This window comes from Aotus nancymaae, unplaced genomic scaffold (assembly GCF_030222135.1).
Source record: "Aotus nancymaae isolate 86718 unplaced genomic scaffold, 86718_ANA_hifiasm-v0.15.2.pri h1tg000011l, whole genome shotgun sequence".
In the NCBI taxonomy this organism is placed as follows: Eukaryota; Metazoa; Chordata; class Mammalia; order Primates; family Aotidae; genus Aotus; species Aotus nancymaae.
Genome location: NW_026988422.1, coordinates 59,722,284 through 59,866,462, shown reverse-complemented (window position 1 = coordinate 59,866,462; position 144,179 = coordinate 59,722,284). Strand labels below are relative to the sequence as shown.

The window sequence follows — 144,179 nt, the reverse complement described above, 5'->3', positions numbered from 1 at the left end:
CTACCATGCCCAGCTAATTTTTGTACTTTTAGTAGAGACAGCATTTCACCACATTGGCCAGGCTGGTCTTGAACTCCTGACCTCAGATCACCCACCCACCATGGCCTCCCAAAGTGCTGGGATTACAGGCGTGAGTCACCATGCCTGGTAGAATCTGTGTCTTATAAGATGGGCTGATCTCTGTCTTCCTTAGCCTTCTCCCTTTGAGACTAAGTCAGTATCCACACAGGATCGGCCAGCCTGATGCAGGCACCATGGATCCAAGCATTCCTCCCTGTTGGTGTAATGCACCAGGCATAGATCCAGACCACCCTGGTTCCACTCTGCTCAGAGTTCCCAGGGAGATGGGCCAGTGGCATCAGTGCAGACAATTAGAGCACCTGTTCAGATCTGGTGCGAAACCTGAGAAAATACTTGTTTGATTTCCTATCTGGTTTGGAATGGGTAAAAGGGTATTTTCCTTGGATAGCTAAGTTGGAGAGACTTATTTCAGCTGTAAGGTAGTCTGATTGAAAAGAACCTGAGAATCAACCACAAGCCGGGGTTGTTTGGAGCTGCCCTCTCCAGCAGCCAGCAGTGCCTCGCAGGAAAACTTCCATAAGCAGCTCCATCAGGACTGCAGTGTCAACCTTGACCAGTTAGTTCTGAGTCCAGTGACATCCATAATGACACTTCTCCACTGCCCCCTTTGCCCCCGAAGCATGACAGATGAGGGCCTTTATGGAACGAGTCCCTGTGCTGTGATGGGAATCTGTCTCGCTCCACTGCAGAAAAAAATATATATCCCTGAACAGCTGTGAGGAATTCTTTCATTAGTCATCTGCATCTTACTGCTAGTCTTAGCTTCCTCTTTTTACAATAAAAAACGAAAACATTAAATGGCATATTCTGACAATGATTGTTTTCAAACACCCAGGCTAGGAAAGAGGAGGTGACAGAGAGAACACTAGAGAGAGAACAGAGGGTTTGTGAAGTCATGGTCCATGGGGACAAAAAGGGAGAGCTGTCCCTGCACAGTGGGAGGACAAAAGGGAGTGTCCTAGGGTGGACGGATCGGCACAATGACCACACGGGCTCAGCTCAAGGCTGAATGCTTATGTTCTAAAGCTTCTTGTCAGGAGCAATTTACAACCATTAAAAAATCAGATTGGAGAAGCTATATGGAGAGGAGAAAGTGAATTACACCATAGGCAGAAATATTCACAGGGCAAAGAAGGCACAAATACCCAAAGATCGTATGCTCAGTGTTGTCCACACTGGAGGAGAAACTGCAGGGTCTGTTGAGAAGGTATACACCCTTTGGCAGGTCTCACATGAAGATGCTTGCCTCTCCAGAAAATCACCCTACGGGCAGTATGGGCAGGCTACAAGGAGATCGTGGGGGAAGGTGAGAGGGAGTGAAGCAATCGTCGGAGAATGCCACAATCAGCCTGGCTGGAAGGAGGGCCTCACCAACTCAATCAGTGCTGACACGGGTCACGAAACCACTTCAGAAACAATGGATAGTGAAGTTCAACCATCTGGTCAATGGCTGGAAGACCCATTCAGTTGAAAGCACAGTGTCTGATCAGATCTTAACTAGCCTTCATGTTTACTCATTATATCAGTCCATTTTTACAGTGCCATTAAAGACATACCCTAGACTGGGTAATTTATAAAGAAAAAGAAGTTTAATGGACTCACAGTTCCATGTGACTGGGGAGGCCTCACAATCATGGCAGAAGACAGTGGAGAAGCAAAGGCATGTCTTACATGGCAGCAGTCAAGAGAGCTTGTGCAGGTGAGCACCCATTTATTTAACCATTAGATCTCGTGAGACTTAGTTGAGATCAGTCCACCACTAGAACAGTATGGGGAAAACCGCCCCCATGATTCAATTATCTCCACCTGGCCCCACTCTTAACACAATTCAAGGTGAGATTTGGATGGGGACACAGCCAAACCGTATCAGTCATTCAATTTAATATAATTTAGTGAATGTCAACTGCATTCATTTTCTATGCTGCTTAACCAACTACCACGAACTTAGCAGTTCTAAATAACATGCACTCATTATCTATAGTTTCTGTAGCTCAGAAGTTTACACATGGCTTGGCTGGTTTCTCTGCTGAAGGGTTTCACCAGCTGCCATCCAGGTGTCAGCTGGGGCTGCAGTCTTATCAGAGGCTCAGCTGAGGAAAGATCTACTCCAAGCTTCTTCAGGTTGTTGGCAGAATTTATTTACCTGTGGCTGTCAGACTGAGGGTTTCAGTTTCTTGCTGGAGTCTATCTATCTACTCTCAGCTCTTAGAGACTGCTGACAGTTCCTTGCCACATGAGCTTCTCCAACGTGGCCATTTATTTTGTGGAAGCTTGTTCCTTCAAAGCCAACAACAGTGAGAGGGAGAGAGTGCTAACAAGACAGACTCTTCCATAACATAACCACAGGCATGACATCTCTTCACCTTTGCCACATCCTATTGGCTAGAAGCAAGTCACAGGCAAGAGGAAGGGATTACACAAAGCTGTAGACATCAAAACACCAAGAGGTAGAAATCATGGGATATCCTAAAGTCTGTCTGCCACACCTACTGTTTTAGTCACCAGAGGTACAGTAGTGAACATTGTCATGTCTTAGAGAAAGCAGCAGGAGAGACAGAGGCAGAGAGAGAATCCATAGATTAAAGAATTAAAGGATATATATTACATTAAAAGACATATCTGTGAATCTCCATGAATCTCAATATCTGGTCCTCATTTGGATTCTAATTTTTTTTGTAATTTTTATTTTTTTATTTTTATTATACTTTAAGTTCTGCAGTACATGTGCAGATCATGCAGGTTTGTTATATAGGTATACATGTGCCATGGTGGTTTGCTGTATCCATCCCCCCATCATCTACATTAGATATTTCTCCTAATGTTATCCCTCCCCAATCCCCCCACCCCCTGCTATTCCTCCCCTAGTCCCCCCACCTCCCTGTGTCCATGTGTTCTCACTGTTCCACACCCACTTATGAGTGAGAATATGCTGTGTTTGGTTTTCAACATGTTCTTGTGTCAGTTTGCTGAGAATGATGGTTTGCCCCTTCAGCCATGTCCCTGCAAAGGACATGAACTTATCCTTTTTATGGCTGCATAGTATTCCATGGTGTATATGTGCCACATTTTCTTTATCCAGTCTATCACTGATGGGCATTTGGGTTGGTTCCAAGTCTTTGCTATTGTAAACAGTGCCGCAATAAATATACATGTGCATGTGTCTTTATAACAGAATGATTTATAATCCTTTGGGTATATACCCAGTAGTGGGATTGCTGGGTCAAATGGTATTTCTAGTTTTAGATCCTTGAGGAATCACCACACTGTCTTCCACAATGGTTGAACTAATTTACACTTCTACCAACAGTGTAAAAGTGTTCCTATTTCTCCACATCCTCTCCAGCATCTGTTATCTCCTGATTTTTTAATGATTGCTATTCTAACTAGCATGAGATAGTATCTCAATGTGGTTTTGATTTGCATTTATCTAATGACCAGTGATGATGAGCTTTTTTTTTTCATATGTTTGTTGGCTACATAAATATTTTCTTTTGAGAAGTGTCTGTTCATATCTTTAACCCACTTTTTGATGGAGTTGTTTTTTCCTTGTAAATTTGTTTAAGTTCTTTGTAGATTCTGATTATTAGCCCTTTGTCAGACGGATAGATTGCAAAAAATTTTTCCCATTCTGTTGGTTGCCATTCACTCTAATGATAGTTTCTTTTGCTGTGCAGAAGCTCTTAAGTTTAATTAGATTCCATTTGTCTATTTTGGCTTTTGTTGCCATTGCTTTTGGTGTTTTACTCATGAAGTCCTTGCCCATGCCTGTGTCCTGAACCTTGCCTAGGTTTTCTTCTAGGGTTTTTACAGTGTTAGGTCTTATGCTTAAGTCTTTAATCCATCTGGAGTTAATTTTTGTATAAGGCATAAGGAAGGGATCCAGTTTCAACTTTCTGCACATGGCTAGCCAGTTTTCCCAACACCATTTATTAAATAGGGAATCCTTTCCCCATTGCTTGTTTTTGTCAGATTTGTCAAAGATCAGATGGTTGTAGATGTGTGGTGTTACTTCTGAGGACTCTGTTCTGTTCCATTGGTCTATAACTCTGTTTTGGTACCAGTACCATGCTGTTTTGATTACTGTAGCTTTGTAGTATAGTTTGAAGTCAGGGATGCCTCCAGCTTTGTTTTTTTTGTTTGTTTGTTTTGTTTTTTGTTTTTGTTTTTGTTTTGCTTTGATTGTCTTGGCTATGTGGGCTCTCTTTTGGTTCCATATGAAGTTTAAGGTGGCTTTTTTCCCAATTCTGTGAAGAAAGTTAATGGTAGCTTGATGGGGATAGCATTGAATCTATAAACTACTTTGGGCAGCATGGCCATTTTCATGACAGAGACAGGTTCTTGCTCTGTTTCCAAGCTGGAGTGCAGTGGCACAGTTGGAGTTCATTGCAGCCTCAAACTTCTGGGCTCAAGTGATTCTCCTACCTCAGCCTCCTGAGTGTCTAGGACTGCAGGTGTGTCCACTGCACCTGACTTTTTTTTTTTTTCTTATTTTTGTAGAGATGCTATGTTGCCTAGACTAGTCCCAAACTCCTGTCCTCAAGTGATCCTCCTGCCTTGGCCTCCCAAAGTGGTGAGATTACAGGCATGAGCCACAACATCTGGCCTGGATCCTAATTGTTTTTAATGTAAAAAAAACCCTGTTATTTATGAAACAATTGGAAATTTCAATACTCACTGGATATGTGATTGACATTAAAGACATTGTTAATTTTTAGAGTATGATCACTGTGATTGTGAATTTTTAATAGAGTCCTTATCTTTTAGAAATTCATACTGAAATATTAAAGAAAAATGATATATCCAGGAGATTCAACTTTCTTCAAAAACCATGAGAGTGGGAGAAGAAGGTGGAGCTGTGGATGAGGTAGAATTTCCAGGAGTTGATTGATGGTTGTGGGGCTGGGATGATGGGCATATGGGAATTCATCAAACTAGTCTATCAACTTTTATGGGTGTTCAAGATTCTCCACAAGAAAACCTTTAAAGATGGGCACATATTTGCCCTCATTTGTAATCAGAAATGCAAATGAAAATCATTTGAAACCATCATTTTGTATCTATCAAATTGCCAGAATTTTTTTTTCTTTTTTTGAGACAGAGTCTCACCCTGTCACCCAGGCCAGAGTGCAACGGCACAATCTCAGTTCACTGCAACCTCCACCTCCTGGGTTCAATGATTCTCCCACCTCAGCCAGAATTTTTTAAAAAATGGCAATGCTCATTGCACATGAGAGTGTGATAAACAGATGCTCTGATACCTGCTGGGTAGGGGTGGGGAGGAATGAAAATCAAATTGGTCCAGTCTTGGGAAGCATTCTGGTCATATGTATAAACAATCTTTAAAATATTTACATCCCTTGCTCCAATAATTCCACTTCCAATAATTACCCTAAAAAGTAACCCTCAAAATGGAAAATGTTTCTGCACAAGGATATTTGTCATAGGGTGTATAGCAAAGAATCCACCTTACCCAAAAAGCAGTCTGGCCTTTTTGTTCTCTGCTGCAGGAAGGTCAGCTTTGGGCCCCTGGGATGTCCTGCCTGATAAGAGTGTCTTTGTTTGCCCGGGGCCTTGGCCACCGGACGGTTTAACAGTGATTTATGATGGGGATATTGGGCCATGCAGAATCCATTTTACCTCTGGAGGGGCTGGAGACTAACGATCAGCTGCACAGGCAGTCATCTATGGAGCCCCACAAAAACTTAGGATGCCAAGGCTCGGGTGAGCTTCCTTGGTTGGCAATATTCCATGTGTATTGTTACACATCAATGCTGGGAAAATGGCACTGCCCACAACTCCACAGGTAAAGGACAACTGGAAACGCCATGCCTGCAACCTTCGTGGACTCTGCGAATTGCATCTCTTTCCTTGGCTGATTTTAACTTGTGCCCTTTAGCTGTAATAACCCATAAGTGTGAGTATAACAGCTATCAGTGAGTTCTGTGAGTCTTTCTAGTGAATTATCAAACCCCATGGTGGTTTTTTAAACCCCCTGGACTTGCAATTGGTGTCACAAGTGAGCGTGGTCTTGTGTATTGTGCTCCTGCTAATCTCAAACAGAGTTATTTATAAAAGGAAAAGGGCTGAGGGCAGTGGTGCATGCCTGTAATCCCAGCTACTCAGGAGGCTGAGACAGGAGAATCACTTGAACCCAGGAGGCAGAGGCTGCAGTGAGACTCTGTCTGGAAAAAAAAAAAGGCCCAGGAGCAACTGCCATGTTCAGTAAGAGGAGCACTGTGTGTTTCATTTATTCGTGCATGATACAGCCATTAAATACAGCACTTATAAAAATATATATTAACATGAAAGCCTGGCACAGTGGCTCATGCCTGTAATCTCAGCATTTTGGGAGGCCAAGGAAGGAGGATTGCTTGAGTCCAAGAGTTCGAGACCAGCCTGGGCAACATGGTGAGACCCTGTTGTTACAAAAAATACAAAAATTAGCTGGGTGTGGTGGTGCATGCCTGTAGTCCCATCTACTTGGGAGACTGAGGTGGGAGGTCGAGGTGCTTGAGCCTGGGAGGTCGAGGCTGCAGTGAGATGTGTTTGCCCTACTGCACTCTATCCTGGATGACAAAGTGAGACCCTGATATATATATATCTCTTCATATATATATATACTCATATATATATATATATGAGGATGGCTACGTAACATATCAAACAAAATGTGTGAGGCATAATATGATTATATATTATCTATATACATGTAGAATTCAAAATACATGTAGAATAACATCCACAGAAATTATAACAAAATGCCAATGGGTAGCTGTCTGGGGGTATTATATATAATATATTTATATTATGTATAATGTAAGTATTATATGATTTTGTTTTTGCATTTTCTACCTTCTGTATATTTTTCAAATGGTCTATAATATGCTAATATGTGTAGCTTACTTTGATAACCAGAAATGTGTGTGTGTGTGTGTGTGTGTGTGTGTGTGTGTAGTTTCTAATTTTAGCCAAACTAGGGGTGATTCCATAGCATAAAGAAAGATGGTTCATGACTGGGAAATTCTCAAAATCTCAAATATGACTCTGTCACTAACAATGTCACCCAAAGGAAAGAAAGGAAGATAGAATGTAAGAAAATTGAGGCAGCTGCAGAAGGAACTCTGATGAGCACCACTAACAAGGAGAAAGGACAAACATAAAGTGTGGGAAGAAGAAACATAAGCCGAAGACCTACAGAGAATGTCACATGAAGCCCTGAAGCAGGGTGCCAGGCAGCACAAGGAAAGAGAGGGTCCTGAGGACTGATGGTGTCAGTCTATAATGGGGGCGTCAGCCTGGCAAACTCTTTGAATCACTCCCTGGTCAGTACCAACACTGAAGGCTTCATTCCTTGAGTGAGGCAAGAGGGTCTTGAATTGATACTGTGCCCAAAACACTTTCCTAAACATTGCCTCTATTCTCATGGGCTTCTGTTATTGGCAGAATAGAATGTGAATAAAAACTTTAATAAATAAGCTGACTTTTGGCTAAAGAGTGTCAGAAGGTCAAAGCCAGCAATGAGTTGAGACATGCAAAAAGAGCCCAGGGCATCACAAATGGCTTCTGCTTTTTAAAGTTACATTTAGGGAAAGTACAGAAAAAGATGACACAGGCCACTGTTTAGAAGCAGTAGTGATTATCAGAAAGAAAGCAGAAGCCCTCAACCCCTAATTTACTTGTCATGTCTGTCAAATAAAGTCTTTTACCATTAAATGGGTAATACAAATGTTGATAAGAGGGAATTAAAGCTCCAAGTGGAGAGATTATAAAAAGTGTACCTGTTCTCTAGCCACGCTAATGAATTAAAGTTGCTTACCTCGATCAATTGCTTTCCAGATGCTGATAGCCCTTGCAAATGGGACTGGTAAATTGTCAGGGATCTTGGAGGCAACCAAGAGAACAGAAGATTCTAGAAGATGAGGGTTGGTGTTCTTAAACTACAGCCTAGGCATAATGCATTGCATTTTACTAAGTATTTTTATACAAATCCTTGTTTGTTTTTCCCAACAAACAAGGACAGTTGGGCCAAATAAGAGAATCAATGTGACCACAAGTGGTAAAACCCCACCCAGAGGCTTGCAGGGATGATCAGTGGGATGGATAAAATTATTCCATCCACTTTACAGTTGGGGAAGCTGAGGCCCAAGTAGACTCACTGAAGGTCCCACTGAAGATTCATTCTGCAAATACAGGAGCTACTCATGACCCCCAAGCAAGAGTCCTAAATAACCTCTGAATACCTAGAAAACAAAATGGTGATCACCATGATGCTACATGGGTTCCTTTACAACACACACATGATACATCCAATTGACATCATCTCTGTCTTTGCTATATTAGACTCTTGGATATGGCACATCTGTATTTCAGCAAAGGGCTTCTTACTCCCCTTCTGTGTCAGGCACAAGGCTAGGCTGTCCCTTAATGAATGGTTGATGTCGAGGTCTGACCCACAGACTCTGACCCAGCAACAGATGAACAAATGCACTCAAACACAGATGTCCAGTGAAAGAGCAGCCTTAGGGGTTCATGGGCCACTCACAACAGCCACAGCCCTGACTTGCTGGCCCTGCTAGCCTTTATTCAGCACACATTAAATGACAAAGGCTTTGAGTCAACACCCCTAGAAGGTAATGATTAAAGGCCAGGTTCTGAGGCTTAAAGCAAACACCATTTGTGGGTAATAAACCTGACAGCCCTCCCCCCGAGAAAGCCATCCGACCCACAAACGATTAAAGGTTAGTTTTTGGACCACATGAGTAAACAAGTTACTTAGATAAACTCTACATTCCTTTGTTATTTGCTTTTCTCCTATAACTCAAGGTAAAGAGGATTAGGCTGCCTTCAGCCTAAACTTTTACTGACACTATGTAAACCTCCCAGTCTTCCAAGAAGGTTTGTGACTATATTCTATAATTTTGCAATTTCTCCAAGCATCTTGACTAAACCTCCACAGGCTGAGGCATGAGGTGCCCACCAGGAAACCTGGAAAGCTGTGTCAGTGGGGCTAACATGAGTCAAGGCAGGCCAGCCTCAGAGCCTGGTTACTATTGAAATCTGAACTTCATTTTATATTGAGAGTTATATTGCTATGGGCAATAGACTATCACTCTCATACATTGAAGGGAAACTGGACTTTCCTGGAGAAATGCTGGAGAACTCATGAAGCTGATGGGAAGGTGGAGGGACCAGGCAAGTGTGGCTAGAACTGTCTTGTTAGGGAACGTTTGCTGGAAGAGACACATCAGAGTGTTGTCTCGGGGCAGGGGGTGCTGTCCTTCTACCGCCTACTCAAGATGGAAAGTTCAGGACAGTGAGTCCCACTGTGTAGCTTTAGAAATAATGCCCATCTGTCCAGCTTGGAGAAATGAGAGAGAGATGCCACCAAAACCTCATGACATGAGAGTGGAGGAGGGCAGATTCTCCAAAAAAAATCAGGGTTATTGCTGGAAATATGGCGAGTGAGCCACCTTATTGACACTTATGTAGGGCCCATAGAAGGCAGCTTCTTGAGAGAACCTCTGTTTCTAGGGCCCATGTTAACATGTGGAGGGACTACTGCGAGAAAAACACCGGAAAATAGATTTTGGTAAAGTGCAAGAAAATACTTTCTAAGAGTTGAGCTTTCTGACAAATAGATGAGCAATTATAGTAGCCAGCAGTGATGTTGAGACAATCACTGGGTTTACCAGGAAAGTTGTAGTGAACTCATATGTCAGATGGGGAATGGGGCTGGACCACAGAGTTAAGTCCCTGCCAATTCTGAATTTCTGATTCTATTATGAAACAGTGAATGCATGGCCTGGTTTTGACTGCAAGCCCAGCATCTAGCCTATTAGGGAATATCAATCCTTTACAAAACTTGGAAATTAAAGTTCACTCACACCACTCCTAAGCTGCCATATTTCAAAGTCAGCCAAGTTCCTGACACAGGTGTTCAAAGAAATTGAAGTCTTGCTTTTCTTGATGCCCATGGAGAGTTTGCAGTCACCTGGCTGTGGGCTGCAGCTCTGTGGATGGAAAGCATGTCTGAGTCAGTGCCTCTGTCAGGAGACAGATGGAAGTGGCCACATGACCCCTGGTCCCACATCCATTCCACCAAATGGAGAGACATGACAAGCCTTTTATTTTCAGGACAGCGCATCATTGATTATTCTCTGTTAATGCTTCCCTGTCGATGGTGGGCAGGGACTAGAGGGAAATGGAAGGATGTGATATCCGGGCCCCTCAAAGGGAAAATCAATGTGATATGGTTTGATATTTCATTCTAGGATAACTTCTTTCTCTGCACTCCAACCCACAGGCCACTGTTTCTCTCTCTACCAACTCCACCAGACATTGTCACACCCTTTCACATTCACCAAAGGACAGGAAGGGAGGAGACAAGAAGGAGTGGGCACCAAAAATGATTCAACTCTGCTCTTGTTTCCTTTTAGGAATGTATAGCAACAAAACAGTCTACAGGCTGTGCTGAGACTTCCTCAGCAGTTTCAGATCAGAGGGGAAGAGCCTACTAAGTTAGCTGAAGAAACCCTTGTCTGACTTATTACAGATGCAACCCACAGAATGCTAATCTCAAAGGATGACCTTGGAAAACCGACAACCTAGAAACTGCCTGCCCCCGGCACAATGCAGAAAGTTGCAAGTTCAGAGCAAGAGGCAAAGACTTGTAATGCAGGGAGGTGAGAGGGAGAAAGCAACCTCTTTGTGTATACACACCACATACGCACACACACACGCACACACACATATCAAACACCAACAGTGTTTCTATTCCCCCCTCTCCTAAAGGAATCCAACATTTAAAACAAAACTTGTATGAATCTTGTATGTAACAGAAAGGGGAATTTCTGTTCCTTCTGGGGTTTCAGGGTGAAGAAGAAACAACAGCACTTTATTATCTTTTGAATGGGGATGCAAAACAGTAATATCCAGATACCTAAAGCTATGCTAACCCTTTGGTTCCAGACAAGCCTTCCTGTTAGCATTTAACCTCATCAGTGCTGTAGCCACACAGATCCAGAAACTGTCTTAGTTTATTTTGTGCTACTTAGTTTATTTTGCAGTGTTGCTTCTGGAAAGCTCCAGGTTGTCCACTGCTATTTCTCTTTCACATAGGAGATGCTCTGGGAGAAGTGAGTAGTTGGTTTTCCCTGCTTTCCTTGCTCCCTGGGGCCAGGAATCATGGTCTGAACCCTCTGCCTGGGAGAGGCTGGACCAGGTGACCTACAACGGTCTTTTCCAACTCTCAGACTCTGCACAGGCTTCCTGTGGTACAGACTCAAGGGGCTGAGCCAAGGAGTCTGTTTTCTGCCAATTGGGGGAATTGGGTAACTCACGTTTTACATACCTCTGCAGTGTATTAATTCTGCTAGAGTTCTTGTAAGCAGTACTTTATCCAATGCATTCTTAAATGTATAGGATTATATCTATGTTACTCACAGGAGCTACTGTTTAATATCTTGAACTAAAAGCATGTGTCTTCACAGGAACATGATTCATTTCGTGTTATGCAATTCACAAATGACCTGCAAGGATGCTGCCACTGCAGCTGTGGGTTGCAAACATCCTACAGTGTTGCTGCACATCCCTGGATTCCTCTCTCCACAGGGAATCAACTTCACACTTTGGGTTCTACCCCCTCGGCTGGTCACAGTCATTCCTGCCTGAGTCCCTTTCCCCTGGACTCTCGACTTCATTGGTCTCATGTCCCTACAGCCTGGGGTCTTTCCTCCACTCCACACTGGCCAGTCAGGGGCTCAGGCCTTTTGAGGTTAGGAGAAGAGAGAGAAACAAACACTGGCAGCCACCTAGTCCCACACCAGTGATATTGTGCAGGAGGGTGAGTATCCTAATTGGAATAGATGCTGGCCAGAAGACTCAGAGTCAGTCAGAATCCCAGTGTGTCTGTTGCTGTGGAAGTTTCCTTTCAAAAAACGTGGAGAATACACATGGCCCGACAGCCTATTCGAAAAGAAAATGCCAGGAGCCCTCAAGGATCCCCAGACTGCAGGAGGGATGGAGCTCTCAGACAGTCCAGTAGGGAGGGACTCTGCACAATACTTCCTGCCAAAGACCTGGGTTTGAAGGGGAGCTGGGACGGCACATCCCCTGCCCTCGGCTCTCAGACATCCCCTTACACTCAAAGACACTTATCCATGCTCACACGCTTTTTTGGGCTCTCATTTGCCTTGTTTTATTGAATACAGTACACTTCCAGAAAATGCACAATCCTAAGTGTACAGCTCCATGTTAAACATCTCCAATTAGGCCCTACCTCCCAACATTGTGGCATTGGGGATTAAGTTTCCAACACACAAATTTTGGAGGGACACATTCAGGACATAGCAAGAACACACCCTCTAAACAAAGGCATAGAACATGACTGTAATTTCCAGAGGCCCTTTGCTCCCTCCAGTTACTACTCACACCTACAGCAAGCACAATCCTGATTTGTAACAGCAAAGTTCAGTTTTGCTTCTTCTCAACCCTAAATAAATAGAATCACACAAGGCGTTCTCATCTTTGACTTCTTTTGCTCAACACTGTAATTCTGAGATTCATACACATTGCTGCATACAGTCTGTTAATCCTCATTTCTGCATAGTGTTCTGTTGTATGAACACACCACAACTTATGAATTCATTACCCTGTTGATTGGTATTGGTATCATTTCCAGTGTTCACTGTTACATGCAGTACTGCTACGTGCATACGTTTTGATGCACATATTTATGTATATGTATTCTATGGAGTTTGTACTTTAGAGTAGAATTTTTGGTAGATTGGGTTTGCATATGTTCAACTTTAATGGACATTGTCAAGTAACTTTCCAAAGTGGTTGTACGAATTTACTCCCTGACAGTAGTTTATGAGAGTGTTCATTGCTCCATATCCTTACTTAATAGTTGGTGTTATGTTTTTAATCTTAGACCTTCTGTTGAGTGTGTAGTAATATCGCATTGGGTTTTAATTTGCATTTCATGGGTAACTAATGATGTTTAAGCACCTTTTGATGTGTCTATTGGCCATTCGGATATTCTCTTTTGTGATGTTTTCTTCAAGTTACTTGCCTGTAATTTCATGGGATCATCTGTTTCTTTTAATTGATTTGAAGCAGTTTTAAAAATAGATTCTGAATGCAAGTCCTTTGTCAAATATTTGTGTTGCAGGTATAATCTATCTATGGCTTGCTTTTTTACTAATGGAGTCTTTTGATAAATAGAACATTTTAATTTAAATATAATCCAATAACTATAATAATCATTTTCTTTCTCTTTCTAAGTAGTGCTTTTGGTAATTTTTTTAAAAATCTTTACCTACTTCAAGTTAATGAGGATACTTTCTTTTTTTTTTTTTTACCATAATCTTTACTTTTTTACACTTTCATCTTTATTATGCGATCTATATGGACTTGTTTTTTTTCAAGTTGTGAAAATAGGGATCAAGGTTTATATTACATGTGAATATCCGAGTCGTCAGCACCATATATGGAAAAGGTCATCCATTCCTTGCTGCACTACTTCATTACCTTTGTCCTTAGTCAAGTGACTGTGTGTGTGGATCAGCTTCTGGACTCTGTTCTGTTTCACTGTTTTGTTTATCCTTCCACCAGTATAACATGGTATTAATTACTGTAACTTTATAAGAAGTCTTGATAGCTGGCAGTGTGTCTTCCAGCTTTGTTCCTTAAACACTCTCTTCTCTATTCTTGGTCTTTAATGTTTCCATATGTTTCAGAATCAGCTTAATTTCCCCCAAGAAATCTGGTGTGCTTTTGACTGGAATTGCATTAACTCTGTAGACCAGTTTGAAAATACCTGATATCTTTACAATATCGAGGCTTTCAATTCATGAACACAGCAGATCTCTCCATTTATTTAGACCTTATTTTTTCTCTGTAATGCTTTCCATATTTTTTTCTCATCTTTCATTAGATTTATTCTCAGATATTTTGTCTTTGAAGCTATTGTAAATATTTTTAAATTTCATTTTTGAACTGTTTATTGCAGATATATAGAAATATCATTGATTTTTGTATAGTAACCTTGAATCCAGTAGCCTTGCTAAATTTACTTATTTCTCTTACATTTGATTGACCATAGATTATTTTGGATGTTCTACATAAACAATCATATGTTTTGCAATCTGTAATTTTTTTCCTTGCCTTATTGCAATGGTTAAGATCTCTAGTACAATGTTTAATATAAATAGTATTAGGAAATATTCCTAATCTCAGGGAGAAAGCTTTTAATATTTTAGTATTAACTATGATATTTTCTGTAAGATTTTTACTGATCTTTACCAATTTAAAGAAGTTTCCTTCTATTCCTAGTGTGTTGAGTGTTTATTATGAATAAGTATTTAATTTTATCAACTGCCTTTCCTGCATCATTCTATTGAGATATTTTTCTGCCTTATGATGCTAATTTAGTGAAATACACTAATATTTAAAAAAACATAATACATATATCTTAAAATGCATCATTTTGAAGAGTGCAATTCAGTGGTTTTTAGTATATTCACAAAGTTGTGCAATAATTACCATATATAACTCTATAACATTTTCATCACCCCAGAAAAAAACCCTATACCTATTAGCAGTCCTTCCCCATTCCCCTTTTCCCTACTCTACTGTCTGTCTACAGTATCTGTCTCTATGGTTTTGCCTATTCTGAACATTTCATGTAAGTGGAATATGGACTTCTGTGTCTGGCGTTTTTCACTTAGCACAATATCATCAAAGTTAATCCACATTGCAACATGAATCAATACTTCAATCCTTTTATTGTACAGATATACCACATTTTGTTTACCATTCATCAGCTGATACTTAGGTGTTTTTCACTTTTAGTCTATTGTAAATAAGGCTATAATGAACATCTGTGTACAAGTTTTTGCGGGTACCTATGTTTTTATCTCTCTTGGGTATATATCTAGGAGTGGGTGTAAAGTGGCATCTTATAATTTTAGTATTTCTTCCATGACTAATGATGTTGAGCATCTTTTCATGTGCTTGTTGGCCACGCATACGTCTTCACTGGAAAAATGCTTACTTGAGTCTTTTTGCCCGTTTTTAAACTGGGTGGCTTACCTTTTGGTGGTTGAGTCATAAGAGTTCTTTATATATTCTGGATATCAGACCCTTATCAGATGTATGATTTGCGAATATTTTCTCCCATTCTGTGGTCGTTGTTTCATTTTCTTGACAGTGTTTTTTTGAAGTATAAAATTTTAAATTTTGATCAAGTCTTATTTGTCTATTTTTTCTTCAATGGCTTGTGTTTGTGATGTCATATGTAATAAACCATTACCTCATCCAAGGCCATGAAGATTTATGCATTTGTTTTATTCTAAATGTTTTCTAGTTTTAGCCCTTACAAGTAGGTCTTTGATCTGTTTTGAGTTAATTTTTCATGTTGTTTAAGGAAGGATCCCACTTCATTGTTTTGCATGTAGGTATCCAGCTGTCCCAGCTAGTTTGTTGAAAATGAATCCAGTTGAATGGGTTGAAAACACTGATTTTGTGATGTTAAGCCAAAATCTTGCGTTCCTAAAGTAAATCATCAACTGAACTTTACTTTCTAATCAACTGAACTAATACTTTCTTTAAGATATTTATAAGTATGTTCATTAGATATAGCGGCCTATAATTTTCCTTTCTTGTAATGAACCTGCCACCCTTTGGTGTTAAAATCATGGTAGCCTCAAAGTAAATTGTGAATTATTTTTCTTTTTCTATTACTTCAAAGTTTATATAAGACTACTGTCAATTCTTTAAATGTTTAAAAGTATTTGCTGGTGAAGAAATCTGGACTAGGGATTTGTTTATGGGAAAGTTATAGTTACAGATACAACTTTTTTTTTTTTTTTTAGTCACAGTCTCACTCTGTCGCCCAGGCTGGAGTCGCCTCACTGCAATCGTCACCTCCTAGGTTCAAGCAATTCTTGTGCCTCAGCCTCCTGAGTAGCTGGGATTACAGGTGCCTGCCACCATGCCCGGCTAATTTTTGAATTTTAGTAGAGATGGGGTTTCACCATGTTGGCCAGACAGGTCTTGAACTCCTGATCTCAAGTGACACACCCACTTCAGCCTCCCAAAGTGATGGGATTACAGGTGTGACCCACTGCTCCCAGCCCAGATTCAACTTCTTAAACAGATATAAACCATTCAAATTTTCTATTTATTCTTTTGGGTTTTTTGTTATTGTTGTTGTTACAGGGTCTCACTCCAGTTGCCCAGGCTGGAGTGCAGTGGTGCCATCTCAGCTCATTGCAACCTTGACATCCCGGGCTCAGGTGATTGTCCCACCTCAGCCTCCTGAGTAGCTTGGGATTACAGGTGCCTGCCACCATGCCCAGCTAACTTCTTGTATTTTTAGTAGAGACAGGCTTTCACATGTTAGCCAGGCTGGTCTCGAACTCCGGGATTCAAGTGATCCACCTATCTTGGCCTCCCAAAGTGCTGGGATTACAGGTGTGGGCCACCATGCCCAGCCTTCTATTTACTCTTGAGTTGGTAAATTGTATTTTCCTAGAAATTCCATTTCATGTGGATTTTCTGATTTACTGACATAAAGTTCTTCATATTATATTCTTATATTGGTAATTTGTGCACTTTGTCTATTTTTAAAATAGATTTTAGAGTAGTTTTAGGTTCACAGCTAAATTAAGCAGAAGGGACAGAGTTCCCATATACCTTCTTCCCCCACACATGCACAGCTTCCCTCACCAGAGCGATACATTTGTTACTATCAATACATTGTCATAACATAGTGACACATCTTTATCACCCAAAGTCCATAGTTGATACACTAACATTCACTCTTGGTGTTGTACATTCTATGGGTTTTAATAGATGTATAATGGCATTTATTCATCTTTATAGTAACATATAGAGTATTGTCACTGCCCTAAAAATCTTCTGTGCTCTGACTATTCATCTCTCCTTCCCCTCTAACCCTGGGCAACAATTCATCTTTTTACTGCCCCCATAATTTTGCCTTTTTATATAGACGAAATCATACTGTATGTAGTTTTTTTCAAATTGGCTTCTTTCACTTAGCATTATTCATTTACATTTCCTCTGTGTCTTTTCATGGCTTGATAGATCATTTCTTTTTAGAGTTAAATAATATTCCATTGTCTGTTTATACCAGTTTGTTTTTCCATTTACCTGCTGAAAGACATCTTGGGCAATTACAAATAAGTATTTGTAATTGTTTATAGAATTGTAAATGTTTATAGAATGCTATAAACATCTGTGTGCAGTCATTCTGAGGACATAAGTTTTCAGCTAATTTGGATAAATACCAAGAAGCAGGGTTGCTAGATTGTATGGTAAGCATATGCTTAGTTTTGCAAGAAACTGCCAAACTGTCTTTCATCAAAGCTGTACCATTTTTTATACCCATTAGCTAATTCCCATTAGCGTTCCTGTTGCTCCACATGCTCACCAGCATTTGGTGTGGTCAGTGTTTTGGAAAATCACCATTGTAATAGGTATGTTATGGTATCACATTATTATTTTATTGCAGTTCCCTAATGACATATGATGAGCATCTTTTCATATGCTTATTTTCCATCTGTATATCTTCTTTGGTGAGGTCTGTTGAGAGCTTTGGTCTACTTTTTAATTGATTTTTTTTTTCTTATTGCTGAGCTGTAAGACTTCTTTTTACAGTTAGGTAACAGTCCTTTATCAGATGTGTCTTTTGTAAACATTTTATCCCAGTCTGGGGCTTATGTCCTCATTTTTTTAAGTTTCTTTTTTTCTAAATCAGTCTTGCTACGAGTTTATCAATATTATTAGTCTTTTCAAAGAACCTGTCTCTGGATTTGTTGCTATCTATTTTCTACTTTTTTGAGATGTATACTTAGACTGGTGTTTAGCCTTTTTTATTCAAGTTTTGATGTCATTTAAAAATTGCCATATAGTTCAAAATACTGTCAAAATCTATTGTAATCAGTTTTGAACTATCAGTTATTTAGAAGTATAACGCTTAATTTCTAAATATTTCAGACTTTCCTGGGGTTTTTAAAAATTGGTTTTTAGAGTAATTTCACTTTGCTCAGAAAACATATTTTAGATGATTTACCCTTTGGAATTCATTGAGACTTCCTTTAAGGACCACCATATGATAAAATTTGGTAAAAATTCAATGGGTACTTGGAAAGAATACCTCTTCTGACACTGCTGGTTATAGTGTTCCACAGATATCAATTAGATTAAATTTATTATTCATTTTGTTGTATTCGTCCATATTATTGACTACTTGTACTATCACTTCAAAGTCTATAATTTTGTTTTATATATTTTGAAGTTGTATTATTAGGTACATTAAAATACAAACTATATCTTCCTAGTAGATTTATCCTTTTATCTCTATGAAATGTTCCCCTGGGTCCTTAGTAACGCTTCTTGACTTACATCTCTCTCAACTGATATTTGTATAGCTCTATTAATCTTTTTTTGGTTGGTGTGTTTTTTATTATCCTTTACTTTCAATCCTTTTCTTCACACTCAAAATATGCCTCTTGAAAACAGATGTAGTTAGGTTTTTAAAATATTTACCCATGTGGTAGGCAGCCTCTTTAAGATGACCTCAAATGACCAACCTCCCGGTATTAAAGCCTTGTATAATTCCCTTCCTTGTGTGAGGACTGAACCTGACTAACCTCTAGTGAATTCTAATAGTCTTGCTCATGTGAAAGTTGTCAGATTCAAAATGGAGTCACTTGTGTCAAACCCTGACAAAATGGAGCCAGGGAAGGCTAGGTACGATTTACCTGATAATAAAAACAAATCGAAGCTTACCACTTAAATCACACAAAGACAGCAGGACAGCTGATCACTTTCTAAGAATACTTGGCCTGACACACTGACTCATATGCAAGGCCAATCGAACAAAACATAAGATTACAAATTTTACCCAACAACTGCCGTCACTCACAAATCAGAGCTTGTCAGCTCCCAAAAGACACTATCCCCACCAATGTCTTTCTTTCAAAACAACTTGTATAACCTCCTCTTTCCCCAGTAAAACCCGAACCTTTTCCTTTTCTCTGGACATACTGGAGGACGCTGTGGTCTGTATGTATGACCTGGATTGCAATCCCATGTCTTGTGTATTATTCCCCAATAAAACCTTTTAACTTACAGATTAATCTTTTTCTATATTTTTATGTTGACACACATTACTTCACACGTATAGATACAATTGTATCTGCAGGACAAATTCCTAGGATTGCTGGCTTAAAAAATGTAATGTACCACTGTAATTTTGATAAGATGCTGCCACCCCTTTATAGTTTGCACTAGTTTATACAATGTATGAGTGTCTATTTAACTACACACTTGCCATTGCAATTACAGTGTGTTAACAAACTTTTATTATTTTTGATAAGTGAAAAAGTTCTATTATTAACATTTTCATATGCTTCAAAGTCATTTGTATTTTCTCTTCTATTAAATGTCTCTGTTAATCTTCTTTGCCCATTTTTTACTGGATTGCTAATCTGGTTTTATTATTATTATTATTGACAGGGACTCTTTCTATTTTAGATAAATTAAGCCCTCATCTTGGCAGAGTTACACATTTCTTGTCCAAGTCCTCATTTGCATTTGCTTATGGTGCTACTGTCATGATGAAATTTTTTTTATCTCTCTGACGTCTAATCTAGCAATCTTTTCTTTTATGGCCTCTGGGTTTTGTGGCATACTTAGAAAGGTCTTCCCCACTCTTAGGTTATAAAATAACTTTTCTTTTCTAGTACTTTTAGGAAAAGTATTGTTTTCAGGCCAATATCCATGATGAAGATAGATGCAAAAATCTTCAATAAAATGCAAACCAATTGCAACAGCACGTCAAAAAGCTTATCCACCATGATCAAGTAGGCTTCATCCCGGGGATGCAAGTCTGGTTCAACATACACAAGTCTGTAAAAGTAATTCACCACATAAACAGAACCAAAGACAAAAACCACATGATTATCTCAATAGATGCAAAGAAGGCCTTCAACAAAATTCAACAGCCCTTTGTGCTAAAAACTCTCAATAAACTAGGTATTGATGGAAAGTATCTCAAAATAATAAAAGCTATTTATGACAAACCCACAGCCAACATCATACTGAATGAGCAAAAACTGGAAGCATTCCCTTTGAAATCCGGGATGAGGATGCCTTCTCTCACCACTCCTATTCAATATAGTATTGGAAGTTCTAGCCAGAGCAATCAGGCAAGAAAAAGAAATAAAGGGTATTCAATTAGGAAAGGAGGAAGTCAAATTGTCTCTATTTGCAGATGACATGATTGTATATTTAGAAGACCCCATCATCTCAGCCCAAAATCTCCTGAAACTGATAAGCAACTTCAGCAAAGTCTCAGGATACAAAATCAATGTGCAAAAATCACAAGCATTCCTATACACCAATAACAGACTTAAAGAGAGCCAAATCAAGAACAAACTGCCATTCAGAATTGCTACAAAGAGAATAAAATATCTAGGAATACAACTAACAAAAAATGTAAATGACCTCTTCAAGGAGAACTACAAACTGCTGCTCAACGAAATAAGAGAGGACACAAACAGATGGAGAAACATTCCATGTTCATGGTTAGGAAGAATCAATATTGTGAAAATGGCCATACTGCCCAAAGTAATTTACAGATTCAATGCTATCCCCATCAAGCTACCAATGACCTACTTCACAGAACTGGAAAAAACCACTTTAAACTTCGTATGGAACCAAATGAGAGCCCACATAGCCAAGTCAATTCTAAGTAAAAAGAACAAAGCTGGAGGCATCACACTACCTGACTTCAAACTATACTACAAGGCTACAGTAATCAAAACAGCATGGTACTGGTACCAAAACAGAGATATAGACCAATGGAACAGAACAGAGGCCTCAGAGGCAACGCCACACATCTACAACCATCTGATCTTTGACAAACTTGACAAAAACAAGCAATAGGGAAAGGATTCCCTGTTTAATAAATGGTGTTGGGAAAACTGGCTAACCATGTGCAGAAAGCAGAAACTGGACCCCTTCCTGACACCTTACACTAAAATTAACTGCAGATGGATTAAAGACTTAAACACAAGACCTAACACCATAAAAACCCTAGAAGAAAATCTAGGCAAAACCATTCAGGACATAGGCATAAGGCAAGGACTTCATGACTAAAACACCAAAAGCATTGGCAACAAAAGCCAAAATAGACAAATGGTACCCAATCAAACTCCAGAGCTTCTGCACAGCAAAACAAACAGTCGCTAGAGTGAACCGGCAACCAACAGAATGGGAAAAAAATTTTGCAATCTACCCATCTGACAAAGGGCTAATATCCAGAATCTACAAAGAACTAAAACAGATTTACAAGAAAAAAACAAGCCCATTCAAAAGTGGGCAAAGGATATGAACATATATGAGGCCAACAAACATATGAAAAAAGAAGACATATATGAGGCCAACAAACATATGAAAAAAATGCTCATTAGAGAAATGCAAATCAAAACTACATTAAGATACCATCTCATGCCAGTTAGAATGGTGATCATTAAAAAATCTGGAGACGACAGATGCTGGAGAGGATGTGAAGAAATAGGAACACTTTTACACTGTTGGTGGGAGTGTAAATTAGTTCAACCATTGTGGAAGACAGTGTGGCAATTCCTCAAGGACCTAGAAATAGAAATTCCATTTGACCCAGCAATCCCATTACTGGGTATATATCCAAAGGATTATAAATCGTTCTATTATAAGGACACATGCACACGAATGTTCACTGCAGCACTGTTTACAATAGCAAAGACTTGGAACCAACCCAAATGCCCATCAATGATAGACTAGACAGGGAAAATGTGGCACATATACACCATGGAATACTATGCAGTCATAAAAAACGATGAGTTTAGGTCCTTTGTAGGGACATGGATGAACCTGGAAACCATCATTCTCAGAAAACTGACACAAGAACACAAAACCAAACACCACATGTTCTCACTCATAGGCAGGTGTTGAACAATGAGAACATATGGACACAGGAAGGGGAGCATCACACACTGAGGTCTGTCGGGGGGAACTAGAGGAGGGACAGCAGAGGGTGGGGAGTTGGGGAGGGATAACATGGGGAGAAATGCCAGATATAGGTGATGCAGAAGAAGGCAGCAAACCACACTGCCATGTGTGTACCTATGCAACAATCTTGCATGTTCTTTACATGTACCCCAAAACCTAAAATGCAATAAAATATATATACGTACAAAAAGAAAGAGAAAGTATTATTTTTTATGTTTAAATCTTTAGACTGTCATTTGTCCGGTATAAGAGGTGAAGTACAGATCCAACTTAATTTTTTTCTCCAGAGCTCTACCCAATAATTCCCACCCCATTTGCTGATTGAATGAATTGCTAATCTTTTTTCCACTGATTGAAAAGCCACCTTTATCATACTCTCAATTCTCACAAATATTTAGATATATTTCTGAACTGTTCTGCTCCACTCATCTGTGTGACTACTCACAAATTATTACCACACTGTTTTAACTGCAGTAGATGTGTAAATTTTGATATCCAGTAGTCTCCCTCTATCATTATTTTTAATATAAACTTTAGAATCAGTTTATGTAAATTTTTTCAATTCTATTGGTATTTTTACTGAAGATCACATTAGATTTATGAGAAGTGATATTTTTATGATGCTGCATATTTCTCTCTTTTTTCTTTTGAGACAGAGTCTTGCTCTGTTGCCCATGCTAGAGTGCAGTGGCGCCATCTCAGCTCACTGCAACCTCCGCCTCCCACATTCAAGCAATTCTCCTGCCCTAACCTCCTGAGTAGCTGGGCTACAAGGCGCATGCCACCATGCTCGATAATTCTTTGTATTTTTAGTAGAGATGGGGTTTCACCGTGTCAGCAAGGATGGTCTTGATCTCCTGACCTTGGGATCCACCCACCTTGGCCTCCCAAAGTGCTGGAATTACAGGCGTGAGCCACCGCACCAGGCCTGATGCTGCATAATTCTATGCAAGAACGGGATGTATGTTCCTATTTGTTTGAGTCTTGTTTTATCTCTCATTAGCATTTTAACATTTTCTACAAATAATATTTGTGTTTATTTCTAAGTATGCTATCATTTATGTTTTGTGCTGTTATTATAAAATGGGTCTTTTCTTCCCTTATAGCTTGAAATTAGACATTGTATATATAAAAGCTATTGAGTTCTGAAAATTAATTTATTAAATTCTTATTTTGTAAGGTCTGGTTAGTCTTCCTTAGTTCCTAAGTAAAAAACTAAGTATCATCTGAAAATTGTAATTTTCTCGTCTCATTTCTGTATCTTTAATTTCTTTCACTTGTCTAATTGTTTCACCTAAGTCCTATAGAAAATTTTTAAATAATAGGGATAATTAGTGGACATCTTTTTCTTGTTCCTGACTTTAATGAAATTGCTTCTGGTATTCCCAATTAAGCACGATGCAGGCTTTGGATTGAGATAAATATATTTTATCATATTAAGGAAACACCCAGCTATTCCTAATATTAAATGATCCTTACATTCCTGAAATAAGCCTAATTTAGTCATGACAAATTACTCTTTCATCTAGACCCATCCTGACTGGGTTCAAATCCTGGCACCATTACTTCTTAGGTTTTTGTGTTCAGGCATAATACTTCACATCTTTATGACTCATCTTCCTTGCCTCTTAAATGGGGATAATAAGAATATCTACTTATTAGGTCGCTGTGAAAATCAACTGACTATATGGAAAGTTGATTTTCATATGTTTGAGAGACATCTGAATTTTCTCCGTGAATTGTCTGCTCATATCTCTTCCACACTGGTCTACAGGAAATTCCTTTTATGTTATTTATAAATTAGGAATATTAGCCCTTAATCTGTGATGTAAGTTGCAACCATGTTTCTGGGTTATCACTTGTATTTTAGTTTGCTTACTGTACATATACATGCAAGATTTTTTTTTTTTATTGCATTTTAGGTTTTGGGGTACATGTGAAAAACATGCAAAGTTGTTGCATAGGTGCATTCATGGCAGTGTGATTTGCTGCCTCCCTCCCCCTTACCCATATCTGGCATTTCTCCCCATGCTATCCCTCCCCAACTCCCCCCCCCACTGTCCCCCCAACTCCCCCACAACAGACCCCCGTGTATAGTGCTCCCCTCCCTGTGTCCATGTGTTCTCCTTGTTCAACACCCTCCTATGAGTGAGAACATGTGGTGTTTGGTTTTGTGTTCTTGTGTCAGTTTGCTGAGAATGATGGTTTCCAGGTTCATCCATGTCCCTACAAAGGACGCGAACTCCTCATTTTTAATGGCTGCATAATATTCCATGGTGTATATGTGCCACATTTTTCCTGTCCAGTCTATCATCGATGGGCATAAGATTTTTTTTATAACATAGTCAAATCTATCTCTCATTGCATCTAAATTTAGTAGTATTTAGTGTGGAAGAGTACATTTTTGGTCCCAAAACTTTTCCATTTCCTATATCCCCATCCTTTGCCATATGGATTTACATTCCCTTCTACCAAAGGAGTGGAGTATATTTTCGTACTGGTCCAAGGAGATGAGAGACACTAAGAGCAGAGGTCGCCCCACTGAGTTCAGTGGCATTATTATGCAATAGCTAACCCAGGTTACAAAGCAAGGGTCCACAGTCTTATTTACATAAGAGTTCAGATAGTAAATATTTTAGAGTTTGCAACCACATAAAGTCTCTGTTCCATGGTCTCCTCTTTTTTTATTGAACAATTTAAAGATGGAAAAAACAACTAAACAAAACACCATTCTTAGCTTGCAGCAGCCCAAAATAGGCCATGGGTCAGTCAGATTTGGGCTACAGGCCATGTGGCTTGCTGACCCCTGGCACAGAGGAATTTTTTTTTTCTAATACTTCCATAGTTTAAATTGTACAATTAAATCTCTCATCAATTTGAAAATTATTCTGGCATTGTGTAAGAAACAGATCCATTTTTTCCTGTAGGGCTATGTATTTATATTTAGCCATATAACTATATCCAGGTATCTCAACACTATTCATTTTTATAATCCATCTTTTCCCCCACTGAATTGGGGCACCACCTTTATTGTATCCTGAATTTTCATATGCAATTGGGTCTGTTTCTGAATTTTCTATGTTTTTCCATTGAGCTATGCCATGCACCTATACCACACTTTCAGAGTTGAGGCTTTATGTTTTAATATGTAGTAGGAGCAGCCCTCCTCCTACCAAGTGCTCTCTTTCAGGGTTTCCTTGGGCTGGTCTTGTTCATTTGTTCTTCTAAATGAACTTTACAATCAATGTGTCAAGCTTCAGAAGAAAAACTGACGGCATTTTGGGGATCATACAAAATCCTTCCGCAAAGAGTACACAGTCCCAGATTTTAAACTACTTACTAGATTTGTTTAATGTTAAGGACTAAACAAACTTTCTATTTCTCCTGATTGAGTTTTGATAAACTCCTTTCTCTAGGAATTGTGTCTAAACTTTCAAATTTATTGGCTAAAGTTGTTCATATTCATAACTTTTTCTGTGAGTGGATACCTGGATTGAAGTTTCATTCCTCCAGAGAGAATCTGTGGTTGCTTCTAGTAGTTATCTGGGGTTACAACTGACTTGGGTCTACTGTAAATTAAATTTCCTTGTGTAGTATTTTGCACCATACAAGTAGTATAAATCTGAACTACAACCCTCTATAAGGGACAACTTGAACATTTTTAGGTTGGTGGAAGAGGAACACCTTTTCCTCCACCCAGGGCTAAGGTCAAGAGAGGCAAGTTTCCTTGCTGTTATTTCTGCTTGGTGCCTTGTTTACCTTTACACAGTAGGGGTAGTGCTTAGAGGGTAGCCACTTTGTGGGAAATCTCAGATTAAACTTCCTGCCTTGAGCAGGCCCTGCTTTACCTCCTGCACCCATCTCAGTCAGCACAACAGAGGCTCAGGGTAATTAGGGCTTAGTAGGTATCTTTGAGATAAAAGATGGGTTTTGTCTTACTTTCCCAGGTTTAAGCTTTCACGTCATTTTTTACTTCTATAGATTTTTTTCATATCTTGTCATTCTTCTGGGCATTTAGAAAGAATTTTTTTTTAATTCTAGAGGAGCAATAATAAAACTAACTCCAAAAGTAAAAGAATTCTGTAAGGATGCTCAGTACCTGGGTGACAGGTCATTCATACTCCAAACCTCAGCATCTCGCAATATATCCAGGTAACAAACCTGCACATGTACCCCTCAAATCTAAAATAGAAGTTGAAAAAGAAAAAGAAAAAAAAAAAACCTTTCCCATGCATTTCATGGCTTTAGGGTTTAGATTATACTAAGCTAAGAAGATAAAGATTGAGTGACCTTTGGCTGCAAAACAAAAAGAGTCTGTTACTGACTGCTATGGTAAAATGTTTGTGTCCCCCAAACAGGTGGAAATCCTAACCCCCAAAGTGTTGGTATTGGAGACAGGGCCTTTGGGAGGTCATTAGATTAGGTGGGTGGAGTCCTGGTGATTGGGACTTATACCCTTATAAAAGAAACTCCAGAGAGCTAGCTAGTCCCCTTCACCATGTGAGGACATAACTAGAAGGTGCCATCTATGAACCAGAAGGCAAGCCCACACCAGACACTGAATCTGCCAGCACCTTGATCTTGGACTTCTCAGGCTGTGGAACCATAAAAAATAAATTTCTATTGTTTATTTTTTTAAAAAAATTCAGTAAGGTAGCAAGATATATTAGCTTACAAAATCAGTAGCTTTTATATACAGAGCAATAACCAGTTAGAAGACATAATGGCAGAGGAAATCTCATTTACTAGCAAATAAATACTTAGGGATAAGCTTAGCAAGAAATGCACAAAACCTATACAAGAATAATTTTAAAACACTGCTGCAAAGACACAAAAATAGACTTGAATAAATGGAAATATAGCCCCTGTTCTTGGATAGGATGACTTCACATTTTAAAGATGTTAGTTCTCCCTAAACCAGTTAATGTCATATAATATCAATAAAATACCAATGTACCTTCAAAAATGAATTTAGACAAGCTGATATTAAAGTTCATAGGGAAAAACAAACATGTATGAATAGCCAGGAGCACAATGAATAGGAAAAATTATAAGGGGGACTAGCCTTGCCAGTCATTAAAACATACTATAAAGTCTCTGTAATTAAAACAGTGTGGTACCATGCACAAGTAGACCAGTGGAACAGAATAGAAAACCCAGAAAAACCTAAGTACATAAGCATCCTTGATTGAATACTGAATCAGAAAAACATTACTGGGAAAACTGCTATGATTCAAATAAAGTATGTAGTTAATAGAATTATACCAATGTTAATTTTCTAGTTTCAATAATTGTACCATTGGTATGTAAGTTAACATTAGGAGAAGCTCAGAAAAGGGAACACAGGAAATCTATTTTTGCAGCTTTTGTTAAGTCTAATCTAAAATTATTATTTTTTTAAAGGTTTTTGATCAAGAGCCCCTGAGAATATGGAGAGGGGGTTCTGTGTCACACTAACATGAAACACCAGAGGGAATAAATTACCACTGGTCACATTCCCTGAGCTGGCCTCACTTTATCTCTGGCTGATTGGCTGTTGCTTGGATTCTATAACATACATGTCTTTACAATAAATTCCATTCCATGCTTTAAAAAGTACAATAAAAAATTAGTATTACAAAAAAGTTTTTTGTTAATCTTCCAAATGCATTTAATTGTTTTCATTGGTAGAGTCTTTTAAGGTATTTAGTCTGTCACGCTAATTGAAATAGCACTTACTTCATTTCTTCTATGACAATTGTTATTTCTTTCTTTTGAAGTCATTTTTTGGCAGATTATACCTTCCTAGAAAATTATCCATTTAGTCCAAGATTTTAAGTTGTTGCATAGAGTTGAGCAAAGTATATTTTATGGCTTTTATTTATTTAGTATCTGGTAATTCTTATTTTGTGTTTGCCTTCTAGTCATAATGTTAGCTAAAATGTCATATATTTTATTACATATTTTTAAAATTAGCTCTGTTTCCCTATTTTTCTAACTTTTTATTCTTTTAGTCTGCTTTTAAAATATTCCTTTTCCTAATATTTTGAGTTACACAATATTTATCTTATTTTTTAGTACACAAATTTTAGGGCTATGAATTTTCCTCTGAGCACTGCTTTATTTGTATCTCAGAGGAATAAGTTTATATTTTAGGTATGAAATAATGCTTTTTCAATGCTTTGCATTTCCTAATCAACCCAAGAATAGCTGAAGAGCTTAAAGACATTTTGGATTGCAGATGAGTAGCATTTTCTGGCTTTAATTTATTGCATTTTTATCAGCAAATGCCATCTGTTGTTTTTTTCTCTGTTCTGAAACTTATGTTTTCTGTACGTTCTAACATACACTCAAATGGGGAAATGTTTCATGGATACTTTAAAGTATAGTTACCATTTTTAGGGTAAAGTCCAAGATGTATCAACTAGATCTTCTGTATCTTATTTAAATCATTCCATGTTCTAGTTTTTTATCTACTTGATCAGTCATGAACTGACAGAATTGAATTAAAATATCCAACTAACATTGTATTTCTGTTTCTTCTTGTGTCTCCTACGGTTTCCAATACATAAATGGTTTTCCATTATTTGGTACACAGATATCTAAAAACATTATATCTCACGAGTCACACCCTTTAGCATTATATAGTGTTTTTCTTTTTCTTTCAATTCTTCTCCCTAAGTTCAACCTTGCCTGATATGCAGACTACAACTCATTTTCTTGTTTGTGCTTGCCTGGTTTACTTTTGCTGAACCTTTCTGAATCTTATAACATGCAATTAGTGTTTGCTGACATTTTGGCCTTTTATTTACAGGTAAATTTACTTTTATTAATATGACAGGTATGTTTATTCCTATTCCATGGTTTTAGAAATCTTTCATTTTTGTGATTTGTTTGGTTGTGTATACATGTTTTTTCTCATAATTAGCAGTCTGAATTTTTCTTCTAGTAATAATCTCTTTAATCACATTTTCATATGATCACCATAATCCTTTATTTCTTCGTAAGTCAATATATCTTAATTCTCTACTATAAGCAATGAAAAATTAGTATATTAGTATATTTTTCATTGCTCATAGTAGAGAATTAAGATATATTGACTTACAAAGAAATAAAGGATTATGTCCTCCCTATACTATTTTAATAATGGGACATAAAAGTCAGTTTCTTATTTCTATCTACAAAAGCTAGACCACATCACCTAATTTAAAGCTGATCAGTCAGTCAGAGACTGTTCAGGAAAAAAGTTGGCCCAAAACACACAATTATTTCATATTTATGCAGTTTCAAAAGGTTTAGCTAACTTTATTTACAGCACAGTATTAATAAGACCAAAATCATGGGATCAGAACTTAGTGTGAGCCAGTGGATGGGTTTCATCCCATGGGCACTTTCTGCAGGCCTAAAATATCAAAGATTGCCAAGGTGTTCAGTCCAAAAGGTGTATCATAGATCAACACAAATTTATTGTCACTACTGAGAAAGCCCAAAAAACTTAACTGGTAGTTGAACAACTTTGTTACTGAAAAACAATACAAGGAACTAAGACCATCACATTATGCATTAAACTCTACTAAGTTGGTGGTTCAAGGGGAATAACCTCAGACTGGTATCATGCTAGAACATGTAATCGAATCTGTCAGTCATGATTCCAAATAAATTGTTACTTCCAATTCAGTTTAACCTAGTTTTAACATGTCAGTAGCTCCTACCAACAGGTGGGCCTAGCTGTATTTCCCAAGGAAGGTGATCAAGGCAATGCAAACCTGTTCACATCTCAGTTCTAGCTTTGTATGCACAATGGGCCAGTTGCAGTAGGGTTTCCATGAACACAGGCTGAGCTTAGCAGAGGAGGAATACTGTAATAGCTCTCCAACTCAGCAAGTAAGCCAGTGTACATGGGACCCTTCACTTCCTGTCTCCTGCCTTCCTCTCCCTGCTCCTCTATAAGCTTTACATGTGGACCACACCAAAACACTTACAGTGCTCTGAACAAACCATGCTCTTACCCTTGGAGGGCTTCATCCACTCTGCTTAACTCCTGCTCATCCTTCAGAACTTCTTTCAGTGTTTTTTGACTTCTTCCACTGCCCAGTTTGAGTTAAAGTGCCCTGCTCCTTGCTGCCAAAATACCCTTTCTTATCTCACTCTACACAGTAATGCTTTTCTTGTCTCTTCTTCAGAAGACCATGGACATCATGAGAGCAAGAATGCCTTTCTTCTCTGTATACCCAGCTCCTAGCAGAGTGCTTGGCATAAAATGTGTTCTATACACATCTACAGATGAAGGGATATTTCTATAAGCCAAGATTGCTAAGGCAGCTTTTGCTAGCAGTCAATGTTTACCAAGATGCTGAAAACAGTATATCACTACCATTAATATCTCTTAACATATATCCTCCTCGCTTAGGAAGCCGTTGTGCCTTGGTACATAAAGGACAATACCTTTTTATTGCCATAGGTTTGCAAGATTTCATTGACTTTTCTCTTGCTCTGGTCACTCTCAAGAACAAAACGGTTGTTTTTAGAGGCTGTCACAGAAACTGGCTATCTCCATTCAACGATGTAGGCACAGAGAAGGGATGAGCCCATTCACAGTTGCCTGGTAGAGAAACAGTCCACCAGGAGAAACAATAAACAGGTTTGATCAGATCCAGGGCCCAGTGGCCCACAACTTACGCATACACACATGCCCTCCAACACTTCAGTTTGTAAAAAGAGGCAGCAGAGGTATTGGTTGGGAACAGACACTCTAACATCAAACAAACTTGAATCTGAATCTTGACTGACACTTAATAGTTCTGTGACTTGACCAAGTTTGTCTATAACTGTAAGCATCTTTCATTGTTTTTAAATGGAGATAAAAGTACCTACCTTAGATCTGTTGAATAAGTGAGATGTTTTTTCCAAATGTCAGATCACTAAGTAAATATTTGCCATTATTGTTATTAGGGACTCTGGACAGGGGCCTAATAGTTTCAAGGAGAGTGTATCTAAGGAGCTCATGAGCATCCTGCTTTAGGGCAGTTACCCTCTTCCCGAAGAGGTCCTTGAGGAGAACTTGGCTTAATCAGTGTTCAGTAAATGTGTAGTGAATCAGTGACTGGGGGAATGGCTCTGGTGAACCTTTATTATTCTTATTGGCTGTCCAGCATCTGAAGTACCTTCCCATGTGTGAGGAATTTATTCATCCCTAATAGAAGCTCAGCTTTCCAGATAACCTCATTCTGACTTCCTACGGCTAGGACACAGGCATATGACTACTAATCAGATCTACCTACCCCATATTTTGAATCAGAAACTAGTAGTTCAAAGACATCAGGAACACACAGGGTTGCTTCTGATGAAAGCGGAACCCCTATATCCAGTTCCAGGGGCAGCATGCAATGATGACAGTAGACGGGGAAATCAAGTTTCACTGTATTAACTGGGCTAGTGCTCATGCCCCAATAAAAAGTTCTTTGATAAAGATCAACATGAAGCTCAAGGCCAAAAAGGGATGAGGAAGCCAAACTGAAATCTTATCAGCAGCAGAAAGCCACAGGCTGAAGACAGCATTAGGCAGAGGAGCCTCTTTTGGGCACAGGCCTCCTTTCCAGTCCAAGACCCTGAAAAGGAGAAAGCTGAAGAGGGACCACAGTCCAGGCCATCTTTTCATAAACAGCAATTCATAAATAAACAGGAGTGCTCCACCTTAGAATCTCACTAATCTCTTTAGCAATTCCTCCTACCTCACTGGGCTTGGAGGAACAAGGGAGGTGAGAAGAAGGATCAAGACCTTTAGTATGCTTTCCCAGAAGCCTGCAGTGATTAACGAATATTAGTGCTTCACTCTAATCTGTGCTTTTAAATTAGTGCATTAAAGTGGTATGGCAAAGGAACTCACTGGCATACAGGTGTTCACTGAAGTAACGGAGGTGGTGGCAGAGGCCGACATCCAGTCTGTGCTAGACTGACGTACCAAACAACCTAGAGAAACTGAGAAAGAGCAAAGTAGTGGGAGAAAAATCAGAAAAGTCGGGTCAGGAAAGGGAGCATTCCAAAGAAGGAAGTGGTTAGATAGCATCAGTATCATAAAAATCAACCTAAGGGCTAAATTTTGGCAGAAGTCACTGGTGAACCCAGCAAGAACAGTTTTAGCAGTGACAAGGGTTGCAGTTTTAGAGTGGTGGTTCTCCGCCTCAGCTGCACTTTTTTTTTAAGACTGAAGCCTGCCCCTACTTTCCCATGCTGATTTAATTGGTCTGTGGTCCAGTCCAGGAATTAGGACTTTTTTTTTTTTTTTTTTTTTTGAGATGGAGTTTTGCTCTGCCACCAGGCTGAAGTGCAGTGGCACAATCTCAGCTCACTGCAACCTCCACCTCCCAGGCTCAAGTAATTCTCCAGCCTCAGTGTCCAGAGTAGCTGGGACTACAGGCGTGTGCCACCACACCCAGCTACTTTTTGCATTTTTAGTAGAGACCGGGTTTCACCATGTTCTCCAGGATGGTCTCGATCTCTTGACCTCATGATCTGCCCGCCTTGCCCTCCCAAAGTGCTGGGATTACAGGCATGAACCACTGTACCAACCCAGGAATTAGGACTTATTAAAGTTGCCCAGGCGATCCTAATGTGTAGCAGGGTTAAAAACTACTGCCTCAGTGGATTGCACAATGGACAGAGTACAGGTAAGGGCAGTATACTTTAGTGGTAGTCAGGCTTTCAAAGGGCTAAGGAAAGGTATTTTTGTTTGAAGCAGAAGTCTTTGAACATGTTTAAATGCAAAGCCATATGTGAGGTTGTATCTAGATCAAGTCACCTACCAAGGGAGAGGGCCTAGGGCACAGGAAAAGGGATTCGTCTTGGGCAGGACAGGCACTGGCAAGGTGAGGAAGGGTGTGTGTGAGGGTGTCTAAGTGGGAAGTTCTGCCTGAGGCTGTTATGTGATGGGGGAGGGCTGAGATTAACTGCTGAGCTGGAGAGAGGTGGGGTAGAAAGGGTTTGGAACAGCCAGTTTGCAACAGATGCTGACAACAGGCAGGAATTTAACTGAGATCAATATGGAGAGCAATTCAAATCGTTACAGTGATTTTGGGGTGGCATCAGTTTGCATGGTCATGAGATTTTTTTCATGGCCGCTTGAGGAAGCAAGGTATAGCATCTATACATAATGAAATGTGTTGATTTTGAGGCAAAGCCACAAAGGCCATTTTTAAGTTCTGATATTTTTTTCCCCTTTCAAAAAAAATTTGAATAATGTGTCAGCAAGGGTCAGAGCTTTTAGAGAAAGAAAACATTAACTTATATAATTTATATCTTAAAGCCTTCTAACTTTTTAGTCTCATACCTTGATAATATCTAGCAACAATAACATTTTTGGCCAGAGGTAGTTTTAACTGGTTTTCAAGAGGGAAAAGAAAAATTGTATGGTGTTTTAAAAGATTGCAAACATTGAAATGAAAGCTTAACAGCCTACATACATGGGCATCTGAGGAAATGAGAACTCCTATACCTTTGCAAACACAATGAACTCTTTAGCTATGCATATTCCCTGAAAAGACAGAACATGGGTTTCCAGGCTTCAGCAACCAGTTAAATAAAATATAAAGAAAAAATGGCCACAATTTATTTTCAAAGCCTTAAGATTAGAGTACCATATTCTGAAATGCTGAATTCATGAGTCAGACAAGAACAACAAAAAAAGCATGAGTTGCTATTGGTCCCCAACCCCTGCTGAATCACTAGCTGAAATCTAAAACAAAGACAACAGGGTGTGATTAAGTGGGATCACAGAAAATTGATTTCTACATGCTCTGAAGTATTGAGATTCAGTCTTAGCAAAACATTACCAATAACTCAACAGGTATTTATTACACATCTATGTACCCAAGGTGGTTTTTTCTTCCAGTATTTTTTTCATTTCTATGAGCCATACTTTAAATGATTCATCATTATCATGCTGAAAAATACATGATACTTTCCCTTCAAACTAAGAGCTAATAAACAAATATGATAAATTCACACCTTACACAAATCATATTTTTACTTCCAATTGTGAAAAATGACTATCATTCATAGACTAACAATTGTTATATTTTTATCCATACTTATTTTATTATTTATTTTTTGATACAGGGTCTCGCTCTGTCACCCAGGCTGGAGTGCAGTGGCCAGATCATGGCTCACTGCAGCCTCAACCTCCTGGGCTTGAGTGATCCTCCTGCCTCTGCCTCCCAAGTAGCTGGGACCACAGGCATGCACCCACCACACCCAGCTAATTTTTAAAATTTTTTCCAGAGACAAGGTCTCACTATGTTGCCTAGGCTGGTCTTCAACTTTTGCAATAAAGCAGTCCTCCTGCCCTGGCTGCCCAAAGTGTTGGGATTATGGGCGTGAGTCACCACAGCCAAGCTTTACCCATTTTCAAAAGGTTATTTCCATCCATATAAACATAGCCTTGATAGTGTCCTTTGTCAATTTTTCCAAGAGATCTTTCAGGAGCTTGTAGGGGAAAAAATAGAAATAAAGACATTAACAGTTTCTGCAAAGAATTATATTAAAAAAATCTCTTTACTTATGGAGGGAATATGAGAGCACCTCAGCACTTAGGAAGAGACCAGCCCATTAAAACATCTTTTTGGCTGTGGCAAAGCCCATGGTTCTCAAACTTGAGTATGCACCAGAGCCCCCGGAGGGCTTGCTGAAAGACTGCTGGGCCTTGCCCTGAGAGTTTCTGATTCAGTAGGTCTGGTGCTGATGGTGCCGACCTAGGGGCCACACTTGGCAAATTCCTGCTCTGGGCATCTCCCTTTCTCTTCCCACTGCTTTCCACTTCTCCACCTTGCCAAACTTGCTTCTTTGCTGAATGTTTTCAGGAAATGCCTCATTCTTCAATACTTGAAAAATGTTTTATTCCCTAAATCTGGCAATTTTACCAAGCATTTATGATGTCTACTTGCAGTGGTAGAAATATTTCTTCTTTTGCTGGGCTTGTTAAAAACCTTGTAGTCCATACTCTTCAACAATACTTCTCATCTTCTTTCTTTTTGATGCTGCTATTTCCAGGCATTTGATGTTCTTTTGGAGATGTAAGCATAGGAGAAAGCAGCTCTGTGCCACTTGCATTTAGTTTTGAGCAATGGAACTCACCATGTTCCTCACCTTTTCCCTCTGTACCAGTTTTCTTCTAATGGGGAGAAACTGTTGTCAGTGACAATCACTCTGTGACCTTTCACAACAGGAGTGGGAGGTAAGGAAATACTGACAGGTAAAATTGGCAGCTCAAGCACTAGCAGAGGAAGCAGCTGACAAGAGCCAACTGCTTTTACCATCACTCCAACCATCCCATGAACCATGACGTCCTCCAAGCCATGCCTCCAACTAGACTGCATCCACAGCTGCTAGAGTAAGCCACTCTCCTCTCAGCTCAGCTCAGATAAGGTTCATAAGACATACAGGACACTGAATACAGCTTCTAACGCTGAGACTCTTACATAGTATTCTCCGCAGGGGGAAAAACCTGTGTGGCTTAGAACCACAGCAATGAAGCCAAAATAAAACAAAGACCTGAAATGAATCACGTATCACCAGGAGCCTTCGCCTGGAGTCAAAGTGGAGAACCCATCACATCAGCAATGACTGCACCAGCCTAGTTCCTTTCTCTCAACACTCTGTATCTTTTTCCATTCCAAGTGACTTTAATGATAACTCTGCAGCAACAGAACTTCCCAGGCTATATTATAGGTCTCTAACTCCAAAATGCAAAAATGCAAGGCTATATCAATCCATTTGGAAGTCATAACTACTTTAGTTACTTGTCCTAGGTGTTGTGCTTTACTTAACAAAGGATGCTACAAGCATCACAGACTAAAAAGATTTATTTCAGATTTTGGCCACTTTGCTGCAAAAATAGCCTTGTTAGTAGCCTATTTCATAGCCCAGCAAAGCAATGTCCTTTGAAATTTTGAATCACACTTGATTTCTAAACAATTCAATGCTAAATGTGGCCGACCTTCCAACCACATACCACTCAGTAAAAACTATACTCAGCACCCTCCAAATCTGGAACCAGGTAAACAAGCTACTAATTTCCTCTTATTAGTTCTTACCAAGAGGCAACACAAGGCTGGGCATGGTGGCTCACACCTATTACAACACTTGGGGAGGCCAAGGCAGGAAGATTGCTTGAGGTTAGGAATTCAAGACCAGCATAGGCAACTGGGCAAGACTCCAACTCTACAAAAACTTAAAACATTACCCAGGCGTGGTGGCACACATCTGTAGTCCTCACAACTCAGGAGGCTGAGGTAGGAGGATGGCTTAAGCCTACGAGTTCAAGGTTAGAGTGAGCTATGAACACACCACTGTACTCTAGCCCGAGTGACAGATCAAGAGCCTGTCTCTAGGAAACAAAAACAACAAAAGGCAACATGAGAGTTTTGTTCCTTTAAAATACTGCATCTCAAGAATAACCTAAACTTCCCTTAAACTCCTAATTAAAACTAACTTTTTATTAATGATCTTTACAGAAGCAGATAATGTTTTGACTTCTGCCCATCGTGGAAAACACACAAGATTAGGATTCAGACAGGCCATTTGTATAGTCAGCTGGGATAAATCAGAACCCTCAAATAAATAAAAACTGTTTAACTCAGTTTTAGTTATTACTTTTGAGCAGATCAAATACATGAGCTCAAGGATCATCCTCAAAGCAAGTCATATTTCAGAGTTTTTTCAACACTGATTACAAAACCTGATTTTTGAAACTATATAACTTCTTTGAAAGATTATAGATTTTTCTTATGACATTATACACTGTGCCACATATAAAGAAACTTTTAAATTTTAAGATTCAAAATACACTCAATTCTAAGGCTATCCTCTGGAACTGGTTAATACAGAAAGCAAGCAGAATATATTAATAATTCCTTAAACATGCATATACAGCACCTTAAAATGAGGAGTGCAATTTACAACCCTGTGTTGGAAAGTATTTGTGTGCTTAATATTCTATTCTCTCAGGCAACTAATTTTCTCCCCATTTATTACAGGTAGATGTTGCATTCTTGGGTAATCCCTGTTGAAAGTATTCAAAATGTGTAGAAAAAAGCATGCTTGAGAAAGATAATAAATATTCATGGTATACTGTTCCATAAATAAGCATCTCAGACTGAATCAGGTCTATCACTGTTAAACAAGAGATTATAACCCAGGGCAGAGAAACTCTGAAAGTCTGGGGTTCTAGTCCTGGCTTAGTCATGTGATTTGGAACAAGTCACTCAACTCTGTGACTGTTTTCATCTCCTTAAAATGGCATGACTTCATAGAGATGTTTGAAATGTAAGTAATGCTGTATATAAAAATTATTTTTAATCATAAGCAGAAAAGAGGACTATTAGGCAACAAGTTATATAAAAAAGATATGGGAACACCTTGGCCACCTGACCTCTGGAGGTTTTCACTAATACGCCATGACCATGGGACCAATCGCTGCATGAGTTACAGAGCTTGACACAAGAAAAAATTATGTCCATAGATTTCTCTCAACCCCCACCAAGTATGTTAAAAATATATGCCATGAGTCACTATGGTGACAATACACATGACAATAAAATCTAACCTCATCACTAAAACAATTCAGTGGTACCATTTTATATTCAACAGACATTCTATTTTCTATGCCCTGTGGGGTGCAGCCCACAGGGAAGAGAAGCACACTGCTGCATGAGAACCAGGGGCAACTTAGAGGCATGCTGGGCTGGCTTCAGCACTCTCCCGCCCCATCATCACCACCTGCACCTCCCTCTACCACATTCCTGATCATGAACAATTGACATGTTCTCAGTCTTACATAAAGTGCCATGGAAACTTAGCTTCAAGTTCCTTTTTCCAACTAGATTCCTCCCATCCACCTCCCCACTTCATCAATAAAGAAATGTGGAGTTTCCATTGATAAGAACTATCATTTTAAAAGGGAACATGATAAAGCAACCCATCATTACACTTTGTATGGGAAACAGGGACAATCACACTTCAGGGGAAGGAAGTGCTGCCCCATTCAGCACTATTTAAGACAGAAAATAAGCAAGTACATGAGTGGGAGTCCCTCTACAATGTGACCAGAGCAGGGAGCACTTCGCAAAGAGCTTCCATGCATTTCAGAGTAAACACACTCATTGGTATAAAAAAAGAGCCCTTCTGTCATCCAGGCCCCTGAATGAATGACAGACACGCTTGATAATACTTTTCAGAAAGCATGGCTTCTCTCCAGCAGCTCCAGGCCATCACTTATTTCTCACTTTGACAAAGTAGCACCCAACTTCAGGCACGACTGTATATATAACTCCACATGCAGCTGAGCCATCATAAACACGCCAAGTATAAAGGCATGTCAAAAAGACATTTTACCTCCCCAAAGCATGGCTCCAAGAGGCCATTATTATAATAGAGTGTGAATTTCTGCTGCAGGTTATTAACCTATAATACTAACAATAAAGTCCTGCTTAGGACATAAAGGCTTACACTGGGACATGAAGTAGTAAGACACAATCCACTGACTATTTTAAATTTGCTGTACACCTAAACCATCTTCTCCATTAAACCAATTTGTGTGTGTGTGCATGTGTGTATACACACGTCCTCTTTCAGTAGAACATAAACTCTGAAGATGAGGTAAAATACAATACAGCTGCTGCTGCTGATGAGCTGTCTGAGTTTCTGCAGACCATCTGCAGAAAAACGGAAGTTCTCAAGGCCCAGTTGCTGGTGTCTCTTTTGAGGCTCCAAATTGAGAACTTGGTTGATTTATCTTACTGGCACTCTGTGTGAATCAAGAGTAGGCTCAAAGGCAAGCCTTATCTCCTACAAACACAATTCCATAGAGGCCTCAACTCCATAGTTAAATTTGTTTGGAACTGGCTACAAGTTTGGAACTTCCTCAAATGATATTAAAAGCTCTACACAAAAGGTATGCAAAAGCAGTAACTGGTTTTTCAAGAACAAAGACAACTGCAAAAAAGCAACAGCTCTGTCAATGGAGCTGTAGTAAATGTTGAGACAGCAATAACAAGGTAACAAATAGAGCAGAGGATGACCTTTTTGTAAAAAATTGCTGCCTCAATACTTCACTAATTAAAAAAAAGATTCCCACAACATGATCTTCTGAGAGAAAGAGTCCACTGCTGCGTTTGAAGAGGAGTTGGTTCTGGTGGTGAAAGGACTAGGAATGTCGATTAAGATATTAAAGACTATCTAACACAAAGTCCAATATTTGCTTCAGGAACACCCAGTCAGCTCCTGGAGGGTGAAGTCTTGCTCTCTAGCTGTAGCCAGGGCTCTTTTCTTGTGGCATTTTAAAAAATGTAGCAGTAGTTGGGTCCGTAGCTTTCTCTGCCGCAGGGGTCCTGACCAACCACTCAGAGCTGGGTGATTTCGGGGCTTGTGGCGCTGGTGTGGCTGGCTCCATTGCATCCATGTGAACTAGTAAGGTTACAATAGAGAGGAGCAAGAAAATCAAGAGGAGAGAAATTAGAATAAGACAAATTAGAGACACTTAGAAACAAAAGTTTCTTAATCCTTATACTTCATGTCCTAGTAACCCAAGTGGCCACATAAGGTATTTCTTTTCTCTCTACGAAAAAGTGAAGACAAGATTTAAATAAGATAGTATTTCCTAATCTGAGAAAATGGGTTCAACTGAACAAATAAATTCAGTGGCACACATTCATAATGTAGTAAAAATCACTTATTAAATATTTATGTGCCTATTGCTTAAATAATGAATACTCATGATCTTATTTGTTAATGTAAACGCTTCCTGGTAGTCATCTCCACTTTCTAGATCAGGGAACTGAGGTATAGAGAGATCTGATAAATTGTTCAGGGATAAAACAGAGCTGGTTAAATATCAAGATTCAAACACACGTACTGGACTCTAAACCCCACGCTCTTCCTGCCACAACCCGTGCCTCCAATAGGGCAGTGTTACCACTATCGAAAATGGTAGAAAGAGCACAGTCAGGCCCAGTATTTTTCAATAAGATCACTAAAGACATTCTGGACAGGAGACATGGCTTGTGCAGGGCTGTCCTGTGTACTTCAGAACACTTACCATTCTGGATCCTATCTGATGAATACCAGGAACATTCCCCAATCATTGTGACAAACCAACATTTACTTCACATTTCCAAATGCCCCTGAGAAGAGTGGCACAAACCACCATCATCACTACCCACTCTGCTGAGAACAAACATATACTAGAATATGGCAAAATCTAGGAAAGTTTGAATTTTACCCTGTCACTGAATAATTCCACTCCCGGGAATGTAACCTAGAACAGTAACTTTCAAATTGTGGGTCACAAAATCAATTTAGTGGGTCATGACCATTATTTTTTTTCTCAATGAAAAATATAGAAAATATCAGAGTGCACCCAAGACTTATTTCAGATTTACATGTACAACCAACACACATATTTAAACATGAATTTCTTATTGTGGGCTAATGTAAAAATATCTTGAAAGCTATTACTCTATAGTGTGTGTATATCTAGCTAGCTGTGTGTGTGTTTCTTGAGGGCCTTACTACATGGTCACCAAACCTCAGTAAAAAAAGCCCCACCCTAAAAAAACTTTTTTTTTTGCTATTTTTTTATTACAGTAAAATATACATAAAATTTGCTATTTTGCCCATTTTTAAGTGTACAGTTCAGTGGCATTAAGTACATTCACACTGTTGTATAACTATCACCACTATTTATCACCAGGACTTTTTCATCATCTGAAATGGAAACTCTGTACCCATTAAACAATAACTTCCCCCAATTTCCCTCTTACCCTAGCCCCTGGCAACCACCATTTTACTTTCTGTTTCTATAAATTTGACTCTTCTAGGTAGCTTATAAAAGTGGAATCACACAATATTTCTCCTTTTGTGTCTGACTTATTTCACTTAGCAAATGTCTTCATCCATGTTGTAGCACATGGCAATTTCACTCTGAATAAGAAAGGCTTTCCAGCTACATAATATTCCATTGCACGTATATAGCACATTTTGTTCATCCATTCATCTAGCAATGGACATGTGAGTTGTTGCTACCTTGACAATTGCAAATAATGTTACTGTAAACAGAGGTGTACACAAATCTATTTTGAGTCTCTGCTTTTAATTCTTTTGGGTATATGCAAAGAAAGAGAATTGCTGGATCATATGGTAGTCTAATGTTTAATTTTTTAAGGAACTGTTTTTTTACATACTGTTTTCCATAGCAATGCATGATTTTACCTTCCCACAAGCACTGCTCATGGGTTCCAATTTCTCTACATCCTCACCAATACCTGATGTTCTCTGTTTTTTGATACAGCCATCCTAATGAGTGTGAAGTGGCCTGGAAGAATGTTTGCACTTGTTCTCCCAGAGAACAGTACAGTATTTTCCATAACAGCATAAAACAGGAATACAATCCAAATGCCCATCAAGAACATTTAATTATAGTATATTAATCACATTCATACAATGGAATACCATATACATGGCAGTTAAAAAATAGATTTTGGCAGGACAAAACAGGAATGAATCTCAAGAATAGAACTGGGTGAAAGTTGTAATATAAAATATGACATAGTTTGATTCCATATATACAAGGTTCAAAAACACAAAACTAGACAATTTATTGCTTAAAGATACATATGTCTGCTAAAACTACTTGAAAAAAATAAAATAATGACAAACAATAAACAAAAAACTATCAGAATAACTTTTACCTCTGAAGAGAACAGGGAGAAGATTTTTAAAGAAGATTTTAACTTTTTAAACTTTTTAAAAAAGAAAATTTTAACTTTTTCTTAAAGTGAATGGTAGGTACATGGATATTTGCTGTACTGTTTTTCTTTACTCCTTACATATCTGCTATAAATGTTCTTTTATACCCATTCAATATTTACTAAGAAACATGTTTAATTTTAAAAAAACTTTAAGCTTTAAAAAGACACAGTGGGCAATAAGAATTTGTCCTATGACTCCTGAGAAAAGGGACATCCTAAATGGAACTACTGAATCCAATCATGTGGTTAGAATATATCAGAAATTATTCTGTTTCAACTTTAAGATTCTATAAATTTATTCCTACAACAAATAACTAGTGGGTTTGTTCTCTGGGCTAGGTATTCATTTAGATGCTAGGGGTACAGTAGTAAGCAAAACAGATAAACAGTCCTGCTCTTGTGAATGCATCTGATAATACATTTGACAATTCAAATCTCCCCTCTTGTATCACTGACCTAGTATTTGAAATCTGATGTAACTAATTAACAGATTAACTATTAGGTACCCTTCTGAATGATACTCTAAGCACACATATCCTATCCCAGAAAGAGAAAGGTCAGAAAAAGCTTTTGGGATAGCTAAAATATATTCACACAAATAGCTGGGTTCTCAACAGAATTTCCAGTCACCTCAATTCCCCTTTATTAAAAGCCATGTGTTTACTTTTTTAAAGATTGGAATCTGCATGCCAATGGCTCTGACTACCATTCTGATGAAGAAAATCATTTCAAGAAAACAAAGTCTGGTTTTCATCTGGGTTTATTATGTTTTTTACAGCTACTTAGTCTCAAATTTTGGAGAAGATAATCCATTTTTTTTTTCTTCTCTAAGTACATTCTTTTTTTTTTTTTTTGAGATGGAATCTCGCTCTGTTGCCCAGGCTGGAGTGCAATGGCGTGCTCTCAGGTCACTGCAACCTCCGCCTCCCAAGTTCAAGCAATTCTCCTGTCTCAGCCTCCCAAGTAGCTAGGATTACAGGTGCGTGCCACAATGCCCAGCTAATTTTTGTATTTTTTAAGTAGAGATGGGGTTTCACCATGTTGGTCAGGCTGGTCTCAAACCCCTGACCTCGTGATCCACCTGCCTCAGCCTCCCAAAGTGCTAGGATTACAGGCATGAGCCACCATGCCCAGCTTCTGAGTACATTCTTTAAGAGCATATTCAGCTAGTTCACTTCAGCATGAGGGAGACACTCGCTGGGAATTCCTGTTCTGGCGTACCAAGTCTTAGAAGTGGGTTAGCATGCTTGCTCACTAAAATCCAGGGTGTGGTTCTGTGCACTAGACACCTGCATGCTATAAAGCCATAAAGGAGAGGAGAATGAAGATAAAAAGAAAATGAAAGGTGCTGCACTTTCAAGATGGGTCTATTTAAGAACTCTATGGTCATTTACAGTCTTTTTCCTTGGCCTTTTGTCACTATTAGTACAAAAAGACAAGGAAGACACGGTGTCTCTTCCTGTTCTTCACCTCTCTAGCCTTATTAATATCTTTAAATTCAGTCAATTTCAATTCAAAACTTTCTGCCAGTGGGGGAGGGGAAAAAGGGAAAAGATTTGTGGCTGCATGTTTAAGAAAGAAGCTGAATTCATCACAGTGACAGGGGAGAGTGTTGGCAGAGATCTGAGCTATTTATTCTTTTAGGAAAATCCTATAAAGAATGACACAAGGAAGCCTCTATCTGCAGTCTTGTTCATCACACTGGTGAAGAGTCCGATAACAGATGTATGCAGTAGCGTGATTTAGTGCCAGGAGCTGGCCCCTGATGTGTATTAATACAGTGGCAAAGCGGAACGCACCTCTCTTCATCACTCATTCCTATAAAAGAGGTGGAATCCGAGATGGCCCGATGTTAGGCAGAGCAAGCCCATTTGTTCTACTGACTGATGGCACAGACTCAGGCTATGTCCTTCACCTCCACAGGGCACTCAGGTTGTGGGTAGAAAAAAAGAAAATGCTCAGTGAAGCAGGGCTTAGTCAACAAGTGAGAGGAGCTGGGCTCAGGAGGGGAAATGTTTAATGCTCAAGTCTTGTTTAATGCCCACCCCACACACATACATTTCCCAACCTGAATATGAAATAAGGATTTTAAACTCTTCCCAATGGTTCCTCTCTTATAAATAATTAAAAGCTAAAAGTAGAAGCAAGATATTAGGGAGAAAAAAAGAACAAAAAGATAAAAGAGGGGTGGTTTTCTTTTAATGCATCCAATGCTATAGACTGCATGAGGATCTGAGTGTTGATGCAGGGTCATAGTTTGGACTCAAGCCCGTTGTATGTAAAAAGAACACCTGCAGTGTTCGCAAGGACAGCTCTAGAGTCACAGGGAAACTGGTCTGATCTTGGCTCTGCAGTTTATCAACCACGTGGCCTTAGGGAAGTGATTTAAGCCTTGGTTTTCACATGTGTAAAACTGGGAATAAAAACAGCATCTACCTTTTAAGGCTGTTGCAAAGATTAGGTGAAATAATGTTTGCAAAGTGTTCAGCTCTGGGCCTGGCCACTGAGCTGGCACTAAAAAAAAAACAAACAAAAAAAAACGTACTACAATCATCAGACCTGTGATGAAGATTGTCCAATATAAACCACCATCAAGCAGACACCCCAAACAGAAGCTCAAGGAGGACAATTTCAGAGTTCATCAAAACCTACTAAGTCAAGGCAGAGGACAGGGCTCCCTCCTCATCTGTCTGCGGTTTACTCTCTATTCAGCTATCAACTGCTCTGATCTATATAATAAGTAGTATTTTCTACTAAAGAAAATAAAATATTTGATGATATATTCAGTATCCAGTTTTGTCACTGACATATTAATAAATACATAACTATCCGCTTTTGTTCATTGAAGGATAACATACACACAGTGAAGGACATCAATCCTAAGTGTACAGCTCCAGACTCCACATACCTAAGCAGCCATACACCCCCACCAAGTTCACCATATGGCGCACTGTCAACAGCCCAGAGGGCTTCTTTTTGCCCTCTCCTGGTTACTACCCCTGACCAAAGAGAACCACTATTTTCACTTCTACTGATTAGTGTTAGCTTTGTTTAAAAAAAAAAAACAGAAAAGTTTTAGCCTAAAAAATTGTTTTTAATTAGGAATGTCATGACCAGTAAAATATTAGCATTCTACTTATACATAAAAGCAGTGAGAATGTACTGTACTGTCTGCAAAAGAAGAAAGTAAATAACCCTATGTGACTGCTTGACTGCTGACTGAACTGCCACCTCACCTGGACTTTCATTAACATGGACCTGTCTGTGATAGAAAAAAAGCTCAGATGACTGGAGATTGCTGACAGTGGAATATAGGGTTTCAAACTCTAGAAAGCCACGTAACAGTGAAAAAGCATAGACTTCAGAGTCAGTGAGAACTAGGCTAATTATTTCTCATAGTCTCAGTTTTCCCATATAAAATGGGAATAAAATGACCTACACTATCACAAAGATTACATGAAAAGGTATACAAAACACATAATTTAGTGCCTGACACATGCTACGTGCTCAGTAAATGATAACTGCATGTAATCACCTGCACTGGGGCTAGACAAAGATGCTGTGGCCACTGGTTTCCGCTTCCTCTTGATGTCACGTGAACATGGTGGTCCCCAATGTACGTTTGCCTGTCTGCAGATATAAGAAGAGAAAAAATGGTTTGAATTTTTTAATTCTTATTTTAAGACATTACGTGTAGCCCAGATTAAATGCTTGAACCATTACAGACGTAAACAAAATGGGCACCATCTTTTGCCATTAAGCATTGGGACAATATTATTCAGAATTAATAATAATCAATCTTTATCCACCTAATTTCAGTGTAGCAGACATTCAAGATTAATTTCAATAAATATGTGTTTCATTATGTGCTTATTTTTATACAATTATTTTTCATAAAAACTATAACGACAATTGTTCTAAATCACTAATGAAATACTCACTCCCAAGAAGTAATACACTGAAAAGTTTAATGCTGCACGAACACAGATATTTGCATATAACTTTAATAGGAAGTTTAACCTCTTGCCATGTAAATCTGAATTTTTAATACTGTCTATATCACAAGTTAAGTAAATTTGGTTTCTGTGACTTTTAAAAATATTAATTATGTTTTTTATTTTACAGGCAAAAAAAGAAAATAAAAGTATTAATTATGTGACAAGAATATGTTCCCTCATCTGAATATTCAGCTTATTTTAAAGCAAAGGATTCTGTAAAAGATAATGGGCTTAACACTGAAATAGCTGGTATGGTATTTTAGTTCACCACTGTTCCCCAAGAATGCATTGTACTGTACCCAAAATAAGAAGTAAATAAAAATCTTTACATATGTTAAGATTTTGTCCCTCTCAAACTAGACAGATCCTGCCCCTGATTAAAGATCAAAATGAGTCTCACCTTTACATAAAGCTTTCCTTGAAGATTTAGGCCCCATCTACCATGAAGCAATGTTTAAGTGATGTGCATATATCTTGCTTCTCTAAGGAAACAAGAAGGCTCAACCTCTTTGAGATTAAGAATAGGGATCTTGAGAACAGAAACTTTATTTACTTCTTTGATAATTTTCCTATGATTAATGATCTACCAATCCTAGCTCAAGGCACACTGGTGATCCTCACTAGTTGTTGATTAGAAATGCTATAAATGAATAAAAGTTCTAAAAATCAAATAGCCAACTGAACACTTAAAAGAGGTTAAAATAGGCCGGGCGCGGTGGCTCAAGCCTGTAATCCCAGCACTTTGGGAGGCCGAGGCAGGTGGATCACGAGGTCAAGAGATCGAGACCATCCTGGTCAACATGGTGAAACCCCATCTCTACTAATATAAAAAATTAGCTGGGCATGGTGGCGCGTGCCTGTAATCCCAGCTACTCAGGAGATTGAGGCAGGAGAATTGCCTGAACCCAGGAGGCGGAGGTTGTGGTGAGTCGGGATCGCACCATTGCACTCCAGCCTGGGTAACAAGAGCGAAACTCCGTCTCAAAAAAAAAAAAAAAAAAAAAAAAAAAGTGGTTAAAATAGTAAATGTTATATGATGTACATTCTACCACAATTCTAAAAAACTAGTCAAAGTATATAACATATAAAATTATACCAGATAAACTCCTAATCAGTAGTCCCAGCTGAGGATCAAGACTCTTAGTAGTCTGAAAACTGGAACCTCAGACAAACCTTTTGAAAACCTGGTTAGCAAGGCAACAAGACAGCTGTTGAATGGACAAATTGTTTGACTCAGAAAGTCCCCAAAATGATAACTTCCACAGTTGAAAGGGGTGTATGCATGTGCGTGTGTGTGCACACACACACACATTCTTTCACTTCTCTAAACAGCAAAAGCTTGAGTCAACTCAATTTATAAATAGGAAAATACAAGAATTTGACTAAAATCCTAAGAAACTTTTTAGGAATGCAAAAATGTTACAGGCTGAGATTTACAATACAAAGCCAGTGGTTTGGAAAATTCCATCGAAAGCACCTCTTATTGATCACTCTGTCATGTACAGAAAATTAAGTCAAATACCTCATGAATAATTAATTCTGAAAGCCCAAACAGTTAATTCTAAATAGCTAATTATGAATGTGTAAAGTAGGGAAAACATTTCCCTTTTCATACCTTGCATAAATCCTGGGAATAAGTCTAAGCAGCATGCTGATTTAACAATAAATTAACATCGATGACAACATCAAAGGTAGACAGGACTTCATTCTGAATGGAGTGGTGGAATCCCTTTGAAGTCCGGACACAAACAGAAAATAAAGTGACACTACAAAATTGTGTTCCTCCTCAAAACACAGAAATGTAGAACACATAGAGCATCCATCTTTTCCAAAAACATGGGACTTGAGACCCAAACTGAGACTGTCCAAGCACTCTGATCTCATTCAATCATCCTTATCCTCAGGTATGATTCAGAAGGAGAAACAAAGTCAAACAAAGGCCATAGCGTATAGTCATGCTTCTTTCCTCTTTATCTGAAGCTCATTAAAGAAACCTCCAAAATGTTACAGAAAAAATGTTAACACCACTGCTTCCAGCTAAACCATGTCACTGTTAGACATCAGGATGGCAGCGCTCTACCGCAGTGGTGAGGGGAGGACAGGAAGATAAAGAGGCACAGAGAGCTTCTGGGGTTCTTTCTCGTAATGCTCTTTTTCTTGATCTGGATATTTGTACTCTTCCCTGTATGTTCATCCTTCAATAAAAAGTTAATTAAAAATATTGCTTCTTCAAGATCACAGTTTACAATATGCTGCATTTCATGAGACAGATGCAAAATGAGAAGCATAAGTACTGAAGAAGTGTACTAAGATATTAATTCTTGGAGTATCAACCTGAGCTGAACTACACAAATACTGCCTTTTATTTGTCCCTCATCCAACATTTTCACCATTTTGCATGTCTGATATACATCAGTAACATGGGTAAAGGCTTATATTATCAACTCTTTTATGGATCTAGTCAGTACTACTTATCTCACACTTTCAAGGAATGATAGTGTCATTTTGGAATTAAAAAAAAACCATTTAAGCACTACAATGTTTAAGTTTTTAATAATTTTTAATGAAAACACTTGTTTACTTTAGTAAACAGAGTAACTATTACTTACCTATTATTATATACACAGGATATTATACTGCAATGTCTTAGGGTGCTATTGTGAGTTCAATGGCTCAGGTGGTCCTTCCTCCTCTAGGCAATATTGTTAAGCCTTCAAGTCAATTGTCTCTACATTAAGTGACCCTTGACTGCTATGCCTCCAGCACATTACTTCTCTCTGCAGTAAATGGCCTACTTCTACCATCCCATTCCTACTTCCAACTGTTGTCTTGAATATCCTAAATCTTTCAGATTTTGTAAATTCCTCTGGTTTTAACTTAGGAAAGAGCTATAGATTTTCTAAGGAAATCAAGTAATGAAGCTTGTCAATTATTTTATTTATTGTCAATTATTTTATTGTAAATTGTGAACTATTTCCTTTCTACTAAGCAGTTTTGTTGCTTCTTACATTGTTCACTAAATTTTTACTGAGCACCTACTCTGGGCCAAGCACTATACTAAACTGTAGGGATACAGAGATAAACAAGAGATAATCTCTGCCTTGATGGATCTTGTAGCCAAGTCCTGTCTGCAGCTGCACAGCTTTTCAGGTTACAGAATATGAACAACAAAGAAACTAAGGTATCAATAAATAGAAGGTATATTCATTTTTAAAATTTGATTTAAATAATCCTTCCCTCTTAAAACATTTCTCTTAAGACCCATTTTGAGGTTGAAGAGCTATTTCATAGGAGGCATATCTTAGCTGTCAGTATACAAGGATATTTTTCTCTATGCCCCTTCCTAGACAAGATTTGCAGAGGGGAGAAGAGAACAATCAAACTGTTATTTATAAAAGGACAGTAAGACATTTTGCTTCTTTCTTGATTTTAAGTGAACATTAGTACTGCTAGAGTTTACAGCTTGGGAAGATCAATTTTTCTATGTGAAGGCCTCATCTGCTTGGAAAGAACCCAAGAGGACAAAGAAGGAAGAGGACCCAGAACAGGCCTGCTACACAATGGAATACTATTCAGCCATTAAAAAAAAAGAATAAGTCCTGTCATTCACAGCAATAGGGATGGAATAGAGGATATTAGGTTAAGTGAAAACAAGCCAGGAACAGAAAGTTAAACACCGTGAGTTCTCACTCATAAGTGGAAGCTTAAAACAGTTGATCTCATAGAAGTAAAAAGTAGGGAAAAAAAAAAAAAGAAGTAAAAAGTAGGACAGAGGATACTACAGGCTGGGGTAACGGAAGGGAGGGATAGAGAAGGATTAAAAGATATAAACTTACAGCTAGATGGAGGAATAAATTCTAGCATTCTATAGTACTGTAAGGTGACTTACAGTAAGTTAACAATTATATATTACACAATTTCAAATAGCTAGAAAGAGGATATTGAATGATCACAACAAAAAGAAATGATACATGTTTGAGCAGATGGATATGCTAATGACCCTGATTTGGTCACCACATATTGTATGTACTGAAATGCCACTGTGTACCCCATAAATATGTATAAGCATTATGTATCAATTTTTTTAAATAAAATAAACTTTAAAAAGAAGAAGAAAAAAGAACAAGCCTGGGAAAAATAAGAAGGAAGTGGGTGCTTAGAACAAGAGGATTTAGAGGCAGGAAATGGAAGCTGCCATGCGGCATGGCACATCCAGAATATTAGGACAGCTCTGTTCAGGAGTAAAGAATCTTACCTGTGAGGCTGGCAGGACCACCTGTATTATTTTGGGAAACCTTAGTATGTTGGTAAGGGAACTGCTACAGCTCTGCTTCCTATTGAAGAGGTAGTTCCAGTTTTTTGTTTATCACCAAATAATTCCAGATCATCAATTGCAGACTTAAAAAAATTAAAGAAAGGAAGGAAAAATAAAGAGGTTGACCACCTCCTCAACCCCATTTTCATTTTGGGGTACTTAACCACTTGGCTCCTTTTCTTTTTAATGTGTTATTTATTTAATGTGTGTGATTTTACTTTGAAAGCATCACTGTTTACTCTCCAAATGGAAACTAAATAAGGGACAAAGGCACTAAATGTGGTAACAAAAAGGACAGATAAAAAGAGTCTGAGCTTCTCTTTCTCACCAATACAGAGACCCTCCCTACAAGTGGAAAGGGTAGAAGACTAACCAGGTATTTCAGAACTCTTTTTCAAGAGTAGTATCTGGTTGTTCTTTGGTTGCAAACCATGTAATGTGTTAGGGGAAGTGATCTTTCAATTAGGCAGAGTGTACAAAAGGCTGAGTACAAGTTAAAGTCTCCACCAAGTTAAAACTTCTTTCTCAACTAGAGTGGCAAATGGTTATCAGAATTATATAAGGAGCTTTTACAAAATACACATATCCCTATCAAGATCCTAATTTAGTAGTCTGGGCAGGAGTGGGAGCAGAATCAGTAACAAATATATTTTGAAATTTTTCCCTGGGTAATTCTGGTAAGAACCTACCTACTTTGAAAATTACTGAACTGAAAAATCTACCAAATTCTCAGAGCCAACCTAGTCAATAATAGAGATCTAACTATTCAACCTAAAGAATAATAGAATGATTAAATGAATATAAATTTAGATAAAAATACTGCTCCCCATATATATGCAGTTAGAGAAAAGACAGGCTATACGTTCTCTGTTTCATCTGATCAGGGCCTCAGGGACAATCTTCACTCAGGCCAGTGAAACCTGGGGCATGTGCTTCTTTCACAGTATAAGCGTGGGATCAGTACTTCCCCTAAGAGTATCATAGTTTCCCCAATTTGGTGGCATTTGCCAGGGCAGAGTTGGAAAAATGAGCACTAAAAGCAAAAAATACACTCTTTTTAAAAAAATTCTTACCTCAGAAAAAGTCCCAAAATTCTTATCACAAGTGTGAAGGTGAAGATTAACAATTAATGGAAAGAGGATTCTTTCTATCCACCCGTAAACACATTTCTATTTTCTGTTTTACTGCAGGTAATTGAAAGATCAGGTGAGTTGTTAAAACTGCAGTGTTACTTAGGAAACTGGGCAGATCACTATGTCCTTGGGGCAGGAATGTACTTTTAGGGAAAAAAAAAATACTTTGAGAAATACATGCATGTTTAATAGAACCAATGTTGGCACACACAAAAAAATAACTGAAGTGACTGCTTTAGATTTGGAAAAAAGATGTTTAGAGTCACTCTTAAGGAGAGAAAACAGTCTGTCTGCAAATGGTAAGCTAGTTTAAGGAATAGCTCACCTTCAAAAATCACTCATTTTTAAAGTCAATGAAAAGTTTATTTTTTTATATGGAGTAAAAATCCTCAAAAAACTGGGTATAGAAGGAACACACCTCAACATAATAAAAGTCATATACGAAAGGCCCACAGCTAGTATCATACTGAATGGGGAAAAACTGAAAGCCTCTCTTCTAAGATCTGGAACAATGATAAGGATGCCCACCTTCACCACTGTTATTCAATTTAGGACTGGAAGTCCTAGCTAGAGTAATCAGACAAGAGAAAGAAATAAAGGGCATCCAAACTGAAAAGGAAGAAGTCAAAGTATCCTTGTTTGGAGATCATATGAACTTATATTTGGAAAAACCTAAAGTGTCTACCACAAAACTATTAGAACTGATAAACAAGTTCAGTAAAGTTGCAAGATACAAAATCAACACACAAAAATCAGCAGCATTTCTATATGCCAAGAAGAAACAATCTGAAAAGAAATAAAAAAAATTAACCCCATTTATAGTAGCCACAAATAAAATTAAATACCTAGGAATTAAAGTAAAAGATCTCTATAATGAAAAGTATAAAACATGGATAAAAGAAGTTGAAGACACCAAAAAAATGGAAAGATATTCCATGTCCATGGATTAAAAGAATCAACATTGTTAAAATGTCTATACTACCCAAATCAATCTACAGATTCAATGCATTCCCTAACAAAATACCAATGACACCCTTCACAGAAATAAAAAAAAAAGAATCCTAAAATTTATATGGAACCACAAGAGACCCAGATTAGCCAAAGCTATCCTAAACAAATAGAACAAAACTGGGGGGATCATATTACCTAGCTTCAAATTATACTAGAGAGCTACAGTAACCAAAATAGCATTGTACTGTCATAAAAATAGACACACAAACCAATGGAACAGAATGGAGAACCCAGAAACAAATCCATACCTGTAGAGTGAACTCATTTTCAACAAAGGTGCCAAGAACATACTCTGGGGAAAAGACAGTCTCTTCAACAAATGGTGCAGGGAAAACTGGATATCCATATGCAGAAGAATAAAACTAGACCCCTATCTCTCACCATATAAAAAAATCAAATCAAAGTAGATTAAAGACTTAAATCTGAAATCTCAAACTATGAAACTACTACAAGAAAGCATTGGGAAAAATCTCCAGGACATTGGTCTGGGCAAAAATTTCTTGAGTAATACCCCACAATCACAGCAACTAAGGCAAAAATGGATAAATGGGATCACATCAAGTTAAAAACCTTCTGCATAGCAAAGGAAACAATCAACAAAGTGAAGAGACAACCCACAGAATAGGAGAAAGTATCTGCAAACTACCCATTTGAAAAAGCGTTAATAATTAAAATATATAAAGAGCTCAAACAACTCTATAGAAAAAAAAAAATCTAATAATCCAATCAAAAAATGGGCAAAAGATTTTAACAGATATTTCTCAAAAGAAGGCATGCTACTCAACATCACTGATCATCAGAGAAATGCAAATCAAAGCTACAATGAGATACCATCTCATCCCAGTTAAAATGGCTTATATCCAAAATACAACTAATAATGCTGGCGAGGATGTGGTGAAAAGGTAACCCTCATACACTGTTAGTGGGAACGTAAATCAGTACAACCACTATGGAGAACAGTTTGGAGGGTCTTCAAAAAACTAAAAATAGAGCTACGATATGATCCAGCAATCTCACTACTGGGTAAATACCCAAAAGAAAGGAAATCAGTCTATCAAAGAGATATCTGCACTCCCATGTTTGCTGCAGCCCTATTCACAACAGCCAAAATTTGGAAGCAACCTAAGTATCCATCAGCTGATGAATGGATACAGAAAATGTGGTGCATATATGCAATGCAGTACTATTCAGTCAAAAAAAGAATGAGATCCTGCTACTTGCAACAACACGAATGGAAATTGAGATAATTATATTAAGTAAAACAGACTAGGCACAGAAAGACAAAAATCACATGTTCTCACTTATTTGCAGGATCTAAAAATCAGAACAATTGAACTAATGGAGATAGAGAGTAGAAGGATGGTTACCAGATGCTAGGAAGGGTAGTGAGGGTGGTGGGGAATGGGGATGGTTAACATGTATGAAAAAAAGGAAAAAATGAATAAGATCTACTATTTGATAGCATAACAGGGTAGCTATAGTCAATAATAATCTAACTGTACATTTTAAAATAAAAAAGTAAAACCGATTTGTTTGTAACACAAAGGATAAATGCTTGAGGGGATGGATACCCCATTCTCCATGATGTGATTATTATGCATTGCATGCCTGTATCAAAACATGTCATGTACACCACAAATATATACACCTACTACATATCCACAAAAATTAAAAATTAAAAAGTTAATAAAATTCTATGTAAAAGGGTATTTGTGTTCTATACTTTTTCTTTAACACAAACAAGCAACACCAGGAAAAAATTTGATGTTTCTAGGGACCAAAGGTCATCTATATCATATATTCCAATTATTCTCCTTAATTACTAATCTATTCACTTCAATTATTTTTAACAAAAATTTATGGAGGCCCACCCTGTGTAAAATACCATGCTGGATGTGCAGAGGGAGATACAAGATGACTGAGCTGAGGTCCTGTCCCCAGGATCTCACAACATAGAAGGAAGGCCAATTCCTAAAGAAAGAATTAATATTCCAAGACACTGAGTTGTAATCAGAGAACAAGTAAAGTGCTAGGGTAAAAAGAGAAAAAGGAGGATTAAATCTAGGGATTTAATCCCTAGATTAAATGTGAGACTCCTTTCTCACATGCGGTTTTACCTTTAGGGTTTACTGACATTTATTAAGCAGTCAGGAGGGGAAATATTTTCACAGACTTGCATCTGGGAAAAGATCTAGGCCTATGGCACTAGGGGCAGTCAGGAAGGAAAAAACCACTTCACAATTATCATAGGAAACGGAGGAGGCTTATCTAACAGGAAGCAATCCTAGCAATTCCACTAATAGTTTTCACTTAAATCTAACCCTCAGTAGTCTGTGACAAACTGCTCACTGGCTCCTGAAAATTCTCCCTAATCTAAGTCCCTTAGCTGGTCTAACGTAGGCATATCATGAAGCTGTTTCATGCCACCCATAAGAGCTGAATCATTTCACATCAGTTGGAAAGATGATTATTTTACAATAGAAAAAGAGAAGAGAAAAAATGCTTTCAACATTCCACTTAGGCAGTAAGATGCCAGCCAGCTGACAGCCACTGTCAATGAGACCCTCCAACAGAGGACAAAAGATTCAAGAACTGTGTACTATACAATGGGCAGCTCCAACAGGCTCAGGCAGCCTGATAGACAATAGTACAGCAGAAACATTGCTTCACACATGGCCGAAACTGAGGCACTAAAGAGGTGAGAAAGCACCACTGTACTTCACAGCATCCTCAACAAATACAGGACTAATAAAAGATTCTTTCCCCCAAGCCCTGAGGTAAAACCTCAGGCTGTTTATTATGGTTCCAAAGGTCAAAATTAATAGCATGAAGTGAGTCTTCTTCTTGCTCTTTGAAACTCCTTGTCAAGTGGCACAGCCAGCTGGGCACACAACTCTGATATGCAGATCATAACGTTTGTGAACAGATAAAATGAATTACAAATGAGCTCAGCCTATCCTATTTCAACTCTCTAATGGGCAGGAAAGTCTCTCTCTCTCTTTTTTTATTTTAACCCCAACACTGTCCAAATACCTCCTCTTGTAGTTCATTTGAGGCCATTTAAGCACCTCAAGAATCTGTATTCACCTAATTAGCAAATGACTCTGGAAGCCAACTCAGTTTTTAAAACTGCAATTATCCTAAGGACAGGGTAGGGCAGTCATTACATAACAAAAATAATATTGGTTACCAAGATGTTAATGTTTACATATATTATTTCATTTTGATCCCTACTCATCCAATTTAAAAAGTATTGATATTTCCATTTGAAAGATGTAGAAATTAAGATATGAGAAGATTAAGTCATTTGCCTGGGTAAAGCCAGGATTCTCACCCAGGTTTGTCTGACACTAATATCCATGCTCTTAATCTCCTACTACCTATGCCAATGGACTATAAAGAAAGTAGAAGCTATGAGACTTCATTCATTCATTAAGAAACACGTATAATATTTGCACACCAGGCTACCTGCCAACCTTACTGCAACTAAAAGTAAGATTTCTCAAAGAAAAAATAGTTTATTTACAAAGGAAGCTGACCTATATGAAAAGAAGATATCTGTGCTTTGCTATTTTAGAGCTTAAAGAAAGAATAAATTTAAATGGTAATGCGTGACCAAATTATCTTCCAAAATAAAGGTCACTAAAAGTTGACCTTTCCTTCTGAGTTGGAGAAAATTAAAGCAATGTCATGAAAAGTTTTTGCTTGAAAAAACTGCAACTGGTGTCTTATGCATCACACCGATGCAACTGACCTGTATACAGCAACTAATAAATTCTAGCTATCATTTTCTTTGGTAATAATAGTAAGAAAAACTATCCTTCAAAATCAACAAATGTCTCATTTTGGGAAAAACTGCTTGCAGCACTAGTCTTCTAATTACAAGTGTGTGACTGTGCCCTTAACAACACCACTGCCTCTACCGGAACACCAACCACACCATCTGCTGTTTGAGCAGCAGCAATTCTTAACACCAATATCAATTCAAGTATTACAACTTTAACAGCAAATCCCAAAACTAGCAACAGAAACAACCAAACCAAAACAGTTGGTTTATGGATTTCATCTACAAGCCCAACCAACTATCCAACTATCCATACATCCACCTGACAAAACTCTGCCCCCCACCCATTTATTAAGAACTACATGCTGGGCACTGTGCAAACACTATACTCTTTCTTACCTGCAGTAGGTTCTCCAAAGCTAAGAGAAGTCCAGACGTCTACCTATCATAAGGAATGGTGCCTACTATAACAAAGTACAGAGTTCGTGCCAATTATGAAATGGGAGCCCCTGTTAGGCAAATTATAAAGCACCAGTCACAAAACCTTATGCATTTAGGACAACAGTTCTTAACTCTGGCTGCATATTAATCACTAGGGAGCTTTAAAATAATGCCAATGTCTAGGCCTCGCCCCAGATCAATTAAATCAGAATCTCTGGAAGTGGAGCCCAGCACGGATATATTTTCTTAAAGCTTCTCAAGTGATTCCAACATGCAGCCAAGGTTGAAAACCACCAAGTTAACTACTTCCAGAGTGGTATTCCTGAAATCCACAAAACGTATTAGATGGTACAAAGACCACAAAACTCTCCCTCCCATCCACTGCACCTGCCATCTGGGCTGTATTAAAATGATACATCAATAAGGTGTTATTTTAAGATTATGGTCCAATTATTTATTTGTTTATAGCAATGAAATACTAAACAAGAAAGGATCTTGAGGTCATGCACCACTCTTAGAATGCCTCCCCCACCCCACCCCACCAATTCCGAGAACTAGAGGGGGTATATGGTTCTAGCAGGGAGGAAACTGTTGAAAAGCCCTCGCTTTTGCTTGGGAGAATGGAATTGGTAGTGTCCGGGCAAAAAACAGCCTCAGCTCAGTAACCTGACAGGAGGGAACCTTCATAGTTCAGGCATGATTATCAAACTCTTTGTGCTCTTAAAGGAGAGTAATTATAGGCATGTGAAAAAAGGGAAGCACTCCCTGAGGAACTCTTCCTCACATGCTTCCCAAGAGGCAGTAGGGCCATTAAAAATTCCATGATGAAGAGGAAAAACAGCCTGGGAACAGCCAGGAGGCAATACGGCAAATTAGTACACCAGCCCTCCTCAGGGAAAGCTGTGATAAAACAGGAAACACTTCTCTCTTTGCAAAATAAAATTATACCACTAATGATAACATAGTCACCACACACACACACACACACACACACACACACACACACACACGCCATGTTAATGATGCGTGTGAAATTTCCAATGCTGCCCAGATGCTTTGAAAGAAATTTTTCCCTACTACAAATAAAATGGAACAAGAAAAAGATATAATTTCCATTCGAAACAGTTTTTAGTACAGTCATTCACCTGCCTCTTTCCTGCCACCACTACTCCTTTACACTCCTCACTGGTGCCCGGCTTTTGCTAAATGATCCGTTCTCTGCAAAGCCTACTGCCTAGTTCTGAATCCAGTCTCATCAGGCTGTCACACTGGAGCTAGACAGTTCCTTCTTCACTAACCCCTTGCTGGGGAGGAAGACCACTATTCCAAAGGAGTGACCGGTTGCCCTGAGAGCTCAGTATGTCATCATTCACATTTTCTAAAACCTGCATAGAAGTCACTTGTGCTGATCATTTCCCACGAAGCAGTGGTTGCCAAGCTTTATTGATGTGTACCCTCATGAGTAAAAAATCTGAAAAAAAACTATATATGTAGTACATATACATAAAATAAAAATATGCGCTACTAGACACATATGTATAATTTAAAACAAAAAAATTTTTGAAGTATCAGCTATAAATATATAAAGCAATAAGAAATATTACCCTAGAGCTGAGTATACCAGAAGCACAGTTGAGACTTCCTTATGTTTCCAAGTTTAGCCACAAACACTGCGAGGCAAGAGAGTGAAGACAGTGATATGGATAAGGAGATACACAAAGAAACAAGAAGCTGATGCCTAGTCCAGCCACAGGATAAGCTTTTAAAGGAAAAAAGAAACCTGACAAAAGTACGAATACTGATCTTAGCACAGCACAGCTTTAGGTAGCAGAGGTAAAGAGAGGAGGGAAAGTAATCCACTTTCAGCATTCTGACATGATATGATGCTACTCAAATAATTTTCCCAAGTAGTATATACACAGACAAAAAGCTGAAGGACTATTTTCCTATGAATTAAAATCTTGTCCTCCATGACAGCTTGAGCACAACCACCTCTAAAAAGATCTCCCTGAGCCTTAAAGTTAGGGGCCCTTCCTCTGTGCTTTTTCAAACCTTTATTGTAATTGTCAACTTCCATACCTGACTTCCCCATGAGAATGTAAGCTCCTTGAGGGCAGTATCTAAACAAAGAGGCTGGCTCACAGTAGGGTGCCAGCAAACATTGAATGAATTAATGATGAATAAACATCATGCTACTGAAGGAAAGACCTGACTACTAGTAGTTTATATCATTCTCCAATTTTCCACACTTTTTTTTTTTTAAGAGAAAGGATCTCACTCTGTCACCGAGGCTGGAGTGCAGTGGCATCATCACAGCTCACCGCAGCCTTGACTTCCTGAGCTCAAGCAATCCTCCCACCTCAGCCTCCCAAGTAGCTGAGACTACAGGTGTGCATCACCAGACACAACTGATTTTTTTAAAAAAATTTTTTTGTAGAAACAAGGTCTCACTATGTTATAGTCCAGGCAATCTTAATAACACCATTTGTGATGGTCTCTCTTTTCAAAAGACATTCATACAGAAATACTACTTCTTCAGTAGAAAGATCTGGCAGTAGGTTATAGTGCAAAATTTATTATTATAGCCCATAGTAGAAGTTCTAACTGTATCCATGGGAGAGTAACTTAGTGCAGCCTGCACCTCAAAATCTATGAACATAACCACTTAAGAACTTATTAGGAATAAAAAAGAATTATCAGAACCTTGGAAAGAAATTCTTTGTGCAACCAGAAATAAGAAAACTTCTGGGGTTCAGCCTATTAGCTATTCTTTTCTGCATAACAGCCCTGCCCGGGATGCTACTATTAAAACTGTATTTACTTCCCATGTCACCTAAAAGAATTTATATTTGTAAGGACTCATTCATTTGACTAATATATATTAAATATGCCTAACAAGTCTCAGATACTGTTTTAGATGTTAAGGAGTTATCAGGGAACAGGACAACATCCCAGTTCTTTGAAGCTTATATTCCAGTGGGAGAGACTGGGGGATAAAGTGGAAACAAAACAGCAAAAGAAAAAACAAACCCCACTAAAATAAACTAATAAGCAAATTCATTACAGACTGTGATAGAGCCATAAATGAAACAAACAGATAATGAGCAGGAAGTGCTGGAGGTGGCCCCTTAGACAAGATGGTCTGAGTGGTCTTCCTTGAGGAGGTGTCAACTTAGCTGACACAAGCAGCAGCTCAAAGACAGTTTTCCAGGCAAAGGGAAGAAGTGGAAAGGTTCAGAGTCAGCAAAGGATTGCTGCTGTTTTTGAAGAACAAAACAGAGCTCCCTGGTACCACTGGATCTCTCCCCAACAGAGGGAGAAAATTATACGGAAGGAGGCTGTACATGTAGGGAGAAGTCAGATTATGCAGGGTTTTGCAGGTCATGCCAAGGAACATTAATAATGTTCTTTGAAGATGGGGCTTTTAGCAGTAGAAATAAAATGAAATATGAACTAGAAGACTTAGGTCAAAGTTAAGTATGAGACTTAATCACATACTAGCCTTGTGACCACAGGAAAGATACTTCACTGCTCTGTCTCAGTTTCTACATCTGTAAAACATCTATTTACCTCAAAGGATTGTTGTCAGGATCAAACTGGATACTGTACACAAACAGACTTTATAATTTGAGGTGTTATAGAAAGGAATATAGTATTGTCCAGAAGAAAATAACAGCTATTAAAAGACAATTACCTGGCAGAGCAGTGTGCTGGTGAACACCTTCTGTGAGAAGCATCGGCAAGAACATCCAGGGAGTAAAGGGGAGACAGAGGATTGAACTGCAGGAATAAATAAGACTATTTTAGTAAGGCTTACATGAAACAGACCTGACTCCTAAAGGGTAACCTACACTTTGATTACTTTTCTGCTTTGACCAACTCTTTTGTCATATCAAACACAGACACTGTTCAGTAAAGTCACACATATTTAATAATGTGCCTGTGAATGTACCAAACCTGATCTAGCACACCTCAAAAAAAACAAAAAACTATTCCTTGTTAAACAACAATTTTTCAAAAACTTCTGATATACAATAGTCACTTAAATGGCAGAAGACAGTATTTTCCAAGTGGTATAACAAGAACTTGTGCCTGATGATTATCAACTGTGTATCAGCCCTTGTTTCCAACAAGATTACCATGAAATTACCTTTTCATTTCCTTATCCTGGCAAATGATTCTAAGAATAACTGGTTGGCACAACAGCAGCATATTATTGTGGAAAAAGAACTAGATTAAGAATTAGAACACCTTTTAGTTCCAATCTACCACTAAGATACTGAGTGTTAAAAATCACATAACCTCTGAGCTTTACTATCCTCATCTGTTAAATGAATATATCACTATCTGTCTTACCTATATATTTTTTTAGAGACAGAGTAGCACTCCATCGCCCAGGCTGGAGTGCAGTGGCGCGATCTTGGCTCACTGCAACTTCAGCCTCCCAGGTTTAAGCAATTCTCCTGCCTCAGCCTCTCAAGTAGCTGGGATTACAGGTGCCCATCACCATGACCAGCTAATTTTTTTTTGTTTTTGTTTTTTTAGTAGAGGTGGGGTTTCTCCATGTTGGCCAGCCTCGTCTCAAACCCCTGACCTCAGGCGATCCACCCGCCTCAGCCTCCCAAAGTGCTGGGATTACAGGCCTGAGCCACCACTCCCAGCCTGTCTTACCTATTTTACAGGGTTATTATGAGGGCTAAGTGAAATATTGCTTTCAGATTATAATTTCAGTCTCTTATGTGCAAAACATCTATTTGACTTCAAAAGGTGGCTGTGAGGATCAAATGAGATACCTCACTTTATGTTTGCTAGTTTCTTTGGACTTTTTCCACAACAAATAGTCCTCTCTAAAAAGTTTAGAATTTAATGCCTTCTGACATACAAAGACTGGAAGAATCTGGAATGATGACTTCAAACGTATTTTATGAGAATACAAACTAAGCAACTGTTCTATCTGAAACAGAGGTTCCAATCTTGGTTCTACTAGCTGTATGACTTTGGGCAAATAGTTTGAATCTTATAGATCTCCAATTCAACATCTGCAAATAACACATCTGGACCAGGTGACTGCCACAGGTCCTTTTTGCCTTTAGATCCTCTAATGCAGACATGATTAGTGCTCTAGCTTAACATTCCCCAACTGCAATCTCTCACATACCACCTTCATGACTTTCCTTACCTGCCTACAACCTGTACTACTGCTTTTTACTTTTCCTCATATCAATTATTTTTGCACAGCCTTGTCCTTACTATATTTCCATGAAATATAGTAATTGATACAATTACATTTTTTCCTAATGCACACCAGAATACACAACTTAAAAATTGTGTGTTCATATGTCATCTAAAATCATCTCATACACATACACCAGTTATATCTTCTACCACTCTAGTTCATTTCAAAACAGCAAATTCATAATGAAGATTCCAAGTCTAAAATGTGTATCAATTCAATAAGCTACTAAGTAATTAAAAAAAAAAAAAAAACAGCTGGGCGTGTGGCTCACACCTATAATCCTAGCACTTTGGGAGGCCAAGGCAGGCAGATTGCCTGAGCTCAGGAGTTCGAGACCAGCCTGGGCAACATGGTGAAACCCCTTCTCTACTAAAATACAAAAAATCAGCAGGGCGAGCCTGTAGTCCCAGCTACTCGGGAGGCTGAGGCAGGAGAACTGCTTGAACCTCCGAGGCAGAGGTTGCAATGAGCCGAGGTCGCACCACTACACTCCAACCTGGGCAAGAAAGTGAGTTTCTGTTTCCAAAAGGAAACCCCAACAGCAACAGACAGGAAGCCTAAAACATTTTACCTGTCAGTGTTCATCTATTTTACAACTAATCACCAAGATAAAGCAATCTTCCAAAAAAGAATCACAAAACTTTACACATAAAAAAACGTATCGATAACCACTGGAAGTTAATTTTTAAATTGTGAGCCCTCTACATAGGCCTAAATATGCCAATGGCCCCCTCACGGGGGTAGCTAGGGAAAAGACTAAGAAGAAAAGGCTCTAAGGCAGGGGTCCCCAATCCCAGGGCCGCAGAGCAGGAGGTAAGCTGCCAGCAAGCAGCCACTCGCCATTGTTGGCATTACTGCCTGAGCTCTGACTCATGTCAGATCAGCAGCCACATTAGATTCTTGTAGAGGTGCAAACCCTACTGTGAACTGTACATGTGAGGGATCTAGGTTACATGCTCCTTACGAGAGCCTAATGCCTGGTGATCTGTCACTGTTTCCCATCACTCCCAGATGGACTGTCTAGTTGCAGGAAAACAAGCCCAGGGCTCCCACTGATTCTACATTATGGTGAGTTGTATAATTATTTCATCATATATTACAATGTAATAATAATAGAAATAAAGGGCACAATAAATGTAATGCATTTGAATCATTCCAAAACCACCCCCCTCACCATGCCCCTAACCTGGGTCCATGGAAGAACTACCTTCCACAAAACTGGTCCCTAGTGCCATCAAGGTTGGGACCACTGCTCTAAGGCTTTGACCCCACTTCACCCAAAGCAGCTCTACCTTCTGCTTCATGTGTTTAGGCTTCAACATAGTACTTCTCAACGCAGGATTCTGATGTTGAACTAAACCATACGCAAATGAGACTCATTCTGCATTCATACTGCAAAGTTCAAAACTAAAATAAAAACAGGATTCCTATGAAATATATGCTACAAGAAACTAATGATCACAATTGAACCTAAAAAAAGGAATTAGCTGCAGTGTTTAGCAGTAAGTATTGGATACTCTTAGAAAACTGTTCTCCAAGAAAATCAAAATAACAAGAAAGAGGAAACCTTACCTCATGTGTACAAGCAGAAATGTGAGGAAAATCAGAAGCCAACGCTTTATTCTTTCTAAAGAAAAGGAAACCAAATGATAAAATAAAGATGACAAAGAAAAATGATCTTACCTGATTTCGTTCTCTTTTCCCAGCTGATGGTAACCAGAAACTAAAGAGAGGGAGAGAATAACAGGAAAGAAAACAATAAAAGAAGTGGTAGGAAAATTACAGAAAGGAGAAGAAGATAAGATGTTGGAATAATGAAGACAAAGAAGGGAATGGAGAAAAGATGTAATCAGAGGAGAAAGAGATTAAATGTATGTGAACACTTTGCTAAAAAAAAAAAGCCTCTTCAAAGGAAAAAGGCTTGCAATGGAATGTAAAAGACTGGACAACAGAAATAAACCCAAGACTACAGTGTGACACCAATACCCTCTCAGCTGTGCCTGACAACAGAAGCCTCAACTCAACAAGGGCATAAACCACACCCACACTTGTATTTTGTATATTAAAATTACCCCAGTCTGGATGTGTACAGGATCGTATCTGGGTACTGAGCATGATGCACACAGGATATATGCAAAAACCAACCATGTTAGGGGACAAGGCTGTCACAAGAAGTGGCAGAATTATTTTCCTGTGGCTACATACAGCCTTCCTACAGCACTCACCACAGTAATTAGGACAAAAAGATATTCTACAGGTTAGGCACAGTGGCTCACGCCTATAATTCCAACACTTGGGGAGGCCAAGGTGCACAGACTGCTTGAGCCCAGGAGTTCAAGACCAGCCTGGACAACATGGCAAAACCCTGTCTCTACAAAAAATACAAAAACTAGCCAGGCACAGCGGCATGCACTTGTATTCCCAACTACTCAGGAGGCCAAAGTGGGAGGATTGCTTGAACCTAGGAGGCAGAGGTTGCAGTGAGCCATGATGGTGCCGCTGTACTCCAGCCTGGGTGACAGAGCCAGACCCTGTCTCAACAAAAAGAAAAAAGAAAAAAAAGAAAAGATATTTCCCTATAAAAAGGTCTAAAAATGGGAAGAGAATATAGGAGGATAGAGGCAATGATGCATTTTGGAAAAAAAATTTAGAGACAGAAAAATTAGTCCAAAATAAACATCCTTACTGGAGGCTACTAAATGCAGCATCTGTAGGTATAAAAAAACAACACAATGAAACTAGTCTAGAAAAGAATATCACTGTCACAGGTTTAGGATGTTGCCATCTTTAACTGTTATAAAGTATAAACCTTTAAGATCTCTTTCAGCTCTGAAGCCTGATTTCTAAGTTGCTCCATAAGACTCCCCTCTACCTCCTCCTCCAAGGAGAAACTAGCACAGCCAGTAAATACATAAGCACTTACTCTTTCTGCCGAGGGTCACTAGTGATATGGTTTATCCTCTCAGTACCCAAAGTGTTTATGCTGGTCTCCTAAAAAGACAAAAGCAGACAAGAGTAACATCCAACCACAGAAACAAACATAAAGCACAATATGTCACCTAGCTCAATCTTTCCCACAACTGTGCCAGCCAAGGCAATCTGAAAAGGCACATGTCAAAAGTGAATCTTAAAATAAAACAGCAACTATGTTTCTTTTTATTGGAATCTATCTTAAAAGTATTACATGTTATCCTAATTTATTATTCTTCAGTGATCCAAAAGTTTTTATAAACACCATTCACTATATATGGTGTTTTAATATAGTAAGCAATATACCTCCTGGAACTACTGAAGTATATAGTAGTAAAAATACTGTTTTAGAAAATACAACAGTAGCCAATTTTTAACAAGCCAGCACACCAAGCTCCCTAGAGCTATGTGATTATAGTTCCAACAGTCTTTATTCTGGGACATAACCAAATCCTCACTGGTAAAACGTAAATATCTGCTGACTAAATATAAATACATCAGAGGACTTTTGTGACTTGCAAAAATTGTTACTCTGTACTTTGTCCCTCAAATGTTATCTCATGAAATAAAAATAGAAGTCTGTATAAAATTGATTCCTAAATTCAGGGTTCTCAAGATTATGGTGTAAAAGCTTACCCATAACACCACAAACAATTCAGAAACCAACCATTTCCAAAAAATTGGAAAATGGCCATTCACTCTTCATTTGAGTACATTCACAGTGCTTATCTACCATGGCACCTGGGAAGGCATACCAACACACATCTCAGTAACTGTTGTGTTGAGAGAACACAAGTCACAGGCATGAATGTCAAGAACATCAAGGCTGTTCTTCAAACACATTTGTGCCTGGACAAATGTTATTATCTGTATTTATCTATATGTGTGGACTATCCTAAACATCAGGCTACACATTTCAGCAGAACTGGCTACAGAAAAATGAATCTGAGGCCAGAGTCTGGGCAGGAGTGGAGTTAAATGAGAAGTTTTCACATACTGTATTCTTCATATTCTGCATCCTTTATGGCTATGCCTACTGATCACAGACACAGACATGGTAGGGGGGCCAAGGGAAAAGATGGGTGAAAAATGAGCTATTTGTTACAGCAGAAAAATTATTAACTTAAAGTGCCGTAATGTTTAAATTTACAGTTTATTACTGTGTAAATTACAAGCAGTACTTTGTGTAATTAGCAGCTCGCTGGCAGGGAGCTGTGAATGAAACTCATTATTTATGATTACAATTTAGAAAAGCAGAAGAGAGATGGGGGAGGGGGAAGAAGGAGGGTAGAGCGGTGACCTCTGCTAGAAATGATAAATATCCCTTTAAGGTGATGAAGATGAATTAAACAAGTAAATATTATCCTATTCATTTGAAATCATTAGGGGCACGTCCAACAGGCCTGGAGTGGCTTGCTTGCATGGAAGTAGAAGGCTCTCATTTTATAAAAGCTGAAAAAAAGTAACATAGGTGGCAGCGGGAACATTATCTATCAAGCCTAAACAATAAAAAGTAAAACCCTCTCCTTCCTCCACCCCATGTCTGCTATTCTGCTAGCTATCCTGTTAACAATAAGCTCTTGGAATAGCAAAAGCAGCATTCTGTCTATAAAATCAGTAATCCGAAAGGTATCAGTCTTCCAACAATCAAATGTCTTTCTAATTCAAGATTTGAACTTGAGGCCAGGCACGGTGGCTCATGCCTGTGATCCCAGCACTTTGGGAAGCCGAGGCCAGCAGATTGCCTGAAGTCAGGAGTTCGAGACCAGCCTGAACAACATGGCGAAACCCCATCACTACTAAAAATAAAAAAATTAGCCAGGCGTGGTGATGGGTGCCTGTAATCCCAGTTATTCAGTAGGCTGGGGCAGGAGAATCACTTGAACCAGGGAGGCAGAGGTTACAGTGAGCTGAGATTATGCCACTACACTTCAGCCTAGGCAACAAAGTGAGATCCTGTCTCAAAAAAAAAAAAAAAAAAAAATCGGGCTTAAATTTAAAAATAAGAAGAAATAAGAATTTTGAGCTTGTCTGGAAATAAACAGCCTCATTTTGCATGTCTAAAACTTGAGAAAACTGCTCCCTGATGAGAGATAAAACAGTAGCATCCCCTTAAGGGTAGCCAGACTGTGGCACACAGTGCACCACCTAGCAGGCATTCTAAATGCTTACCAAGTGAACAAACAAAATGCTCTCAATGCCTCTCCCTTCCTTATTCTTTGCCCACCACCATCTTCTCTGACTGAGGATGAGCCCCTGTCTTAATTTCTCAATCTCAAAGTGGAGTAAAAAATAAAATTAAATAAACAAAAATTTAAAAAGATAAAAGTAGATCTGGGTTCAAATCTCTCTTCTGCCACACATATCTGGGTAACATAAGACATTCCTTAACTTCTTCGAACCTAAGTTTTCCTCACCTGCTAAGGGGGCCTGCACTTTTTCTACAAGGTTGCTGGAAGAATTAAATGAGCTGAGTGCCTAGCACCATCCCTGGCAAAGGCAGAACTGAATAAACAGCAGATAGTTCTCCCTCATGGTCAAGGAGGGGCTCTTGAAACTCAATAACAGATTTTTTTTTTTAATGAATTCTAGGATGAAAGACCAAAGTTAGGAAAGAACAAAGATGCATTCATGAATTCAAGAGGAGTCATAAAGAAGCCAAGAGTATTTTAACTTACACAATAATAACATAACATTAATAAAAAGTTACAGAAGAGACAGATAAGGCTTTTAGGTCTATATGCAAAAGACACCGTAATGACAGTGTTTTCTTCGTCAGAACTTCTGTATGAATTACGTTTCATATTTTATTTGTATATCCATTCACATTCTATATAATGTTCACTCTTGTAAACTCCCAACACATTCCAGTTGGCTCCATTAACGTCAGGGAGTTCTGCAGAACCTCTGATTGTTAATAGGGTACACAACTCCCACAGGGAATATTATCTCCCCACTGAGCCCAGTAAACTGTGAGAGGTATCACCTTCCCAACTAGCCTTCTTCGCCCCTTTCTGAGGCATCGAGCTGCAGCTCCAGGCAGACGATTCAAGCGAGCATGGTACCCTAAAAAAAGAAGAAAGGCTTCAAATACTGAATGCAGAAAATCCATAAGCAATCATATGTTTCTAGTACACTGAAGGCTTTACCCCCAGGATCTTACTAGACTGACCTTTAAACTAGTATCACAGAGCTATCTGCCAAGGATTTATTATTCCCATGTCTTTGTCACTAGCAGTATGATCACAGGCATGCCACTTACCTTTGACCTAGGCATCCTCCATCTATAAAAGGGACAATCACTCAGTCCTACCTTACTGGGCTGTTTTAAAGACCCAATGAAATAGCAAGTAGAAGGGACTTTATAAACTGAAAACACCACACAAATATAAGGTACTACTAACAATGTTTAATTTTAAATTACATGTTAGTTTCTATGCCAAAAACATTCTAATTCATGACAGCATGGGGAAAATAGCATGCATCAGATAACCCAACTTTTCTCACTGCCACGTGTTCTACACAAGGTAAGAACAACTGGACGAATCCACACCAAAATGTTATTAAGGACATTGTCTCTGGATATGAGATTATAGGCCATTTTAAGTTTCTTCTTACTATTCTTGCTTATTTGTGTATATTTTAAGTGATCCATTAAAAACATCTAGAAATGTTCACCGAAATGTTCAGTAAAGCAATGTGTGCCTCAGCCAGTCTTTACCAAGAACAAACTGCTGTGAGATGGCCTTTCAACCACCCAAATTCACCAAGACAAAAGCCTACGTAATACAAGTTTACATCTCACAGTGTGATTCTGATCACCAACAGATGTCCAACAAATTACTAGTAACTGATTAACTGGTTGATTATGGAGTTACTGGGAACCCTAGAATCATAAATTTATAGCGCTAAAAGAAATGGTTTAGTCCAATGTCACATATCTTAAGTGATGACCCTGACATTCCAAGAAAATCAAGTGACTGTCACAGAGCTTGGTAGACAGTACCAGAGTATTAACACCACATTTTCATCTCTCTGTCCTAGGTTCTTTCCACCCACTCTGTACATCATAATTAAAGAAAAAGCAAAGGGAAAATGAAACATCTTTGTTTTAAAGTCCCCAATAATAGGGTCACTAAAATAAAACTACTTAAATTATTTTTAAAGCATCCATTTTTAAAACACTATTATATGTGAATACTCCTACTGAAAATAAAAATATGTATGCAAATGTTCTCGTTGAAATCTGATCTCTTCCAATATCTGATAGTCAATAACCTGTCAGTTTCAAAGCAGGTGTCACATGACGCTAAGCTCCCTAAATCTGGCACAAATGGCAATGGCAAGCTGAAGGAATGTCCTGCTAATCTATGTCCCAAGAGTCTCCATGGATTCATTTAGGAAGGAATGGACAGAATCTTAAGCTTTGAGACTTACTCTGAATCTCCTAGAAAATCCTTGAGCTAGCTCCACAATGTAGACAGTTAATGTGTGCTTGAAGGCATGAGTATGCTTGCTATGTGATGATTGCTCTGCCCAAACAGAACCATAAAAGCATGAAGTTCTTGGTCTCCTCAGAACTCACCTCTTTGAGCTGGCCGAGAAGGTAAAAGGAATGTGGAATCTGAAAATTTATCCAATCCAGAATCCATTCTTTCTACTTCAGAGCAATGATCAGGAGCCCACTTGGGCAGAAGATTAGGGACAGTGAATCCTGGGACACATTCTCCTTCATAGAACCAATCACTCTGCTCATCATCACCTAAAGTAAAGAGATCATACCATATACTACAATTTTAAACAAGGTCTGAGAAAACAAATGGGAGGGATGATTTCTTAGTGCTATAGTTTTGATCATCCTTTTTTTTTTTCCCCCTTTTTGAGACAGGGTCTTGCTCTGTCACCCAGGCTGGAATTCAGTGGCACAATCACATGCTCAGGCAATCCTCCCACCTCAGCCTCTCAAGTGGCTGAGACCCCAGGCTCATGCCACTATGCCTGGCTAATTTTTTTTTTTTGAGATGGAGTCTTGCTCTGTTGCCCAGGCCAGAGTGCAGTGGTGCGATCTCCACTCACTGCAACCCCCACCTCCCGTCCCAGGTTCAAGCAATTCTTCCTGTCTCAGCCTCCTAATTAGCTGGCATTACAGGTGCCCACCACCATGCCCGGCTATTTTTTGTATTTTTTAGTAGAGATGGAGTTTCACCATGTTGGCCAGGCTGATCTTGAACTCCTTACCTCAACTGATCCACCCGCCTTGGCCTCCCAAAGTGCTAGGATTACAGGCGTGAGCCACCACACCCAGCTTTTTTTTTTCAATTCTTTGTAGAAACTGGGTCTCCTTATGTTGCCCACACTGGTCTTGAACTCCTGGGCTCAAGCAATCCTCCCACCTCAACCTTCCAAAGTGCTGGAATTACAGGCTGATTATACTTTTAAATAAATCAAAGCATACACACACAAAAATTGTTCTGGTCCATCTTGATTCATATTACAATGAAAACTGAAACATAAACCTGGTTTCACATAAATGTCATACTGTGTTACTCTGGACTGCTTTAATAGTAAAAAATAAATAGATGAAGCTATCACTTAGTAAGCCTTTACAACCTATCAGCATCCATGCTAAAAATCTGTAAATATGTCATCTCTTCCAAGCCCTACACTAATTCCAACTTACAAACAAGGCAATTAAAGCCCAGAGAAGTCAAGGTCAATTTAGTAAACAATGAAGCCAGGATCTGAACCCAAAGCCAGACTAACTCAAAAGCCTGAGATCTTCACTACAAAAATAAACTGCCTCCCCTGTACCATTCTCAGTGGTATAAATAAACTTGGGGATTCAAAGTCCATAAATGTTTCTCAATTCAAAGCTGGCTATTCCTGAGGGATTTCTTGCTATATTTGCCTTTCTCATAAAAGGTGAATAAACAGTGTATGTCCATACTTCATTTTTTCTTGATATCTCATTAACGGGACAGAAAATCATCTTGAGACTAGCAACCCAAGCTACTGGGGAGAAAAAAAATAACCACAAAAACAAATAATATAATTCCCAGAGGCGTTTCAATAAATCATACCATTTTCCCAAAGCCATATTGTTAATTAATAGCAAAGTCACAACTAGATCCATATATCCAGACTGTTGGTACAAACTTCTTTCTACTGGCTACAATGATAGTATCTCAGTTTCCACTAGAGTTTATTCCTGCCAACAAAGAATAAGATAGATAATTTTATGTCAGCCACACCATACCCCTTTCAAAATAGCAAAGATGAAGGAAATTATTACAAGAATATCTAAAGAGTTCAGAATGCAGTCATTCTCTAACATACTCTGGATTCCAGAGAAGTTGCTCAAAACATGTCAATCACACGAAGTATGAGATTCATGGGTCTTTAACACCCAGGATAATAACTCTTAAATCACTGTGGTGATCTCCAAAATGGGCAATGAAAACTGCATTCTGGTAAAAAGCAGCAGATATTGCCACTAAGGAAGTTACTCAAAGTGTTTCCTTATAAAAACACATCACACACAGCTCTCTGATACAGAAGTTCTCAACTTTGAGCATGCATCAGAAGCACCAGGAGGGCTTGTTAAAACACTGAGCCCTTCCTCCAGAGTTTCTGATTCTGGTCTGAGCAGACCAAAAATGTGTATTTCTTACAAGTTCCCTCATGATGCTAAGCTGGCCTGGGGACCACGTTTTGAGAACCACAACTCTAAAAGCATCTCACGAAACCAGATACATGGATGAATTGAAGACAGTAATTACTGTACAGTAATTCTGTACTTCAATATATTAATTCTTCCTTATTCATAAGCATTCTTTAGGCCATTTATTGAAATAGCATATTTAATTAGGCCATGTTTTCTGATGACAAATGGCTGACTATAATGAAACTTTTTTGGTTCTCAAGCATTCATTCAAGATTCTTAATACAAAAAGGGACTCACTGAACTACAAGGAACGTTGTGAGATCACATAGACCAGTAGTCTTCAACCTGGGTTCACTAAGATGCCTGATACAGGAGCTCCTTAAAAGAGCGCTGCCAAGGGCCGGGCATGATAGCTCATACCTGTAATCCCAGCATTTTGGGAGGCCGTGGCAGGTGGATCACCAGAGGTCAGGAGTTCAAGACCAGCCTGACCAACAAAGTGAAACAATCTCTACTAAAAATACAAAAATTAGCCAGGTGTGCTGGCAGGCGCCTGTAGTCCCAACTACTTGGGAAGCTAAGACAGGAGAATCGCTTGAACCCAGGTGAGCTGAAATAGTGCCACTGCACTCCAGCCTGGGCGACAGAGAAAGAATCTGTCTCAAAAAAAAAAAAGTGCTGCCAGGGAATAAGCAAGAGGCTGGGTGGATCAGGCTCCTGACCTCTGGTTCCTCCAGAATTTTGCTTTAACCCAACAGGCCTAGTTGTTTTGTAATCTGAGAATCTATGTACAATTTTGTTTGGGGGGGAATAAAGGAGTTTTCCCTGGATTTTCAATAATTATTTATTAGGCATTCACTATATGCCAGGAACGTGCTAGATACTGTGGTTCCACATAATAAGTCCTGCCTTGAAAAGTTTCAAGGGAAAAGACACGTACCTAGAAACAATAACATAATCTAGTGAGTAGTATAAAAATAGTAAGTATAATACAAGGAGCTACAGAGCACAAAGAAGGAGAAAGGACTATTGGCCAGAAACCCCTCAGCAAACACATGGCACATTTAAATGGGGTCATTGCAGAGATTTAATGAACTGACTATTCACAAAGGTGGAGACAGTACTAACAAGGAACCCGACAAGGGATGGGGAAGCACATCAGGTGAGCCAGTACAGCAGGAGGCCTTTACCATTCCTACACCTGGAGTGGCAAGGGAAAGAATGGTTATCAGAGCCCAAAGAACTGCGGTTAAAAGAGAAGGCTGCCAAACAAGAATGGTGGCCTTCAGCAGAGGAACACACCACTGCCGACCAGCAATCCAACAGAAAGGGTGTCAGGGAAAGCCATGATCTAATATGGTAGACTGCATTAGTGTTTCCAAGTCTTCTCTATAATAGAATCATTCATCCATGCCTTTTGCTCTTTGCCATTGGATTCCACCGTACCCTCCCGTTGAGGAACAGCACACTTCCTCATCCTACTGACACTGGGCTTGGTCATAGGATCTGCTTTACGTAGTAGAAAATTAACAGACATAATTCAATCAAAGGCTTTAAATCTGTACATGTGGTCTAGCCTGGGTCACCTGGCATTTACATCCTCTTCCATAAGAAGTCCATGCTGCCTATCACCATCGCTCCTTCCGCCTAGGTCCCAAAATAAAATACACTGAATAGATGTAAACCTAACTTGAAGCCTGAAGACCAGCGGAGCCCAGGCAATGGAACCATAGGCAACCCGCAGCCCATCGTAATAAATGACTGTGGTAAACTGTGATGAGCCACTAAAATCTAGGGGCTGTTAAGCAGCCTTACCACAATAAAAACTTGACTAATATATCCAAAATCACTCACCTCCCTCCCTTGGGTCTTCTGCTGATGCCTCCTACAGGCCAACCTCAACAAGAAATTGAAACCAAGAAGACCCACTGATACAGTCCATAAATATGCCCCTGCAGGGGCAAAAGGAGAATTGTGTCTTGATAGATGACCAGCCATTCAAGGAAGATCAGATAACAGGCAGAAAGACCAGCATAAACAAAGGCACAGAGGCAAGGAATCATATAGCTTTATGTTGAGAACATTAAGGAACAGTGTCACCAGAATGTGTGAAGCTGAGGCAGAGAAAGAGAGGAAAGCTGGGTCTACAGAATATTCTATAATCTTTCTTAATAAACTAAGGAATCCTTATCAGTGAAAAGGCTTTCCAAAGGCCCTAAAACTTAATCTGCTGTAACAGGTCCACACTTTCTTCCATCTCTGTATAATTGTGCATCATAACCTTAAGAGGCGTATTTTGATTTTCTTAGCACTATAGAAAAGCAAAGAAAAAGAGCAAATATTGGTAACTCTGAAGAGTATGCATAACTCATTCATGGAAAGACACCAGACTTTCCTGGTATGAGATAATAAAATCAAAACTCTAATTAGAGACTACCTGTACACACACATACATAATCGCTAATGACACGTAACTCCCTCAGAACCTAAAAGACAGAAAATGTACTCACAACAGCCTCCATTATAGTAGGAAACTCAACAACTCCAGGAGGAGTTGAACAACTCTTGAAGCATGAATAAGATGCTGTCCCCACACTCCCTCTCCAAAAATCAGGAATTGAATGCTAAGTCTCACAGTCCCAGGATCCCTTCAGTTACTGGGGAGCCTATCTGGATCAACCTAGCCAACTGTCCTTTAATTGCTTAACTGATGGAGAAAAATTTTTGGATTTTGGAGCTAGAAAAGACTAGAAATCCTAAGTCCCTTATTTAGATTAAGAAAACCACAGTCCAAAAAGGCTACATAAAAATTTTATTGGCGTATGGCCCCACACAAGTCTAGAGGACAAACATTTTATAAAATACCCTTATATCTAGGCAAAGGTTTAAATTAGTGTTTAGATAGTAAAAATAAAGAACTGGTAATTAACATATACCAGTCTTATTCACAGGACTCTACATACTCTAGGAGTTTTACTTTGAGGAAGATGAAGTTCTATATAATATATTCACCTAGAACACTATAATCATTTATAAGTAAGTCTATAAAAGTGACAAAATTTTCTCTATATGAAAATAAGAATGTCTTAACATCTAAAAAAAGACAGTAACACGTGAGGCTATTTCTTGATTCTAATAAAAAGAAACTTCGCAACATCCCAGGCTCGACACTGACTACGTAGACCAGTGATTCCCAATGTCTGATCTACCTGCATAAAGATCACTTCAGGTGCTTGTGAAAAATGCAGATTCCAAAGGCCAACTCTAGACCTATTTGATTTCTGGGAGCTCAGGGCTCTGCGGTTTTAACAGTTCCCCAGATGGCTCTCACATGCCTTCAAGTTTGAGAACCACTGCCACAGACAGTCACCGTATTCTCCATGAGTCACTCCTATGATTATTCAAATCATTCCATAAACACGGAACCAATGTCCCAAAGCTGGGATCAACATTACCTTGTCGCCCTTCATCATTGGTAAAGAGCCCAGTGTCACTGCTGCTACACACACTGCTGGTTTCACTGTAAAAAGAGTAAAACACAAGAGAACTCATCAGCTCCACTCAAAAACAAAGCACTGTACACTTATTTTGGTTTTCAAGCTTCCCTAATTTCACTCCAACCTATTAGCCAATCAGATATGTAAATTTCATAGGGAAGCTACAAAGTTTTATTTTCCTCCCCCACCAAAAAAAAAAAAAGGAGAATTCTAAAATCTAAAGTTTAAAATCTAAAATCTAAAGAATTCTAAAATCTAAATTCTAAAGATTTTAGAATTCTAAAATTCTAAAATCTAAAGGAGAATTCTAAAATCTAAAAAAATCTAAAGTCACTTTGTTAGTTTAGGACTAGGAAACTAGTTACTCAAGCTCAAAGAAGTAATTTCAACCTAGTTTGGTAAATTAAACAACACAAATTTACAAATTTACCAAACAATTTTATTTTTAAATGTTGCCAACTATCAGTTTCAAATGAAGCTATATAACTTTAAGACATCCAGCATCTTTCAAGTTTTTTCCCCATTTACAAAGAAGTAAACAAAAATCCATGAATAAGAAAAAAAAATAGCAAAACTCATATTTTCCGAATTTACTATCTTCCTTCATATTGAGCAGATACACAAAACTCATTCTGAAAAAAGAAACTGAAGTTAAAAACAATAATAGTGCTCACAGTTGACTCTGTTTCTTCTGACAGTGCGCTTCTAAATTTGATTTCTCTGGTTCAAGAAAAACTTCTCAATCCTCTACAGTATTAGTTATTCCTTGATTGGAAGTATTTTCTTCCAAGACAGTCATTTTTTTTTCACCTGCTCTAGAAGATGCAAGAAGCCAAAGCAAGGAAGAAGCATTTTCACCATGCTGTATAAAAAATAGGCTCGGCAAAATCCCAATCTATATTTCTGGATCAAAAATCTGAAAATATTTTGTATTTTGCAACATTTCCAAACATCCTGCCAACACTAAATCTTAAAAATGCCAATTAAATTAAGAAGCAATGCTTTCCTCACTCAAGCTTGTCTCTGAATACCAGATGCAAAAGATCTGTCACAGAAATAGTCAATAAAACAAATCCTATTTCTTTATTTTTTAAGTTCTGGGATACGTGTGCAGAACATGCACATTTGTTACACAGGTATACATGTGCCACGGTGGAACAAACCCTATTTCTTTATAGATTCTTTCATTTTATTTTCTTATGCATTTAGTATAAGTTGGGCCACCAATTGTATTGCCTAAGAATTACAACATTGCTAGAAAAGCAACTGAGCCATGTCAACTGAAACAACAGTTGGTGTAAAGAAAGTCACCTTAACCTGAAGCTCCAAAGGCTTTTGCTCCCCACGTTTTACTATGAAATTTTGCATCACTTAGATTGCTTTCTTTGTTTTGTCACACATCGCTGTCTAACCTTCCCAACAGAGCCTGCTTAAAAGCAGAGGTACTCTAGGTAAGCCAGATGATTGGGCGTGGCATCTACTTTCTGACAAATATATCATCATAGGAATCGAGCCTAATAAAACACTATGGATACCTCTTGTGGACTGTCAGCTAAACACTGTAAACTTGGTACTGACTTGAAAATGGTTTCGTCTCAACTGCTTTTCTTCCAAGTTCTGGTTGCCCTTTCAAGGTACAATTAAAGGGTATTGTTTTGAAATTAGCAAAAACTCTCAGTTTTAAAGCTATATATCAATGGTTTTTTATTCTATATTCTTATATTTTTATATTCTATATTCTATAGGTCAGTGTTTTGGTTGTATTATGTTCTGTAATTTGAAACTCAAACTTACTGGTAAAAGCAGAGTCAATAAAGTAAAAACCCAATCTCAATCTCAGTACCAAAAACACCAAGAACTATGGTTCTCAACTAGAGACAATGTTGCAGCCCCCTACCAAGGCGTCATCTGGCAATATCCAAAAACATTTGTGGTAGTCATGACTTGAAGCAGGGAAGGAGGAGTTGGTGAACTGCTGCCATTTAGTGAGTAGAGGTCAGGCATGCTGCTCAACATCCTGCAATGTACAGCACAGCCCCAAAACAGAGAATTATCTGGCCCAAAATGCCAGCAGTGCCTAAGGTGAGAACGCTGATCTACGGTGATGAATAAAGCAGAGGGCTGGAGGAGGTAGGGCATCCCTTTTACGGAAACTACTTGAGAAGAGAGGAGCCTGTGCATATTAGCTGGATACAGCAGTCAACATCCCATAGAAGCAACAATACCACTTCCTTGCCAGGGCTGGGCCAGCGCCTCAAATGGTCTGAAGCATCCCAATCCAGAAACAATCAGAAGGCAGCTGGACCTTCTGACAAACTGGTAGAACTGAAACTACTCAGGAGTCATACAGTTCACCCTTCCTTGCCTAACCTGGGCAGAAAGATCCTGTTACTGTGGAAGAGAGTGATCTCGGCAGGGAAAAAAAAGTATCTTGCTCATCTCAGTGTCCCCAGTGCCTAGCATAGCACCTGGCACATAACAGACATTCAGTAAATGTTACGTAAATGGAATGAACTTGTTCTAGACACCTCTGTTGCCTGCCCTTATATGGCCTTTGTGGCATGTCACTTCAATTCTTTAGTCTTATTTTCCTACATGTAAAATGTGGATGGATAATTGAGGATGTGATAGTATGAGGCATATGACCTCACTTTCTGAACTCTAAAGCAATACACAAATGCAAAGGATGAAGGATTAGAAAGCTACTTCCAGGGTGCTGAGTCTGTGTCTAAATACTGTTTTAGAGGTTAACAGTGGTAATTTCCTCACTGACAACCTTCTCATTAGAACAACAATCTAAATTTTATGGGATGCAAACCTATTTTCACTTTAAATGGAAAAACAAAATATGGCCTATAAAATCTATTATTTTCCCTGTACTGGGTTTCATCCAAAAGAGAGGAGACACTGCTCTCAGCCAAGATCTACAAGTGTCTCAGGAAGGGGTTTGGTACTTAAACTGAGTTTATTCAGAAAATTATTAATACAGAAGGCTACTATTAATGATACCAAAAATATCATTCACTGAGTTCTACTTCAGGCCAGGTAATATACTAAGCACTTTATATTCATTATTATGCTTCTCCTATCCCCAAACTCTACAAGGTAAATACATCAACCTCATGTTACAAATGGAAGGGGGCTTAGAGAAAGTACACAACTTACCCGACACCGCACAGCAAGTAAGCGTCAGAGCCAGGGCGGTGTATGCCTAAAGCCCCTGAGCTCACTGAATGGCCACTACAACATGGATGGCACAGATACTCATCTCATTTACTAAAGTCAATCCTATGGTTCTCTATTCAGAAGATACCTTTGAATTTCAGGACTTTTCATTCTCCTGAAAATGTAAACAGATTAACTGACTAGGGAATAAGTGTTCCTTTGCTTTTAGCTACTTAAAACTTTCAGGTACAACTAAAACTGTAGCTGTGCTTTGACTACTATCCTTTATCAGCAAATAATACATCATATATGCTAAACCCTAAGAAAACTAATTATAAACTCACTTTGGAAAGAAGCTCTCCCTCTTAATTCCGTATCTTGAATTTAAATAACACTCATCTTTGGCATACTGATATAAAATACACCAAAATATACTCTCAGGGACCCATACTTCACTTGCCCTTATGCTTTCTGAATGTTCTTCCTTTGAAATCAAAGTTAAAACATTATTTCAATAAGCTGAGGAGAAATACCAAAGTCTGAGAATACTAGCATCACACAAGGCTAGGAAAAAAGTTTTCAGAAGGCCAGTAGTTATTTGTGATAACCAGACTCCAAATGACTCCCAATTATCCAGCCTCCTATTAATGCACACCCCAGTGTAGTACCTCTCACACTGCACCAGGGCTGGTCTATATAACTGACCACATATGGCAGAAGCAATAGGTTGCCACTTCTGAGATTAGGTTATACAAGACTGTGGCTTTCATCTTGGGTTGTCTCTCCTCGTCCTTCAGATCACCTGCTCAAGGGGAAGCCAACTATCACGTCCTGAGGAGGCTGATGGGCATGTGGAGGGGCCCACATGAAAAGGGACTGAGACTCTAAGTCCAACAGCTTTATGAGGAAATGAGCTCTGCCAACAGCCACATGAGTGAGCTTGAAAGCAAGTCCTTCAGCCCCAGTCAAGCCTTGAAAGAACTGGGGCTCCCTGCCAGCAGTTAGGCTCTAACCTCGTAAGGAGACTCTGAACCAGAACCACCCAGCTAAGTCACGCTCAGATTCCAAGTGATAAAATGTTCATTGTTTACAGTCAGTAAGTTTTTTACGTTTTTATTTTTTGAGACAGAGTCTTGCTCTGTTGTCCAGGCTGGAGTGCAGTGACGCAATCTCGGCTCACTACAACTTCCGCCTCCCAGGTTCAAACTTCTCCTGTCTCAGCCTCCCAAGTAGCTGGGACTACAGGCACACACCACCATGCCTAGCTAATTTTCACATTTTTAGTAGAAACAGGGTTTCAACTTGTTGGTCAGGCTGGTTTCGGTTTCCTGACCTTAGGTGATCCACCTGCCTCAGCCTCCCAAAGTGCTGGGATTACACGCGTGAGCCACCATGCCCAGCCTAGAGCTAGTAAGTTTTAGAGCAATTTTTTCTGCAGCAGCAGATAATATAGAATCTTCATAAACTCTTTGTTGAGATTAATTCCCTTCTTCCTAAACAGTAGCTTCTAGTTTCAACATGACAAACCCTTCTGAATTCCCACAAACATGGCATGGCACACCCTCTGACCTGAGGGCTTGCTAATTCTTCTATACTCCTAACCACAAAACACTGTCAAGTTAGAACTGAAAGAGTAATTTATACCTGTTTCAATTATAATGAGGCAGAAAACTAGTTTATCACCTATAATCACAAGTTGGTGTTAAGTTACCATCTGGGTTTGTTTCTCCCCCATTTAAGAGCTTATTAACCAAGTAACTTAATAAGAGGTGTTTTTTGCATCTGATTAATAACTATCTTAAAATAAAGTTTACGCTTACATTGTCATTCTAAAAAAGTTTTTTTAGTAAATAATAATGCACTTAACAAAAATAAAAGTTGTTTCAGAATTTAGAAAAATGTGGAAAAAGGTCACTCTTATATCCACTGCCCAAAGGCATTTTTGTTCTACTATTTTCCATTTTTTTTCCAGGGTAGAGGTGGTACATTGGTAACCCTTTGTAATCAGACTTCTGAATATAGCAGTAAACATGACTGAGGGAGAGGTTATTCAGAGAAATATCTCACATCCGTTCCGAAATTATTCCTATAAGTAACGAGAATACATAATAAAAGAATTTGTTTTTCAGTTTCATTCAGATGATGCCATGAAAGGCAGCAACCTCCCCAGGCTGACAGGTTGGACACTGTGACTAGTACAGTCAGGTATACTTTGCAGAGATATGATATTCCTCAGGACTCTGCTATTGAGCTGGGGGCTGTGCCTCAGAGAATTCCACCCATCCTTTCAAGATTTCCCTTTTCTTAGAGCTAATAGTGATTCATCTTTAGGTAGATGAAATGCCTTCTTAGAGTAAGTTTTTAAAGAGCATGGATTCTGGAACCTGCATATCTAAGAATGTCTTTCTGCTGCCTTTCCATATGAAATACACCTTTACTGTATATAAAATTCAGGGTGGGGCGAGTCACCTTTTCCCTCTCAAAACTCTATGGGCAAATGTAGCCCTTAACACTTACTACCTTAGGGATGAATGTCAGTTTTATTTTCATGCCCCACACCCAACTTTGTTTTAAGAGACAGAGTCCCATTCTGTCGCTCAGGCTCTGCAGTATAGTGGTGTAATCATAGCTCAGTGCAGTCTTGAACTCCTGGGCTCAAGGGATCCTCCTGCCTCAGCCTCCCAAAGTGTTAGGAATACAGACCCGAACCACCGCACCCAGCCTTCAACCCCTTTTAAGATTTTTCTTTCCTTAGTCCTCAGCATGTGTGGAAAAAAAAAATAATTAAAATATTTTTTAAAAAGATATGTCTCAGCAGAGGTCTCTTCCCATTAAACTTAATTTGTCAACTCAAGAAGACTTTTTTATCTTCAGTTGTATCTTTGAAATTATTTATTTTCTCCAGCACTTTGGTTTCTTCCTTGGGAATAGTTACATACTCACACACTGGGCCTCTTATTTAGAGCTATTAAGTTTTAGGACGATTTTTTTCTGTAGCAGTAGAGAATACAGATGGTCTACTGACAAGATTTCCTCAGACTACGAGGCTGATCGAACTGCACTCGACATGAAATGGAGCCCCACGTTAGAAGTGCTGGGCCTGCCCTGAAGGTAGCCCTGCATCTTTTCTCCACAGTCGTCATCTTGCGGTTCAGAAATGCAAGGCCGGTTTCAGTCAGAAAATCAGGTAGCTGCAGTTTAAGGCAGCATGTGGTTCCATCCTTCTCTTCCTACTGAGTATCTTTCAGTTTCTATTTGGTGGCTGTAACTCCCAGAGTACACTTGGATAGGGAAGCTTAGTGTTTTCTGTGTGTATTTGTGTTTGGGGGTAGGAAGCAGTTATAGGGTAATGAGTCCTAAAAAGTATAGTCTTCAAGAATAAAGATTCCAGTTGACATGGGCAGAGAAGTGCATTCTGGAGATAGTACATTCTGGAAATTGTAGTGTTTTCTACACCCTCATTTATGGCACACTCCTGGAATGGGGTCGGAATCAGGAGGTGAGAGTTAGATGATACTATTCCAGTCCAGCATAGCTGTATAAGATAAAAGCCTCCCAGTAGCACTAGGAATTGGGCTAGGGGATCTACATATCCTCTTGGCCAGCTGTAGATCTGAGAATGGCATGCATGTTACCTATGTCCATGGGAGTAGAGAAGGGGACCAAGGGTAATCTATGCACCCTTGCTGGCAAATACCAAGAGGGCTTTGAACAAATTCTGCAAAACAAGAGAAAAGACAATATCATTCTAAATGTTCAGAGAAAGAACGAATGTTTGAAGATAACTGCCAGTGGGCAATTGACTACTTACCAGGTAAGATATTACAAAGTGGGGGAGGTAGACTGTAACTGAAAAGAATCACAGCATCTCAGTGTTACAAGGGGATCTCAGAAGGCTTCAGTTCAACCTTCTTAACTCCACAGCAACTAAGTAAGCAGTCATCAAGCCCATGTTTGAATCCCCCAACTGATCTAGACGTCATCACGCATTATAGGGTGAAACAATTCACTTCATTTTTACAGAGTCCTAATTGTTAGAATGTTATATTTTATACCATGGCAACGTTTAACACTCTGTGCTTTCTATCCCTGAGTCCTAGTTCTGTCCTTTGGAGTCACACGGAATAATCCCAACATTTCTTTTAAGAGGTAGACTCTTTTACCTCTTAAAAGACGAATTTTTCTTTCAAGACATAGACTTTCAAGTATAACAGTATCATGTCTTACTTCCTAAGCTGTGTTTTTTAGTTGTTCCTAAGGATACTAATAGAACTGTGAATATATCCATATAAGCACACTGTGCTAGCTCTTCGATACTCTCACATGCAATACTACCAACTGCAACAATGGTAAATATTCTCTTGGTCAGCATCCCTACTTAGAGAAAACAGAACCTCCCCACCTACCATACGTATTCTTTTTCACAGCTTCAGTAACCCCTGATTAATGACCTCCACTTGCAAAGGAGGCTACTTACCTTAACCATGAAATAATGAATGCTATTGATCCAACAAGCTACCGCTATAGAGTGTTATTGATCACCCAATCTTTGGTTAAAATGGTCCTCATTTAGCAATTTCACTGTCACAAGCACCTGGAGCAAAGCATGCTCATAATTAAAGAGTTTGGGAGAGTTAAAGTGAGAGGTGATGGACAGAGATCTCAGCTTTCTCCCATTTATTCCTGCTTCTGAGCTACTGTTTGTGTCAGAAGGGATATTGATTTTCTATAAAAATAAGAAAACAAGAGGCACCAAGGGGCCGTAGAAGGTCAGCCTGGGCTGGAGAAGGAGGGGGTAGGTTTAGCACTCTATCTCTGTCACTTGCCTTCCAAGAGAGGAGAATATTTTCTTTCCTGTGAGATCAGTCTCTAATACATCACCTTAGGAAGGCTCCTGAATGTGACTTCTGGCCATCACCCAACCAATTCACTTATGAAAGAAAAAGAAGCTAAACTATATTCAAGGGGCACAAACAAGTAATATGTTAGTAAAGAACAGAGCAAAATTAGGCTACAGTCACCTAATAGCTAATAGCTATTAATAGCTGCTATGCAATTTGAATAAAGATAGGTAGGAAATAATTTTACAACAGTTGTTCTACTTTAGAATACTCATACACATACACAGAAAAAATATTAAAATAATAGTTTGATCTCTATGCAAGCAGAAAAAAACTATTTCAGTATAACCATTTTATAACTCTCAGAACTTGTGAGGGATTGGTTGGCATAATATTAAAGGAAGACCAGAAAGAGAAAAGCAAACAAATATTGATGAAGTCTATAACCACTCCATGTTTAGTTCGCAAAGAGTGAGTTTAAGGAAATTAGAAATAAGCTGATTGAGACATACATTTTTAAATCTAAAACACCTAATTCACACTTTAAAAAAAAAAAACTCTACCATTGAGTAGGCTAAGCTAAGCTTAACAATCAACTTCATCTTAATAATCTTACAATGTGGATCATTACTCTGACAACCCTCAATACCACTGCTAAAAAGTAAAATTCTACATTTTGATCTGTATGTGAATAAACAGTGGTATAGCCAAGCAGATTTATGAAAGGGTAACCAAGAAGATTCTTGAAAGTATTTCTTTTAAAAATGTAGGGGGAAAAAAAAGAAGAAAAATGTTGACAGAATCAACTCACCAAGACAGTATAATAATGAAATAATAAACTATTATCTACTTACACTCTAGTGCTAGCCCTGTTTAAAGGTGTGTCTAATAATCAAGGGCAGCTTGAATATGGAAAGATTTTAGTCCCACTTTCCTGTTGAGGAGGGGCTGAACACAACATGAGGTCAAAGAGTAAGAATCACTCCCTTTCCTCACAGAACGAATCTAGGAGGAAAAAATACAAAGCATTTCTGTTTGTAACTACAGATGAATTGAGACAAGTAGGGGAATTTAGAACTCCTAAATAATTAGAAGATTTTAGAGAACTTTCCTCATGCCATGTGTGCTACCACTCCACCCATTATTCCTTCACAGCTACAAGCCTACTCTGAAGTGAGGGACCAGGTTAATAGCCCGAATGGGGGAATGAGGTCTCCTCGATTTGAAAAGAGTAAGAATTTCATAAGAATTCACATCCACTTAAGTTTATTCAGACTCTCAGATAACTAGAATTTATATTGCCACAACCTGACTAGAATGATCAATAGATGTGTCTGGAGTAAGAAGGAACAGAAAAGGGTGAAGCGTCTCACTGCTAGGTTACAGGCTCTGCATCTGGAGCCATACTTGGGCTGTTATCTCAGAGCAGACAGAGTTAACAGTCTCTCTCTCTCACACACACAATTATGTCGTAGTTTAACAAGAAATTCTGGGGAAGAAACATACACAAGGCTATCATCCCAAAAGGCTACTTTTAAAATCACCATTCTCAACACTAAGAAGACTGCTATTTGGTATATGTGCTCAATATTAAAACAAACTTGAATGTCTCGATAGAGGGTTTCAATAGTGTGAAAGGCTACAAGTTGACTATGCATTTTTTGTTTGATTAAAAATAGTCTGAGGAAAAAATATCTTTATAATTCAAATATATACATATAAATTGTATAAATCTTAAAGGGAATTAGGCATTAGAGAAAATTAGGAAAGTCAAATTATGAGCTTATCTCAATATAATTTACAGATTGGCAAATATAAAGTTAGTAAGAAAAATTTAAAAGCTGGATTAAAAACCATCCATGAAAGGTACAGGCATACAGACCTATACAGACCTAAACAGCTTTTCCTGTTACTGACACAGCCTCACCTCAGAGTTCCTAAGATTAACGTCTTGGTTTTTAAGACAAGTTTCAGGAAGGTCATATGACCTGCAGCTGGGAAAGTTAAATTGAGACAAAACAACTCAAAGGGCAGCACAACATGGCAGTTAAGAATGAGCTTTGGAATCAGGCTTGATTCTCAGTTTTGGCACTGGATGACCTTAGGCAAATTATCTAAGCTCTTATAACCTCAACTTCCCTTCTATAAATACAAATAGTGGAATTGTGAACATTAAATTAGAGTATATGTTAAGTCCAACCGGGCGCAGTGGCTCACATCTGTAATCCTAGCACTTTGGGAGGATGAGGCGGTGGATCACGAGGTCCGGAGTTCAAAACCAGCCTGGCCAACATTGTGAAACCCCCGTCTCTACTAAAAATACAAAAATTAGCCAGGCAGGGTGGCCCACGCCTGTAGTCCCAGCTACTCAGGAGGCTGAAACAGGAGAATTGCTTGAACCCAGGAAGCAGAGGTTGCAGTGAGCCAAGATTGCACCTCTGCATTCCAGCCTGGGTGACAGACCGAGACTCTGTCAAAAAAAAAAAAAGAGATAGTATATGTTAAGTCCATAGTACAATGTCTGGCACATAGTGTTTAACAAATGCCAACTAATATTAAGAGTAATAGAATACACTGGTTGTCAAATGGGTGTACTCAACCCACCTAGGGATCACCCCAGAGGCTTCTAGGTTGATAAAGGAATGGGGGGTGTGAACAATGCAGAGATGCTACATATTCTGCAACGCACCATAAAGAATTGTACCATCCAAAACACCAATGGCATCCTCACTATTAGGAAAAAGATAGTCAGTATCAATGTTCCTAGGACTATCTGAGATGTAAAAAATAAAAAGTCACCAAAACTACACTTACATTTTTAAACATGCACCCATTAGAGACAAATTTTTCTGGCTTGATCACATTTGATGTAAGACTAATGGACTCAGCACTGTTATTTTCAAAGCCCACCATGTGTTCAGACAACATGAATGTCAGCCATAAAAAAATAAACTCAATATAGTCAAACCACAAGTAGCAGAGAACAAAATTATAGCCAAAAAGTATCTAAAGCCATGATTCTTACTGGGGACAGGCAACTTAACAGAACATTTACAAACTCCGTATGCCTGGCACTAGCATTTTCTCTCTCACACACTCACCAGACTCTGCTGAAACCTGAGTTCTAAAGAACAATATTTATGTACAAACTACATGGCATAGTAAGCAGCAAATTTTTTTACATAAAATTATTAGTTGTGCATTTGAGGTATGCGTTTTAAACAGTTTTAGAAACAACTGTGTTTCTATTATATATAGCCTTCCTGACAGAGGGAAACAGATTCATGAATGGTACCTTAAAAAGCTAAACTACTGATTGACTCAAGGAAGGCTTCAAAGTCAATACTAGGGTGGCTGGTTTCAAAGAAGGTAGAGCTCATTAAGACTATGGATGTGCACTCTGGGTAAAATTAACCAGGAAAATTTTTGACTTAGTAAGGGAGATCTCACCATTCTGACATGTTCTCATCAGAGCCCTGTTTTTGTTCATCTGTTTCACACTCCATCCTTTCTTTCCTTCCTGTTTTGCTTAGGAAAGTCCTATTTTCTGCTGATTCACACAATCCATGGCCTGATGAGGCCCAAGGAGTATTCTCCTTCCAGCGGGACAGACGTTGCTTCTTGGCAGACTTGAACCTGCAGCCTCTCTCATAGCTCCAATCTGACACCTTCAGCTTCTGCTGAAGGCTAGCAGCCACCTCTGATGTCACTCGCTTCACCTTCCGCCTGCGCCTGAGTGGTCGACAAGGTGCATTTTCAGTAAAGGAGTCAGATTCATGCCAAGAATGTTGCTTACTCTTAACAATGGCATTGAGAGCTGGGTGTCGTTTGGCTACCATTGTGTCATCAGAGTCACTAAAATTGGTCACGGGAGCCACTTCTCGACAGTCCTTAGTGGCCTCATCCAGACTTGACTCAGAGGCCTCGCTGTAGCAGCAGGTATGCTCTGCCAGGTGAGTGAAATCAGAACGACGCTTCCGACCTCGGCGTTTCCGAAGCTGCCGCCTCTGCTGCCGGGGGCTCAGGGCCATCTCCTCCCACAGCTCACCAAGCTTATTCTGCTCAGATGTCTGCTCCAAGGCTGATGCTAAGTCGTGTACCAGCTCATCCATGAGGCCACATCTGCCAAAAGGAAGTTCAGGGGGGAAAAAAAAGAAAAAGAAAAAGAGAGCCTGAAAAGGATCTGTTGTTTTGGAATAATTTGATAAAACAGATCATGGTAGTCCATAGTTCTCCCTGCCTAAACAAAATAAGTCACCTTTCATCTGGCTACACTTAGATTCTGTTCCTACTACTTCCTTAAGTCACTAAAAATAGGTGTTCTGTCCCTTGTTAAATGACTGAAGTCAACATATTCTTAAGCACAAAAACCTGCTCACCAGATGACAACTGGGACAGGACCCAAAACAAATTCGGGGAACTAGACCCGTCTCTCTTTCCCCAATTAAACTTGTCACTGAATTACCTAATGATGAGATCCAGAAAGACTAGAGACTGTCTCATTAGACAGGAGTAGAAAACCACACAACTTCAAAATCATAGTAGAGCTGCGGAAACACAGACCAGGACACAGTCTCAACAAGGTATTGAGAATGAATGAAAAACTGTTCTTTGGCCTGGGGTCACTGCTGACAATGGCCATGGCAGAAAGACAACTTAGTGACACCCTTTAAAGAAGACTGCAGTTTTTGTGATCCGAGAAATTGTAGTGACCCAGGTTTGAAGTCGGAAAGGAGAACAGACTAAGTTTGCACCCATTCTGGTACCAACTACCACCTGGAAGCTACCAAGTATAGAACCTTATACAGTATGTCATGTATTTTTGAGTAATTAACAATTTTTAAGCCCCTCTCCTATCCTTCAGAAAATAAATGTTCATCCTAGTTATGTGCTTCAGTGCCACACAATCACAGGAAAAAAAATGATACGATAGCAGCTGAAATGACAGGGATAAGCTGAAGTTTCTAACATTTCTGGCCGAACTGCTTTCCAAAATTTCTTATTTTTCTATCCATCCTCAAACCAAACATCACACTTCAGGGGTCACTTCAGAGGCAAATATTTCAAGAAATGAGAGTAGTGGGAGCAATCTTCAAAATTCCCTCTTAAGGGGAAATGTTTAATACAATTTGTACAGCACCTAATTAAACACATATTAAATTTTTAGCACTTTTTTCGTTGCCTCGTGCCCAAAGTATTTCAAGATCAAAACTAGAGCTTAAAATTCTATGTGGTGCCACTCTTTGACCATATTTCCATTCATTCAGTTTTCACTTTGCAAAGCGTTTTCTAAATACGATTTTCATGTTGTGCCTATGTCAATGAATTTAAAGGCAGGAAAACAGTCCTCTGGCTTATCTGCCACACCTTTAGGAGCAATGGTGACACCTACTTCCAAAACTACCATACAAAGCTTCTCAAAGTATCCAAAGGCACATACACTTTAAAAAGGCCAAGTTCTTTTAAGTAATAAGAAGTGATTTATCAATACCTGTGAAAAGAGGGGGAAAAATGGGGGGCGGTTTAAAATGCCATGATTGAGGTTTGGGAGACAACTGTCCCTAAGACCAAACTAGAAAAACAAGTGGGAACAGCATGTCTAAATCCACTTCCCTAATAAAGAATTACTGCTTTAAAAACTCAGGCAACAAAAATACAAAAAACAAAAGAACAAACAAAAACCTCAGAACAGCACAAATTTGAACATGGAACGACGTCAGTAGTCGAATGCCTGTGCAGAATCCTTTCCTGCATCAAAGCCTGCAACTCGAACAGTAGGTGACAGAAGGACCCTAGGGCTCCCATCTCCAGTCGCGGGTGCACACTCTAGAGAGGACCCGGCGACCAGGCATGCACCCGGGTACAGATGAGGCTGAGTCACGGACAGGAAGGAACTGGTAGTTGTGGACAGCAAGTAAGAAGAGGCAGGAGCAGGGTGAAAGTGAGGGGCGGAGTAGGTGGTGGGAGAGGCGGGAGGCAACTTCTCATTTGGGCTCACCAAGGACGGGGGTCGGCTCTTCTAGGCCAGAAACTGCCAAAATGGAAGTCGTGGCGACTGAGCTCCCTCCGGGATCTGGGGTCGCAACATGGCCACATATGTGAGAAAAACTGTGTTTCGAAGGACTCTCCACCACGCCCCGGCCCGTCCCTGAGGGCTGGGACGACCATGGCCCGTTTCCCAAGCCCTCATGCTGCCGCCAGCCCCAGAGAGGCAGAAAGAAGAAAGGAGAGTGGCCCCGGAGACGGTCCGACCCACATCCCCAGGGATAGGGACATGGGCCCTGAAAAGCAAGGCCCCACCACCCTCACCCACCGGCCGGCTGCCGCAGCCTCAAGACGCCCTTGGCCGCTCAGCCGCAGCTTGGCGATCCGATCCCCTCTGGCACTAGCCCTCAGGACCCCAACACTCTCAACCCACTCCAGCCCCTCACCAGCTGCCGCAGCCACCTCGAACGGCCGCCGCTTTTCGGGCCGACTCTCACCGCCGGGGTTTCCCTCTCTGACCTCATTTCCGGTCTGGGCCGGAGGGGTGGGGCGGCGGCGAGTGGGCGGGGCTGGCTGCAAGAGCGGGCCCCTGACCCAGTGCTTCCGTCCGTGGCCACACCTACTTCCGCCCTGCGGTCGGGGGTGGCCGCAGGAAGCCGGGAGTTGGAGCAGTAACCACGGAAGGATGGTGAATAGGGGCTGGCCGGGAAAGGGGGCCTCAGGGGCTGAGGTTCCCATGTGGGGAGCGACCCCAGCATGCTGGCCTCATCTTCCTTAGTGGCGTCCAGAAATTGGCGCTAGGGAGGGTTTGTCAGCTTCCCCCTTGCTTTCTGACCTTTATAAATGGTGTGTGAAGTTGGGGGGAAATGGATCTTAATGACATCTACCCTGTGAGCTGGTACAACCTTTGGGAGGGGTTGTTTTGCACTGAGTTACTCAGAACATTGCAAACTGCCTTGAGCAAGTGATACTGGATTATAACTCAAAGTATAAAAGAAATACTCGTGAACCCATGCAGATATAAATAAGTGACTGAATGAATTAAAGAATGGAGAAAAGATAAATCCCACACAGAAGAATCTCAAAATATGCAGACACACCATCCTGGAGCATAACTTCCACCTCCTTAAATGTGGGCCATGCATAGTGACTTCTTTCCCAAAAGTACAACATATGTAAAGGGAAAAATGAGTAATTTTACAGTGGAGATACCTGGCAAACAGTAATTCAGCCAGGTGACCAAGATTATGTGCTAAATCATGTTGATAGTATGTGGAATGATATATGATGAGAATGGCACTTTATGATAGTTTCCTTCCAAATCTCATAACCCCAGTCTAATTATAAGAAAAGAAAAATCAGACAAACCTGAATTGAGGGACATTCTGCAGAGTGCATGATCAGTATTCTTCAAAATGGTAAAGGTCAACAAAAGCAAGGGAAGTCTGAGAAACTCAGAGCCAGGAGGAGCCTAAGGAGACATAACAATGTAATATGGTATCCTGGCTGTGACACTGCAATTTAAAAAAGAACATTAGGTAAAAACTAAGGAAAACTGGATAAAGTATCAACTATAATAATGTTTTGGGCCAGGCGCGGTGGCTCACACCTATAATCACAGCACTTTGGGAGGCCGAGGTGGGCAGATCACTGAGGTCAGGAGATCAAGACCAGCCTTGCCAACATGGAGAAACCCCCTCTCTACTAAAAATACAAAAAACTAGCCGGGTGTGGTGACATATGCCTGTAATCCCAGCTACTTGGGAAGCTGAGGCAGGAGAATGGCTTGGGCCGGGGAAGTGGAGGTTTCAATGAGCAGAGATAGAGCCACTGCACTCCAGCCTGGGCAACAGAGTGAGACTCCCTCAAAAAAAAACAGTGAATAATAGGGGAAATTGTGTGGATTATACAGAAACTGTAGTATCTTCATAATTTTTCTCTACACCTAAAACTATCCTAAAATAAAAAATATGTTTAAAAATATGCATATACCTTGGACCCAGAAATTTTGCCCTAAGAATTTTATTCTAAAGGAAAATTGAAAATGGGCACAAAAATGTTAAATATAGGTAAATCATCTCTGCAACATTTTTGAGGGAGAGATGAGGAAACTAGAAAAAACCAGAAGGTCTATAACAGGCATTAGTTAACTGAATGATGGTACATCTATGGGTGGAATACCTTGCAACTTTTTTAAGTTGATGTTGCAACAGAATATTTAATGACATGAAAAGCCACTGACTTATGATTATGTACAATTCTGCATGACTGTTATTCTTCAATAAAAAGATTAAACATGTAGAGTATGAGTCACATACAAAGGAAATTAAATCTATACTTGCATAGGAGTATGACCAGAAGAATACACTACACAACATCCAAAAGTTTCATTATCAATGATTATATCTCCTATTTTCTCTGTGTGTGTGTGTGTGTGTGTGTGTGTGTGTTTGTGTGTGGATTTTCAGAATTTTCTATAGGTGAAATATTGTGTAAAAAGTCAAGGTAGGAGACAAAGATAGCCGAAGTTTCTAGCTAGGATGACTAAGATAATGGTCAGTGCCATCTGCCCAGCTAGAGAAGTCAAGAAGATAAACAGGTTTGGTGGAAAGATGATTAATTCCATTTTGGACATGCTGAATTTGCGACTCCCACAGGAGTCACAAATATGGAAATATTCAACAGATGTCCACAGCCATCGGGCCTCTTTTCTGCGTAAATGAAAATTCTCTCCCACAAATCACCTCTGTTTTCATGGTGTTGGTTGCCTGCATCAGCACTGAAAGCTCCCAAATTTGTTGAAATCCAACTTACATTTTCGTCTTTCTACTAGATATCTCCACTTGTTTACCTCATCGGCATTTCCAGTTTAAAATGTCAAAAATAGGCCAGGCACAGTGGCTCATGCCTGTAATCCCAGCACTCTGGGAGGCTGAGGAGGGCAGATCACTCAGCCTCCCAGTCAGATTGGATTAAAGCCCACCCTAACAGCCTCATTTTTAACTCAATCCCTTCTGTAAAGGTCCAGTCTCCAAATACAATCATATCCTGAGGCACTTCAATTATGGCTTCAACAGATGAATTTAGCAGGGCGAACACTGTTCAGCCCATAATACCTCACTAGTCCATTGCTAGGATAATGCTGATCTCCATCCCATCTGGAGGAGTGACCAATCCCATTGCCCGTGCAGATTGTGTCGGGAGTGCACACATGACCCAACAATGAGCAATGAGACATGAGAGGACAGTTGTTGGGGGCACACTCTGAGATATGTTTCTCCTCTTAGTATTACAGAAAGAGACCATTTCTCTTTGTCTGGAAATTGTTATGCCTGGATGTGACATTCATAGCTGGCACAACCTCCTGGCTAGCATCCTGAGGAGGAAGCCAGCACTGAGGATGGCAGGGCAGAAATAGAAAGAATCTGGACATCTGGCCGGGTGCAGTGGCTCACACCTGTAATCCCAGCACTTTGGGAGGCTGAGCCAGCCAGACCACTTGAGGCCAGGAGTTCAAGACCAGCATGGCCAACATGGCAAAACCTTGTCTCTACTAAAAATACAAAAATTAGCTGGGTGTGGTAGGACATGCCTGTGATCCCAGCTACTTAGGAGGCTGAGGCATGAGAATCACTCAAGCCTGGGAGGCAGAGGTTGTAGTGAGCTGAGATAGCACCATTGCACTTCAGCCTTGGCAATGGAGCAAGACTCTGTCAAAAGAAAGAGAAAGAAAGGAAAAAAGGAAGAAAGGAAGGAAGGAAAGAAAGAGAGAGAGAAAGAAAGAAAGGATCTGGATCGCTGATGACATTGCTGAGCCCTGGATCAACTAACCCTGAAGGATCTACTCCAGAACTATCTGTTATGTGACCTACAAACTGTCCTTATTGTTTAAGCAACTCTGGGTTGCAGTTTCTGTTACTTGCAACCAAGAGTGTCCTAGCTTTTACACCTGCCATCATTCAGGCCATCCTCCCATATCCACCACCATCTTCTTTCTCACCTACCCTTGGGGCCAAAAAACACTGCAGCCATTTACCTTGGCAAAATCTGTAACTCCTCCACTCATGTCCCTCTTGCCATCCCATTACAGAAATGACAGTGAAATGTGTACCCAACATTCTTCCCTTGCATGCATTAAAATTGTTCTGCCATTGAAAGCTTGGCATAGTGTTTGGAAGAGGCAATCACAAGATGTAGGACCCATCTGGGCAGGTAATGAGAGGCTCAAGTGATTGAGCATAGCTCACCCACCCTCTCTGCTTGGCGGAGCTTGTTCTTACAAGGATCTTATTGGAAATAAAGAAAAGCAAGAGGCCTGGCACGGTGGCTAACACCTATAATTCCAGCACTTTGGGAGGCTGAGGCGGGTGGATCATCTGAGGTCAAGAGTTCGAGACCAGCCTGGCCAACATGGTGAAAACTCATCTCTACTAAAATACAAAAATTAGCTGGGCATAGTGGCAGGTGCCTATCATCCCAGCTACTTGGGAGGCTGAGGCAGGAGAATCACTTGAACCCAGGAGGCAGAAGTTGCAGTGAGCCAAGATCGTGCCATTGCACTGCAGCCTGGGCAACAAGAGCAACACTCCGTCTCAAAAACAAAAAACAAACAAAAAAATTGGCCAGGTTTGATGGCACATGTTTGTAATCCCAGGTACTTGGGAGGCTGAGACATGAGAATCGCTTAAACCTGGGAGGCAGAGGTTGCAGTGAGCTGAGATCGCACCACTGAACTTAAGAGCAGGACTCCATCTCAAAAAAAAAAAAAAAGAAAGAAAGAAAGAAAGAAAGAAAGGAAAAGCAAGAAACCAGAGTGCTCAGAGGGCTGGGCCAAGACTGTTTAAGATGTAGTTCATTGGGGAGCATGAATGGAACTAGAGCTGACTTTGTGGAAGGGCCAAAAAAGAAAGAAAGAAGGAAAATTAGTACTTACAGAGCACCAGGGTGCCAGGGACTGTCCCAGAAATGTCCCAGAATTATTAAATTTGATGAGAATAAAATGATAGTTGTGTGATGGCTAATTTGATGTGTCAACTTGACTGGATTGAGTGACACCTAGATGGCTGGTAGAGCATGATTTCCGGAACAGAGTGGCAGATGAGTCTGTGGACGGAGTGGGGAAGATCTGCCCTCAATGTGGGTAGACACACAATGCAGTCAACTGGAGGCCTGAATAGAACAAAAAGCCAGAGGAAAGGCAAATTCACTCTCTTGGAGCTGGGACACCCTTCTTCTTCTGCCCTTGGACATCAGGACTCCAAGCTCTTCAGCCTTTGGACTCTGGAACTTGCACTAGTGGCCTCTGGGTACTCAGACCTTCAGCCTTGAACTGAGTCACACCACTGGCTTCCCTGGTTCTCAGCCTTCAGACTTGAACTGAGTCATGCAACCGGCTTCACTAGGTCTCCAGCTGGCAGATGGCCAGTCATGGGACCCCTCAGCCTCCATAATCACATGAGCCAATTCCCCTAGCAAATTTCCCCTTTATCTGTCTATCATCTAATCTATCTATCTGTCTATCTTTCATCTATCTATCCTGTTAGTTCTGTCTCTCTAGAGAACCCTGACTGATACAAGTAGTTAACATCTATTGAGGGGACAGTAGTTGCCAGATACTATTAGAAATATTAACATGAATTAACTCAATTATCCTCATAGAAATCCTATGAAATAGATAGTGCTATTATCTCCATTTTACAGATGAAAAAACTAAGACACAGAGAGGTTAACCAACTTGCCCAGAGCTATGCAACTGGTAAGTGTGTAACCAGGGAAGTGACTTCAGAAGCCATGCACTCATCCACTAAGCAATAATGCCTCCAAAATGGGTGTGCACTTAGCCCCTTGCATGGCACATAGATATACAGACATAGATGATATATATTAACTATTAAACATGTGTTGTTATACAAAGAGACTCATATCTCCTTTGTTTATTGATGAAAGTGTTTGATAATCCTCAAAAGAACCTTTTAATCTAGGGGTGTTATTGTACTTATACAGATGAGGAAACAGAAAGTCAGAGAGATTAGACAGAATCACACAGCTGGTTTACAAAATAACTCCTTTGAACTAGGCATCTGACTCCAAAGGGCACACTTTGCAATACTCTCCCCTAACTTTTAGGGAGGTGTTGGCAGGAATCGCCTGCACTAATATTCATTCATTCACTCAGTCAGGAAATATTTATTGTGTCTACCATGTTCTAGATACCAAAAAACTCATCCACGAACAAAACAGACGAAGGTCCCTGCTGGCAGCATTCTTCTCTTCTAGGCAAGGGAGACAAACAATAAAGGAATCAACACGTGAAATGGCGGGTGAGGGAAATACCCTGAAGAATCATAAAGCAGGATGGGGGAAGGAAATGCTGGCAGGGGACGCGCTGCTCTGTGTGGCAGGTATCTCCAATAAGGACTCATCTGAGCAGATTCCTCAAGGCAGGGAGGAGCCAGGCATGGTGACATACTGTAGTCTCAGCTACTTAGGAGGCTGAGGCAGGAGAATCAATTGAGACCAGGAGTTTGAAGCTATAGTGTACATGATTACCATATGAATAGTCGCTGCACTCCAGTCTAGGCAACATATAGCAAGACTCCGTCTCTTAAAAAAACAAAAGAAGGAGGAGGGAGGAGTGGGCCATCCAGGCATCTCAGGGGCAGTCTAAGAAGAGGGAATAGTAAGAGGAAAGGCTATGAGGTGGTATATTCGTTTCCTGGGGCTTCCATAACAAAATACCACAAACTGGGTGGTTTTAAACAACATAAATTTATTTTCTCACAGTTCTGGAAGCAATAAGTCCAAAATCCAGGGTGAGTAGGGTCATGCTCCCTCCAAGGGGTCTGGGGGGGCATTCTTCCTTGCCCCCTCCTAGCTTCTGGTGGTTGCCACTCTTTGGTGTTCTGTGGCTTATAGATGCATCACTCCAAGCTCTTCCACCATCTCCACATGGCAGTCTTCCCTCTCTGTGTGATCGTCTCTGTGTCTGTTTTCCTCCTCTTGTAAGGGCACTTGCCATTGGCTTAGGGCCCACTTGAATCCAGTATGACCTCACCTTAACTTGATTGCATCTGCAAAGACTCTCATTTCCAAATAAGACCAAATAAGGTCATGTTCACAGGTACCAGAGGTTAGAATTTGAACATATCTTTTTGGGAGACATATGAAAAATTGAGGTCATTAATGACATCATCTTATCACAGTCCTTCCTCAGGTCACAATTATTTATGTCCCTGCCATATGCAAAATATACACACCCATCCTAGGACACCCAAATTTTCACCCAAGTACTGCATCAAACTGGGAGTCTAAGATGTTGTGATCTACATCAGGACAAAATGCAGCTCCTTAAATGTGACTCCTCTTGATCCAGAGATCTATGAATTAAATGGCCAAGTTGGCTATGGTCTGGCCAAGTTGGTGGCAATGGTGAGGGAGATCAGGGTTGTTTAAAATATTTACATTTAATTTGAGTATTGATATGGTTAGTATTAGTTTGCTCAGGCCACCATAATAAAATGCTACAGACTGGGTGACTTAAACAACAGAAATTTAACTTCTCACAGTTTGGAGGTTAGAAGTCTGAGGTCAAGGTGTTAGCCAGTTGGGATCCTCCTGAGGCCTCCCTCCTTGGCTTGCTAATGGCTGTCTTCTCCCTGTGTCTTCATGTGGTCTTTTCCTATAACCAGTCACATTGGATTACGGCCCATCCTAATGAAATTATTTTAACTAATGACCTCTTTAAAGACCCTATCTCTAAATATAGTCATATTCTGAGGGACTGGGAGTTAGGGCTTCAACATATTGATTTGGGGGTACAACTTAGCCTGTAACAGTTGTTTAAATCTGCCAGCATGCTATTTATTTTCTATTTGTCCCATCTGTTCTTTGTTACTTTTTTCCTCTTTTTTTTCCTTCTGGATTGTTTTTTAAGATTTTATTTATCTCTTTTGATAACTTATTGTGTATATCTCTGTTTTATATTTGTAGTGGTTGCTTTAGGGTTTATAATATACATTTTGAACTTATCTTAGTCTGCCTTCAAGTAATATCATATCTCTTCATGCCTGTATAAAGCTTACAACATTACATTACCATTTTCTCTCTCCCAGCCTTTGTACTATTGTTATATAGGAGAGAAAGGATTACTCAGGCCTGGTGCAGTGGCTCATGCCTGTAATCCCAGCACTTTGGGAGTCTGAGGCAGGCGGATCATGAGGTCAGGAGTTCAAGATCAGACTGACCAACATGGTGAAAACCTGTCTCTACTAAAAAATTACAAAAATTAGCTGGGCATGGTGGCTCATGACCGTAATCCCAGCTACTTGGAAGGCTGGGATAGGAGAATTGCTTGAACTGAGACTCGGGAGGCGGTGGTTGCGGTGAGCCGAGATCGTGCCACTGCACTCCAGCCTGGGCTACAAAGTGAGACTCCATCTCAAAATAAAAAAAAAAAGAAAATAATGGATTACTCAGACATTGCAAGGCATATGGCTCTGGCATCTATAATAAAGGATGGATTAGCAAAAGCAAAGCATACAAATTTATTTAAGGTAAGTTTTACCTGACATAGGAGCATTCAGAAATGAAGACCTCAAAAAACAGGGAAAACTGGCCTGGCACAGTAATCTCAGCACTTTGGGAGGCTGAGGCGGGTGGATCACAAGGTCAGGAGTTCGAGACCAGCCTGGCCAACATGGTGAAACCCTGTCTCTACTAAAAATACAAAAGTTAGCCGGGCGCGGTGGCTCAAGCCTGTAATCCCAGCACTTTGGGAGGCCGAGGCGGGTGGATCACGAGGTCAAGAGATCGAGACCATCCTGGTCAACATGGTGAAACCCCGTCTCTACTAAAGATATGGAAAATTAGCTGGGCATGGTGGCGCGTGCCTGTAATCCCAGCTACTCAGGAGGCTGAGGCAGGAGAATTGCCTGAACCCAGGAGGCGGAGGTTGCGGTGAGCCGAGATCGTGCCATTGCACTCCAGCCTGGGTAACAAGAGCGAAACTCCATCTCAAAAAAAAAAAAAAAAAAAAAAAAATACAAAAGTTAGTCAGTTGTGGTGGCACATACCTGTAATCCTAGCTACTAAGGAGGCTAAGGCAGGAGAATTGCTTGAACACAGGAGGCGGAGGTTGCAGTGAGCTGAGGTCACACCACTGCACTCCAGCCTAAGCAACAGAGCGAGACTCCATCTCAAAAAAAGAAAACAAAACAGGGAAAACTGTATTTTTATAGATAGTAATTCAGATGTATGATTGGAGACAAAAGGATATGATCTAATGGTAAACTGGGGGAAACCCTGTTTGTTCAGATTCTTTTTGGTGTCTTTGCATCTTTGAGGATGAGGACATTCTTTTCCTCCAGGTATAGGGAAGATGCCTCTGGAATGAGGGTCCCATGGCCTATTTTCTAAGAAGGTCAACTAGGTTTTATGGTCCACTACAGGGGAAAGGGAGTGAGAGAGATTATTTCTAGTTTCTATGGCCTGTTTCTGCTATTTCTTCTATGGCAAAAGTGCTATATTTTGGAGTAGTGTGTCCTGAACCCCACCAGTTGTCATATGTTTTACTTCTACATATAGCAGAAAACCAGAAATACATTTATATTTCTTTTCTTAAACAGTCAATTATTACTGAAAGAGATTTTTTAAAGAAAAGATATTTTATAGTTTCATAACTACTATTTTTGGTGCTTTTCATTCTTTTGTGTATCTCCCGATCTCTGTTTGACATGATTTTCCTTCCGTCTGAAAATTTTTTTAACACTTCACGTAGTTCTTGTGTGTTTGTGATGATTCTGTCTGCTCTGGTTTCTTGTAAAGTCTTTATAATTGTCTTCATTTTTGAAAGACATCTTTGCTGGGTATAGAATTCTATGTTGACAATGTTTTGCTTTCAGGACAGTCATATGCTACGTAATGACATTTTGGTCAATGATAGACTGCATATACAATGGTGGCTCTATAAGATTATAATACCACATTTTTATTGTATTTTTTCTCTATTTGGGCATGGTTAGTTACACAAATACTTACCATTGTGTTACAATTGCCTATAGCATTTAATACAGTAACATGTTATACAGGTTTGTAGCCTAGGAGCATAGGCTATGCTTCATGTTGCAGGCTATACCACCTAGGCTTGCATTACTATATTCTATGATGTTTGTAAAACAACAAAATCACCTAATGATGCATTTCTCAGAATCTATCCCAGTTGTTAAGCAACATATGACTGCACTTAAAAGATGTTACTCTGCGGTCCTCTGGGTCACATTGTTACAAAGATTTAGTCTGTTTTTCTTCTTATCTTTATTCCTATATACAAAATGTCTTTATACTCTTGCTGCTGTTAAGATTTCCTCTTTGGCCAGGCACAGTGGCTCAAGCCTGTAATCCCAGCACTTTGGGAGGCTGAGGTGGGTGGTTCACCTGAAGTCAAGAGTTTGAGACCAGCCTGGCTAACATAGTAAAAACCATATCTACTAAAAATATGAAAATTAGCTGGGTGTGGTGGCACACGCCTGTAATCCCAGCTACTCGGGAGGCTGAGACAGGAGAATTGCTTGACCCAGGAGGTGGAGGTTGCAGTGAGCCGAGATTGCACCACTGTACTCCAGCCTGGGTGACAGAGCAAGACTCTATCTCAAAAGAAAAAATAAATCTTTATCACTAGCTTTGAGAAATTTGTTTATAATGTGTGTTGGTGTCATTTTAATAATGTTTATTGTCCTTAGGAATCATTGAGCTTTTTCATCTGTGGATTTATAGTTTTCATACTTTTGGCTATTATTTTGTAAAATATTTTTCTTCTCTTACTTTTTATCTATATGCATACCTCGTTGTGTTCCCCCCTCTTTTTTTTTTTTTTTACAATTGAAAGTTTGTGGCAACCCTGTATTGAGCAAGTCAATCAGCACCATTTTTCCAACAGCATGTTCTCACTTTATATCTCTGTGTCACATTTTGGTAATTCTCACAATATTGCAAATGTTTCATTATTATTATATCTGTCATGGTGATATTTAATCAGCGATCTTTGGTGTTACTATTATAACTGTTTTGAGACACAATGAGTGGTGACCATATAAGATGGCAAACTTAATCAAAAAATGTTTCTGTTCTGACTGTTCCACTCACCGGCCATTTCCCTGTCTCTCTCCCTCTTCTCGAGCTTCCCGATATGGTTTGTATCTGTGTCCCCATGCAAGCTCATGTTCGTTTGTATTCCTCAGTGTTGAAAATGAGCCCTCGTTGGGGTGACTGGATCATGAGGGCAGTTTCTCATTGTTTAACACCATCCCCCTTGGAGCTGTTGTCGTGATGATAGTGAGTTTTTGTGAGATCTGGTAACTTAAAAGTGTGTAGCACCTCCTCTGCCTCTCTTTCTCTCTCTTCCTTCTGCTCCAGTCATGTGAAGTGCCTCTCTCCCACTTTGCCTCCCACCATTGGAAGCTTCCTGAGGCCTCCCCAGAAGCAGAAGCCACCATGCTTTCTGCACAGCCTCCAGAATCATAACCCAATTAAACCTCTTTTCTTTATAAATTACTCAGTCTCTGGTATTTCTTCATAGCAATGTGAGAACTGACTAATACACCTCCCTATTCCCAGAGACACAACAATATTAAAATTTGGCCAATTAATTATCTTACAATGGCCTCTAAGTGTTCAAGTGAAAGGAAGAGTTACACAGCTCTCATCTTAAATCAAAAGCTAGAAATGATGATGTTTAGTGTGGAAGACATGTCAAAAGCCAAGACAAAATGAGAGCTAGGCCTCTTGCACCAAACAGCCAGTTTTTGAATGCAAAGGAAAAGTTCTTGAAGGAAATTAAAAGTGCTACTCTGGTGAGCAAATGAATGATAAGAAGGCAAAACAGCCTTATTGCTGATAAGGAGAATGTTGTAGCATTCTGCATAGAAGATCAAACCAGCTGTAACATTCCTTTAAGCCAAAGTCTAATCTAGAGCAAGGCCCTAACTCTCTTCAACTCTATGAAGGCTGAGAGAGGTGAGGATGTTTCTTCCAAAAGAAAAGTTGGAAGCCAGCAGAAGTGGGTTCGTGAGGTTTAGGTAAAGAAGCCATCTCTAGAATGTAAAAATGCAAGATGAAACAGTAAGTACTGACATAGAGCAGCAAGTTATTCAGAAGATCTAGCTGAGATAATTGATGAAGGTGGTGCTAAACAACAGATATTCAATGTTAATAAAACAGCCTTATATTGGAAGAAGATGCCATCAAGGACTTTCATAGCTAGAGAGAAATCAATGCCTGGCTTCAAAACTTCAAAAGACAGGCTGACTGTGTAATGAGGGACTAATGCAGCTGTTGACTTTCAATGAAAGCCAGTGCTCATATACCATTCTAAACATCCTAGGGCCCTTAAAATTATGCTAAATCCACTATGCATGTGTTCTACATGTGAAACAGCAAAGCCTGGATGATAGCACATGTATTTATAGCATGGTTTATTGAATATTTTAAGCCCACTGTTGAGACATACTGCTCAGGAAAAAAAAAAAAAAAAGATTCCTTTCCAAATATTATTGCTCTGACAATGCACCTGGTCAATCAAGAGCATTGACAGACATCTACAAGGAGATTAATGTTGTTGACAAGCCTGCTAATGCAACATCTATTCTGCAGCCTGTAGATTAAGAAGTGATTTCAAGTAACATTTAAGTCTTATTATCTAAGTAGCACATTTTGTAAGGCTATAACTGCCATAGATAGTTATAGTTCCTCTGATGGATCTGGGCAAAGTCAGTTGAAGAGCTTCTGAAAAGGATTCATCATTCTAGATACCATTAAGAACATTTGTGATTCATGGGAGGAGGTAAAAATAGCAACATTAACAGGAGTTTGGAAGAATTTTATTCCAACCCTCATGGATGACTTTGAGGGGTTCAAGACTTCAGCAGAGGAAGTAATTGCAGATGTGGTAAAAACAGCAAAGGAACTAGCCTGAAGGTGTGAGAGAATTGCTGCAATCTCATGATAAAACATGAATGGATGAGAAATTACTTCTTATGGATGAGCAAAGAAAGTGGTTTCTTGAGATAGAATCTACTACTGGTAATGATGCTGGGAACATTTTTGAGATGACAACAAAGGATTTAGAATATTACATAAACTTAGTTGATTAAGCAGTGGCAGGGCTTGAGAAGATTGACTCCAATTTTGAAAGAAGTTCTGCTGTGGGTAAAATGCTATCAAACAACATCATCTCCTGCAGAGAAATCTTTTCTGAAAGGACAAGTCAATCAATGTGGCAAACTTCATTGCTTTGTTATTTTAAGAAATTGCCACAGCCGGCCGGGCGCGGTGGCTCACGCCTGTAATCCCAGCACTTTGGGAGGCCGAGGCGGGTGGATCACGAGGTCAAGAGATCGAGACCATCCTGGTCAACATGGTGAAACCCCGTCTCTACTAAAAATACAAAAAATTAACTGGGCATGGTGGCGCGTGCCTGTAATCCCAGCTACTCAGGAGGCTGAGGCAGGAGAATTGCCTGAACCCAGAAGGCGGAGGTTGCGGTGAGCCGAGATCGCGCCATTGCACTCCAGCCTGGGTAACAAGAGCGAAACTCCGTCTCAAAAAAAAAAAAAAAAAAAAAGAAATTGCCACAGCCAACCCAATCTTCAGCAACCATCACCCTGATCAGTCAGCAGCCATCAACATTGAGGCAAGACTCTCCCCCAGAAAGATTACAACTTGCTGAAGGTTCAGATAATCATTAACTTTTTTTTAGCAGTTTTGTTTGTTTGTTTGTTTGTTTGCTTGTTTTTTCCGAGACAGGGTCTCACTATGTTACCCAGGCTGGACTCAAACTCCTGGGCTCAAGTGATTCTCCTGTCTCAGCCTCCTGAGTAGCTGGGACTATAGGCATGTACCACCACACCCAGCAGCAATAAAATATTTTATAATTAAGGTATGTACATTGTATTTTTAAATATAATGCTATCGCAAGCTTAATAGATTACACTATAGTGTAAACAAAACTTTTTTAGCCAATGTGCCAGGCCAACAAAACAATATGCACAGCCAGGCGCAGCAGCTCACACCTTTAATCCCAGCAATTTGGGAGGCTGAGGTGAGCAGATTGGGCTCAGGAGTTCGAGACCAGCCTGTGCAACATGGTGAAACCATGCCAATACAAAACACAAAAATATTAGCCAGGCATAGTGGTGCACACCTGTGGTCTTAGCTACTCAGGAGGCTGAGGTGGGGGGATCTCTTGAGCCCAGGAGGTTGAGACTGAGCTGTGGCCATGCCACTGCACTCCAGTCTGGGAGACAGAGTGAGACCCTATCTCAAAGAAACAAACAAAACAAAACAAAACAAAACAAAACAAAAACAAACAAGCAAACTTTTATGTGCACCAGGAAATCAAAAATATTACGTGACGCTACTGAAGTATTAGTTCCACTGCCGTGGTCCGGCACTTAAACCACAATATCTCCAATATATAGCTGTGCTTCTGGAACTCCAATTGCACATACCTTCGGTCACTTTAAGTTCTTCATCTGACCTTCCTTCTTTTTTTCTTTCTTCCTTCTTTCCTTTCTTATTGTCTTTCTTTTTTTATTTAGCTTTTTTTATCTAACCTGTTATTTATCACATGCAATACATTTTTCCATCTCAGACATTATATTCATATAGAAGTTAGATTTGGAGCTTTTTTATATCTTCCCTGTCTCTCCTTAGTACACTCCTGGATATTTCTACCTTGTTAAACATATAAAATATAGTTATAATTGCTATACTTTAATTTTCTACAAGTCAATCATCTACTAGTAGACTACTAATCTTGATTACTAGTTCTGCCATCGATGTGATTGCCAAATCTGTTTTATTGATTGATTTTTCTGTATAAGTATATTTTCCTGCTTCTCTGTGTCTCAAAATTTTTATTGTTTTCCAGATATTGTTAATTTTACCTTGTAGGATGCTGGAAACTTCTGTATTCCTTTAATTGTTTAGGTGAGAGGGTAAACACAGTTTCTGTGATTCTATTAATACCAAAGTGAAAGTCTTAGGTCTTGTAGCACACTGAGAATCTTTTGCAGGCTGGGACAGCTGGAGATAAGGACTGGGAAATTGCTCCAATTCAGCAAGTTCTGGGCTTTTTATATTCCCTCTAAATTATGTTAACAAACTGGTCATTTTCTTCTTCCGCTCATCTTTTTCCTAGTACCTTATCAAATTCAGTTAGTAAAGAGCCATTTGATCCTTTCAGCCTTCTACCTGGAAATCTCATTGCTCAAATCCACAAGTTCATTAAGTACTTCTGTCTTCCAAATTACCACAGACAACAGTTTTGCCTATTATTTTGTTAAACCTCATGAGTCACCTTCCTTTCTAACCTACTATAGTAGTTTCCTTCCTTCCTTCCTTCCTTCCTTTCTCTCTTTCTTTCCTTCCTTTCTCTCTCCACCCACCTCCCTCCTTCCCTCTTTCTTTTCTTTCTTTTTTTCTTTTCTTTCTTTCTTTCCTTCTTTTCTTTCTACAGGGTCTCACTCTGTGAGTGGCACAACCACAGTTCACTGCAGCCTTGACCTCCTGGGCTCAAGCCATCCTCCCACCTCAGCCTCCTAAGTAGAGTAGCCAGGACTACAGGTGTACACCACTGTGCCTGGCTAATTTTTTATTTTTTGTAGAGATGGGGTCTCATTATATTGTCCTGGGCTCAAGTAATCTCTCCACCTCAGCCTCTCAATGTGTTGGGATTACAGGCGTGAGCCACTGTGCCTAGCCAGTTTCTTTAATCATCTTTTCTAGTGTCTACTTGCTTTCTAATTCCAAAGCTAGCACTATATGTGTTAGAGTTGGTTTGGGTTTTGGTTTGCTTTGGTTTATAGCAATACCTGATTTCTAGGCATCAGTTTAATGCTGCATAACAAGTCACCCTAAAATTTAGTTTCTTAAAACAGCACTCACTTATGACTTCTCATAAGTTCATATGCTGGCTGGGAAGTTCTGCCCATCTGGCCTAGGCTTGGCTGATCTTAGCTGGGCTTGCTCCTGCATCTGCAGTCAGCTGGGGGCTGGATGTTCTAGTCTGGGACAACTTAACTCTCTTCCTCATGTGTCCCACCTGCCTGAGATAGACTGGCATAGTCATGTTCTCATGACCAGAGGCCAGCCCTAGTATAATCTCATAATTGTTGGCAGAAACACACAGCACTTCTTCAAATCTCTGCTTGAATCAACCTTGTAACTGACATTGGCCAAAGCAAGTCAAGTGGCCAAGCCCAGCGTCAGTATGGAAAGGCAGTAGCAAGGGGCGTAGATACAGGGAGGCATGAAACATCAGAGACAGCCGTGCAGTGTCTACTCCACCTGTGAAGTGAGTATTAGAATTATGATCATCACCCCCATTTTACAGATGGGAAACTGAGGCACCGAGAAGTTAAATGTCTTGCCCAAGATCTTAGCAAAGGGTAGATTTGAACCCAGGTGATGTGGCGCTGGAGTCCCTGTACTTTCAAGCACAGCGCTCTACCTTCCTCTGGGGCCAGGCCCAGGGCGTTCCAGTAGCCGTCAACCCATCTGGAAAATGGGTCATCCAGCCTTCTCTTGGAGCCCTCCAAAGAGGGCAAGCTCACCACCTGCCTGGCTCAGCCATTGCCCTCAGAGACAAAAGCCCAACGACCGGCAGGGTCTGGCTGCCAGTGGTCACGGGGGAGGCTCCTGCCAGTCCCGGCCGCCCAGTCCTGAAATGCCCGTGGCCGCAAAGCGAAGCCTTTCAGGGGTTAAAGGCAAGGAAGAGAGAAACAAAAGAAGGAATAAAGTCAAGAAATGTGCCATGAAGCTTCTTGCCGCGCAAAGCAGAGAAAGTCATTTCCAACTTCTTTCATCTCGTAGATGAAGCCACTAAATAAAGGGGCAAAGCGGCGAACACAAGGGCTTTTAATCTGTCTCATCTCCTTCATAATAACTGCAAATTTTCCCTGGGCCCCTGGGAGTGAGCCTCTTCCCTGCGCTCGGCCTTATCTCCCCCTCCACATTTCGCCGGCGCCGCGCCGCCCCCAGCGCGCGCTGCCCGGGCCGTCCCGGCGAGGCCTGGGGGAGCCTGCGCTCCCCGCCGCATTGTTCGGGCCGGCCCGGGGCGCGGAGGAGGGATGAAGGCCAGTCAAAGGAAGCTGGCGCGCCGCGGCTTCATTAACGCCGGCCTTTCAGCCGCGCGCATATCAGAGCCAGGCCTTTTCACAGGCGCTAATTAGCAATTTGGAGCCTTCCCCCCTCTGGAGAGGCGCCTTCAATCTAACAAGTGGGAACGGCGCGGCGCTCCCTTTTTTCTTGCACTTAATATTTATTGTTTTCCATTTTCTCGCTCGCCCTCGCTTCCCCCTCCCACCCCGCCGCATTGTCCAGCTCACCGCCACCAGATAAGGCCTTGGGGAGGGGGTCCAGGGGAGGGCGCATCATTAATCACTCTTAATTCTCGGCTAATGATAACTTTCTCTCTTGCACTGAGAGAAGTTAATCTTTCCTGGATGTGGAGAGGAGGGGAGAGTTGGGACGGAGCGGGGGTGGGTGAACACAGAAGGGTGGTGATGATGGAAGGGGCCATTCTAATCCTTCCTCCTCCCACCCCATTCTCCAACTTTCCCCACTGATCTGTTGGCGTTACAACTAGATTCTTCCTGCCCCTCTAGCAGCAACTTTTCCCCAAAATCCGACCTAGTCATCAAAGTTCAGCTCAGCTACCACCTCCTCCGTGAAGCGAACCCTGATTGTCCTGGCTGAATCTCTCTAAAATCCTATAGTGCTCTTCACACATTGTGATTATGGCGAATTCCGCCCATGCTACACTTGCTTATAAGTCAAGTGTAAAGGCCACCAAATTTTTTAAATGTCTGTATCCTCCCTAGGACCGGTGTACAGTAAATGTTTGTGGAATCAATAGATCAACACATTTATGACTGCCACAAGGGTACAGCCTTTTTTAAAAAGAAAAAAAAAAAAGGCTCACGCCTGTAATCCCAGCACTTTGGGAGGCCGAGGTGGGTGGATCACGAGGTCAGGAGTTCAAGGCCATCCTGGCCAAGATGGTGAAACCCCATCTCTACTAAAACTACAAAAAAAAATTAGCTGGGCACGGTGGCAGGTACCTGTAATCCCAGCTATTCAGGAAGCTGATACAGGAGAATCGCTTGAACCCAGGCAACAGAGGTTGCAGTGAGCCGAGACAGCGACACTGCACTCCAACAAGGGTGACAGTGAGACTCCGTCTCAAAAAAAAAGAAAAAGAAAAATAGATATTTGCCAAACTTTTAAATAGCATTTGCTCTTGCTGCATGGCAGTTACTGTTCTAAACACTTACTAATATTCACTCACTGAATCCTCGTAACAACCCTGCTTAGTAGATGTGGCCCCTCTTTTGCAGAATGAGGAAACCAAGACACAGACAGAGTTAGTAACTTGCCTGTGATGACAGAGCTGTAAAGCCGCAGAGCTGCCATTCAAACTCAGGCTTCCAGGCTTCCGAGTCTGTGTTCTTAAGCCCACTTTGCTGGGATACGATCTTGGCTTCCACACAGGACTCCGCCTGTCTACCTGGATGGAGGAGTGGGCTGGGAAGGAGGTCCATGCCGAGAGTGCAGGCAGGTGCAGAAGGGGTGGTAGAGATGGCAGATAAGCCAGGCCTTCACCTGGAAAGCCCACACAACAGTCAGACCTGACCCCCAGTGTTTTGCACTTGGCCACAAAGACAGCCTGTCAATAGTGACCTAAGCCCTGGGCCCCGACCATAGCCAAGACCCTGTGCATAACCTGATCTCCCTTCTCACCACAGGCCCATGCCACTCATTTCGAGGCAACAGGATCAAAATTCCCAATAAACTCTGGGTTCTGCTATGCAGAAGTGAGTCGAGTGGAGTGCCCTGGAGAGGGAGGGAGGGCAGGAGAGCCCCTGAAAATCCCCTCCGAATTATAAACATATCCTCTTTAAGTACATTTCTAAGGATAACATTTGTATTACTCTGTCCTGTGCCTGCAGATAGAGCCTGCTTATCTCCACATCTCGCCTCTTTCTTTCCACTCTGCTGGGAGCCGTCCCTATCTGAAGCCACGCTGGCAATCCACTTCCCTGCAATTGTTTCGATCGAGGGGAAAAATTAATTTCTGCCTATCATTAATTGAGAGAATTGTGTGGAGGGCAAGGGAAGGGGAGGGGGGAGGAGAGGAAGGAAGGAGGCGGAGGGGAGCAATCGTGTTATTAACCGTGTCCCTTTCATAAGCAAATATTCTGATTGCCATCAGTGAGATGAGAGGCTCATTAATGCAGGAAGCAGAGAGGTGATTAGAGAACTTTCAAGAGCTATTGAGCTAAGCGGGAGGGAGGGTTGCAGGGATCTGGAGGCTGTGGGAATTTGGGAAGGACTGGGTTGGGGGAAAAGCCACTGGCCTTGTGGATGAGCTTTCCTGCCCCTCCTCAGCCCCTCTCCCCAGGACTCACTTTCAAACAGTCCCCAACACTAGCAGCTAGAGTTGGGAAGAATGCAAACAAAGTGAGTGAAAACTTCGTAGAAGTCACTTCTCCAGGTCAAATTTTCTAGCCCCCCAAATATGTTTGTCTAAAAGAGTGTATGTGTGGTTTGTAAAAATAATTAATTTTATGTATTTATTTATTAGAAATGGGGTCTCGCTTTGTTGCCCAGATTGGACTCAAACCCTTCCTGGGCTCAAGTGATCCTTCTGCCTCAGCCTCCTGAGGACCTGGAACTACTCTTGTGGGCCAACAAGTCTGGCTCAGTGTGTTTGTTTTAATTCTGTGATTGCATGCCCTGATTTACCAGTTTCCACCAGTTCCTGTTTATTGCCCCCACCCTGCCTCACTTGCTTATGTCCCTGCCTGGTCTGTGACATCCTTTGTGTGTGGAGCTCGGTCAGGCTGGTGCTGCAGAGCTCAGAACTGCTGGAGGTGGTTGGGGATTGAAAGGGTGGGGACAGTGACAGAAGATGGGCACATGGGATGGTGGCAAGGGTGAATGTTGTTGGTACCCACCTCACATCCTCCCCACCCACTTCTGATTTCAGCCGTAGCTATGCTGGTCAGTGCCGTGGGAACCCGTTCCAATCCAATCCACCTTAAGCAGGACCTCATATTTTTCTCAAGCTTTCAGCCCCAGGAACTTCTCCAAGGAGAAGGTGCTTAGCCCTCCAACACAGACCCCTCCACACACACACACCAAGCAGAAGTCTGTGTGAGTTTATGCCCAAGCCAATGGGTGTCAGACATCTGTGAACAAATACACTGGATGGATAATTCTGGGGCCATTCTTTGTCCAGCTCAGAGAGCCTGGCGGAGTCGAGCCCCACTGCCTACAGCAGCTCTCTTGGGAGCACATTCTTTCGCTGACATCCATATCAGTCTCACTTTCCCTACCCTCACTCCTGCTACCTGGTGTCATCTCTCAGACTATCTGTATCCAAGTCTGCTCAGTTCTGCTTTCAAGAGAACACATCCTGAGACACTGACCATATGTGTCCCAAGTATAAAGGGCAGGAGATGGTCACCATGGAGAGTGGCGAGCACTACCTCAGAGAATGGCTATGGATGGCCCTGGGCGGCAGCAGGTGCAAGAGACAAAGCCATGTGCTGGGGCAGAAGAGCCAAGACCAGCAGCCAGGGAGAACAGGGAAGCCACAGGTTGAGCTCAGGTGCCGAGACAAAACCACATGTGAACCAGAGATGATGATGCCTGGAAACTGACGCTCTGCTGGGGAAAGCTGCATCGGCGGCCCTGTGGTGGCACAGCCACAGCAGCATGGCCAGCTTCCCGGGCTGTGGCCAGACCCTGCGCCTGGGTTCGGGGTGCTCCAGATGCCAAATTGCCATCTCTAGATGCTTCCAAACCTTCCTGACCTCCTCTCCCAACTGTGGACATGAGAAATTCTCCAAGACAAACAGAAACCATGCCCCGTTCTTCTTCACACCCAGCTTTTCTAGCTCCCAGAATGCTTCCCAACGTCTGTTTTCAAAGTAAGATGCTCCTAGCTGGAAGCACAAGAGACAGAAGCAGAGGAGTCCGAGGGGGGAGTAGCCGGTGCTGGGCTCAAGGGAAGGGGCTGTGGTTATCCTGTCTCCCAAACTTCGCACCCAAAAGACAGTTGGATTCTCTTCCAAGAACCAAATGTTCCCTCCCAACACACCCTGACTGCAAAAATAGAAGAGCGACCAGCGGACACCAAGATAAAAAGGAGGCTTGGGAAAAATTAGGAAAAAGGAAAAGAAAGAAATGAAGAGGGTGAGAAAAGAGAGGGAGCAGCACTTGGAGATTTTCAGAACAATCTCCATTCTTTATGGTGCTTTCTGTTTTAAAAAAAATCAAAAACGAATGATGGAGAAGGGGAGAGAGTCAGACAAGTTTAATGATGTGTGTTCAAAGCTCAGATTGGAAAAATGACAGAGAAAAGCAGCCTGTTTCGGCACTAATAAATTGTTCTCTGCCGTAAGAGGCGCCTGTCGCGGCATTAATACAGGCCCCTAATACACGGGTCAGGGTTAAGTAATTCTCTCCGGCAACTTAAGCGAATAATGAAGCTGGCAGCGGCCGGTGGTGCGGTGGGAGAGATGGTCTATGCCGCCGGCACTTTGTCTTCATTTATTATGCCAGCGGCGGCACGGACGGGAAGCCTCCGCCGAGGAGATATCGCTTCATTTCGGCAAGGTAATGAAAGCCGGGTTGGGGGGAGGATAAACCAATTTGCCGGCTGACACTGGGAGGAGTGATTTGCAGACTCAAGAAGGGGAGAGGAGGGCCCATGCCCAAGGAGGCACAAGGCTGAGCCATGGTGGGCCAAGGCTCTTCCATGAGGCAGAGGCTGGGCAGGGGCACCCAGTGGGGTGAGTGGAACAAAGCTAGGGGAAGAAGGGGGCAAAGTGGAAGACCCAGGTGAGTGGAAGAGTCGACTAGGAGTGAAGGGAATGAACAGAGAACAGAGCAAAGGAAAGAAAGGTCTCAGATATATGGTGTCTGGGGGTAGTGGATAGCTGAGACTGGGAAAAGGGGCATTGTGGGAAAGAAAAGAAACTGAAGATACAGGAAAAGGCCAAGTGGGGCAGAGCAAGTTGGATGGAGATTGCAGGGAGAACGTACAGGATGGCTGATAACAAGCCTGAAATATCTGGAGGTGAACTGTTTTTGAATGGGTAGTCTGAAGTTTGCTGAGATCACTCCAATAGTCATAGTTTGGCAATTGTGTCCTCTGTGAACAGCTCTGGCCAGTTGGCCATCAGAACCATCTCTGGCAGCTTCTGTTCTCCAGTGATGTCCTCAGGTTGCAACTTAAATTTGGGGGCAGAAGGTCTGAGCTTGTATTAGTGGGAGAGTAAGTTGGAGGTGCAATCTCTTCCTTTTGGACTGATCAGAATCGCTCATGGCAGGAGGCCCCCCAGTTATACCTTAAAATTGGAAGGAAACCCTCTCCTGGGTCACCTGTCCAGGTGGGTCTTCCCTGCAGTTGAGTACCTTCCTCCAACAGTCTGGCCTAATTAGTTGCCATTCTTTGTCCCATGACAAGTAACAAGAAATAAGAGCAGGACTGGTGGCTTCTGCCAATCCTCTCAGAATGTTGGTAACCATGTCTTGTGTGTATTTCAAGGTCACATCTGAACCAGGTGCCACACCATAGAGGCAGACATAACCCCAGCAAACTATGTTGGGTTATGTAACTGCCCTGTTACTTTCTCCAGCACTGGGACCTTTTCTTTCTTCCCTTCAGCACCAAGACTTTTGGACAGCTCCAGCCAGAGAGCCAGCAAACTAAACAGGATTTCTACCCTTATTATCTATCACTTTTCAAGTTCCCTAAGACCCATTCCCACCTCTTCCTCCTAAGATTAAAATGAGCAGATCCTCAGCAGTCAAAAAATGGAGAAGAATCTCAACTTCCCCTTTCGTACCTTCCCCTTGCCAAGGTACGTCTCTCCTTCTTGCTCCACACCCATCTCTGGACACGTGTTCGTAAGCACATGCACACACACACACTCAATCCCAAATAATGCTGCCACTTTTCTCCCCTGATGTGGGTTAAGGATTTCCAATAAGGACCAAGTATTTGAAGCTTAACACTGCAGTCTCTAGAGGAGCCAGGCCAATTTCACACTAATCTAACCCATGAAAGGAGAGAGCATCGGAAGCAAAAATTACATCAAAGAGAAGTTAATGCCGAGAAGCAGGCGACATAAAAAGGAGCTGCTTTCAGTTTCAAATGACTACACCAATCTGGATTAAGAGATCAGCCTACCGAATGCGTGTATCACCATTGCTATGTCCAGGCACCAGGCAGAATGAAGTCATGTCCTCAGGGCCCATTCTGAATAGGGGTCAGAGGAGAAAAATGAGGTTTCCACCCTGACCCCACGTTCATTGACATAGTACATGCTCGGGCTGGGGGCTTTTGAGAAAATAAGTCAAAGAGATATAGGAGAAAAGACTAGAAGGAAGCACATCACAATGCTAACTTTGTATTTAGGGGGTATTCCCCCCTCTCTATTGCTCCATATTTTCTGGAATGAAGTTTTCTTACTTTCATGGGGACAAAAATAAAATAGATGTTCAAACAGCAATGGGACCTCAATATGCTTTCCTCAATCTGGAATTTATATCTCCAGGCATTTTCCTTGGCACAACACTTAGCGCATTTGTGTTTATAGGTGAAAAAGCACTTTGTAAATGGCTGTGTGGAGGGTTATGACGGTGTGGTCAGTGATGAAAAGTGATGGAGGTAGCCGCAGGTTCGTTCACTAATACTAGGACAGGGGCAGAAGGCAACCTGAGACATTGTTAACACCTTCATTCTCCCCTTTTTCAGGCTGTGGAGGCTCAGTGCTGCTAAATCCCTAGCACTCTGCTACAGCCTGACTGAATGCCATGTGTTTAATGAGGAAATAAAAGAATGAAAGGAAAAACAACAATCTTTTCCATTTCATCTGGCCACAGATAGCATTGCTTCAAAGTAGTCTGACTCCATCCTTCCTTTTGCACAAGGCCCCACTGCTCCCTCCAGACAGATGACCTGGAGACTGGGAAATAATTCTTGTCAGGCTCCCAGACAAGGGTTGCTCAAACAGCCAATGCTCCTTGCCCCAAGAGACCGCCAATCTGTCCCCATCTGCCAACTGCTGGGCTCATTCCAACTCCTTGGGCCTGAAGTCCTTGGGCCTGAAGTCCACTGACCTGGGGGAATGACCCACAGGACAGAGAGAGGTGGAGGCACATCAAAAGTGATGGTCCCAGCCTGTGGTGCCACTGGGGAGGAGCCGCCCATCATCCCATTTTAAGTGGAGCTGAAGTGAGATCGGCCTCCTGCCCACCCCTCCTCTTGCCCACCCGAGGCGGCAGCCTGACAAGTGTAAATCCCAGAATGAATGGAGGCGCCCGGCCCGTGGAGCCGGTGTCTCTGCGGGCATCTCCGCGCTGATTGACTTGTCGCCTCTGCGAGGCTGACTCTATCAGCTCCTCGGCTTCTCCAATTCCAGGTGTGATTTAGTTTGGAGATGAGAGGTGACAGTTAGCATTGGTACTCGTCACTGTAGATCAGACGCAGTCACGCTGTCTTCCCCCTCCCCAGCCCCCTCCTCCCAACTCCAAGGCTCCACGGTCAGCGCTCCCGCCCAGCCCACCCACTGGCAAGCGAGGCTCCTTTCCACCCTCCGCACTCCCCAGGGTTTCCTCAATGTCAACACCTTCCTCGTCTTCCTCAGGCCTGACCCGCACTGTTTCCCAAAAGTCTGGGCATCCTTGTCTTTCCTGGAATCCCTGGAGGGGTTTTCTTTCTCCATCTTCTCTCTCCTGGTTAGTCTAGCTTCTGAGCATCCTCAGTTCCCGCTGGCTCCCTGCACAGGATCCCCTGCAGGGGCCAGAGTGATGTTCACTGGGCTAGTGCCTTCCTCAACACTGGGGAACACTTTTTCATTGAGGCATAACTCACACAACAAGCACAATTCTTATGTGTACAGTTCAGTGGTGTTTTACATATATTACCACTCTGGCCATCACTCAGATCAAGATGTAAAACATTTCTAGCACCTCTAATTGCTTCCTGCATGCCAGGAGATGTTTAAGAATAAAACCTCTTCTGGAAAGGAGACCTAGACCAGATGTGAGCAAAATCCTGCAGGTCTGGAGGACCCAGAAGAATCTAGAAGGTTGTGTATGAGGAGGGGAGTGTCTCCATGCAGGATTTCAGAACTCACACATCCCAGGCACAGGGCAGTCGGTATGTTGGAGTGGCTTCTGACCTTGTGCTCAGTAGTCACAGCCATATCCTCTGCTTTGGAGTAGTGGGGCCTAGAAGTGGAGAAGAGCTCAAAAGGCTACTTGGTCGCCCTCACCACCAAGCAAGTCCATATCCTGAAGCACACTGGCCTGGCCTGTTTCTGGAGGGTCACTCTTGTTTCAACAATGTGTGACCTTGTCAGTGGGGCAGTTTATTCTTCCTCCAAACCTACTCTTACTTGCTATTCTCTCTCTCTCTCTCTCTCTCTCTCTCTCTCTCTCTCTCTTTCAGACAGGATTCTGATCTGTGGCCCAAGCTGGAATGCAGTGCTGCAACCTCACTGTAGCCTAGCATTGACCTCCCAGGTTCAAATGGTCCTCTCACCTCAGCCTCCCAAATTGCTGGGATTACAGGTGTGATTCACTGCACCCAGCCCGCTTGCTACTCTTGAAGCCCATTTCACTCTTTCCACAGGCCTCTGTTCAGGGTCTGATGGACATAAGTCCCAGTCCCATCCATGCAGGGATGCATAAAACATGGTCCTTCTTAAACAACCTCTAGTCTTGCAGGGGAAACAGACATGACCTCCTAACTCTATTCAGCTCTATTCTACTTGCTCTGTAGAGAAACAGGCGAAGAGTTGGAGAGGGAACAGTGGTTAATTCCATCTATGGGGGGAGGGGTGGTAAATAGAATTTCAGGTGGTAGAGACTGAAAAAAGAACTAGTGTTCTCCAAATATGGCCGTGTAGTGGGGATAAGAAGCTATGCCAACCTTACAGTTCTAGGCCACTGAGGGGCCAGTGGTGGGCACCCCCATGCAGCCCAGGTCCTCAGCAGCACAAACCTAGGCATGTCACGAGTGAGCACAACTTTAGGATGGCCCATGCTTCATTAGAATCACAGATATTCTTTTTTCATCCAATCACTAATTATTGGATAGTGAAAGAGGCAAGAGCTACTCTTTTCTAGGCTTCTGGAAAGTGAACTGTTGAGTGAGAGGAGGGATTTTAGCCATGCACTGTCAGAGGGTTCTCTAGAGATGCTTCAGGGGTCACTGATGAGGATCTCCAGGAGGTGGAGTGAGCAGCCTCAGTGGTTCCACCTGTGTCTGTGTCTCTGCAAGATTTCATTTGAAGGAAAAGTTCCATGGTGGAAAATAGTCTCTGCTCTTCTTGTTTGCCACATGGCCTCTGCAGCACTAACACACATGGATTCTGTGACCAATGTCTCTCTCTGCAGACCCTTCTTCACTCCTTGCCACTTTCACTGAGCCCTGCACTGTGCTGGGAATAGAACTCTCACCTTCTCAACAGAGAACATTCTCTACTGCCAGCCCTCACACACTCCAATTCTGACTTCAGGGCTATCTGCCTTGGCAGCTGCTGAGAGAAACCCAAATTCCTGCCCTTTGGGTTGCCTATCACCTTGAGGTACTGCTGGAGGGAGGGGTTGCTGGCATTTTCCTAGGCACAGGTAGAAGAACAGAGAAGGGAGGGAAGCTTGGTTAGGGTCATTCTCTTTGTTACAGTTTGAATGTGTCCCCTCCAAAATTCAGGTGTTGCCAATGTGACAGTATTAAGTTGTCGGGCCTTTAAGGAGTGATTAGGCCAGGAGGGCTGCTGCCTTGGGCCTTTAAGGAGTGATTAGGCCAGGAGGGCTGCTGCCTTGTCCATGGGATTAGCTGCCTTTATAAAGGGGCTTGAGGGAGGGAGTTGGTTTCCCTCCTGCCCCACCCACCCGCCTTCTACCCTTTGAGGACACAGCAAGAAGGCCCTCAGCGGACAGACACTGATGTCGTGATCTGGGCCTTATCCTCCAGCACTGTGAGAAATAAATGTCTGTTGTTTAAGGCACCCAGTCCGTGGCATTTTGTTACGGCAGCCCAAACGGGCTAAGACATCAGGCTTGTCTAATTTTGAGGTCTATGCTATAAAAAACCACATTCCCTGATTGATTTTTCCCATTTTAATATTAAAATTTAATTATAAAAGTAATAGCAAAATAATTATTAAAAAAATAAAACATAAATGATAACGTTTGACCAATCTTAAGTCTTGGTCTCCTCCTGTTCTCCCAGAGATTATCATTGTTAGAAAGTTGGTGTGTAACCTTCCAATGATTTTTCCATGTCCTTACATATATATGCGTATACCCTTCAGGAAAAGACATATTATTGTGCTACAGTGTTATTTTATTCTTGCATAAATGGCTTTCTATGTGTTGTTTGGGTATTTTTTTCTTTTTGAGATGAATTCTCGCTCTGTCACCCAGGCTGGAGTGCAGTGGCACTATCTTAGCTCACTGCCACGTCAGCCTCCTTGGTTCAAGTGATTCTCCTGCCTCAGCTTCCCGAGGAGCTGGGATTACAGGTGCATGCTGCCACACCAGGCTAATTTTTGTATTTTCAGTACAGACAGGTTTCACCATGTTGGCCAGGCTGGTCTCCAACTCCTTGCCTCAAGTGATCCTCCCACCTCGGCCTCCCAAAGTGCTGGGATTATAGGCATGAGCCACTGCGCCCAGCCTGCAACTGACTTTCTTCACTCAGCATTCTGTTTATCACTACATGGTGTTCGCTCCACGTGTGGCTAAGCCATCCCTGTTAACAGACTTAGGCTATTCCTGGTTTATTGCTATCACAGTGCAGTGGTAACTGTGATCGCAGTAAAAATGTCTGTGTTGTCTTGCGTGCTTGTGCACATGGTTCTCTAGGATAGACACCCATAAGTGACATTGTTGGATCATAGGAATACATGGTTTTAACTTTAATTGTCCTTCCAAACAATCCCTTCAAAGAGGATTTACAGTTTACAGTACCACCAGGAATGTACGAAAGTACTACTTCCTCACACTCCTGACAATACTTGATGATATCACACTTTTTAAATTTTACTTACTCGATGGGTGGAAAATAGTGCCGACTTTAACTTTTCTCCTTTCTCTTCTCCTATGATTACTTACACAAAGGGGTCCCTAGTATAATTCCTGTGGAAGAAAATGGAGGGATAGATAGAGCAACCCCTGGAGTTTATTCAGGGAAACTGAGTAAAATGATAACAGATGGCAATTACTGAGCACACCCCTGTGTAGATGTTAAGCACATGTCTGGGAGGCAGGTGTACTTGGGTTTGAATCTTGGTCTTGCCACTTTCTAACTGTGTGACATTGTGTGAGTCATTAACCTTTATGAGTCCTGGGTCCCCCTCTATTAAGTGGGGATGATAATAGTAGCCACCTTATAGGATTATTGGAAGAATTAAATGAGTTAGTATTTGATATGGTTTGGCTGTGTCCTCACCCAATCTCATCTTGAATTGTAGCTCCCATGATTCCTACATGTTGTGGGAGGTAATTGAATCATGGAGGCAGGTCTTTTCCCATGCTGTTCTCATGATGGTGAGTAAGTCTCACGAAATCTGACGGTTCTATAAAGGGGAGCTGCCCTGCACACACTCTCTTGCTTGTCACCATGTAAGACATGACTTTGCTCCTCATTCACCTTCTGCCATGATTGTGAGGCCTCCCCAGCCATGTGGAACTATGAGTCAGTTAAACCTCTTTCCTTTATAAATTACCCAGTCTCAGGTATGTTCTATTAGCAGTGTGAGAACAGACTAATACAGTATTTGTAAAGTTTGCAAGTGCCCACCCTTAGTGCTATATTAGTATTTGTAGGTAATTACAAATATATGCCAGCATCTATGTTCTTTATGTATATTGACTCATTTGAGTCTCCCATCAGTTTTAATTCAGTAAATACTCTTGTTAATCCCCCTTTATGGAAAAAGAAACTGGGGCAAAAAAAGATTGAAAAACTTGTTCAAGGTCACACAACCATATGGGCAGTCCTAGGATTTGAACTCAGGTCATTCTGCACCATGTAATCACTGCACTATGCATTGTTAAAGCAGAGAGTGGGGAGCCAGATTTCACATTTTGCAGTAACTGTGAAAAGTGGGATAAACCTCTAAGCTGCCTCAGAAAAACACTAGGAAGAGGCCATCATAACCCCAGCCTTGTACAGCATGTCCCAGCCTTTGGGCATACTTCCCTCCATCCTTGCTAATCTTGGAGCCCAGAGTCCAAAAGCCTGTGTCTATACCCCAGCTCCACCACTTCCTTGCTCTGTAAACTCGGGCAAACCTCCCACCCAGGACGACCTCCCTGTCTTCCTTGGTTAAAATGCAGGCAGGGTCTCTTGGAGGATTAAAAGTGACAATGCCTGCAAAAGCCCTGCATAGAACAGAGGCCCCCAAAATCCTTACTGTATTTCTTGCCTTGGACTTTGGGGCCATCTCCAGATTTGACCTCTTCCCAATTCTCTCTTCTCAAAGCTCATTGGTCATGAGGAAGAGCTAGGAACAGTGGTGTCCCAAGGGTGGGGCAGCAAGCGCAGTCTGCCCCAGGAACTGGCAATAAGGGGATCCATTGCCTTAAGGAGCTTAAAAAAAATGATAATACCAACTGAAAGTCAGTCTGCTTTTTATTATTACCATGTGCTAGCAATTCTAAACCATGCCAGTGATAAAATTCTCCTCCCTGAAAAAATCTTTTGTTGCTCTAAGTTCTAAATGCCTGCACTCAGGGTGGGCCATTCCCCACCTCAACCTATCTTTGGTACACCCAAGGATAGGTTGGTATTCTATTATCTATCAAGGATAGGCAGGAATTCTATTTGGTACAGGTGCATCTACTCCAGTAAGAGGTCCTAGCCCTGGACCCAAGCAGGAGGCAAAGAGCAGAGGGAGAAATGGGTCTAGGGACCACAGATAAGAGGAATTCATTACTGCATTGCAAACCATCCCAAAACACATGGTTTACAACCACCACCATTTTGTTGCTTATGATTCTGTGTGTTGGCAGGGCAGGGCAGGGCTCAGCTGGGATGGCTCATCTCTGCTCCATGTGGCCTGACTGGGCTTAGTGTGTGGCTACAATTTGGGCTTGAAGATCCCCAGTGGCTTCCTTCTCATGCCTGCCCCCTTCCCTTGGGACAGCTGGAACACTGGGACTCCTCTTTCCTCACAGTCTTTCATCCTCCAGGTCCTTTCTCACTATGTGATTTCTCCAGCAGGATGACCCAGACCTCTTTATATGGAGGCTTAAAACTCCAAGAAAGAAAGCAGAAATTATAAGGCTTCTTCAGACCTAGGCACAACCTTCAGACCTTGCACAACCTCACTTTGGCTGCAAGTCATAGGTCAGTTCAGATTCAGTAGGGGAGGAAACCACACAAGAGTGTAAATTCAGAGAGGTGTGACCCATCTGCCCCACCCAGCTACCTCCTGAGCTTGCCCCATTTGTGCTTTCCCCAATAGTTTCCCTCAGAGCTAATTGATAATTAACAGTAACAGCAGTAACTTGTGCTTCCTGTGTCCCAGGCTTTGTGCAGAGGACTTTGGGGAACATCTCATTGTATGGAGGGTGCTGCTCTCCATTGAGGCCACAGGTGCTGCTAGGTCCCTTGGTGCTCTAAGTTCACCTGTGAGGCCCATTACACAAAGCCCATTCCAGCAGGTCCTCGGCACCTCTCAGCATCACTGTTTTCCTTTCTCCAGGCTTCACCCAAGTGTGTATATCTATTATAAGAAGGGGGAGAACAGCCCAGCAGTATGTCACGGGAGTGATAATTACATCCCAAACTCCCATCATGCCGTCTGCTGCTGACCTCTCACCCTTCCTCTCTTTTAATCACCCCTCAGCATCACTCACTCTGACAGAGCAGCAGCACAGGCCCTGTGACCTGTCAGCCCCGAGACATGACTTATAGGGCCTCGCAGGTGGACAAAGGGAAAGGAGATAGGCCACATAAATCTCCCGAGAGAATAAAAGAGAGTAATGGAGTGTGTTCCCCAAGCCTACGCTAGCAGATTCCCGTGGTCTTGTTATTTGGCGCAGAGTTACGGTGATGAGGAAGTGGCCCGGGCTGACATGTGGGTCCCAATCAACCTTGCCAAAGCCGGCAGCCTCTACGGGAGTTCCAATGTCATGTCCACCCCGATGTCCCTGGGGAGGGTGGAACGGGGGAGGGCAGCAGGACCACGGATGCTGGCTCCTATGTGGCTTTATTGTGTCACCAACGGGAGGGAAGGAAGGAGGATCAGCCTCATGCATAACAACCCCTGGCCGAGCCCCTCCTTGGATGGGGTTCTCTGAAGAACTCAACCAGGAATTTCTTCCAAGTAGGAGACAGGGCAGGAGAATCAGGCCTGGGTGTGATGCCTCCTACATGGTGAGAGGCCAGCTGGACAGAGGACACTGGTGAGGATGATGTCACAGGTTGTGTGCAGCACTCATTGGGGAATTCTTTCTCTAAACTTCACTGATTAGGATGAAGGGACCTGTCTCCACCAAGGTGCCGGAGAAAGAACAGAATGCTGTTGGCCTGGAACCCTGGCCTGGGCAGTCACATCCCCCTTCTGTGGGTATACCCTCGAGTTGGCTGAGTTGATTACCCCAAAACACACTCATTTGCAAGACACCAGCTGGCTTCCAAGTGCTTCTTTACCTACTCCCTGAGTCTAGCTCAGGAGGTACAAACTAGAGCCCATAAGCCAAACATAGCCCCACAGGTGTCTGTCTATATTTGATCTGCATTGTTTTTTGTTTGTTTGTTTGTTTGTTTGTTTGTTTGTTTTGAGATAGAGTCTCACCCTGTCACCCAGGCTGGAGTGCAGTGGTGCGATCTCTGCTCACTGCAACCTCCACCTCCCGGGTTCATGCGATTCTCCTGTCTCAGCCTCCCAAGCAGCTGGGATTACAGGCACACACCACCACACCTGGCTAATTTTTTATGTTTTTAGTAAAGATGGGGTTTCGCAATGTTGGCCACACTGGTCTCCAACTCCTGACCTCATGATCTGCCTGCCTCGGCCTCCTAAAGTGCTGGGATTACAGGCTTGAACTATTGCGCCCAGCCCACACTGGTTTAATCAAATTAGAACGTGCAGATCTTCAGACAGGGCATGCTTTCAGCAGTCTGTGTTCCACAGACACCTGCCATCTCATCCTCCCTCCCAGCTGCAGTCATTGACATCACCCACCTCTTCTCCACAAGGAATGTGACCCCAAGGAAGCCCCTACAGCCCAGGCCTGGCTTCTGGGTGGTCCCACTCAGCCTTTCATTCTTCTTGCATCTCCCTCTCCACCTCACCCCCTCCTGCCAGCCTGTTACATCTGTTTGCCCCTAGCATTAACTTTCTCAAACCATTTACAGCTTTTACTGCTTTTGAGCCTCACAATAACCTCCAACAGACAGCAGTCTCCCAACCTGGGCGGATGGAGAGTATGAGTATGAAGAGTTACCTGGCTTGCTTCAGCTCACGGAAGTGGCTAGTGAAAGAAAGGGACAGGACCCAGAAACTCTGATTCTAGATCTGTCTGTTTCCACCAGAACAGTCTATGAAATCATGATCCCCACCACATGCAGCTACAAACTTACAGTTGAATCATCATATCTCAGAGTTCAAGGATCATAGTCCCATTCTGTACCATATGCACAAACGACCTTCATGATAACCTCAACACAGGGTGTCAGCCCCTGCCGGTGCCCTGTTCTTAGAAAATTCCTTCTCACCTCTCTGGAACCCAGTCCATGAGGTTCCATCTCCGCTACCACCGGCTCCTGGGAGTCACACAGACAAGTCTGATCCTGTGCAAGTCACTTCACTTTTGAGAATTTGAAGTTAGGGACTGTGGCATGCAAGGGTGTAAACAACTTTTTCAGAAACCTGCTCCCCTTTCTTGGCCCCTGCCCTCCTCTGCATTGACCCTATTCTCAGGCAGGCACTCCTAATGTGGTAGCCCTGGCAGACCCAGCCTAAATCCCACCAGCCCAGCAAACACAGCAGGAAGAGAGCTCCCAGATCACAGTAAATCCAGTGGAAGCCATGGGTAGGGCTCTCTTTGGCTTCCCTTAAGTTGTGTGTCTACCTCTGAACCAGTCCCTGTGGCCAGGAAGTCACAAGTCTCTGAGTAGTCAGGCCTGGGTCATGTGCCCATCCCCTGGGGATTGACCACACTTAGATGACATGGTAAGAGGGCTGGAGTGGATCCCCTAAGGGAAATCATGCAGCCATTTCCAGAACAGAGGGGAATGGGGGTTGGGCCAAAGTGGCCACTGCCCATCATAGTTCCCACAGTTTTGAGGCCCGTCTCATCCTGCCAATTCTCTCTGACCATTCTCTGGTGTGTTTGTCTTTCTCTATGAAGTGTAGTTCAGATGCTAGAACCCAGCATCTCATGTGTGCTGTCAACAGCAAAGACGGGGGCCTAGGTCTACCCGCTCCACCCCCAGACAGCCCATTTCATCACAGCAACAAGTGTCCCACTTGGTATGATACGACCACACTGCGGTTTTGACTCCCTGAACCCACAGGAACTAACACACCCACGTCTTCCTTCCCATGTGCTGCAGTTAGCCACCGTCTCCTTTTCTGTGTTTTACAGTAGGGTTTTTTCAACAAGGATGAATGGCTTTATGCGTAACCCTATTCAACTTCAGCTTGATGGTTTCAGCTGCCTCATTCCGGCCCACTGGAATCATCTAACACAGAACAGCTTTGGCAGTCCTAAAACTGTGGTCAAAATGCCAGATGCTTCCTATCCAAGTCTTTGATTTTATTTATTTTATTTTATTTTATTTTATTTTTGAGACAGAGTCTCGCTCTGTCACCCAGTCTGGAGTACAGTGGAGCAATCTTGGCTCACTGCAACCTCTGCCTCCTGGGTTCAAGCGATTCTCCTGCCTCAGCCTCCGGAGAATTTGGGATTACAGGCGTGCACCACCATGCCTAGCTAATTTTTGTATTTTTAGTAGAGTCAGGGGTTTCACTGTGTTGGCCAGGCTGGTCTCAAACTCCTGACCTCAGGTGATCCACCCACCTCAGCTTCCCAAAGTGCTGGGATTACAGGCATGAGCCACTACTCCCAGCTCTAGGTCTTTGATTTTAAAAACGGGTTGAACAAGATAGGGTTAAGAGCAGAGTCCATGGTTTGCCTCTAGACACTTCATCTAGGCTTACATCAATCCAATGATCAGTCCTCTTTAGTGAGAATAATAATAGCACCTATCTCATAAGATGGACGTGACGATTAAATGAATTAATATTTGTAAAGCTCTTAGGCCTAGCACATAGCAAGTAATATGAAAGCGTTTGGTAAACAAACTGGGACTTGACAGATCAAGGGACGTAAACTGAAATTGTTATTATGTAACCCACATTTCTGTACGAGGCCCCAAGTCCATTATGATAGGTTTTATCAAACATTCTGAAATATAAGAATGTGAAGTCTCTGACATTCCCCTCATCGATCTTATGAAACAGGAAAGTGAGGCTTGGCTGGGATGAGCAATGCAGGCCCCTTGTGACCCACATGCCTTTCTATGAGCTCCAAAGCCATCTATTTGCTAAGCACACTGTTCTGAAACTGCCTGGGAGCATCAATCTTACTGATCAAGAATATGTGGCACTACCTACTAGGAATTTGGGAAGGCATAGTCTTAGTGGCTCTCTTTGGGGTCAAAGTCATGACTCAATCAAAATGAGTACATTCACTTTTCTTAAGGCTGAAAGCAACATTCCCAGTCAGGACCCTTCCCTAGATCACTCACCAAGCTGAGCCTTGGTCTCAGCAGCAGATGAAGGCCCTGGTGTCAGTCTACAATGCTGTGACTTGCAGGCTGCAAGTACAAGCAGCACAGACTTAGCCATCATGGCTTAACCGTAAGGATTCGTACAGCCTGCAAACCAAGAAGTCCAGAGGCAGCAGGTCTTAGGGTTGGTTTGGCAGTCCAAGGACATATCAAGGACCTTTGTGTTTGTTTCTGTTTTGCCATCCTAAGCAACTGGTTTATGTCCCATAGTCACAGGCTGACTGCTGCAGCTCTAAGCCTCATGACCTTCCTTGAGGCACAAAGAGAGGGGAAAGATCAGAGTCGGTGAATTCTTCTCTCTAAACATTTCTGTTGGGAAACAAGATGCCTTTTCTAGAAACCTCCAGGAGACTTGCATCATTAGCTAATATATCATTAGCCAGGAGAAGTTCACATGACTTCCCCTAACTACTTGGGTGGCTAGAAATGAGAGTATCTAGGCCTATTTGTAAGTAGTGGTAAGGGAGAAACGGACTAGGAATGGCTGCTGGGTGGGCAACACGCAAGGCCCACCACAGCGTCCTTGGCAAGATTGTTGACTTGGTCTGAGACCCACCAAAGGCCAGCCAAGCTCCAGGGATAAGGAAGCAGATGTGAGCCCTGGAAGTAACCTAGAATTCATCTCACCTAAGGCCCACATTTGGCCATGGTAAAACAGAAGCCCTAAGAAAAAAAGGCTTGTCCAGGGCCACACTGCTAGTTAGAGTTGAACATTGTCTACCTGGCAATGAGGATAATAATATGTATTACTCAGGTGGGGGTTCCCTAGAGAAACAGAAACAATAGGAGCTATCAATATCTATAACTATGGAGAGAGAGCGATTTTGATTGATTTTAAGGAATTGACTCAAGCAATTGTAGAGACTGGCAAGTCTGAAATCTGTAGGGCACATTGGCAAGTTGGGATTTCAGGTAAGAGTTGATGTTGCGGCCGGGCGCGGTGGCTCACGCCTATAATCCCAGCACTTTGGGAGGCTGAGACGGGTGGATCACGAGGTCAAGAGATCGAGACCATCCTGGTCAACATGGTGAAACCCCATCTCTACTAAAAATACAAAAATTAGCTGGGCATGGTGGTGCACGCCTGTAGTCCCAGCTACTCGGGAGGCTGAGGCAGGAGAATTGTTTGAACCCAGGAGACGGAGGTTGCAGTGAGCCAAGATCGCGCCATTGCACTCCAGCCTGGGTAACAAGAGCGAAACTCCAACTCAAAAAAAAAAAAAGAGTTGATGTTGCAGTCTTGAGTCCAAATTCTGCAGGGGTTGACACTCGCTGGTGGTCTATTGGTTAGAATTCAGCACTCCCACCAAATTCTGCAGGGCAGCAGGCTGAAAACTCGGGCAGGATTTCCATGTGGCAGTTTTGAGAATTTTTTCTTTGGGAAACTCCAGTCTTAAGGCCTTCACCTGATTGGAGGGGGTCCATCCACATTATTGACAGCAATCTGTGTTACTCAAAGTCCACTGATTTAAATGTTAGTCACATCTTAATACATAGCTTCACAGCAACATCCAGACTGGTGCTTGACCAAACAATTGAGCACCATAGCCTTGCCAAGTTGACATATGAAATTAACCATTACAGAACAGTGCTTGTCTCAGGAGGTTGTTAGAGTGATCAAATGAGCTAATGCTTGCACAGCTCTCAGAACAAGGCCTGGCACAGAATCAGTACTATTAAAGTGTTTCTTAAATAAATAAATGTCAACAAACTACAAAAAACCGGGACTAGAACCAGGTCTTCTACCACTATGGTTTCAAACTAGGTACCAAAGTGCCCCGGGGCGCTGCAGCACACACACAGAGGCAGCTAGGAGGTTTTTAATTTTCCAGGCAAATACAGCAATACTCACACCCATTGAACACCACAGGCACTACTAGCTCAAGGTAGTTCACAGCTTCAATATTAGATCTTGCTACATTTTTTTCAGTGATATCATATCTTCGAGAAGGTGGGTTTTTGGTGGCTGTTGGGATAAAAATCAACGTGGAATGAGGGTGGCAGTGTCCAATCTGAGAGGTTGTATCTCCACAGACTCACACATCCCATTGCTATGTAATTGCAGTAAAGAATGAAATGAAAATATTTTTTAAAAAATCAGGTTCAGCTGGGCACAGCCACTCAGGCCTGTAATCCTAGCACTTTGGGAGGCCAAAGTGGGCAGATCGCTTGAGTCCAGGAGTTCAAGACCAACCTGGGCAACATGGAAAAACCCTGTCTCTACTAAATATACAAAAATTAGCTGGATGTGGTGGCACATGACTGTAGTCCCAGCTTCTCAGAAGGCTGAGGTAGGAGGATCACTTGAGCCCAGGAGGTCGAGGTTGCAGTGAGCCGAGCTGAGATCACACCACTGTACTCCAGCTTGGGCAACAAAGTGAGACCCTGTCTCAAAAAAAAAAAAAAAAGAATCAAGGCCAAACCTGGGTGGTAGGGTTCCTTCCCTTCTTGGGGGCACATGTGGATGCTGTTTTTTCAAAGGGCTAATTCGTTGTTATGAGTACTTAAGTTGTTTGGACCTAGTTACTTTAAAAAAAAAAACCAGAATGTTCAGGCATTTCTTTTATTTTTCTTTTTGAGATAGGGTCTCGCTCTGTCACCCAGGCTGGAGTTGCAGTGACATGGTCAGCTCACTGTAGCCTTGACCTCCCAGGCTCCAGCGACCTTCCCACCTTGGCCTCCCAAAGTGCTGGGATTACAGGTGTGAGCCACTGCACCCAGCCAGGAGTTTCTTTAGACTTAGGGCACCATGAAAAATGACCGCGATGCTAAGAACTGGGAACGTTTGAGATCCTCTGTGTTTCTTCTACTCCACGACACTTGTCCTTAGTGCACATCAACCCTGTCCACACCCAGACATCCCGAAAGACAACAGGAAGGGTAAGGTTGAAGGGGCTTCATTTATCCAGTGGTTGAACACAGATCTATGGGACGCCTCTGTGTAGCAGCCCCTGTTCTCTGTGCTTGGGCAGAGTAGTGAATGAGAATGAGTGAATGAGAAGTGGCACCCTTCTTCATGGAGCTTTCCTCAGCAGGATGGGGAGATCCAACCAGCCTTGGGTCACTCCCATCCCATTACCAGCTGACTGGTAATGGGATGAGAATGACCCAAGGCTGGTTTGGGCAGGTGTGGTGCTACTTCAGATTAAGCTGAAACTGCAGGATCCCTAAAGCAGACAGAACATTCCAGGCAGAATAAAAGTCTGACCTGCCTTTGGTGACACCAGGAGGAATAGGACCAGTGGGCCCAGGGAAGCAAGCTCCAACCCCAGACTCCCTCGTCCTCTCTAGGGCAGCATGCAGATGCTGAGCAGAGTCCCCTCCTGCATCCCTTTGCGGCCACAACCCCCACCTCCAGCAGGGTCAGGTTCAGCTGAATCTCCACTCTATCTGGGAAAGGGGATGCCATGCAGTCCTGGGGTAAGAGAGGGAGAGAGACAGCTCCTCCCTCCCCAGCCTCACCAGCTGGGCCTGTGCTTCTGCAAAGCTGCAGTGTGCAGCCCCCCTACTCTGCCCCCATCTGCCGTTTAACGATGATGGAAGTTGCTGTCAGTGCGTGGCGACAGTAATAAACACTCTTCTTAATAACACAGGGTGTACCTCTTATTAAAATGAATGGACTCCCACGGCGCAGCCTGGGGCCGCACGGCTGGCAGCCAGCCGGGGACAGCAGCCCTCAACCGGAGCAGTTTATCTGCTGTAATTACTGGCAGGACAACACAGTGGGGGCTTCTGGGGATAGGCTGAGAACGGGTCCAGACCCAGGGCATGCTCAGAGACATACCCACACACCTGGAGTTGCTCATACCGCTTCCCAGAAGGACCTCAGTATCCCCCAGAAGGGCCTCAGTATCCCCCAGACCTCAGGCCAAGAATATGCCTGCCCATATCCAAGAGGTATACACACACCTATACACACACACACACACACACACACACACACATCTGGAGTTGATGTAGGAATGTTCTGATGGGACTTATGTATGCCTGATGTGGCAAAAAAGCATCAAAAGGAACAAGGCCCCTCGTGCTGCCATGCCCTCAAGGGTGGCCCAATGCCATAGGTTATGTACATAAATGCAGGCAGGTGTATGTGAGGGCAAGGGCCTAGAACTCAGAGAGCATGAGCAGAGGTGCACAGGAAAGTGCCAGGAACAAGGTAATGATGCACTCGACAGTACTGGAGATCTGGGAGAAATGGTCCCTAGAAACCTCATGGGCTTCTGACATCATAAAATGATGGGCAATTAGGTGCTCCCATTATATGGTCCCATGGCACCATGGCATTTAACAAAATTTACAATTCATCATTTTATGATTCGTTACTTAGTCTATGGAAGGAAGGTACAAATGGGTGAGTGGGTGAATTTGTGAATTCACAAAAAGGCTTGTAGGGGAATGTGGTGAAGTGGGAGGGCCTTTCTGAGAAGTGTGAGATTCACACACAAACACACATACTCATGCACAGAGACATACACATACACACACACACACACACACGTAGACATGCACACAGTGCATGGATATACACACGCACAGACATACACACAGACACGCCATGTGCACAGATACCTGCACAGGCACACGTGCGTCCATTAACCCACATCTGACAAACCCCTTTATCTGGCTGACTCCATCACGGTGCTAGAAACAAACACACTGTCCTCAGCTCAGGAAGGTGACCTGAGACTCAGCGTCAGAGACCTGCTTCTTAAGGCATGTGTCCTCTCTGGAAGCGAGGAAAAGGTGTTTTGTGAGGACTCAAGACGAAGGGACATGGGGGACCAATGGCCTGCTGCTCTCCTTTTGGCTTCGGTGATGATGTTGATGATGATGTTGAGGCCTCTTCAGGCAGAGGCCCTGCCCTGCCTTCCCCAAGCCCAGTGAGTGTGTCCACACATGGAGTTTCCTTGTTCACAGGGAGCCAGAAACTCTTCAGGACTTTCCACAAGGCGGGGCCTCCCACAAGGCTATGGTTTCCACCTCCTCCGTGGAACCCAGAGCTTTCCAGAATTCCTGTCTGAGGAGGCAGTGTGTGTGTCTGTGCATGCATGTGTGTGTGTGTGCATATGCACGTGTGTGTGTCCACATGTGCGTATGCAATGGGGACAGGGCTGGGCTTCTTGCTCCCAGTTGTGCAACTCTCCTTTTCCAACCCAACATTGGAACTGTGCAAAAGAATTTATCAAAGGGCGCTACTGCTTAAAAACATATAACAATTGAAAAACATCAGACTAGCTGGAGAACAACCCCAAGGAACATCCCGCTCATCTCAGTCCGAGCTGGGCAACATCAGAAGCCAGGGAGAGGAGGTTTTTCACCCATGAAATACTAATAAAATCACTGATTTCAAGCTGTCACTAAGCACTTTCCCGGTGCCAAACCTGGGCAATGTCCTTTAGAGAGGTCGTGTTATCTAACGCTCACATCAGCCCTATTACAATCTCCACTTTATAAAGGAACTCAGGCAAGTTAGGCACTTTGCCTAAGGCCACACAGAGAGTCATTAATAACACCAGGATTTATACCCAGGCCATCTGACCCTAGAGCCCAAGTTCCCCATCAGTACATAAAACTGTCCTTGGAGGTAGCAAATGCATGGACTCGACCCCATGAGCCCAACCTATAACCTGCAACCTGCTGAGTTCACCAGCCTGGTACTCTTGGAAATTACTGCTTAAAATTGAAGCTGCTGAGTGGGGAGGATGCTCTCACACCGACCTCCTAGCACGTGATGAGCGCAATGGCAGGAAAGCTTGTTCCATGCCTACCCGGTCATCGGGGCTGGACTTCTGCTTCCAGCTATGATCACTAGCTTGTATCTGGCCAACCAAGCCTCCAGGAGCAACTAGCAAAGCTGGATCTAAAACCAGAAAATACGCAACATGGATAAACCTTGAGGATATTGGGCTAAGTGAAATAAGTCAATCACAAAACGACAGATACAATGCTGTACTATTCGATTTAGATGGTATTTGTATAGTAGTCAAACTTACAGAGTTTCTGTTTTGCAAGATGAAAAGTTCTGGAGATTGTGAATGTACATAATATGACTGAATTGTACACTTAAAAATGGTTCAGATGATAAATTTTATGTTGTGTATTTTGTCAAAGTTAAACAAACAAACAAAACAAAACAAAAAGCAAAACCCACTTGAAGGCAGCAGAGAGCTGCTATAGCAGCAAGGACTGGAAGGGCCAAGGCCCCAGAGAAACGGGAAGCACAGAGGGGCAGGCCTGACATTTGGATCTGCTCTTCCACTAAGACATGTGCTGATTCATAAGCAGGCTCTTTCCCGAAGAGGCTGAGTTCACCCGTTGCCCCTGCACAAGAGCAAATGGAATGAAGGAGTTTGTAACAGGTAGGCCTCCTGGGAACAGGAAATGTCCGCAGAGAGTGTTACAGAGCTGCTGGGGTGGGCGATCTGAATGACAAGGCTCTGGCATCTCTGCATCCCTGCTGCTACCACCACACACCCTGCAGCCTTACCCAGCACGCTGGGCCCTCCCCGCATACCCATGGACAGGTCAGCCTGCAGCAGAAGATGGAACTGCATTCACCGTTTCCCCTTGTCCCCTTCCTCTTTTCCCCTCCTTTCCCCACAATTTCTCAGAAGGGACTCATTCTTCTCATGAGCCACAGCTCTGGTTCCTCTGGCTTCATATTTCCGATACACTTAAGACCCCAAACCACATGAAGCTCTCAGCTCCAAGTCAGCGTAGGACCAGCTCAAACATGCCATTCCATTACAGCTCAGGTGGCTGTAGCACCAGCCCTTGTGGCTAGGTGATGAGGAGGCAGGAGACACATTGTGGAGACACCCTAATAATCATAAAATAATGCACAGTTGGTGCACACAGTGTGAGAAGGATTTTATGTCCATTATCCCATTTCATGCTCACAACACCAGGGTGCTAGAGTGTTGCCCCACTTTACAGATGAGGAAACTGAGGCCCTGAAAGAGTTCACAAGTTGTCCAAGGTCTCAAGATGGTAACCATGAGCCATGCTGCTTCCACTGCTACTGGAGGAGCTTGCTCCCGATCCCTTAGAGTTCCCTCCCATGAGAAAATAGGAGAGCAAGTGGCTTATTTTAGGATGAGGGATAGGGGACTCTAGTGACCTCTGTTGTACCTTCAGGCAGCTGTGATGGATGGAGTGGAGAAGTGGCTGGGCAAAACCACTGCCATCCCAGCTTCCCACAGGAGAGCCCAAACAACTGGGCCCACTGGACCCTGGGTCAGCGAGAGCAATGTCTGCTTCTAGAGATGTCCAATGGGCAGTTTGGCCACTGGGTCATCTGTGGTGACCTCCACTTTGAGCCTCTCCAATATTTGTGTTCTGGTGGCTTTAAGGGAAACCTCGAATGACACAGTTTTGAAGGAGGATATGGGCTGTGGTCAGGGAAGAGACAGTCTCACCTATGTTGCATTGACGACCATGATAATAATAATAATAACCAAAGACACTGCCTGTTGAGTACCTCGTATGAGCCAGGTACCTGCTATGATCTTCTACATTCTTTGTTGCTAAAATTGAGATTCACGGACAGCAGCATCGACATCACCTGGGAGCTCATTAGAAATGCAGGCTCTCAGGCTTCACCTAAGACCTGTTGAGTCAGAATCTGCATTTTAACAAGATCCCTGTTGACTCACATGCATGGTGACGTTTGAGAAGCAAGGCTCTCCAGCTTGTTTCTATCAGTCCTTAGTACAACATTCCCAGGAAGTGGTTTTCTTTCCTTCAGATTTTACAGCTGACAAAACAGACCCAGAGAAGTAGAAGTGGTTATTAAAGATCACACAGGAAACAGTCGTGTTAGGAGTATTGGCAATCAAACCCAGGGCAGTACGGCTTCAAAACCAGAAGCACTGACAGGCCAGCCACGGTGGCTCACGCCTGTAATTCCAGCACTTTAGGAGGCCAAGGTGGGCGGATTACAAGGTCAGAAGTTCGAGACCAGCCTGACCAACATGGTGAAACCCTGTCTCTAGTAAAAATACAAAACTTAGCTGGGTGTAGTGGCACACGCCTGTAATCCCAGTTTCTTGGGAGGCTGAGGCAGGAGAATCTCTTGAATCCAGGAGGCAGAGGTTGCAGTGAGCCAAGATCGCACCACTATACTCACTCCAGTCTGGGCGACAGGGAAAGACTCTGTCTCAAAAAAAAGAAAAAAAAAAAGAAGCACTGGGAGTGTATATGAACTAAGTCTCGGTTTCTAAGCTTTTGCTTCCATTTTTTGCTGTCTTCTCCCTCAGGCTACTCCCTGGAAGACATTTGAAGTTCCCTCAGGGATTGAACAGGAATAAGGGTGGAAGGGCCGCAGCTCATCTGGGCACTGCAGCCCCTTGTGGGAGGCGCTAGGAGGGCAGTGTCTGAGGATTCCCCAGGAGAAGACTCTCTTGCTGCTTACTCCTGCAGCTCACCAGCCTGGCTCTCCAACAGGATCCCAGACAGCCAAGGAGCAGCAGAGAACCTGCTGGGGAAAGCCAGCTCCCACTGAGCCAGAGGCATCCACACACCTGCCCAGGGACTGGGGCAGGAATGCGTCCTGCAGCCCCTCCCTCGGGAAGCGACGAAGCTGTGCTATTCTCTGCCAGCAGTATCTCTGCCCGTGGGGCTGCGGCACACGACGTGTCTCATTCCGAACCCCTCAATCTTTCCCATTAGCCGAGATTGCAGGTTCAGAGCACAAACATCGTCGCCTGTCACTGCCGATGCACGTCAGCCATCAGCCAGGAATGGTCTCGTCTCCTTCAATCCATCACACAGGGTTTCTATCACTCCTGCTCCAAGTCCACTCTGTGAGCCCTTCCCCCAGCCCCAGGCCCAGGGGACGTGCTGCATCACGAGGTGGCAGAGATGGGGAGGCAGGCACGAGGGGTAGAGTGCTGTGACCGTCACCTGGGGCAGGGGCCTCTCAGGAGGTGCGTCCCTGAAAAGCCCAGGCTAGACCACAGAGCAGGCCTGCTGCAATACTCCTGAGGAAGCAGATGAGGAAGAGGAGGGAGCCCAGGCCCCCACCCTCCCAAGGCCTGGGGTCTATGCCTGCTGCCTTTGAAGATTATATTAATGTCACGGGATCTCTGGAGTGTTGATTTTTCTGGCAGGAAAACTCTGTGACTGTGGCATCTTTGTCCGAGTTCTTGTCCTGTGTCCAGGAAGAATGAGGTGATACTCAGACAAGTGAAGGGTGAAGAAGAATAAGTGTTTTATGTAGTGTTAGAACAGCTCAGAGGAGTGGGTACCTCCTCTCTGTAGGCAAGTCGTCCAGTCAAGTGTTCGGCTCTTAGCAGAGAAGAGGCCCTGGAGAGGGTGGCTCCTCTCTGCAGGCAGTCATTTGGATGTCTTTCCAGGTCTCTGAAGCTCTCAGCAGAGAGGGTAGCTCCCCTCTGCTGGTTTGGCTGTCCCTGCAGCTCTCTGTAGCTGGCTAACCTGTCCCATAACCTCTCTGCCCTTTCCATCCTCTGGCCATCCTCTGTCCTGCTCTGGCTGAGCCAGGGCTTTTATAGACCTCAGAGGGGAGGAAGTGTGTGTCAACTGGTCCATGGGCAACCATGGGTGGGCCAGAAGAGGCACCACAAGTCCCCACTCTGGTCCACAGGACTGCAGCCCGGCCCCCAGTCTTCAGGCCCTCCCTGGCCCAAAGGTGGGGCCTTATTGGGGACCCATCCCCTCTGCCTAGGAATCAGTCTGCCTCTCACTGCCATTCATGGCCCCCCAGGATGGGCCCCAACCCCTGCTCCAAGACTGGAGCAGGTGCCGGGAGTGGAGAGAGGCCAGGCATCAGGAAAAGACACCCCTGAGCTTGCAGGGATGAGGGTGTCCTTCCTGGGGCACCCAAGGTATGCCTGGGTCCTGCACCTGGGAGGGTGGCCACAGCTAGGCCCCGGAGTTCCCACCCTGTCAACTCAGAAGGGACAGGGCTCCCGCTTGTCCCTGGCTCCTGCCTGCTTCCTGGAGCAGGAGGGCCATGTCTGCAGCCACCACCACTGCACCCAGGAAGGCAGATCCTGCCTGTTCCTGGCTCCCCCAAGAGCACAGGGAGGCTCAGATCCACAGCTGCAGTTCGGGCAGCTGTAGCCCCACCCAGGAGGGCGGGGCTCCTGCCTACTCCACAGAGCAGGAGGCCTGAGTCTGCAGCTGTGGTCTGGGCTGCTGCAGCAGCACAGGGACCTCCCATCCCATCTCAGAAAAGGGGTGGGGTTCTCACCAGCTCCATGGAGCATGTAGCCTCAGCCGAGCAGCTGGGTGTGATGGCAGCAGCCACTGCCATCATTAGTAGTTATTATTTTTGGAATTGGAGATCCCAGGGCTTCATCCCTGGGCATGCTGACTCAGGGAAATCTGCATTGTTTGAGACTGAGTCTCGCTGTATTGCCCAGGCCAGAGTGCAGTGGCGCAATCTCAGCTCACTACAATCGCCGCCTCCTGTGTTCAAGTGATTCTCCTGCCTCAACCTCCTGGGTAACTGGGATTACAAGTGCCTGCAACCACACCCGGCTAATTTTTGTATTTTTAGTAGAGACGGAGTTTCACTATGTTGGCCAGGCTGGTCTTGAACTCTTGACCTCAAATGATCAGCCCGTCTCAGCCTCCCAAAGTGCTGGGATTACAGGCATGAGCCACCATGCCCGGCCAGAATCTGCATTTTAACAAGGCTCCTCCAGGGACTTCTGAGGTAGTTGGTCCTTGAACCCCAAAGTTGAAGAACTTTGCTGATGGAGCACTGGGTCAGTTAGGTTAGGCTAAGTGGCACTATCATAATAAACAGCCTCCAAATCTCAGTGGCTTAAAACAGTTGCCATTCATTTCTTGTTCAAGCCCCAAGGCCAATGCAAGGAGGATCTGTTCACTGTGGTTACTCAGAGACCCCAGCTGACAGCACTCCATCTCAACCACAAGTCTATCATGGCCAGCCGTCAAGGAGCAGAGCTGGGGTGCCTCACATCAGCAAACAGACACCCTCCTGGAAGCCACATGAGCACTGCTGCCCATAGCCCACTGGCTGGAATTAATCACAGGACCTGCCTAACTTCAAGGGACTGGAGAAAGACTATCTTCCCATATACCAGGAAAGAGAAAGGGATGGGATATGGGTGAACAGCTGGGATGCCTGCTGCATACTACCGAGTACCAGCTCGGCTGGAAAGACCCCCACCCAGGGGGCGCTGAAGGAAATGAGAGGCAGACACCCAGGTAGAACAGCAAAGTGGGTCTATCCAGGGGGTCAACAGCCTTCCGAGCTGAGAGCCTCAGGGGCTGACAGCATTCCAGGCTGAAGACCGCGAGTAGACTTTGATCCGCATATTTATTCTCTCTGAACAGGTGATTATTATTAGCAAACAGGTGTCCTGTGTTTTCTCATAATTCAAAAATATACTAAGTAGGCAGGTGTGGCCCACTTGTCACTGATTATGGATAAACTAAAAAGTATTCTCCATGAGGGAGCCACAGGGGCAGGGGCAGATTATCTCAAAGAATTGTTTTAACTGGTGTATGATATTTATACATTGTCTCTTTCCACTTGCCGTGGCGGGGTGGCGGGGACCGGCTAGGCTTTCCTTGCCATCATTCTTCCCAGCAAACGATATATTCTATCATACACTCAGCATTCATCAATATTCATAAATTTAATATTTCTTAACAGCACACACTAAGGCCACAGGCCACACTGTGCCTGGTGAAACCCGACCCACTGGCTGCAGTAGGCAGAAACACAGTGGAGGCCCGGCCCACTCCTCACTTCACAGCACTGGGTAGTCTTCTGAGCTCATTCATATGCACTAGCTCGTTACTCGATTCTCGCTGCAGCAAAATGATTTACAAACGTATATTACTTAGATTATATTCACTTAGTTAAAGGACAGGACTGACTTAGTACCCAGGTGTTTGGGCTCTGAACCCAGGGCTTTTCCAATCAGGTTCAGGCCAAGGCAAGGCCAGGACAGGTTGTTGCCTTGAACTTTGTGTTTGCAAGCTTGGGCTGGGCTTCCCCCAGTGAGCTGGGTCCCTGTGCCCCTGGAAGTCTTGCGTTTGGTCTGTGCAGGTACAGCCCCATGCTCTAAACCCTATGATGCTGAAGGCAGCTCAAGTGATATCTGCCTTTCTTTCTCCTCCACCTACCAGGAAAAGGGAGAGTCCATCAGTCCCCAACCGCCAGTGGTCTCACCATCAGGACTTAGACCGCCTCCCCGAGGCTGCAGGCAGAATACATGCCAAGATTCAGTTTCAAGGGCAGCAGGGAACACAGGTGAAGCAAATTAGTGGTGTGTCTGGGCTTAAGTGGAGTTGCTGTGGGGTGTTAGGAAGGGGCACTGACAGGAGGCTGGGGCTGGGGACAGCGACTTTTCCAATCTGCAGGAGGTTAAAGGGAGAAAAGTTAATCTAAGTTGAATCTAAGCAGGGCTGAGCTAGGCAGGCTGCCCCGGGTTTGGAGTGGGGCGGCCGTAGGCATGAACTGGGGCACTCACCACCCCACCTGCACAGTAAGGAGTCTGTTAGGAACACATGCAGTAGAATGTGGTCACTTCTGTAGTTTTCATCTTTTTTTTTTTTTTTGAGACAGAGTCTCAGTCTGTCGTCCAGGCTGTAGTGCAATGGTGCGATCTCGGCTCACTGCAACCACCACCTCCCAGGTTCAAGCAATTCTCCTGCCTCAGCCTCCTGAGTAGCTGGGATTACAGGTGCACCCCACCATGCCTGGCTAATTTTTGTATTTTTAGTAGAGACTGGATTTCACCATGTTAGGCTGGTCTTGAACTCCTGACCTCATGTTCCGCCCGCCTTGGCCTCCCAAAGTGCTGGGATTACAGGCGTGAGCCAAAGCGCCCAGGCTGTAGTTTTCATCTTAAAAGAGGTTTCTGCCCCCAACACATGCTTTTTATTTCCTCCAAGAAAAAAGGCAATGCAGAGTCTCTGGGTGTTCTAAATCCACAGAGAGCCATGGCTGTCTCTAGCCACTCATGCCCTTCAACCCCAAATGGAATTTCCCCTTTTCTGTCTTTACTGGGTACCCCCACTCCCACCTGATTGTCAAGAGTGGAGTCTGAAGAGGGTGAGGCTAGGCCTGCTGACCCCACACCAAGGTACTCACAGGCTGTCTGGCCTCAGGTCATGAAACTGCACAAAGACTGGACAGGGTAGTGCTATTTGTCCTCTCCAAAGCTCAAGCTGAAATCTGACACCCACTGTTGGAGGTGTGGCTGATGGGAGGTGTTTGGTTGATGGGGCTGTAACCCTCATGAATGGATTGGTGCCAGTTCTCCGTGAGTTCTTGCCCTAATACTTCTTGCCAGAGCTCCCCAAAGGAGAGCTGATTGTTAAAAAGAGCCTGGCATCTCTCCCTTTCTCTCTTGCTTCCTCGATCTCTGCACACGCTGGCTCCCTTTCCCCTTCCGCCATGAGTGGAAGCAGCCTGAGGCCCTCACCAGAAGTAGATCCCAGCACCATGCTGCCTGTACAGCCTGCAAAACCGTGAGCCAAATAAACCTCTTTTTTTCTTTATCACTGCTTTAGTCAAGGGAAACCTCTTTTTGCTATAAATTACCCAGCCTCAGGTATTCCTTTATAGCAACATGAATGGACTCTAACAGTGGGGTACAGATTTCTAGTCCAGAGACCTGGGGTAGCATCCCTGGTGTAGCTATTGCCTACTTATGAAGTCATTGTAAATCTCTCTCTTTTTTTTTTTTTTTTTTTTTTTTTGAGACGGAGTTTCGCTCTTGTTACCCAGGCTGAAGTGCAATGGCACGATCTCGGCTCACCGCAACCTCCGCCTCCTGGGTTCAGGCAATTCTCCTGCCTCAGCCTCCTGAGTAGCTGGGATTACAGGCACGCGCCACCATGCCCAGCTAATTTTTTGTATTTTTAGTAGAGACGGGGTTTCACCATGTTGACCAGGATGGTCTTGATCTCTTGACCTCGTGATCCACCCACCTCAGCCTCCCAAAGTGCTGGGGTTACAGGTGTGAGCCACCGTGCCCAGCCCCTGTAAATCTCTTATTTTCATTGACATCCTTATCCATAAAGCAGAACAACAATAACTATTTTCTAAGACTTTTCAGTTCATTCCTCCAACAGATATGTATTGAGCACCTACTATGTGCCAGGCACAAATCTAGGGGCTGGGAGCATAAGAGGGAGGAGGACAGAGAGGGCTTTAGTTCTTCTGCTCACAGGGCTTTAGTAATGAGTAGACAATAGCCAGGTAAACAAAAGGGGAATTACAGTTGTGGTGGGTGCCGTGAGGAGATAACCATGATGACAAAATAAAGGGTCAGGAGTTTGAGCTGGGAGGCAGCTCATTTAAACTAGGAGGTCAGAGGGTCTCTCTAAGGTGGCAGATCTGTGCTCCGGGGGCAGCGCATTCAGGCTGAGTGAAGTGCAAAATCTCTGTGGCAGAAAGGGCTTGGCAGGCACAGTGGGTGGTCAGTGGGAATGAGAGAAAGAGAATGCTGAGTGAGACCACCCCAGGAGGGAGGTAAGCCCCATCCAACATAGGTCACATGGAGTCAGCTTAGGAACTAGAGGGTGGAAATGGGGGCTCCTGCCCTCAGACCTGTCCCCCTGTCCCTGCAGCTGGCTCAGGAGGAATTTGGAAGTGTTAATAGAGCTCTTGGGATGGCCAGCCTGCCCTGGGACCACAGGAACTCTGCCACCTGCACCCAGGCAAGCTCAGATGCTTGGTCTGATGTGGCTCATAGAAAGGGAACAGCTCAGCCCCCCTGGGAAAGGGTAGTGGCTCTCACCTGAACCCCACAGGAGGAGATACCTGTGGCCCCAACACCCACTAGAGCAGCCTCATTTCTACCCTCCCAATTAATTACACACACAGACAAAGGGTGACCTCTAATGAGGGATGCCCTGCAGAGAGCTGCCCATGGGCCTCTGCTTCAGAAACCCAAAGTGAGCAAAGCCAAAGCAAGGTGGGGCAAAGTGGCATGGGAACTGGGAGAACTTCAGAGTGAGGGACAGCATGGTGACCCGTGCACCAAGAGGTGCGGGAAGCAGCCTGGAGTCCAGGTGCTGCCTCCAACAAGCCGGGAGAACAGGAGAGCAGAAACTCTGAGCCTCAGTTTCCCTTTCTAGGCTTTTCGAGATCTCCTTGGAATCTCACACCAAGACTCTAAGATATAGATTTTGATATCTGTACCCCAGTTCTCCTCTGGGAAACGAGCCCTCCCCCACTCTGAGGCTCTGCATAGAGGGCACCAACCCCAGTTTTGAGCAGGTCATCTAGGCTCACCCACACTAACCCCAGCATCCATCATCCTGGACCCAGGGATTGGTTCTTCAATAGGCACAGGGCCTGGCAGGAGCCAATAGAACACGAATCTATTTGTGGAAAAACTGAAAATGAGGTTCTTCCCAATGGATTTGAGGATCTAGTACTGGAGATGCTGCAGCCTCCCGGAGATGAGAGGAGCAGGGGCTACAGCATATTAGCAAGCAATGAAATGACCATGATGGTTCATCCCAGGAGGATCTCACTGTCCTGCCTCTGTGCATCTTGGTGCATGGGTTTGTGGGGTGGTCTGCTCTCACACCCAGCCTACCTTCTTTCTCAGCCTCCTGCTCTGGATCTCTGTGGCTCCCAGCCTGGTATCCCCTTCCCAGGTCACTCTCTTCATTACCATTCTCTGAAGCCATTTTTTCTCCCATGGTGGGCAGGAACACCAGATCCCTTCCATGCTCAGGAGCAGAGCTTCCAGATCAAAAGCCAGCCCTGCATCCGGCCAGTCTAGGTGCCCTAACACACAGTCGGTGGGAGCAGGTGTTTGCAATCCATGCTTTCTGGGACGGTCTGGGAAATACTTTGTCTACAAAGGGAGCGGGGCCCTGATAAAACACAAAAGGCTGAGCATGGTCCTGGCCCCTAGGTGAGGAGGATGGTTCTGCACTTTGAAGGGCCAGCCAGCACAGGCCCAGATGCCAGCCTCCCAGATTACCGTTGCCCCATCTCTTGGAGGCAAGAGAGGCAGGCCAGAGAAGAGAAGTGAGGTGCAGTGGGACCTGGAGGGGGTCTTTTATGGGTAGTTCCCCCTCCCTGATCCTAGGGTGCTGTAGCCTGAGGAGGGTATTCTGAGCTGAGGGTGACCAGGCCCTCTCCTCTGCAACTCCTGCCACTCTGCTGGGATTTCCACAGCCCTGAATGTCCTCCACAAGCTTGGCCTTCATCTCTCCCTTGCCCGAACTCTGGTTCTGATTTGTAGGGTCTTCTAGAGTGGAGACTAAATCTTATGGTACTTCCAGGTGCCTTTGGGGCCTTTCCCAGTACACTGGAATCAGCCACCCAACCCCCATGGAGTGACAGGGAGAATTCTCTCAGGCTGGGTCAAGTCAGGGGAGATAGTGGTTGCTGTGATTGCATTTTGGGAAGGGAAGGGGGCAATTTATGAGACCTCCAACATTTCTGGGGCTTGAAAACACACACACAAAAAAATGCCTTCTTAGTGATTTCTCGGTTGGAAACATCTTCCTCCGTGGCTGACAATGACCAGTACGTCAGGGAATGAGGCATATGTCAGGTCACTCCCAGGCCAGAAGCTTATATCATTCATTCATGCCACAAATTTGTATCTAGCACCTACCATATGCATAGCGAGACAAGGAGATAGAGTGAACAGAGCAGACAAAAATCCCTTTTCTTATGAGGATTATATTCTACTGGGGGAGTCAACTAATAAATAAAAAGGAAAATCCAGTAACAATAGGTGTTATACACAAGTTTTTTAATGGAATGAGGTGATAGCGAGTGACTAAGTGACTATTGTAGCCTGGGTGGTCAGGGAAGCTGAAGGAAAAAAAGTGGGCCTTAGGAAAGTCAAGGGAGTAACATTCCAGATAAAGGAATGGGCTAGTGCAAAGGCCCTGGGGTGGGAAGATGCTTGGCCTGTTGGAGAAACAGACCTCAAGTAACAATGTCTTGCATTTATCGAGTGCTTATTATGTGCCAGGCAATGTTCTAACCCCTTTCCATCTCATTTAATTTTCATAACAGCCCTACAAAGTAGAGGCTTTATCATCCCCATTTCATAGATGGCAAGAATGAGACAGAGTGAGGTTGTCCAAGGCCACATAAATGATAAATGCCAGAGCTGAGATTCAGAGGCTGTGCTCTTGACCACAGTGTAGGGCAGCCCAAGACAAGAGCAGCCCTGCAGAAGTAGATTTGGGAGCCTTCAGCATAGATGGTACTGGAAGTGCCAGGACTGGACCAGGTGGTTCAGGCTGATGCACAGAGAGAGGAGGGAGAGCAGAAAGCTGCAGTCTGAACCCTGGGCATCCCAGCGTTCAGACAGGGAGCAGAGCCTGCGAAGGAGCAGCCAAGGAGGGGGAGGGCAACCACAGCGGGGGTTGTCATGGAAACCAAGGAGAAGGCCATTTCCGGAAGAGGAGAAGGTCAGTGGTCACCTGTGTCAATGCGGCAGAGAATTAGCTGGGTGTGGTAGCACGTGCCTGTGGTCCCAGCTATCTGGGAGGCTGAGGTGGGAGGATCACTTGAGCCCAGGAGTTCAAGGCTGCAGTGAACGGAGATTGCACCACTGCACTCCAGCCTGCATGACACAGTAAGACCGTGTCTCAAACAACCATAACAACAAATGCTGCAGAGAGGCAAAATAAGGTGGAAACGGAAGTGACCATTGGACTTGGCACCAAGGGGGTCACTAGTGACCTAGAGGAGAACAGTTTCCGTGGAATGGCAGGGTCAGAAACACTACTGGAATGGGCTGACAGAAGAATGTGGGAGAAGCACATGGAGACAGCAATTGCAGCTGGCTCTGAGACGGAGTGAAAGGAACACTTCCCGACTAGGAGTCCAGAGACTTCCCCATGCACTAGCTCTGCAGTCTGAGTCTCAGCTTCCTCATCTGTAAAATGGGTCTGACGATCACACCTACTTCACTGGACTGTAATGAGGAATCAAGTGAATGCTAAGAAAATGCTTTGATAGTCGCAAATCCCTGCAAAGACACAAGATATTTCAGGGCTCTCGAATGACTTCCTTCATGTAGGAGTCACAATTCGCTCCTGTCCCTCTTCTCTGCTTTAACCATCTGTCTGTCCAATCTGAAATCTGTTCCATCTGAGCCCTAGCTGACCAGAGCCTTCCCTCTCCCTCTGTCCTGCCACAGCCTCCCCCTCCCAACCCTGGCTTGGTTCTAGGGGGCTCAGTGGAATATGCAAATGTCTCCCCAACCAGCTGGTGTCTGCCTCCCAGAAACACATGTTCCTAAGCCTCTCTGCCTTACCAGGGAGGGGGAACCAGAGCCTCTGCCCATGCCATAGCCCGGAGAGGACATATTACCGAGCAAGGAACAGCACAGCAAGCAGATGGGGAAGGACTGCTAGCCACGGGGGAGGAGGGCAGGAGAGGAGCAGGTGAGCGGGTGCGGGCAGGGCAGGCGTGCATGAAGGGCTGGAGCGTCAGGCAGCGCCTGCGCGCCACAGGGCACACTGTCCACCAGGATGCGGTCATCTCTGCTGGCCCATCTTTGGGGCTTCTTGGTACAATTTGGAGACTACCTCCCTCCAAAGTCTATTAGGTTTGCCAAATTAGCCTGCCCTGTATCAAAAAAAAATTTGTATTATAAAATACTTAAGATCTATAACAAGGTGTCTAAAATAGCATGAAGGACACTCACACATTCACTGTTTAGCCTACATTTCTCCCCCCACATTCAGGTAAAGGACCTTGTATGCCCCTCTCCAGGTCAGTCCCCTCCCCTCTACCCAGGGGAACCACCACCCCGAATTCAGTGTTCATCATCCCTTTTTATTTCTTTTCTTTTCTTTGTTTTTCTTTTTTTGAGATGGAGTCTTGCTCTGTCTCCCAGGCTAGAGTGCAGTGGTGTGATCTCGGCTCACTGTAATCTCTGCCTCCTGGGTTCAAGCGATTCTCCTGCCTTAGCCTTCTGAGTAGCTGGGATTACAGACATCTGCCACCATGCCTGGCTAATTTTTGTATTTTAGTAGAGATGGAGTTTCGCTATGTTGGCCAAACTGGTCTCAGACTCCTAACCTCAAGTGATACACCTGCCTCAGCCTCCCAAAGTGCTGGGATTATAGGCATGAGCCACTGCACCCAGCCCATTCCCGAATATTCTTTAGACCTTTACCATATAGGAATGTATCCTAAACAGTACGCATAATTGTCTGGCATGTTTCACGTCTCTGTATAAACTGCACCGCACGGCTTACCTGCTTTTGCAACTTGCTTTCTTAGCTCCCTATTGTATTTATGGGATTCAAGCGTCTTGACAGTTCACTCATTTTCACTGCCATCTTGCCCTTATTTTTCATAGAACCTCTTTCCCCAGACAGAGAGCACTTAGCCTGTGGCCTTGACCTTCTGACCCCCATCCCGACCCTCAGCCCAGACACAGATTCCAGGGGAAATTTGGCACAAAATCTCAGGCTAACACTCATGGCCTTATACATTTTTTTTGGCAGTGATGGTCACATGAAGTCCCTTGAGATCTCTATGTGGGGAGGCCCAGTAGAAATCTCTGCTTCTGGCTGGGCGTAGTGGCTCATGCCTGTAATCCTAGCACTTTAGGAGGCTGAGGCAGGCAGATCATGAAGTCAAGAGATGGAGACCATCCTGGCCAACATGGTGAAACCCAGTCCCTACTAAAAATACAAAAATTAGCTGGGCGTGGTGGTGTGCACCTGTAGTCCCAGCTACTCAGGAGACTGAGGCAGGAAAATTGCTCGAACCCGGGAGGTGGAGGTTGCAGTGAGCTGAGATCATGCCCCTGCACTCCAGCCTGGCGCCTGGTGATGGAGCGAGACTCTGTCTTAAAAAAAAAAAAAAGAAAAAGAAAAAAGAAATCTTTGCTTCTACTCAGTAGGCCTGGAATCATAAGCTGGCTAGAATAGGACTTTTAATAATAGTCATCATCAAGTTGGGATCAGTGGCTCACACCTGTAATCCCAGCACTTTGGAAGTCCAAGGTGGGCAGATCATGAGGTCAAGAGATACAGACCATCCTGGCCAAAATGGTAAAACCCTGGCTCAACTAAAAATAAAAAAATTAGCCGGGTGTGGTGGTGCACGCTTGTGTCCCCACTACTTGGGAGGCTGAGGTGAAGAATCACTTGAACCAGGAGGCAGAGGTTGCAGTGAGCCAAGATTGCACCACTGCACTCCAGCCTGGTGTCAGAGTGAGATTCCTTCTCAAAAAATAAAGAAATAAAAATAATAGTAATCACCATCACCATCACCATCACGATCATCGTCACTTATACAGCACACGCCATGCGCCAGGTGCCACTCCAAGCACTTTACATGCATTGACCCA

The 144,179-nt window shown here is 42.3% G+C and overlaps 1 protein-coding gene across 1 annotated transcript; it reads right to left on the bottom strand.

Annotated features, from left to right (window-relative positions):
- Positions 1 to 26,888: 26,888 nt before the first annotated feature.
- Positions 26,889 to 89,415, bottom strand: GPATCH2L (G-patch domain containing 2 like). The gene is given in 11 exon segments (XM_012438257.3): positions 26,889 to 39,600; positions 45,478 to 45,572; positions 60,319 to 60,404; positions 63,433 to 63,487; positions 64,784 to 64,805; positions 64,807 to 64,851; positions 67,817 to 67,896; positions 69,416 to 69,592; positions 74,950 to 75,014; positions 86,448 to 87,119; positions 89,311 to 89,415. Coding segments are annotated over 10 exon segments (1,491 nt in total). The 5' UTR covers positions 87,110 to 87,119; positions 89,311 to 89,415; the 3' UTR covers positions 26,889 to 39,396.
- Positions 89,416 to 144,179: the final 54,764 nt, after the last annotated feature.